The sequence below is a fragment of the Carcharhinus amblyrhynchos genome, unplaced genomic scaffold (assembly GCF_965287045.1).
Source record: "Carcharhinus amblyrhynchos unplaced genomic scaffold, sCarAmb.v2.hapA scaffold_42, whole genome shotgun sequence".
Taxonomy (NCBI): Eukaryota; Metazoa; Chordata; class Chondrichthyes; order Carcharhiniformes; family Carcharhinidae; genus Carcharhinus; species Carcharhinus amblyrhynchos.
In genome coordinates, this window is record NW_027649783.1 from 3840091 (window position 1) to 3980840 (window position 140750).

General features: G+C 45.5%; 7 protein-coding genes, 1 long non-coding RNA gene and 30 other non-coding genes across 38 annotated transcripts; 16 read left to right on the plus strand and 22 right to left on the minus strand.

Annotated features, from left to right (window-relative positions):
• Positions 1-1153: 1153 nt before the first annotated feature.
• trnar-ucg (transfer RNA arginine (anticodon UCG)) lies at positions 1154-1245 on the plus strand. Its single transcript is given in 2 exon segments — positions 1154-1190; positions 1210-1245. It is a non-coding gene; the product is annotated as a tRNA-Arg (tRNA).
• An 11016-nt stretch (positions 1246-12261) lies between these two features.
• trnai-aau (transfer RNA isoleucine (anticodon AAU)) lies at positions 12262-12335 on the plus strand. Its single transcript has one exon. It is a non-coding gene; the product is annotated as a tRNA-Ile (tRNA).
• Positions 12336-14827: 2492 nt separating this feature from the next.
• On the minus strand, positions 14828-14899 carry trnad-guc (transfer RNA aspartic acid (anticodon GUC)). The gene has a single exon. It is a non-coding gene; the product is annotated as a tRNA-Asp (tRNA).
• An 861-nt stretch (positions 14900-15760) lies between these two features.
• Positions 15761-15832, minus strand: trnaw-cca (transfer RNA tryptophan (anticodon CCA)). Its single transcript has one exon. It is a non-coding gene; the product is annotated as a tRNA-Trp (tRNA).
• A 6629-nt stretch (positions 15833-22461) lies between these two features.
• On the minus strand, positions 22462-22533 carry trnat-cgu (transfer RNA threonine (anticodon CGU)). The gene has a single exon. It is a non-coding gene; the product is annotated as a tRNA-Thr (tRNA).
• A 2411-nt stretch (positions 22534-24944) lies between these two features.
• trnat-ggu (transfer RNA threonine (anticodon GGU)) lies at positions 24945-25034 on the plus strand. The gene is given in 2 exon segments: positions 24945-24981; positions 24999-25034. It is a non-coding gene; the product is annotated as a tRNA-Thr (tRNA).
• A 549-nt stretch (positions 25035-25583) lies between these two features.
• trnap-ugg (transfer RNA proline (anticodon UGG)) lies at positions 25584-25668 on the minus strand. Its single transcript is given in 2 exon segments — positions 25584-25619; positions 25633-25668. It is a non-coding gene; the product is annotated as a tRNA-Pro (tRNA).
• A 2721-nt stretch (positions 25669-28389) lies between these two features.
• trnad-guc (transfer RNA aspartic acid (anticodon GUC)) lies at positions 28390-28461 on the minus strand. Its single transcript has one exon. It is a non-coding gene; the product is annotated as a tRNA-Asp (tRNA).
• Positions 28462-34565: 6104 nt separating this feature from the next.
• trnad-guc (transfer RNA aspartic acid (anticodon GUC)) lies at positions 34566-34637 on the plus strand. The gene has a single exon. It is a non-coding gene; the product is annotated as a tRNA-Asp (tRNA).
• Positions 34638-37092: 2455 nt separating this feature from the next.
• trnai-aau (transfer RNA isoleucine (anticodon AAU)) lies at positions 37093-37166 on the minus strand. Its single transcript has one exon. It is a non-coding gene; the product is annotated as a tRNA-Ile (tRNA).
• Positions 37167-42027: 4861 nt separating this feature from the next.
• Positions 42028-42110, plus strand: trnal-uag (transfer RNA leucine (anticodon UAG)). The gene has a single exon. It is a non-coding gene; the product is annotated as a tRNA-Leu (tRNA).
• Positions 42111-44368: 2258 nt separating this feature from the next.
• Positions 44369-44442, plus strand: trnat-agu (transfer RNA threonine (anticodon AGU)). The gene has a single exon. It is a non-coding gene; the product is annotated as a tRNA-Thr (tRNA).
• Positions 44443-47925: 3483 nt separating this feature from the next.
• Positions 47926-48000, minus strand: trnat-agu (transfer RNA threonine (anticodon AGU)). Its single transcript has one exon. It is a non-coding gene; the product is annotated as a tRNA-Thr (tRNA).
• A 1795-nt stretch (positions 48001-49795) lies between these two features.
• Positions 49796-49867, minus strand: trnat-cgu (transfer RNA threonine (anticodon CGU)). The gene has a single exon. It is a non-coding gene; the product is annotated as a tRNA-Thr (tRNA).
• Positions 49868-51948: 2081 nt separating this feature from the next.
• Positions 51949-52030, minus strand: trnas-cga (transfer RNA serine (anticodon CGA)). Its single transcript has one exon. It is a non-coding gene; the product is annotated as a tRNA-Ser (tRNA).
• A 5154-nt stretch (positions 52031-57184) lies between these two features.
• On the minus strand, positions 57185-57266 carry trnas-aga (transfer RNA serine (anticodon AGA)). The gene has a single exon. It is a non-coding gene; the product is annotated as a tRNA-Ser (tRNA).
• A 1683-nt stretch (positions 57267-58949) lies between these two features.
• On the minus strand, positions 58950-59031 carry trnas-gcu (transfer RNA serine (anticodon GCU)). Its single transcript has one exon. It is a non-coding gene; the product is annotated as a tRNA-Ser (tRNA).
• Positions 59032-59770: 739 nt separating this feature from the next.
• On the minus strand, positions 59771-59842 carry trnam-cau (transfer RNA methionine (anticodon CAU)). Its single transcript has one exon. It is a non-coding gene; the product is annotated as a tRNA-Met (tRNA).
• A 3792-nt stretch (positions 59843-63634) lies between these two features.
• On the minus strand, positions 63635-63716 carry trnas-gcu (transfer RNA serine (anticodon GCU)). Its single transcript has one exon. It is a non-coding gene; the product is annotated as a tRNA-Ser (tRNA).
• A 345-nt stretch (positions 63717-64061) lies between these two features.
• Positions 64062-64133, plus strand: trnaw-cca (transfer RNA tryptophan (anticodon CCA)). The gene has a single exon. It is a non-coding gene; the product is annotated as a tRNA-Trp (tRNA).
• A 600-nt stretch (positions 64134-64733) lies between these two features.
• On the plus strand, positions 64734-64815 carry trnas-uga (transfer RNA serine (anticodon UGA)). The gene has a single exon. It is a non-coding gene; the product is annotated as a tRNA-Ser (tRNA).
• A 1184-nt stretch (positions 64816-65999) lies between these two features.
• On the minus strand, positions 66000-66090 carry trnar-ucu (transfer RNA arginine (anticodon UCU)). The gene is given in 2 exon segments: positions 66000-66035; positions 66054-66090. It is a non-coding gene; the product is annotated as a tRNA-Arg (tRNA).
• A 14220-nt stretch (positions 66091-80310) lies between these two features.
• Positions 80311-80392, minus strand: trnas-uga (transfer RNA serine (anticodon UGA)). Its single transcript has one exon. It is a non-coding gene; the product is annotated as a tRNA-Ser (tRNA).
• Positions 80393-80792: 400 nt separating this feature from the next.
• trnas-uga (transfer RNA serine (anticodon UGA)) lies at positions 80793-80875 on the minus strand. Its single transcript has one exon. It is a non-coding gene; the product is annotated as a tRNA-Ser (tRNA).
• Positions 80876-81212: 337 nt separating this feature from the next.
• On the minus strand, positions 81213-81284 carry trnag-ucc (transfer RNA glycine (anticodon UCC)). Its single transcript has one exon. It is a non-coding gene; the product is annotated as a tRNA-Gly (tRNA).
• Positions 81285-82883: 1599 nt separating this feature from the next.
• On the plus strand, positions 82884-83543 carry LOC145335909 (histone H1-like). Its single transcript, XM_080181642.1, has one exon. It carries the CDS (start codon positions 82884-82886, stop codon positions 83541-83543), a length of 660 nt encoding a protein of 219 aa, XP_080037768.1.
• Positions 83544-84120: 577 nt separating this feature from the next.
• trnal-cag (transfer RNA leucine (anticodon CAG)) lies at positions 84121-84203 on the minus strand. Its single transcript has one exon. It is a non-coding gene; the product is annotated as a tRNA-Leu (tRNA).
• Positions 84204-84832: 629 nt separating this feature from the next.
• LOC145335844 (histone H3-like) lies at positions 84833-86891 on the plus strand. Its single transcript, XM_080181570.1, has 2 exons — positions 84833-84961; positions 86478-86891. The coding sequence occupies exons 1-2, from the start codon at positions 84833-84835 to the stop codon at positions 86889-86891; spliced, it is 543 nt and encodes a 180-aa protein (XP_080037696.1).
• An 11694-nt stretch (positions 86892-98585) lies between these two features.
• LOC145335976 (histone H2B-like) lies at positions 98586-99066 on the minus strand. Its single transcript, XM_080181710.1, has one exon. The coding sequence runs from the start codon at positions 99041-99043 to the stop codon at positions 98657-98659; it is 387 nt and encodes a 128-aa protein (XP_080037836.1). The 5' UTR covers positions 99044-99066; the 3' UTR covers positions 98586-98656.
• Positions 99067-109058: 9992 nt separating this feature from the next.
• Positions 109059-109642, plus strand: LOC145335818 (histone H2B type 1-M-like). The gene has a single exon (XM_080181543.1). The coding sequence runs from the start codon at positions 109192-109194 to the stop codon at positions 109567-109569; it is 378 nt and encodes a 125-aa protein (XP_080037669.1). The 5' UTR covers positions 109059-109191; the 3' UTR covers positions 109570-109642.
• Positions 109643-110758: 1116 nt separating this feature from the next.
• LOC145335877 (uncharacterized) lies at positions 110759-129525 on the plus strand. Its single transcript, XM_080181607.1, has 2 exons — positions 110759-111229; positions 129057-129525. Exons 1-2 carry the CDS (start codon positions 110844-110846, stop codon positions 129463-129465), a joined length of 795 nt encoding a protein of 264 aa, XP_080037733.1. The 5' UTR covers positions 110759-110843; the 3' UTR covers positions 129466-129525.
• Positions 112867-112949, plus strand: trnal-uaa (transfer RNA leucine (anticodon UAA)). The gene has a single exon. It is a non-coding gene; the product is annotated as a tRNA-Leu (tRNA).
• On the minus strand, positions 115893-115964 carry trnam-cau (transfer RNA methionine (anticodon CAU)). The gene has a single exon. It is a non-coding gene; the product is annotated as a tRNA-Met (tRNA).
• On the plus strand, positions 117800-125514 carry LOC145335887 (uncharacterized). Its single transcript, XR_013885305.1, has 3 exons — positions 117800-117905; positions 120065-120253; positions 125149-125514. It is a non-coding gene; the product is annotated as an uncharacterized LOC145335887 (long non-coding RNA).
• A 700-nt stretch (positions 129526-130225) lies between the features above and the next one.
• Positions 130226-132287, minus strand: LOC145335845 (histone H3-like). The gene is made up of 2 exons (XM_080181571.1): positions 132159-132287; positions 130226-130639 (listed from the first exon to the last, which is right to left on the minus strand). Exons 1-2 carry the CDS (start codon positions 132285-132287, stop codon positions 130226-130228), a joined length of 543 nt encoding a protein of 180 aa, XP_080037697.1.
• Positions 132288-132916: 629 nt separating this feature from the next.
• On the plus strand, positions 132917-132999 carry trnal-cag (transfer RNA leucine (anticodon CAG)). The gene has a single exon. It is a non-coding gene; the product is annotated as a tRNA-Leu (tRNA).
• A 577-nt stretch (positions 133000-133576) lies between these two features.
• Positions 133577-134266, minus strand: LOC145335846 (histone H1-like). The gene has a single exon (XM_080181572.1). It carries the CDS (start codon positions 134264-134266, stop codon positions 133577-133579), a length of 690 nt encoding a protein of 229 aa, XP_080037698.1.
• Positions 134267-138058: 3792 nt separating this feature from the next.
• trnag-ucc (transfer RNA glycine (anticodon UCC)) lies at positions 138059-138130 on the plus strand. The gene has a single exon. It is a non-coding gene; the product is annotated as a tRNA-Gly (tRNA).
• Positions 138131-140750: the final 2620 nt, after the last annotated feature.

Genomic DNA, 140750 nt, shown 5'->3' on the forward strand with positions numbered 1-140750 from the left:
ACCACTGACTAGGCCAACGTTCATTGCCAATCCCTAACCGGCCTTAAGTAGGTGGTGGTTTGCTGCTTTCTTAAACTGCTGCAGTCCCTGAGGTGAGGGAACAACCACGGTGCTGTCAGCCTAACAGTGGAGAAACAGAAGCTGAAGTCTCAACTCTCACTGATTTTGTAGCAGAGACAAATTAATAATCCCACACTCAGGAACAGTGCTGCATTTTGACAGAAGAGATGGTGAAAGGCAATAGAAACTGAATGGTCCAGTTCTGAGCAGTGTGCAGGCTCAGGGGGACCTGAGGGTCAGAGAGATCTTTGAAGGAGAGAGACGATTTTAAGAGAGTCGTCAGGAAGGCGGATTGGATGTTTGGCTTCATAACTGGAGATACTGAGTATAAAAACTGGGAAGTTCTGTTCAATCTTTATGAAGCCCTGATTAACTGTAGCTGTTTTCGGATTGCCCCCAGACCCGGTAACCAGACTTTACAAAGTGTGTGAGAGTCCTTATGAAGGGGGAAAGCGGATTTACTGTTTTGGATCGAGCAGTGAGGGATTTTAGCTCCAAGGTATGGCTGGATAACTCGGAGTTTCTCTCTTTGCAGCAAAAGGGATTGAGTGGGGCTGGAAGAGAGGTGGAAAAGAGTAGAACATATTGAACTAAGGTTCACAGGGGGAAGTTGCTGTATTAGCTGCTAGCAGAAGGATTCGGGGACAGGCATTGAAGATTGAAGACAGGAAGTGCAAGAGGCAAAGCATCCCGACAGTGCGGAAGGAGGCCATTCGGCCCGGGTATTCTGCACCGACTCTCCGACAGTGAATCCCTCCCTGTCACTCTACGTAATTACTCTGCTAATCGCCCTAACAATAAGGGTCAATTTAGTCTGGCCAATCCACCTAATTTGCACATCGTTGGAGATGGGAGGAAACAGGAGCACCCTGAAGGAAACCCCGAAGGACACGGGGAGAGCGTGCAAGCTCTACACAGACAGGCAGCCATGAATGTTAGAAGTGGATTTCTGGTGTTGACAAACTCTGGGGATTCTACTTCAATTTTTTGGCATCTGGGAATCAGAGAAGTAACTAAAAACAAAACTGAAAATAAATATAATCACGGCAGTAATTCACATGAGGCTAACATTTGGGGCGGCATTGTATCGGTTGACCGCGTGGCCTAATGGATAAGGCGTCCGACTTCGGTAACTGTGGCGGTGATGATATCAGAAGATTGCAGGTTCGAGTCCTGTCGCGGTCGTTTTATGCAGAAATCTGGTAAAACTTCCGGCAAACTGAGATTTCCTTCTTCAGCTGAAAACTCTGTATTTTCTTGCAAACATTGCGGGGCGCTTTCTCAGACTGTATTTCCTTGTTGTTTTGTCCATTACATTTTCTCACCTCATTATTTTAGTCTCCTCCGAGGAAAACTATCTTTTTTGTGTGATCTTAATAAATTATTGATGCCCCCGAATGGAGCAACAGGCTTTGTAGCAAATAGTTTAATAAAATTCTGTGGAGGAAAATCTAATCTCCTCAGGAAGAGGTTTAATAACGAGCTGAGTGAAGTGTTTCTGATTACAGGGATGAAAGGTGATGTCACTGGGCTGGTAATCCAGAGGCCCGCACTAATCTTTGGGGACACGGAGTAAATCCCACCACGACAGCTGATGAAATTTAAATTCATTATTTCATCAATCTGGAATTGAAAGCTCCTTTCAGTAATGGCGGCCTTGAAACTACCGGCGATTGTTGTTCACTATAATCTGGTTCACCGGTGCACTTTAGATAAATAAGCCTGGCCTCCTTAACTGGTCTGGCCTACATGTGACTCCAGACCCAGAGTAAGAGGGTGACTCTTACCTGACATCTGAAATGGTCAAACAAGGCACAATATATGTCGCAAAGTAACTTGTGGAGAGGCCGTAAGGAGCTTGGAGATAGTTAAAGAAAGGTTCTGTGCACGGGTAGAAACCTGGCAACTGGAATATAATGTGAATTTATTCATTTTGGCAGGAAGAGAACAAAACCAGATTATTACTCAATTCTAGAAGGGCTGCAAACTTCCCCAGATGCAAAGGGATCTCGTTGTGTTCGAGTAACAAATATTTAGTATGCAGGTACAACAAGTAATAAAAAAGGTTAATGGAATGTCTGCTTTATTACAGACATTTGACCATTTAAGAATAATGTTATGCTTCAGTTGTTTAGGTCATTAGTGAAGTATCTCGAATATTGTCTGAAGTTTCGGTATCCATATTTAATTAAGGATGTAAATGCGCTGTAATCGGTCCAGAAGAGATTGTCAGTTTGATAACTTGAATAGTTGGACAGTGCAGAGGAGATTTACCAGACTGAGAAGAGGAAAGGTTCCACAGACTGGCTGGGAATCTCTGCACCGGAGATACTCCGAGTGGGAGGTACCTTGTTCAAATCACATCAGATCTTGAATGGTCTTCACAAGTTGCGCGTGGAAATGATGTCTCTTCTTGTGAGTGAATGCAGAACAACGGACACTTAAAAAAAACTGAGCTTCCTCTTTTGGGACGGTGAATTCTGTTCTCTCGGAGCGTTGCGTGACTTTGGAACTCTGCCTCAGAAGGCGGTGGAGGCGGGGATATTGAACACTTTTATTCCGGAGGTGGATAGATTCCTATTTGGCAACAGAATCAAAGGTTATCGGGAACAGATGGAAATGTGGAAATCGAAGCACAAGCAGATCAGCCAATGGCGGGGCAGACTTGTGGGGCCGAATGACCTTCTTCTGCCCTTATTTCCTCTGTTCGTATGTCCTTCTCCTGATTGTGAATTTCCCCTCAACAGGACTGCTGAAACTCATCAATACTCACGGTTCACTCGGAACACCGGAATTAAACTAAAACATGGAAAAATTAAAACCAGACTGGGATTCTCAGTCCTGTCAGACTGTATGGTTGCTTTCCGAGTTCTGTAGAGATATTTTCTCTGCAATGAGTTCTCGGGAGGTAAACACTGCTTCGTCTTTCACTCATTGTCGCCAACTTCATTGCAAAGAATTATCTTTAGCAAAAAATGAGGGGCCCGTCCGGGATTTGAACCCGGGACCTCTCACATACTAATATTGCGCCCAAAGCAAGAATCATACCCCTAAACCAACGAGCCACCCATGGCAAATGGTCCCCTGAACTTTTCAAAGTATCCCAAAGTTAGGCAATTTTTTTTTGACAACTCAGAGATTTATTGAACAATGTTCCATTTCACTGCCTGTTTTGATGAAGTCATGATGTACAGATGCCGGCGTTGGATTGGGGTAAACACAGTAAGAAGTCTCACAACACCAGGTTAAAGTGCAATCAGTTTATTTGATCGTAAACCCAGAAACTTTCGGGGTTTCCCATTCATAAGAACATAAGAACATACGAAATAGGAGCAGGAGTAGGCCACCTAGCCCCTTGAGCCTGCCCCGCCATTCAATAAGATCGTGTCTCAGTTCCACATTCCCGCCCTCTCCACATAACCCTTAATCCCCTTGCCTATCAAAAACCTATCAACCCGCGTCTTAAATATATTTAGCGAGGCAGCCTCCGCCACTTCAACGGGCAGAGAATTCCAGAGATTCACCACCCTTTGAGTGAAGAAGTTCTTCCTCAACTCCGTTCTAAACCGCCCCACTTTATTTTGAGGCTGTGCCCTTTAGTCCTGCTGTCCTTTCTGAGCAGGAAGAGTCTCTCCACCTCTATCCTATCCATCCCATTCGTCATCTTATACGTCTCAATGAGATCTCCCCTCATTCTCCTAAACTCTAAGGAGTACAAGCCTAGTTTATTCAGCCTCTCCTCATAGTTCAACCCCCCTCAACTCCGGTATCAGCCTAGTAAACCTCCTCTGCACTCCCTCCAAGGCCAAAATATCCTTGCGTCATCACCCGACGAAAGGGCAAACCCCGGAAGCATGTGAGTTTACTATCAAATAAATTGATTGGACTCTTACCTGGTGTTGTGAGACTTCTTACCCAGTCAAAGAAGACAGAGGATCACAGTGGAAGGATTTGTTTCTGAATAGAGGGCTGTGACAAGTGGTGTTCCTCAGGGATCAGTGCTGGGACCTTTGCTGTTTGTAATATATAAATTATTTGGCGGAAAATGTAACTGATTTGATTCGTAAGTTTGCAGACAACACAAACGATGGTGGATTTGTGGGTAGTGATGAGGGCCATCAGAGGATACAGCAGAATATAGATCAGTTGGAGACTTGGGCAGAGAGATGGCCGATGGAATTTAATCCGGACAAATGTGGGTTCATTCATTTTGGAAGGTCTAATACAGATTGGAAATATATAGTAAATGACAGAACCCGTAAGAGTATTGATAGCCAAAGGGATCTGAGTGGACAGGTACACAGGTCACTGAAAGTGGCAATGCAGGTGGAGAAGGTAGTCAAGAAGGCACACGGCATTCTTGCCTTCATCGGCTGAGACATTGAGTTTAAAAATCAGCAAGTCATGTTGCTGCTTTATAGAACCTTACTGAGGCTGCACTTGGAATTTAGAGTTCAGTTCCGACCGCCGATCTACCAGAAGAATGTGGAGGCTTTGGAGAGGGTGCAGAAAACATTTACTCGGATGTTGCCTGCTAAGGATGGCATTAGCTATGAGGAGAGGTTCGAGAAACTTCGTTTGTCCTCCCTAGAACGAAGGAGGTTGAGGGGCGACTTGCTAGAAGTCCACAAGATTACGAGAGGCATGGACAGAGTGGATAGTCAGAAGGTTTTTTTTTCCCCCTGGGTGAAAGAATCAGTCTCTCGGAGGCAAAGGTTTAAGGTGTGAGGGACAAGGTTTAAAGGAGATGTATGAGGGAAGGAGTGGTGGGTGCCTGGAACTCTTTGCCACGGATGTAGTGGAAATGGATACGGTAGTGACTTCTTAGAGGTGTATTGACAAATTCATGAATAAGATGGAAATAGAGGGATCTGGTCCCCGGAATGGAAGGAGGGTTTAGATAAGTCGGGTAGCATGATCGATGCAGGCTTGAAGGGCCGAAGGGCCTGTTTCTGTGCTGTAATTTTCTTTGTTCTTTGTTCACCCAGAGAAAATCCACGTAAACATGGGGAAACATGGAGACTCCACACAGACAGTGACCCAAACTGGGAATCAAACCCGGGTCCCTGGTGCTGTGAGGCAGCAGCAGCTTCCTATCCACCCTGTCCATTTCTTATTCACCTCAATCAGGTCTCCTCTCAGCCTTCACTGCTCTAAGTAAAATAATCTGATCCAATCCAATCTCTCTTCATAGCTCAAATTCTCCATCCCAGTCTACGATCTGGTCACTGGTAAATGGACACTGCACCCTCCCCAGTGCAATCAAATCCTTACTGTAGTGATTTGACCGGAACTGCACACTGTCCTCCAGCGGTGGCTTCACCAAAATGTTGTCCAGCTCGAAATGAACCTTCCTGCTCTTACAATCATGCATTAATATTCCATTCCTCACGCTGCATGAGTCTTCACAACTCACAGACTCAAAGGGATTTCCAATATTGGAAGACATTGGAGGTTTCCTTTGTATTTTCAGGGATTTGGAATCAGTGGATCATCCAAAAATATAACTGAAAAATATGCAATTACAGCATTTATTGACATTGTGCTAATATCAGGGTAATATTCAACGTGTTGACTACGTGGCGTCGCCACGTCAAAGGTGAGCCAAAATGCTGTTGAATTGAACGAACTTTGATCTCAGGTCACGAGAAGTTTCCGTACAAATGTGAAGATTTCCATTTTCGAAAGTTTCTATTCTTGACAGCCTTTTATTTTTGCCGTTTTCAAAGTTAAAGAACGGCACAAGTACAATTTTACATAATAAAATTGCGATGAACCCCCCGTCGGGGAACTGAATCGCGGTCTCCCGCGTGACAGGCGGGGATACTAACCACTATACTAACGAGGAACTGCTTCTGCAGCTAACGAAACGCATTGTACACTTGCCACTTACACTTCCGGAGCAACAACTCAGTTCTGACAAGATCAGTTATTTTCCCCAATACGGAGAACCATTTAATGCAGCAAACAGCGGCTTTAACTAACTCATTAAGACTTTTGGGTTAGCAGGAAAGAGAATGAGATGGATGCATGAAGGAAAAACACAAATCAGGTGGAGACAGAAAGGTGCGTTTCCCGTTCATATCAAACCGCATGTTCTTTTTAATTTTGGAGGAAAGACGGGGTGTCTTCAAGTCTGAACATGCTGGACAATCTCAGCTGGTCTCTCTCCACAGTTGATGTCAGACCTGCTGAGTTTTTCCAGCATGTTGATTTGTTGTTTCAGATTCCAGCATCGGCAGTATTTTGCTTTTATCTTGTCTCGAAATGTGTTTTTTTTTCCAAACGGCTGGAAGTTTCAAAGTGCTTTACAGCTGAGATACATTCCTTTCATTATATTGTCTTTTTATTGCCCGAGGTACAGGCGCAAGTTGAGCATATACATAAAGTACTGTATCTCTCATCGTTTTGAAATTCGTCATTTCAGGAACAATAAACTTTACCCAGATCCAAGGACGGATGAATAATTGTTCCTTGAATCTGACGTGATTTGAACACACAACCGTCTAATCTGGAGTCAGACGCGCTACCGTTGCGCCACAAGCTCACAGACCTGACGAGTCTTTTACATCTGTGTTGTGTTTGGTGAATTCAAAAACCAAACAGGGAATTGTCTCCCTCTTTATTTTCTCGGGATTTAAATAGATTCGAAGGGTAACAACGAAGCAAAATTAACGAGAAAGTAGAAACACAACATTATCCTACAGGAGAAATGTGTTCTTTGTTCAAGAGGTGATTAGAAAGGGCATTTTTGTATGACGAGGTGGCCCAGTGGTGAAGGCGATGGATTGCTACTTCATTGCGTTCTACACGTTTGGGTTTGCATCCCATCCTCGTCGGAAATACGTCTTCACTGCCCCTTTATTGGGGGTAAACTCAGTGTGTGGGGATGCGGCCTGGGTCGGATTGCTGTTGGTGTAGTCTCGATGGGCCGAATGCCCTTCTTCTGCACTGTGGGGATTGTTTGATTTTCGGGGCAGCAGTTTCACTTCTCTGAAAGCATTGATCCACCAGTTCCTTATCTAAAAAGCCGACTCCAATGAGTTCCTGACCACAATCTTTGAATATCTCACCAGATAACGATGAAAAGTCCAACATGTCATTCTTTGCGCCGCAGCTGCAGCATTTATTCCCCTTTCCCATAGAACATTACAGCACAGAAACAGGCCTTTTGGCCTTCCCTGGCTGTGCCGAACCATTTTTCTACCTAGTCCCACTTACCTGCACTTGAACCATATCCTTCCGCACCCCTCTCATCCATGTACCTGTCCAAGCTTTTCTTCAATGTTAAAAATGAGCCCGCATTTACCACTTCATCCGGCAGCTCATTCCATACTCCCACCACTCTCTGTGTGAAGAAGCCCTCCCCCCCAATATTCCCTTTAACCTTTCCCCTTCACCCTTAACCCATGTCCTCTACTTTTTTTCCCTCCCCTCGCCTCCGTTGAAAAAGTCTATTTGCATTCACTCTATCTGTACCCATTATAATTTTGTACGCCTCTATCAAATCTCCCCCCATTCTTCTAAGATCCAAGGAATAAAGTCCTAACCTGTTCAACCATTCTCTGTAACTCAGTTTCTCAAATCCCGGCAACATCCTTGTAAACCTTGTCTGCACTCTTTCAACCTTATTAATATCCATCCTGTAATTAGGTGACCAAAACTGCACACGATACTCTAAGTTCGGCCTCAGCGATGCCTTATACAACCTCACCATAACATTCCAACTCTTATACTCAATACTTTGATTTATAAAGGCCAATGTTCAAAAGCACTCTTTACGACCCTATCTACCTGTGACGCCACTTTTAGGGAATTCTGTATCTGTATTCCCAGATCCTTCTGTTCTACTGCACTCTTCAGTGTCCTACCATTAACTTTGTATGTTCTAGCTTGGTTTGTCCTTCCAAAGTGCAACACCTCACACTTGTCTGCATTAAACTCCATCTGCCATTTTTCTGCCCATTTTTCTAGCTGACTCAAATCCCTCTGTAAGCTTTGAAAACCTTCCTCACTGTCCACTACTCCTCCAATCTTCATATCGTCAGCAAATTTACTGAACCAATTTACCACATTATCATCCAGATCATTGATGAGCTTTTGGGGTTTGCCCCTTCGCCACGTGAATGGAGACTTCTGGCCTCAGACAGAGCATATAACAGCATAGACAGTTTACAGATTACTGATTAGAATGCGAATCTTTACACCTAACCTGCAATTCAAGTCTTAAAGATGACGAAAATGTGAGTGGAAAGAGCATTATGCATAGGTTAAAGAGATGTGTATTGTCTCCAGACAGTACAGTAATTGAGGGTTTGCAAACCCAGACAAGTCACGGGGGGTTACAGATAGGGCGACATGAACCCAAGATCCCGGTTGAGACCCTTCCACATGTGTGCGGAACTTGGCTATCAGTTTCTGCTCAGCGACTCTGCGCTGTCGTGTGTCGTGAAGGCCGCCTTGGAGAATGCTTACCCGAAGGTCAGAGGTCGAATGCCCGTGCAATAAGGCAGCAGCAGCTTCCGATCCACCCTGTCCATTCCTTATATACCGCAATCAGGCCTCCTGTCAGCCTTCATTGCTCGAAATAAAACAGTCTGATCCCATCCAGTCTCTCTTCACAGCTCAAATTCTCCATCCCAGAGAACGATCTGGTCACTGGTAAATGGATCATGTTCTGCAGTAATATATTCTCTGCAATGATTTCTCGGGAACTCTAATCTGCTCCTGATTTTAATCATTTTCGGAATCTACTTCGGAAAAAAATAAAAATAATTCCGGGGCTCGTCCGGGATTTGAACCCGGGACCTCTTGCATTTTAATACCGTAACCCTAAGCGAGAATTATACCCCTAGACCAACGAGCCAACCGCCAAAGCCGGTCAAATGGCCATATTTTTTCCATATCTCCCACAGATTATTAACTATTTCTTTCGTAACAACATTGTAAAATCAGGAATGTTCCCGAACAATGTTCCATTTCACTGTCTGTTCTGGTGAAGATCAGAAGCAGTGATATCTGTTTTCACCACTCGCCAAGTCGACCTGTGGTTGTAACTCGCCAGTCGCGTCGGTAATCTCATTCTGACAGCCGGATTTGATTTGATTTGATTTGATTTATTTTTGTCACATGAAATAGTATACAGTGAAAGGTATGGTTTCTTGCAGACAAAGCATACCGCACATAGAGAAGGAAGGGAAAAAGTGCTGGATGTAATGCCACCTCATTTTTCCACAAATAAGACCAAAACTGGACACAATATTCCAGTTGTGACTTCATCAACACAATTGAAACAATATTTCTCTACTTTCTTACTCCAGTTTTTTTGCAATATATGCTTACATTCAAATTCCCTTTTAAATTCTACATTTTACCCGCATACTGACTTTACTGACCGCATACCACTAGACCAACGAGCCTTCGGCGCACTATTTTTTTTCAGCGAATAAACTTCTGTTAACTAGCTATCCTTTCAGGCTGTCATTCGAATGGAACATTGAAGAAAAACACAGCAGATTCAGGGGGAAATGCGATCCTCTTTGTCTTAGACCCTGACTATTCAACAGGATGTTCAGTGTTGGGATTGTAGCTTCTCTCAGCGAAAGAAATTCCCATCACATCAGTTCAAGGATTGTTGTGAAGAATAGATTGAGCAAAGTGTGGAAGATCAATGCGGAAAAGTGTGAGGTGATTCACTTTGGTAAGAGGAACAGGAGTACAGAATATAGGGCTAATGGAAGGACTCTTGGTCGTGTCGACGAGCAGAGAGATCTCGCTGTGCGTGTGCATAGATCCCTGAAAGTTGGCATCCAGGTTGATAAGGTTGTTAAGAAGGCGTACGGTGTGTTCGCTTTTATTGGTAGAGGTATTGAATTTCGGAGCCGTGAGTTCATGTTGCAAGTGTACAACACTGTGGTGCGGCCGCACTTGGAGTATTGCGTACAGCTCTGGTCGCCGCATTATAAGAAAGATGTGGAAGCATTGGAAAGGGTGCAGAGGAGATTTACCAGGATGTTGCCTGGTATGGTGAGAAGGCCTTATGAGGAAAGGCTGTGGGACTTGACGTCGTTTTCGTTGGAGAGAAGAAGGTTAAGAGGTGACCTAATTGAGGCACACAAGATGATCAGAGGATTGCATAGGGTGGACAGTGAGAGCCCTTTTCCCTCGGATGGTGATGGCTAATACGAGGGGACAAGGCTTTAAATTGAGGGGTGAGGATTGTAGGACAGATGTCAGAGGTAGGTTCTTTACTCAGAGGGTAGTAAGGGTGTGGAATGCCCTGCCTGCAGCAGCTGTGGACTCGCCAACTTTAAGGGCGTTCAAATGGTCAGTGGATAGGCATATGGATAATATTGGAAGAGTTTAGGTTAGAGGGTCATTAGATTGGTTCCACCGGTCGGCACACCATCGAGGGCCGAAGGGCCTGTACTGCGCTGTAATGTTCTATACTCTATGGTTTTCCAGCTGGGGAAGACTGCACTGGCCTCGTTCCATTCTTACCTTTCTGGTCAGTGGCACAATATCACCCGCAATGGTCACTCTTCTCCCTCCTGTGTTGTTACCTCCCGAATCTTTGAAGGATTTATCCTTGGCTCCCTCCTATTTCTAGACCTCACCTCTCGGTCTCATAATCTTAAGATCAGTGTTAGTTTTCACACGTAAGCTGATAATACCCAGTTCCAGCTCACCATCAGCTCTCAGAACCAATCCCTCTTATTAAATTATTAGATTGCTTATCCAGCAGCTTGTACTCGATAAGCAGATAATTCCCCATGAAACATCTGGAAGGCCAAAGGTCCCACCAGAAATTCCATTCCCAGTCAATGACTCCATCACTTTCCCTGGTCACTGTCGAGGCCGAAACAAACTCATATAACCTTGGCACATCATTCCACCTGGAAATGAGATTCTGACCACACATTTGTTCCTGCACCAAGGCCACCTGTTTCCAGCTGTGTAACTTCACACATTGTTGATAATACCTGATCTCAACTGTACCTGAAACCCTCATCCATGTTTTTGTTACCTCTGGACTTGTTGATTCAAATACCCTCCTCCTACAGATTTTGTTCCCTGAAGGACATTAGTAAACTGCATGGGGTTTTATAAAAATGGATAATTAATTCCAGGTTTGTCTTGAATTAAAATTTCACCATCTGTCCTTCTGGGATTTAAACCCAGCTTCCCAGAGTATTACCCAGGATCTCTGGATTACTTGTCCACTGCCACTGCCTCCCCCAAACACTGCCAGGAATGGGATTTGAATCCTCGCCTTTTCCATTACCCTCATGAACATCTCGATCAAGTTCATTAACTATGGGATTACTGAGGGGCTTTCCTTAATTATTGTGCATCAGCACAGGTGGGATTTTTTTTTGTCCTCCGGTTATTATTTGGAGAATATTAAACATTGAACAACAAAGAAGAACACAGCAAAGGAAACAGGCCCTTCGGCCTAACAATTAAACCGATATTAAACTGATTGGACTGATTCTTACAGCCATTTCTGAAGAGGTGTCTACCGTTTGCAATTCTCCACTCATTTGGCACCGCCCATATAACGAGCTGGGTTAGAAATTGCCTCCATTGCCTCTGCAATTTCCACCCTTATTTCCCTCAGTATCCATCGTTCCGTCTCTTCCAGTCACTAGAACACAGCAATTAAGAACAGACATTGCACATGGCACGTTGACTCTGTTCTACCATTCAATTCGATCATGAGACATTTATTTATTTGTCTTCATTGCCAGTCAGTGAAAACACAGTCCCAGTATGAAAAAAAACAAGAACAGCAACAACAACATCAGGCAACACACATATAGAAATCACACTATGTTTCTGATAAGTGTTTTTCTTTAACCCTACAGTGCAGAAAGAGGCCCTTCAGCCCATCCAGTCTGCACCGACCACAATCCTACCCAGGTCCTACCCCCATATCCCTACATTTTTTACCCGCTAATTCCTCGAACCTTCGCATCTCAGGACACTGAGGGCAAATTTTAGCACAGCCAATCAACCTAACCCACACGTCTTTGGACTGTTGGAGGAAACCGGAGAATCCGGAGGAAACCCACGCAGACACGTGGAGAATGTGCAAACTCCTCTAATTGAAGCCAGGTCCCTGAAGCTGGGCAGCAGCACTGCTGACCATTATGCTACCGTGCTGCCCCGATAACCATCCGTGGACGGCAGCCTGTCTGTGGCCGGTTAGCTCAGTTCGTTAGAGCGTGGTGCTAATAACACCAAGGTCGCGGGTTCGATCCCCGTGCAGGCCAGTTTATATTTTCCCTCAAAGCGAACGATATTGGGCGGCACGGTCGTCCATGCTGAAATTGTCTCTGAATGTACTGAGATGTCGTGGGATGAGGGGCAAATACGTAGGGATATAGGGGTAGGGCTTGGGTGGAATTGTGGTCAGTGCGGACTCGATGGGCCAAATGGCCTCTTTATGCACTTGTAGGGTTTCTATGATTCGATGAAGTGCTCTAAAAGTCACCACATTTTCAGCATTCACAATAAATTCAGACAAAGTGTTTGAAATATCAACAATTCCATGCGGGGAAAACAAACTGTGAGTTTTAAGACATGAACCAAATTTCTGCAGTTTATACTGACACCCACCCAAAATACATTATCTATGAATACATAATTTTCCAAGCTTGGCTTGTAAGGCCATGTATCAGAGAATAGGATAGTGTGGAAGAGGCCCTTTGGCCCATCGAATCTACAGTGATGCATGAAATGCCCTGGCCTGCCCAACTAATTCCACTTGCCAACACTCGGCCCATTGAGCAGAAAGCAGGCTCAGTGCCACAGACTGAAAGGAGGTTTTAGTTCACATGGGCAGCATGGTCGGCGGAGGCTCAGAGGGCTGAAGGGCTGCTCCTGTGCTGTAATTTTCTCTCTTCTCTGATATTTAAAGAGTACACATTGATTTACACAGCCAGAGACTGACAATTAGAGGATGAATCCCACAGGCAGGTGCAGAGACTGATTGGTAGAAGTAAACCCAGTCCCCTCATATAGTGACCGAGAAGGACAGTTACAACATTAATCCCAAAATGGCAGAGCTTCGCAGGGAGGGAATGAACCCCGCAGTCACTCTCAGCTCCCACTAACTGGCAAATACACATTGAGTCCCCAACAGTACCACGGACAGAGTGACACCATCAGTCACATAGAACACCAGGCAATTACTATTCAATACAATGTGAACAGAAGTGATAGAGAAGGAAAAAGGGAAGTGTGGTGAGGAAGAGATAGAGGAGCAAATCTGTATGCAGATCATGGATAACAGATACAGTATTAATTCCATTCTCTCACAGACAGACGCGGAGTTGCTGACGTTGGACTGGGGGAGGCACATTAAGTAGCAGCAGGACACCAGGTTAAAGTCCAACAGGTTTATTTGGTAAGATGAGCTTTTGGAGCGCCGCTCCTTAACCTGATGAGGAAGATAAAAACTTAATGAAATAATAGACCAAAAATGGCCACAAAAAATACACTGGTCAGCAGGAGTAAGCAAAATCCCAGGGTTGTTTATACATACATAACGAGCAAGAGGGTAGCCAGGGAGAGGGCCGGCCCACTCAAGGGCAAGGGAGAGAGTCTATGCGTGGAGCTAGAGTAAATGGGTGAAGTATTAAATGATTACTTTGCGTCAGTGTTGACCGAAAACGACATGTATGATGGTGAGCCTCGGGAAGGATGTGCAGGTGGTTTGAGTCATGTTGAGATCAAAACAGAGAATGTATTGGTGCCCTTGAGAAATAATGAGGTCGACAAGATAGGTCTGATGGGATATACCCCAAATACTGAGAGAGACAAGGGAGGAAATTGTAGGAGCCTTGAGAGAAATCTTTGTATTCTGACTGGCGACAGAGGAGGTCCCAGATGATTGGACAATCGCCTCTGTTGTTCCTTTGTTGAAGAAGGATAACACCAACAATCCAGGTAATTACAGGCCGGTGAGCCTTACATCAATGGTCGGGAAAATATTGGAGAGGATTCTTCGAGAGAGGATATTTTCCCACTTGGAAATGAGTGGATATATTAGTGAGAAACAATATGGTTTTGTAAAGGGGAGGCCGTGTCTCACGAACATGAAGGAGTGTTTCAAGGAAGTGACGAAGATGGTTGATGAGAATAGGACAGTGGATGTTGTCTACATGGACTCTCTTCATAGCTTATATTCTCCATCCCAGTTTACGATCTGGTCCCTGGGAAATGGACACTGCACCCTCTCCAGTGCAATCAAATCCTTACTGTAGTGATTTGACCGGAACTGCACACTGTCCTCCAGCGGTGGCCTCACCAAAATTTTGTCCAGCTCGAACTGAACCTTCCTGCTCTTACAATCATGCATTAATATTCCATTCCTCACGCTGCATGAATCTTCACAACTCACAGACTCAAAGGGATTTCCAATACTGAAAAACATTGGAGGTTTCCTTTCTATTTTCAGGGATCTGGGAATCAGTGGATCATCCAAAAGTAGAACTGAAAAATATGAAATCACAGCATTTATTGACATTGTGCTAATATCAGGGTAATATTCGACGTGTTGACTCCGTGGCATCGCCAGATCAAAGGTGAGACAAAATGCTGATGAATTGAACGAACGTTGATCTCAGGTCACGAAAACTGTCGGTACAAATGTAAAGATTTGCGCTTTTGAAAGTTTCATTTCTTGACAGTCTTTTTCGTTTCTGTTTTCAAAGTTAGAGAACAACACAAATACAATTTCATGTAATAAAACTGCGATAAACTCCCCGTCGGGGAATTGAACCCCGGTCTCCCGCGTGACAGGCGGGGATACTAACCACTATACTAACGAGGAACTACCGTTTGTAAAGGCCATACGCATTGTACACTGGCCACTTACACTTCCGGAGCGACAACTCAGTTCTGACGGGAGCAGTTATTTTCCCCAACACGGAGAACTATTTAATGCAGCAAACAGCTAATTAAGACTTTTGGATTAGCAGGAAAGAGAATGGGATGGATGCATGAAGAAAAAACACAAATCAGGTGGAGACAGAAGGGTGCGTTTGCCGTTCATATCAAACTGCATGTTCTTTTTAATTTTGGAGGAAAGACGGGGTGTCTTGAAGTCTGAACATTCTGGACAATCTCAGCTGGTCTCTCTCCACAGATGATGTCAGACCTGCTGAGTTTTTCCAGCATTTTCATTTTTTGTTTCAGATTCCAGCATCGGCAGGATTTTGCTTTTATCTTGTCTCGAAATTGTTTTTTTTTCCCAAACGGCTGGAAGTTTCAAGGTGCTTTACAGCTGAGACGCATTTCTTTCATTATATTGTCTTTTCATTGCCGGAGGTACAGGTGCAGATTGAGCAAATACATAAAGTACTGTATCGATCATCGTTTTGAAATTCGTCATTTCGGGAACAACGAACTTTATCCAGATACAAAATCCGAGGACGGGTGAATAGTTGCTATATTAGCCTGACGTGATTGGAACACGCAACTTTCTGGTCTGGAGTCAGACGCGCTACCGTTGCGCCACAAGCTCACAAGTCTTACAGCCCTTTTACATCTGTGTTATGTTATGGCCCGAGGTACAGGTGCAGATTGAGCAAATATAAAGTATGGTATCTATCATCGTTTGAAGATTTGTCATTTCAGGAACAATCAACTTTATCCAGATACAAAATCCGAGGACGGATGAATAATTGTTCTTTGAGCTTGACGTGATTTAAACACGCAACTTTCTGATCTGGAATCAGACGCGCTACCGTTGCGCCACAAGCTCACATCAGTAGCTGCTCTTTTACATCTGTGTTGTGTTCGGTGAATTCAAAACTCAAACAGGGAATTGCCTCCCTCTTCACTTTCTCGGGATTTAAATCGAATGGAAGAATAACAACGCACCAAAATTGACGAGAAAGTAGAAAGACAACATTATCCTACAGGAGAAATGTGTTCTTTGTTCAAGAGGTGATTAGAAAGGCTGTTACTATATGACGAGCTGGCCGAGTGGTGAAGGCGATGGATACAGTGTCGGAGCAAGAGAGGGAACGGGGGAGCGACCCCTCCCCCAGCACATTCTTCAAAAGTAGCGCCTTTTCAACGGGGTGTTCCTCACGAGACCCTCAGGTCTCTTCCCGAGATCTGAAGTCCTCGATCCGTGTACTGCGATCTCGGGATGCGATACAGATGCGGGGACTTCAGGCAGCGAGGAAGGCATGCAATCTCCTGAGAGGGTATGCAATCACCAGGAAATTGCAGAGGCCGCGAAGGACACAAATATGCAGCCACCGCGACGAACGGGCAGTCGATACCAAGCATCCCTCACCGGCGGACATCACCAGCCGAGATTGGGTGAGTAAATAGATTTGGTGATTATTCTAACTTGTCCACGTTCTACCACATTTTGTCTGACCTTCCCAATAACTAGCTCAGTTGTAGAACAGTCCATTAGCCGGCTCAAACACATAAAGTCCGACCTTCGTTCGACAATGGGCGAGGATAGATTGTCTGGGATAGCTTTGGTCTCCATTGAAAGACAGTTGGCTACTGAGGTAGATTATAATAAAGTAATAGACCACTGCTAGAATGAAGCCGACACGAAAGAGGCTCTTGTAGTTACTTCATACCTTTTTCACATTGCTTCGTTTTGTTTTCATTTTTGCTGATGACACAAAGATTGGAGGTGTACTGGACAGTGAGGAAGGTTTTCAAAACTTGCAGAGGGATTTGAGCCAGCTAGAAAAATGGGCTGAAAATGATGAAAATTCCTGGATCGTGTAAATAAATAGTAGAGATATTTGTGGGGAGTCCCGAAATATGTTTAATCTTTATAAATTCTACACTGTAAAGGGAAAGTCAATACATAAGAACATAAGAACATAAGAAATAGGAGCAGGAGTAGGCCAACTAGCCCTTCGAGCCTGCCCCGCCATTCAATAAGATCATGGCTGATCTGTCGTGGCTCAGTTCCACATTCCCGCCCTCTCCCCATAACCCTTAATCCCCTCTCTTATCAAAAACCCATCAACCCGCGTCTTAAAAATATTTAGCGAGGTAGCCTCCACCACTTCAACGGGCAGAGAATTCCAGAGATTCACCACCCTTTGAGTGAAGAAGTTCCTCCTCAACTCTGTTCTAAACCGCACCCCCCTTTATCTTGAGGCTGTGCCCCCTAGTCCTACTATCCTTTCTGAGCGGGAAGAGTCTCTCCACCTCTATCCTATCCATCCCATTCATCATCTCATACGTCTCAATGAGATCTCTCCTCATTCTTCTAAACTCTAACGAGTACAAGCCTAATTTATTCAGCCTCTCCTCATAGCTCAACCCCCTCAACTCCGGCATCAGCCTAGTAAACCTCCTCTGCACTCCCTCCAAGGCCAAAATATCCTTGCGTAAGTACGGCGCCCAAAACTGCACACAGTACTCCAGCTGCGGCCTCACCAATGCCCTATACAGCCGCAGCAAGACTTCCCTACTTTTATATTCAATCCCCCTCGCTATGAAGGCCAGCATCCCATTCGCCTTCCTGACCACCTGCTGCACCTGCAAGCTGGGTTTTTGCGACTCATGCACAAGGACCCCGAGGTCCCTCTGCACGTCGCCTGCTGCAGTTTTTCTCCACCTAAGTAATAATCCTTCCTACCATTATTCCTACCAAAGTGGACCACCTCGCACTTGCCAACATTAAATTCCATTTGCCATTTCCTGGCCCGTTCGCCCAGCCTATCTAGATCCTTTTGTAGACTCTCCACACCCTCCGCACAATTTGCCTTTCCACCAATTTTGGTGTCATCAGCAAATTCCGACACCCTACACTCGGTTCCCTTCTCCAGATCATCTATATAAATGGTAAATAGCTGAGGCCCTAGCACCGACCCCTGGGGCACTCCACTAGTCACCATCCGCCAATCCGAATAGCACCCATTGACCCCAACTCTCTGCCTCCTATTTGACAACCAGTCCTCTATCCACGCTAACACCCTACCCCCAACTCCATGCCCCCTGACCTTCTGCAATAACCTCTTGTGAGGTACCTTGTCAAACGCCTTCTGAAAATCAAGAAAGACCACATCCACCGGCTCTCCTCTATCCACCGCCCAAGACAAATCCTCATAGAACTCCAGTAAATTTGTCAGACACGACTTCCCTTTAACGAAACCGTGCTGCGTCTGCTCTATCAAGCAGTTCCCCTCAAGGTGCCTCGCTATTTCCTCCTTGATGACGGATTCTAACATTTTACCTACCACAGACGTTAAACTAACAGGCCTATAATTCCCCGCCTTTTGCCTGGCACCCTTCTTAAACAACGGTGCAACATTAGCCGTTTCCCAATCTTCCGGCACTTCCCCGGAATCCAGCGACGTCTGGAAAATAACCACCAAGGCATCCACTATCACCTCCGCCATTTCTTTCAGAACCCTCGGATGCATTCCATCCGGTCCTGGGGACTTGTCCACAATCAGCCCCTCCAGTCTGTCTAGCACCGCCTCTCTAGTAACAGTAATGTCATCGAGACCCTCCAGTCCTACCACCTTTCCATCATCGACATGGATACCATCATCACACGTGAGAATACCATCCACCAGGTACATGGTAAATACTCTTGCAACTCGGCCAACATTGTCTACCTGATACGTTGCAAGAAAGGATGTCCCGAAGCATGGTACATTGGGGAGACCATGCAGACGCTACGACAACGGATGAATGAACATCGCTGGACAGTCACCAGGCAAGACTGTTCCCTTCCTGTTGGCGAACACTTCAGTGGTCACGGGCATTCAGCCTCTGAACTTCGGGTAAGCATTCTCCAAGGCGGCCTTCACGACACACGACAGCGCAGAGTCGCTGAACAGAGACTGATAGCCAAGTTCCGCACACATGAGGACGGTCTCAACAGGGATCTTGGGTTCATGTCGCACTATCTGTAACCCCCGTGACTTGCCTGGGTTTGCAAAACCTCACTTACTGTACTGTCTGGAGACAATACACATCTCTTTAAACTGTGATCAGTGCTCCTTCCACTCACATTATCAGCCACTTCAGGTCTTGAACAGCAGGTTAGGTGTAAGGATTCGCATTCTAATCAGTAATCTCTAAACTGTCTGTGCTTTATATGCTCTGTCTGAGGCCAGAACTCTCCATTCACCTGACGAAGGGGCTAACCCCGAAAGCTTGTGAGTATATTATCAAATAAATAGGTTGGACTAAAACATGGTGTTGTCAGACTTTTTACTGAGTTTACGCCAGTCCAACGCCGGCATACCCACTCCATGAGGGAAATCAGAATGTGAGCAGTTTGAAAAAAAAAACAGCATCTCTAGCACAAGACAAAAACAAGGTCTCATTTCAGAAGAAGGTTCTTATGTAATGACACACAGAACATAAGAAATAAATTACATCAGAATACACTGAATGATCATTTCAAAATGCTGCTGGGATGATATGACATCGTGTTCATTCAAACACATTGCTGCAAGCTGGTCATTATTGGGCGTTAGGAACTCCTGGTTATAGCAGATTGGGAATGGAAGGAGCAGCTTCACATCTGCACATTGACAGGTCAAACTGTGTCTCAGATTGACAGCTCCCAGGACAGGTTTTCCTCTCCTCTCGCTCTGTGCTGTGGATTCTCGGGGATTAGTTGGAGTTTCCCAGCTCAGTAAGTGTGAAAGCCTCTGAGGCCGGCGATGCTCACAGTGTCTGTTCCCCAGAATCAGGGGGCTGCAGCCAATCAGAGCTGTGCCTGGGTTAACCCAGAGCTGGTTCAAATGGTGATATTGTTCACAAGCTGAATTCTATTTGATCAGATGTAGATACAGATTGTGTGCACTCAGTCACTAAACAACAAGATCCCGCCTTCATATAGAGGGGATGGAGGGATAGAGTGAGTTGGAGCAGTGAGACACAGACCGCCAGACAATGTCTCAGTGACAGAAATCCTTGTAAATTCCGGCTTTATCCAGAGAGATTCTCTTGGAGAAACAGAAGCTGCAGTCTCAGTGCTCAGAAAAACATCAGGTAAGGCGATAAAGGAGCAGTGCTCCGAAAGCTACTGGTTTTGCTCACAAATATATCTATTGGACTTTAACCTGGTGTTGTGAGACTTCTTATCACGAGGGCAGAATCAGTGGAGTTCAGATATCTCAGAGGATTGTTGGGCTGGAGTTGACGAAAGGCAGGAAGAGCTGAGGACATGGAGGGATTTGGAAGCACGGATAAGAATATTAAAACTGAGACATTGCTGAACCACGAGTCAGTGTTTGTCACTGAGCACAGGGTTGATGCATTCATATATTTGGAGTAAATTCTGATTTAATGATGAGAAATCAATTAGCAGCTTCCTGGACATAGCAGCACAATAAATCGGATCAGAAGTGGATCACATGGTCCCTCAAGCCTGCTGCTCCATTCAATAGGATTATGTTATAGATTCACAAACCACAGAATCTTTACAATGCAGTAACAACCCATTTGGCGTTAATGAAACAACATTCTATCTAATCCCACTCCCGCGCTTCACAGCCCCGAGACCTGACTTTGGTTCTAATCTTTGCTGATTTTGCACATTCTCCCCCGTGAGTTTCCCCTGGGTTCTCTGGTTTGCTCCCTGGTTGAAAGATGTACAGGTGAGGTGGATTGGCCATGTTAAATGTTGCTTTAGTTTCCAAAGATATGTACATTAGACACTGAATCGCTGCAGTTTTGATGCTTATCTTGAATATTTTCCCCTGGTTCTTGATGAACTCTTGACTGGAATATGAAAACCTCTATCATTGAATCCCTACAGTGCAGAATGTGGCCATTCGGCCCATTGCGTGTGCACTGATTCTCTGACCTATCCACTCAACCTCACATATTTACCCTGTTAATCCTCCTAATCTAAACATACTGGGAGACATTCGGGGAAATTTAGCATGGTAAGTCCATTTCCCCTATCAATGGATTGCGGGGGGAACCAGAGCACCCGGAGGAAAGCCAAGTGGGCACAGAGAAAATGTGGAAAATACACACAGTCACTGAAGGCCAGAATTGAACCCGGCCCATTTACTTTTCATTGCCTCTCTATAATCTTCATACCAGAATGAATCACTTCACAATTCTCAGCTTTGAATTTCAGCTGGAACTTGTCCACTTATTCCGTCAACTTGTCTCTGTCCTTTTTGCAGTTTTACACTATCCTCCTCAGAGTTCACAATGCTCCCAACTTTCACATCATCCACAAATTCTGAAATTGTGCCCTGCACACCATGACCTCGGTCACTAATATATCCTGGTGCATGTTCACAGTATCTACAGTTTATGTGCAGATCAATGTGATTTACTGCAGTTTGAGGATGAAAACAGAAAAGCGGAGCCAATGCAAATGTTTGCATATTCCACGGAAATGTTGCCGAATTGTTGTCAAGTAGTTTTGTTATCATCGTTAACAGAAAATAGCAGAGAATGGTTTCGATGCATCAACCTCTGAATGATCAGTCCAGCACACTTCCGTTGCGTCACTTTGCTCTGGTAAATCCAGCTCCCCCTGCTGCCTATCAATGTAGCCATTCAGATATTCACTTCCACATTGTTGTTTAACTCCAGCACGAGTGTGAGGGAGCTTCAGTCTGGCCACACAATTCCACTGCAGAACACCAAGAATGCAATGGACGGAAAAGACACGCACAAAAGCAGCAAAAGAGACTGTTTGTAAATGAGTGACGACAGACAAAGGTTCCGGGAAACCTGCAGGACCCGGAATTGATCACTCACATGTTGAATTAGTTTCCTGTTGCAAATATATTCTTGTAAGCATATTTCCTGCTGTACAGCTTGTCCTGCTTTGAACTATTGCTCAAAGATGTTCACTGTTGTTGTGTAAAGTGTTTCACTGTTTGTAAATATATTTCCTGCTGTGCTCTATGATATAGAGGGTTACAGCATGGAAACAGGCCCTTCGGCCCAAAGTGTTCATGCTGCCCATTGTCTTTTTCCCTCGGAGTAATTCCCAATTATCCGTGTTTTGCCAATATCTCTCCAGACCAATCTTACCCAGGTAACTGTCTCAAATGTTGGTGAGTGTTTTTTTCTTTCTGCTGTTGTGAAATATGCTGCCCTGTTGTTGTGTTTCCGGCTCTGTAAATATTTTTTCTTCTTTTCTGTTCACATATCGCCTTCCCTTGCAAACGTGTTCCCTGTTGTGTAAAAAAGATTCTCCGTGAGGACTTTTTTTGTCTGTAAATTGTTGCATGTTGTGTTAAGATGTTCCCTCTTCTTGTGTAAGGCTCTGGTTGCAGAAAAAGCCATTTACTCCAGGTCGAGGTTTTTCGGGGAAAAGGGAAGCCAAATAACAGTTTGTGTCCTCCAGGTAAAAGGCACAACTGCTTCACAGTTACCGTTAAGTTGTTTCATCATCACTATGAGCAGGAATAGCAGAGGATGGTTTCGATCCATCGCCCTCTGGGTTACGGGCCCAGCACGCTTCCGCTGCGCCACTCTACTACGACAAAAGTCTCACTCTGCTGCCCATCAATGTAGTCAGACAGATGGTCACTCCTCTATCGTTTAACAGGAACACCAGTGTGAGGAGGCATCACTGCATCACACCGAGAATACAATAAACAGAGAAAAACACACAATAGCAGCATGAGAGACTGCTTGGACACATGGAATGACAGACAAAGTGTTGGGAAACAGGCAAGACACGGAATTGGAGAGTCGATCACTATTTGAAAAGGAATTTTCAGTTGCAAATAGGTGTTTATAAATATATTTCCTGCTGTGTAACTGGTCTCTCTGTTGTTGAGAAATGTTTTCTGCTGTTGTCTAAAATGCCTTCCCGGCTGTGTAAATATGATCCATCTTGTGTCAATATTTTTAAAATACTCTGTTAATATATGCCCTGTTCTGTAAACGTGTTCCCTGTTACATTAGAACATAAGAAATAGGAGCAGGAGTAGGCCGTCTCGCCCTTCGAGCCTGCCCCGCCATTCAATAAGATCATGGCTGATCTGAAGTGGATCAGTTCCACTTTCCCGCTTTCTCCCCATAACCCTTAATTCCCTTGTCTATCAAAAACCCATCTACCCGTGACTTAAATATATTTAGCGAGGTAGCCTCCACCACTTCAATGGGCGGTTAATTCCGTAGATTCACCACCCTTTGAGTGACGAAGTTCCTCCTCAAATCTGATCTGAACTGCCCCCCAACCCTTATCTTGAAGCTGTGCCCTCTAGTCTTGCTATCCTTTCTGAGCGGGAAGAATCTCTCTATCGCTATCCTGTCTATCACCTTCATTATCTTATATGTCTCTAAAAGATCCCCCCGTCATCCTTCTAAACGCCAACGAGTACAGACCCAGTCTATCCAGTCTCTCTTCATAGGCTAACCTCCTCATCTCAGATCTCAGCCCAGTGAACCTCCTCTGCACTGCTCTGTTGTGTCAAAATATTCTCCGTGAAGATGTTTTCCGTTTTACTAATGTTAATTATCTGATCTCATGATGTTCCATGTTGGGTTAAAATGTTGTATGTTGTGTTAAGATCTTCTCTGTTCTTGTATAAAACTCTGGTTAAACTGGAAGTGGATCACGATCGCCCAATTTCGACTGCCTTTTACCCTCTGTTCAGGAATGTGATTGGGTGATTCATATTGTATCCAACACATGCATGTGAGTGAGATTTGTTCTGTGTCTCTCCGTCTCCGGTTGGAGTTGCGAGTTTTTATTTGTTTTATTCATTTCGAGAGGTGGGTACCACTGACTAGGCCAACGTTCATTGCCAATCCCTAACCGGCCTTAAGTATGTGGTGGTTTGCTGCTTTCTTAAACTGCTGCTGTCCCTGAGGTGAGGGAACAACCACGGTGCTGTCAGCCTAACAGTGGAGAAACAGAAGCTGCAGTCTCAACTCTCACTGATTTTGTAGCAGAGACAAATTAATAATCCCACACTCAGGAACAGTGCTGCATTTTGACAGAAGAGATGGGGAAAGGCAATAGAAACTGACTGGTCCAGTTCTGAGCAGTGTGCAGGCTCAGGGGGACCTGAGGGTCAGAGAGATCTTTGAAGGAGAGAGACGATTTTAAGAGAGTGATCAGGAAGGCGGATTGGATGTTTGGCTTCATAACTGGAGATACTGAGTATAAAAACTGGGAAGTTCTGCTCAATCTTTATGAAGCCCTGATTAACTGTAGCTGTTTTAGGATTGCCCCCAGACCCGGTAACCAGACTTTACAAAGTGTGTGAGAGTCCTTATGAAGGGGGAAAGGAGATTTACTGTTTTGGATCCAGCAGTGAGGGATTTTAGCTCCAAGGTATGGCTGGATAACTCGGAGTTTCTCTCTTTGCAGCAAAAGGGATTGAGTGGCGCTGGAAGAGAGGTGTAAAAGAGTAGAACATATTGAACTAAGGTTCACAGGGGGAAGTTCCTGCATTAGCTGCTAGCAGAAGGATTCGGGGACAGGCATTGAAGATTGAAGACAGGAAGTGCAAGAGGCTTAGCATCCCGACAGTGCGGAAGGAGGCCATTCGGCCCAGATATTCTGCACCGACTGTCCGACAGTGAATCCCTCCCTGTCACTCTACGTAATTACTCTGCTAATCCGCCTAACAGTAAGGGTCAATTTAACCTGACCAATCCACCAAATTTGCTCGTCGTTGGAGATGGGAGGAAACCGGAGCATCCGAAGGAAACCCACGCAGACACGGGGAGAGCGTGCAATCTCCACACAGACAGGCACCAAAAGAATGTTAGAATTGGACGTTAGATTTCTGCTGTTGACAAACTCTGGGGATTCCACTTAATTTTTTTGGCATCTGGGAATCAGAGAAGTAACTAAAAACAAAACTGAAAATAAATATGATCACGGCAGTTATTCACATGGCGCTAACATTTGGGGATGACTTGCATTTGTTGACCGCGTGGCCTAATGGGTAAGGCGTCTGACCGGTAATCCTGGTGATGATGGTATCAGAAGATTACAGGTTCGAGTCCTGTCGCGGTCGTTTTATGCAGAAATCTTCCGGCAAACTGAGATTTCCTTCTTCAGCTGAAAGCTCTGCATTTTCTTGCAAACATTGCGGGGCGCTTTCTCAGAATGTATTTCCTTGTTGTTTTGTCCATTACATTTTCTCACCTCATTATTTTAGCCTCCTCCGAAGAAATCTATCTTTTTTGCGTGATCTTAATAAATTATTGATGCCCCCGAATGGAGCAACAGGCTTTGTAGCAAATAGTTTAATAAAATTCTGTGGAGGAAGAGGTTTAATAACGAGCTGAGTGAAGTGTTTCTGATTACAGGGATGAAAGGTGATGTCACTGGGCTGGTGATCCAGAGGCCCGCGCTAATCTTTGGGGACACCGGAATTAAAGGAAAACATGGAAAAATTAAAATCTGACTGGGATTCCCAGTCCTGTCAGACTGTATGGTTGCTTTCCGAGTTCTCAGAGATATTTTCTCTGCAATGAGTTCGCGGGAGGTAAACATTGCTTCGTCTTTCACTCGTTGTCGCCACCTTCATTGCAAAGAATTATCTTTAGGAAAAAAAAATGCAGGGCTCGTCCGGGATTTGAACCCGGGACCTCTCGCATTCTAATACAGCGCCCAAAGCGAAAATCATACCCCTAGACCAACGAGCCACCCACGGCAATATCTCCCCTGAACTTTTCAAAGTGTCCCAAAGTTAGGCAATATTTTTGACCACTGAGAGATTTATTGAACAATGTTCCATTTCACTGTCTGTTTTGATGAAGTCATGATGTAGAGATGCCGGCGTTGGTTTGGGGTAAACACAGTAAGAAGTCTCACAACACCAGGTTAATGTCCAATCGGTTTATTTGATCGTAAACCCACAAGCTTTCGGGGTTTGCCCATTCATAAGAACATAAGAACATACGAAATCGGAGCAGGAGTAGGCCACCTAGCCCCTTGAGCCTGCCCCGCCATTCAACAAGATCATGGCTGACCTGTCGTGTCTCAGTTCCACATTCCCGCCCTCTCCACATAACCCTTAATCCCCTTGCCTATCAAAAACCTATCCACCCGCGTCTTAAATATATCTAGCGAGGCAGCCTCCACCACTTCAACGGGCAGAGAATTCCAGAGATTCACCACCCTTTGAGTGAAGAAGTTCCTCTTCAACTCCGTTCTAAACCGCCCCACTTTATCTTGAGGCTGTGGCCTTGAGTCTTACTGTCCTTTCTGAGCGGGAAGAGCCTCTCCACCTCTATCCAATCCATCCCATTCATCATCTTATACGTCTCAATGAGATGTCCCCTCATTCTTCGAAACAATAACGGGTACAAGCCTAGTTTATTCAGCCTCTCCTCATAGTTCAACCCCCTCAACTGCGGCATCAGCCAACTAAACCTCCTCTGCACTCCCTCCAAGGCTAAAATATCCTTGCGTCATCACCCGACAAAGGGGCAAACCCCGGAAGCATGTGAGTTTACGATCAAATAAATTGATTGGACTCTTACCTGGTGTTGTGAGACTTCTTACCGAGTCAAAGAAGGCAGAGGATCACAATGGAAGGATTTGTTTCTGAATAGAGGGCTGTGCCAAGTGGTGTTCCTCAGGGTTCAGTGCTGGGACCTTTGCTGTTTGTAATATATAAATTATTTGGCGGAAAATGTAACTGATTTGATTAGTAAGTTTGCAGACAACACAAACGATGGTGGATTTGTGGGTAGTGATGAGGGCCATCAGAGGATACAGCAGAATATAGATCAGTTGGAGACTTGGGCAGAGAGATGGCCGATGGAATTTAATCCGGACAATGTGGGTTAATTCATTTTGGAAGGTCTAATACAGATAGGAAATATATAGTAAATGGCAGAACCCATAAGAGTATTGATAGCCAAAGGGATCTGAGTGGACAGGTCCACAGGTCTTTGAAATTGGCAATGCTGGTGGAGAAGGTAGTCAAGGAGGCATATAGCATTCTTGCATTCGTCGGCTGAGACATTGAGTTTAAAAATTGGCAAGTCATGTTGCTGCTTTATAGAGCCTTACTGAGGCTGCACTTGGAATTTAGTGTTCAGTTCCGTCCGCCAAACTACCAGAAGAACGTGGAGGCTTTGGAGAGGGTGCAGAAAAGATTTACTAGGATGTTGCCTGCTAAGGATGGCATTAGCTATGAGGAGGGGTTCGAGAAACTTGTTTTGTCCTCACTGGAACGAAGGAGGTTGAGGGGCGACTTGCGAGAAGTCCACAAGATTACGAGAGGCATGGACAGAGTGGATAGTCAGAAGCTTTTTATTCCCCCTGGGTGAAAGAATCAGTCTCTAGGAGGCAAAGGTTTAAGGTGTGAGGGACAAGGTTTAAAGGAGATGTATGAGGGAAGGAGTGGTGGGTGCCTGGAACTCTTTGCCACGGATGTAGTGGAAATGGATACGGTAGTGACTTCTTAGCGGTGTATTGACAAATTCATGAATAAGATGGAAATAGAGGGATCTGGTCGCGGAATGGAAGGAGGGTTTTCATAAGTCGGGTAGCATGATCGATGCAGGCTTGGAAGGCCGAAGGGCCTGTTTCTGTGCTGTAATTTTCTTTGATCTTTGCTCACCCAGAGAAAATCTACGCAAACACGGGGAAACATGGAGACTCCACACAGACACTGAGTCAAACCGGGAATCAAACCCGGGTCCCTGGTGCTGTGAGGCAGCAGCAGCTTCCTATCCACCCTGTCCGTTTCTTATACACCTGAATCAGGTTTCCTCCCAGCCTTCACTGCTCTAAATAAAATAATCTGATCCAATCCAATCTCTCTTCATAGCTCAAATTCTCCAATCCAGTCTACGATCTGGTCCCTGGTAAATGGACACTGCACCCTCCCCAGTGCAATCAAATCCTTACTGTAGTGATTTGACCAGAACTGCACACTGTCCTCCAGCGGTGGCCTCACCAAAATGTTGTCCAGCTCGAACTGAACCTTCCTGCTCTTACAATCATGCATTAATATTCCATTCCTCACGCTGCATGAATCTTCACAACTCACAAACTCAAAGGGATTTCCAATATTGGAAAACATTGGAGGTTTCCTTTGGATTTTCAGGGATTTGGGAATCAGTGGATCATCCAAAAATAGAACTGAAAAATATGAAATCACAGCATTTATTGACATTGTGCTAATGTCAGGGTAATATTCGACGTGTTGACTACGTGGCGTCGCCGCGTCAAAGGTGAGCCAAAATGCTGATGAATTGAACGAACGTTGATCTCGGGTCACGAAAAGTTTCCGTACAAATGTAAAGATTTCCATTTTCGAAAGTTTCAATTCTTGACAGTCTTTTATTTTTGCCGTTTTCAAAATTAGAGAACAACACACGTACAATTTTACATAATAAAATTGCGATGAACTCCCCGTCGGGGAATTGAACCCCGGTCTCCCGCGTGACAGGCGGGGATACTAACCACTATACTAACGAGGAACTGACCCAGTAATTGACGAAACGCATTGTACACTTGCCATTTACACTTCCGGAACGACAACTCACTTCTGACGAGATCAGTTCTTTTCCCCAATACGGAGAACCATTTAATGCAGCAAACAGCGGCTTCAACGCATTAATTAAGACTTTTGGATTAGCAGGAAAGAGAATGAGATGGGTGCATGAAGAAAAAACACAGATCAGGTGGAGACAGAAAGGTGCGTTTGCCGTTCATATCAAACCGCATGTTCTTTTTAATTTTGGAGGAAAGACGGGGTGTCTTCAAGTCTGAACATGCTGGACAATCTCAGCTGGTCTCTCGCCACAGATGATGTCAGACCTGCTGAGTTTTTCCAGCATTTTCATTTGTTGTTTCAGATTCCAGCATTGGCAGTATTTTGCTTTTATCTTGTCTCGAAATGTGTTTTTTTTTTCCCAAACGGCTGGAAGTTTCAAAGTGCTTTACAGCTGAGATACATTTCTTTCATTATATTGTCTTTTTATTGCCCGAGGTACAGGCGCAGATTGAGCAAATACATAAAGTACTGGATCTCTCATCGTTTTGAAATTCGTCATTTCAGGAACAATAAACTTTATCCAGATCCAAAATCCGAGGACGGATGAATAATCGTTCCTTGAATCTGACGCGATTTGAACACACAACCTTCTGATCTAGAATCAGACGCGCTACCGTTGCGCCACAAGGTCACAGACCAGTGCGCCTTTTTACATCTGTCTTGTGTTTGGTGAATTCAAAAACCAAACAGGGAATTGTCTCCCTCTTTATTTTCTCGGGATTTAAATAGATTGGAAGGGTAACAACGAAGCAAAATTAACGAGAAAGTAGAAACACAACATTATCCTACAGGAGAAATGTGTTCTTTGTTCAAGAGATGATTAGAAAGGGCATTTTTGTATGACGAGGTGGCCCAGTGGTGAAGGCGATGGATTGCTACTTCATTGCGTTCTACACATTTGGGTTTGCATCCCATCCTCGTCGGAAATACGTCTTCACTGCCCCTTTATTGGGGGTAAACTCAGTATGTGGGGATGCGGCCTGGGTCGGATTGTTGTTGGTGTGGACTCGATGGGCCGAATGCCCTTCTTCTGCACTGTGGGGATTGTTTGACTTTCGGGGCGGCAGTTTCACTTCTCTGAAAGCATTGATCCACCAGTTCCTTATCTAAAAAGCCGACTCAAATGAGTTCCTGACCACAATCTTTGAATATCTCACCAGATAACGATGAAAAGTCCAACATGTCATTCTTTGCGCCGCAGCTGCAGCATTTATTCCCCATTCCCATAGAACATTACAGCACAGAAACAGGCCTTTTGGCCTTCCCTGGCTGTGCCGAACCATTTGTCTACCTAGTCCCACTTACCTGCACTTGAACCATATCCTTCCGCACCCCTCTCATCCATGTACCTGTCCAAGCTTTTCTTCAATGTTAAAAATGAGCCCGCATTTACCACTTCATCCGGCAGCTCATTCCACACTCCCACCACTCTCTGTGTGAAGAAGCCCTCCCCACCCCCCAATATTCCCTTTAACCTTTCCCCTTCACCCTTAACCCATGTCCTCTACTTTTTTTTCCTCCCCTCGCCTCCGTTGAAAAAGTCTATTTGCATTCACTCTATCTATACCCATTATAATTTTGTACGCCTCTATCAAATCTCCCCCCATTCTTCTAAGATCCAGGGAATAAAGTCCTAACCTATTCAACCTTTCTCTGTAACTCAGTTTCTCAAATCCCGGCAACATCCTTGTAAACCTTCTCTGCACTCTTTCAACCTTATTAATATCCTTCTTGTAATTAGGTGACCAAAACTGCATGCAGTACTCTAAATTCGGCCTCACCAATGTCTTATACAGCCTCACCATAACATTCCAACTCTTATACTCAATACTTTGATTTATAAAGGCCAATTTTCAAAAGCACTCTTTACGACCCTATCTACCTGTGACGCCACTTTTAGGGAATTCTGTATCTGTATTCCCAGATCCTTCTGTTCTACTGCACTCTTCAGTGTCCTACCGTTAACTTTGTATGTTCTAGCTTGGTTTGTCCTTCCAAAGTGCAACACCTCACGCTTGCCTGCATTAAACTCCATCTGCCATTTATCTGCCCATTTTTCTAGCTGACTCAAATCCCTCTGTAAGCTTTGAAAACCTTCCTCACTGTCCACTACTCCTCCCATCTTTATATCGTCAGCAAATTTACTGAACCAATTTACCACATTATCATCCAGATCATTGATGAGCTTTTGGGGTTTGCCCCTTCGCCAGGTGAATGGAGACTTCTGGCCTCAGACAGAGCATATAACAGCATAGACAGTTTACAGATTACTGATTAGAATGCGAATCTTTACACCTAACCTGCAATTCAAGTCTTAAAGATGACAAAAATGTGAGTGGAAAGAGCATTATGCATAGGTTAAAGAGATGTGTATTGTCTCCAGACAGTACAGTAATTGAGGGTTTGCAAACCCAGACAAGTCACGGGGGGTTACAGATAGGGCGACATGAACCCAAGATCCCGATTGAGACCCTTCCACATGTGTGCGGAACTTGGCTATCAGTCTCTGCTCAGCGACTCTGCGCTGTCGTGTGTCGTGAAGGCCGCCTTGGAGAACGCTTCCCCGAAGGTCAGAGGTCGAATGCCCGTGCTATAAGGCAGCAGCAGCTTCCGATCCACCCTGTCCATTCCTTATATGCCTCAATCAGGTCTCCTCTCAGCCTTCACTGCTCTAAATAGAACAGTCTGATCCAATCCAGTCTCTCTTCACAGCTCAAATTCTCCATCCCAGACAACGATCTGGTCACTGGTAAATGGATCATGTTCTGCAGTATTATATTCTCTGCAATGATTTCTCGGGAACTTGAATCTGCTCCTGATTTTAATCATTTTCGGAATCTACTTTGGAAAAAAAAATAAAAATAATTCCGGGGTTCGTCCGGGATTTGAACCCGGGACCTCTCGCATTTTAATACCGTAACCCTAAGCGAGAATCGTACCCCTAAACCAACGAGCCAACCGCCAAAGCCTGGCAAATGGACATATTTTTTCAATATCTCCCACAGATTATTAACCATTTCTTTCGTAACAACATTGTAAAATCAGGAATGTTCCCGAACAATGTTCCATTTCACTGTCTGTTCTGGTGAAGATCAGAAGCAGTGATATCAGTTTTCACCACTCGCCAAGTCGACCTGTGGTTGTAACTCGCCAGTCGCGTCGGTAATCTCATTCTGACAGACGGATTTGATTGGATTTGATTTGATTTATTTTTGTCACATGAAATAGTATACAGTGAAAGGTATGGTTTCTTGCAGACAAAGCATACCGCACATAGAGAAGGAAGGGAAAAAGTGCTGGATGTAATACCACCTCATCTTTCCACAAAGAAGACCAAAACTGGACACAATATTCCAGTTGTGACTTCATCCACACAATTGAAACAATATTTCTCTACTTTCTTACTCCAGTTCTTTTGCAATATATGCTTACGTTCAAATTGCCTTTTAAATTATACATTTTACCCGCATACTGACTTTCTGTGATTCTAGACAGAGACAGCCAGATCCCTCTGTCCACACAGATTTTGAAACTGCTTTCCAGAAGGATAATAATTTGCCTTTCGCATTTATCCACATTGAACTCCATCTGCCAAAAGCTATCCAATTGTCCGAGTATATCTAGATCCATCTGGAATATTTTTACATCCTCTTCACCGCCTGCTTTCCCACAAATTGTGTATTATTCACAAATGTTGTCGTGTTCCACTCTGTCCCTGCTTGCAGATCATTGATATAGATTGGAAAGAGTTGAGATCCGAGGCCTGGCCCCTGTGGCACCCCGCCTGTTACAGTTCGCCAGCCTAAGAAGGATCATTTTCCCCCATTTATCCCGACCCTCTGCTCCCTGTCAGTCAGCCAATCCTCAATCCAATCCAGTTCTCTCCGCTGACTCCCAGACACCAGAACATTTCATGGGAAAACTCTAACTGCTGTTACCTACAAATAAAAACTACGGTCCAGTTCCTACATTCCTGACTCAGTAACACCTCCAGAAACAGCCCCAAAAAGAATGAACTGAAATGATTCAGTTTAATGGGGAAAATCAGGTCTGTATAGCAGTGACACGGCATGTGCTTGTGGGGTAACGATAGCGGGACTGACTCCCATATTATGAAAGTTTCGTGTTCAAATTACATCAAGCTTCTGGAGCCTTTGTGCAGTTGGTTCCTGGATTTTATTTCTGGATAATGTTCCCGAAATGATCAATGTCAAAACTAAGATTTAAATGGTATTTTAGGAAAACTCCCGGTTTACAGGCTCAGTTTATATTTCTTTACACAGTTTTATATCGGAGCGATGTTTCAGGGATGGGATGTGTCCATTGCTTATAAAATCAAAGCAAACTCCACAGTCCCAGATAAATCTCGGTGTCATCAAAGAGGAGAACTGACTGGCGGTGATTTAACCGAGGATTCACACCTCAGGCCAGGAGCAAGGCTGAGAACGCGGCCTTCATAAATAACCTCGATATTACATAGAAACATAGAAGACAGGAGCGGGAGGAGGCCATTTGGCCCTTCGATCTTTCTCTGCTATCCATCACGATCATGGCTGATCGTCCAATCAGCAGACTAATCCTGCTTTCTCCCCATATCCTTTGACCCCATTCGTCCCAAGTGCTAAATCTAGTCACGTCATGAATACATTCAATGATTTGGCATCAACTACTTCCTGTGCTAATGAACTCCTCAGGCTCTTTGGGTGAAGAAATGTCTCCTCATCTCCGTCCAAAGACGGGAATGAAACCCGTGCTGAATAAGATGCCCGACCAACTGAGAGAAACCTGCCGCCCAAGGTGACACAAATCAACAAGAGGGTACAAATTTACTGCCAACGAAACCAGGATAACCCCTGGGGCAGCAGCCAAGTGCCCCACTTGGATGTGAATGCGAATATCATAGCAAAGGGTGGCTTTAATCCATTATCTTCGGGGTTATGGGCCCAGCTCGCTTCTGCTGCGCCACTCTGCTCTGCACACACTTGCTTTCTGCCTTTTATCAAGAACACAAGGATAGGGAAACTTGGCCGTTGTCAGAACTGTCTCTGAGTTTGGAATTCTGTCTGTATTTGTCCAGCTCTGGGATTGTAGGATGGGACTCAGGTTCAGGACTCTGGCTGCGGTTGAAAAATTCATAGAGACACGTTTTAAATATAATGAGGATGGAGATGGAATTCAAATCGATTTCCGCAGGGCGGGTATTCGTTGAGTGAGTGGATCAGAATGGCCGGAAAGTTTAAGACGCTGTTTTCAGGCATCACATTTCTCTGAAATCCCAATCCTGACGGTGATTTTTCCGTATCGAGGCACCATCCAAACCCGCGAAATCTTTCAGCTGGAAGCACAAGGGCAGCAGATGCAGAGAAACAAGGTCCACCTGCAAGTTCCACTCCGAGAGACACACACCATCCTGACTTGGAAATATATCGCCGTTTCTGTGGCTGTCTCACAATCCTGGAACACCCTCCCTAACAGCACAGTGTGTGTACATACACCATATGGAATGCAGTGGCTCAAGAAAGAACTTACCACCAAATTAATACTAGATAAGGAATGCTGGCCCAGTCCGCGACAGCAACATCCCGTGAAAATAACATTTTGAAAAATCATCTGTGTCGGAGTCGGGGAACATCTCACTTCAGATTAGAAAACTATGTATGTCAATTAAATCCTGAAGGCGGATACTTTATACCAGATGTGTGTCTGACATCATCTGTGGAGAGAGACCAGCTGAGATTGTCCAGAATGTTCAGACTTCAAGACCCCGCCTTTCCTCCAAAATTAAAAAAGAACATGCGGTTTGATATGAACGGCAAACGCACCTTTCTGTCTCCACCTGATTTGTGTGTTTTCTTCATGCATCCATCTCATTCTCTTTGCTGCTAATCCAAAAGTCTTAATTAGCTGTTTGCTGCATGAAGTGGTTCTCCGTATTGGGGAAAATAACTGATCTCGTCAGAACTGAGTTATCCCTCTGGAAGTGTAAGTGGCAAGTGTAGAATGCGTTTCGTCGTTTGGTGGAGCAGCTCCTCGTTAGTATAGTGGTTAGTATCCCCGCCTGTCACGCGGGAGACCGGGGTTCAATTCCCCGACGGGGAGTTTATTATAATTTTATTATGTCAAATTGTACGGCAAAAATAAAAGACTGTGAAGAATTGAAACTTTCGAAAATGGAAATCTTTACATTTGTACGGAAACTTTTGGTAACCTGAGATCAACGTTCGTTCAATTCATCAGCATTTTCGCTCACCTTTGATGTGGCCATGCCACGGAGCCAACACGTCGAATATTACCCTGATATTAGCACAATGCCAATAAATGCTGTGATTTCATATTTTTCAGTTCTATTTTTGGAAGATCCACTGATTCCCAGATCCCGGAAAATACAAAGGAAACCTCCAATGTTTTCCAATATTGGAAATTCCTTTGAGTCTGTGAGTTGTGAAGATTCATGCAGCGTGAGGAATGGAATATTAATGCACGATTGTAAGAGCAGGAAGGTTCAGTTCGAGCTGGAAAAAATGTTAGTGAGGCCACCGCTGGAGGACAGTGTGCAGTTCCGGTCAAATCACTACGGTAAGGATATGATTGCACTGGAGAGGGTGCAGTGTCCATTTACCAGGGACCAGATCGTTGCCTGGGATAGAGAATTTGAGCTATGAAGAGAGTCCATGAAGACACCATTCACTGTCCTATTCTCATCAACCATCTTCGTCACTTCCTTGAAACACTCGATCATGTTCGTGAGACAAGAGCTCCCCTTTACAAAACCATGTTGTTTCTCACTAATATGTCCACTCATTTCCAAGTGGGAAAATATCCTGTCTCGACGAATTCTCTCCAGTAATTCCCCGACCATTGATGTAAGGCTCACCGGCCTGTAATTACCTGGATTGTTGGTGTTATCCTTTTTCAACAAAGGAATAACACAGGCGATTCTCCAATCATCTGGGACCTCCTCTGTACACAGTCAGAATGCAATGATTTCTGTCAGGCTCCAACAATTTCCTCCCTTGTGTCTCTCAGTATTTGGGGTATATCCCATCAGACCTATCTTGTCGACCTTAATATTTCTCAAGGGCACCGATACCTTCTCCGTTTTGGTCTCAACATGACTCAAACCACCTGCACATCCTTCCCCAGACTCATCATCATACACGTCGTTTCCGGTCAACACTGACGCAGAGTAATCATTTAATACTTCACCCATTTACTCTAGCTCCACGCATAGATTCTCTCCCTTGCCCTTGAGTGGGCCAACCCTCTCCCTGGCTACTCTCTTGCTCGTTATGTATGTATAAACAGCCTTGGGATTTACCTTAATCCTGCTGGCCAGTGTATTTTTCGTGGCCACTTTTAGTCAATTGTTTCATTATATTTTTCATCTTCCTCATCAGGTGAAGGAGCGGCGCTCCAAAAGCTCGTGTTACCAAATAAATCTGTTGGACTTTTACTTGGCGTCGTGATGCTACTTAATGTGCCTACCCCAGTCCAACATCAGCAACTCCACATCTGTCTGTGAGAGAATGGAATTAATACTGTATCTGTCATCCATGATCTGCATACAGATTTGCTCCTCTATCTCTTTCTCACCACACTTCCCTTTTTCCTTCTCTATCACTTCTGTTCACGTTGTATTGAATAGTAATTGCCTGGTGTTCTATGTGACTGATGGAGTCACTCTGTCCGTGGTACTGTTGGGGACTCAATGTGTATTTGCCAGTTAGTGGGAGCTGAGAGTGACTGCGGGGTTCATTCCCTCCCTGCGATGCTCTGCCATTTTGGGATTAATGTTGTAACTGTCCTTCTCGGTCACTATATGAGGGGACTGGGTTTACTTTTACCTATCAGTCTCTGCACCTGCCTGTGGGATTCATCCTCTAATTGTCAGTCTCTGGCTGCGTAAATCAATGTGTACTCTTTAAATATCAGAGAAGAGAGAAAATTACAGCACAGGAGCAGCCCTTCAGCCCTCTGAGCCTCCGCCGACCATGCTGCCCATGTGAACTAAAACCTCCTTTCAGTCTGTGGCACTGAGCCTGCTTTCTGCTCAATGGGCCGAGTGTTGGCAAGTGGAATTAGTTGGGCAGGCCAGGGCATTTCATGCATCACTGTAGATTCGATGGGCCAAAGGGCCTCTTCTACACTATCCTATTCTCTGATACATGGCCTTACAACCCAAGCTTGGAAAATGATGTATTCGTAGATAATGTATTTTGGGTGGATGTCAGTATAAACTGCAGAAATTTGGGTCATGTCTTAAAACTCACAGTTTGTTTACCCGCATAGAATTGTTGATATTTCAAACGCTTTGTCTGAATTTGTTCTGAATGCTGAAAATGTAGTGACTTTTGGAACACTTCATAGAATCAGAGAAACCCGGCAGTGAATAAAGAGGCCATTTGGCCCATCGAGTCCGCAGTGACCACAATTCCACCCAAGCCCTACCCCAACATCCCTACGTATTTACCCCTCATCCCACGACATTCAGAGACAATTTCAGCATGGACTCGCGTGCCGCCCAATACCGTTCAGTTTGAGGGAAAAGAAAAACTGACCCGCACGGGGATCGAACCCGCGACCTTGGCGTTATTAGCACCACGCACTAACCAACTGAGCTAGCCGGCCACGTGCAAGTAGGCGGCCACGGACGTTTATCAGGGCAGCACGGTAGCATAATGGTCAGCACTGCTGCTGCACAGCTTCAGGGACCTGGGTTCCATTAGAGGAGTTTGCACATTCTCCACGTGTCTGCGTGGGTTTCCTCCGGATTCGTCGGTTTCCTCCAACAGTCCAAAGATGTGTGGGTTAGGTTGATTGGCTGTGCTAAAATTTCCCCATAGTGTCCTGAGATGCGAAGGTTCGATGGATTAGCGGGTAAAAAAATGTAGGGATATGGGGTAGGACCTGGGTAGGATTGTGGTCGGTGCAGACTGGATGAGCTGAAGGGCCTCTTTCTGCACTGTAGGGTTAAAGAAAAACACTTATCAGAAGCATAGTGTGATTTCTATATGTGTGTTGCCTGATGTTGTTGTTGCTGTTCTTGTTTTTTTTTCATATTGTGACTGTGTTTTCACTGACTGGCAATGAAGACAAATAAATAAATGTCTCATGATCGAATTGAACGGTAGAACAGAGTCAACGTGCCATGTGCAATGTCTGTTCTTAATTGCTGCGTTCTGGTGACTGGAAGAGACGGATCGATGGATACTGAGGGAAATAAGGGTGGAAATTGCAGTGGCAATGGAGGCAATTTCTAACCCAGCTCGTTATATGGGTGGTGCCCAATGAGTGGAGAATTGCAAACGGTAAAGACACCTCTTCAGAAACGGCTGTAAGAATGAGTCCAATCAGTTTAATATCAGTTTAATTGTTGGGCCGACGGGTCTGTTTCCTGTGCTGTGTTGTTCTTTGTTGTTCAATGTGTAATATTCTCCAAATAATTACCCGAGGGGAAAAAAATAACACCCACCTGTGCTAATGCACAATAATTAAGGAAAGCCCCTCAGTAATCCCATAGTTAATGAACTTGATCGAGATCTTCATGACGGTAATGGAAAAGGCAAGTATTCAAATCTCAGTTCTGAAAGTGTTTGGGGGAGGGAGTGGCAATGGACAAGTAATCCAGAGATCCTGGGTAATACTCTGGTGAAGCTGGGTTTAAAACCCAAAAGGGCAAATGGTGAAATTTTAATTCAAGACAAACCCTGAATTAATTGTCCATTTTTATAAAACCTCATGCAGTTTACTAATGTCCTTCAGGGAACAAAATCTGCAGGAGGAGGGTATTTGAATCAGCAAGTCGAGAGGTAACAAAAACATGGATGAGGGTTTCAGGTACAGTTGAGATCAGGTATTATCAACAATGTGTGAAGTCACACAGCTGGAAACAGGTGGCCTTGGTGCAGGAACAGATGTGTGGTCAGAATCTCATTTCCAGGTGCAATGATGTGCCAAGGTTATATGAGTTTGTTTCGGCCTCGACAGTGACCAGGGAGAGTGATGGAGTCATTGACTGGGAATGGAATTTGTGGTGGGACCTTTGGCCTTCCAGATGTTTAATGGGGAATTATCTGCTTATCGAGTACAAGCTGCTGGATAAGCAATCTAATAATTTAATAAGAGGGATTTGTTCTGAGAGCTGATGGTGAGCTGGAACTGGGTATTATCAGCTTACGTGTGAAAACTAATACTGATCTTCAGATTATGACACCGAGAGGTGAGGTCTAGAGATAGAAGGGAGCCAAGGTTAGATCCTTCAAAGATTCGGGAGGTAACAACACAGGAGGGAGAAGAGTGACCATTGCGGGTGATATTGTGCCACTGACCAGAAGGGTAAGAATGGAACGAGGCGAGTGCAGTCTTCCCCAGCTGGACAACCATAAAGTATAGAACATTACAGCGCAGTACAGGCCCTTCGGCCCTCGATGTTGTGCCGACCGGTGGAACGAATCTAATGACCCTCCAACCTAAACTATTCCAATATTATCCATATGCCTATCCAACTGACCATTTGAACGCCCTTAAAGTTGGCGAGTCCACAACTGCTGCAGGCAGGGCATTCCACGCCCTTACTACCCTCTGAGCAAAGAACCTACCTCTGACATCTGTCCTATAATTATCACCCCTTAATTTAAAGCTATGTCCCCTTGTGTTAGCCATCACCATCCGAGGAAAAAGGCTCTCACTGTTCACCCTATCCAATCCTCTGATCATCTTGTATGCCTCAATCAGGTCACCTCTTAACCTTCTTCTCTCTAACGAAAACAACCTCAAGTCCCTCAGCCTTTCCGCATAAGACCTTCCCACCATACCAGGCAACATCCTGGTAAACTTCCTCTGCACCTTTTCCAATGCTTCCACATCTTTCTTATAATGCGGCGACCAGAACTGTACGCAATACTCCTCGTGCGGCCGCGCCAGAGTTTTCTACAGTTGCAACATGACCTCACGGCTCCGAAATTCAATCCCTCTACCAATAAAAGCTAACACACCGTACGCCTTCTTAACAACCTTATCAACCTGGGTGCCAACTTTCAGGGATCTATGCACATGTACACCGAGATCTCTCTACTTGTCGACACTTCCATTAGCCCTATATTCTGTACTCCTGTTACTCTTACCAACGTGAATCACCTCACACTTTTCCGCATTGGTCTTCTACACTTTGCTCAATCTGTTCTTCACAACAATCCTTGAACTGATGTGATGGGAATTTCTTTCGCTGAGAGAAGCTACAATCCCAACATTGAACATCCTGTTGTATATTCAGGGTCTAAGACAACGAGGATCGCATTTCCCCCTGAATCTGCTGTGTTTTCCTTCAATGTTCCTTTCAAATGACAGTCTGAAAGGATAGCTAGTTAATAGAAGTTTATTCGCTGACAAATTAGCGCACCGACGACTCGTTGGTCTAGTGGTATGATTCTCGTTTCGGGGGTTGCACTGTATGGAGTTGTGAGAGGTCCCGGGTTCAAATCCCGGACGAACCCTCACTTGTCGCCAGTTTTGGTTCCAAATGTTGGTTGTTTATTTGGAAAAAAAACCACGTTGCGTTTTAGATGGCGGGATTTACATGTCTGCAGGTCAGGTTTGAAATCCAGCAACACATCCCGACAATTTTCTCAATGCTGCAAATCAAAAGTTTTCAAGAATGTTCACCCACGGAACCAGACTGTAAACTTATCCCAATGAATCAGTCAGGGCTGTCCATTGATTGTCGCGTCAGGGATTCTTGCATCGTGTGTTCAGTTGTATTTTGGTCAGAAAGAAATTGAGGTCTGACAATGCTGTGGGGGGGCGGGGGGCGGGGGGGGGGGGGTGGTGGTGGTGGAGGAGGTGCGGGGGCGGTGGGGGAGGTGGGCGGGAGGGGGAGGAGGGGTTACAGTTTGGTTTTGAATTGATTATATTTTCACTATGTCTCGGGCGTTCCACTGAGCAGGAAGTGAATCTTTGTGAAACTGTTCGGTATTCCACTCCAGAGGTAATTAACTCAATGAAGAGGAGGTATGGAGAGGCTACCCGTGTTTGATTCCACGCTAGGACTGGGTGCCATGCATCTAAGGATACTGAAAGACATGATCAGTGTAATTGCGAAAAGACTGGAAATAACTTTCCAACTTCCGATTTATTAAGGTAACAATGTTTTTTGAACTGTCTTGGGTATTTTGAAATTGTAACCGAGAGTGTTGATAAAGATAATACTGTTCATGCGGTTTACATAAACTTCCAAAAGCACGGAAATTTTTAATCAGGCAGATTAAAGTAAATGCATCAAAATGTGAATTGATTCGTTTTGAAGGAAGAACCCAGGTTCAAAACATAAACTACATGGTACAGTTCTAAAGAGGCAAATATGTACATATATCTTCCAAGTTGACAGGGATGATCATAGAGGTTTACAGCAAGAAAAAAGGCCCTTCAGCCCAACTTGTCTTTTTTTACCCACTAAGCTAGTCCCAATTTCCCGCGTTTGGCCCATATCCCTCGATAGTCATCTTACACATGTAACTGTCCAAACGCTTTTAAAAAGTAAAGTTATGCTCACTTTTACAACTACCTCTGGCAGCTTGTTCGAGACAATCACCATCCGTAAAAAATAAAAATTCCCCTCTGCACCCTTTTGTACCTCTCCCCTCTCAGCTTAAACGTATGCCCGCCAGTTTCAGACTCCCCTACAATTTCGAGAAGATATGGACTATCTCGCTGATCAATGACCCTTATTATTTTGTAGACCTCAAGAAGATCACCCCTAACTCCAGAGAAAAAAGTCCTTGCCTATCCTGTCTCTTCTTGTAACTCAAACCATCAAGTCTTGGTAACATTCTAGTCAATCTTTTCTGAGCCGTTTGTAGTTTAATAATATCCTTCCTATAATAGGGTGACCAGAACGGTGAGGGGAGTGATCATAATAAATCAGACAGTGCCCTGCTTTTTCTTTATCAATTGGGTACTGAGTACAAAAGAACAGAGGATATGTTAAACCTGCTCTCCCTTCCCGACTCGCCCCTCGCCTGACTTCCGCTACGAAAATAAAACGTACTCACAAAAATCCCGCGAACCGGAAATGCAGTCAAAAGCTTTCAAAGTAAAATCAAACACTCACCACAGCCAGCAGGTACACTGCTCCGGAGAACAAGAAATGCTGGAAATATTCAGCAGCTCCGAAAGCAGCTGTGGAGAGATATTCCTGTGGCCGGGATGTAACTCTCCAATTGGATACTTCACATTGCTCAGATCTGACACTCTCAACACCTCCCTGTAAGGAACAGGTAGGGCGGGAATTGAGTCTTTGTTGATTTGAGCAAACAGAGCAATGCAGCAATGAGAAGCTCCTCACCCCCCGGCGGCTTGGGGAAGGATGGGACTCAGATACAGGACTCCAGGTTGGGTTCAAAAATGGGGGAAAGAACACATCGAGTTTTTATTGTCATGACAATGAAGACGGAATTCAAATCGACTTGTGGGGATTCGGGTGCTTATTCCGGTAGTCAGGGTGGCCGAGCGGTCTAAGGCGCTGCGTTTAGTTCGCAGTCTCCTCTGGAGGCGTGGGTTCAAATCCCACTCCTGACATTGCATTTTTTCCCTCCCTGTTCCAGACACCATCCACACCCGCGAAATATCTCCCCCGGAATTACAATGGTTGCAGGGGCTCAGGAAAAGCGACCTCCGGCAAGTTCCATTCCGAGACACATCCCATCCTGTCTCTGAAATATATCACCGTTTCTGCGGCTGGCTGACAATCCTGGAACTCCTTCCCGAAAAGCAATGTATCAGTACAGACACCACATGGACCGCAGTGGCTCAAGAATGAATTCCCTGAAAAAAATTCTCGAAAAATAATTAATTTTGGGCAACAAATGCTTTCCGGGCCAGCGACACACAGGAATTCTTTCTCGGGTGCATCTGTTTGTATTCAGACTGTGTTTTGCATTATCTGCCTTTCAATAAGAATTGGGATCTTTCTGATTCTATCAGTTAAACTGTGCCTGTACAAGGCAACTTCCGGAACTAAAACATAGTTTCAAAATTCATTCTGTATCTGACAATCTTTGGAAATGCAACTGACTTTCTATATCCCCTCATTTGAAATCTCCGATTAATTTCTTCATTCATTCCTGGGATGTGGGTGTCGCTGGCTGGGCCCGCAATTATTGTCCATCCTAAATTGTCCTTGAACTGAGCGGATGACAGGTCACCTCAGAGGGCAGCTTAGAGTCACCAAAGTTGCTGTGTGTCGGGGGTCACATTTAGATCCAGACCAGGGAAAAAAAATCATTCCTTAAAGGACATTAGTGAACCAGCTGTGTTATTTTAAGACACTCGATTCATGGTCATTAGACTTTCAATTCCAGATATCTTTTTTTATTGATGAGACGTTTCACCATTTACCATGGTGGTGGTGGTGGTGCTGTGTGTGTGTGTGTGTGTGCGAGAGAGAGAGAGAGAGAGACAGAGAGAAAGAGAGAGATAGAGGGAGAGAGAGATCCTCACAGTCTCTTTGTGAGTGTGGATTAACCTTTTATATGCCGTCACAAACACAGTAATCCCCTTGCCTTTGTCAATTCATAAGAAGTACTTGTACCTCTGAGGCCCTGGTGGGCGGTGGAAGGGTGGGGTGAGGTTTGAAGGCGATGCCGCAGGGTGCTGAGTGTGAGACCAGCCGATTTTAAAGCATGTGTGTAGGAAAGTGAAGAGTGAACTTGTCCGTTTGAAGATCACAGAAAAGCTGTGTCTGGAGCTGGGCCCGAGAGACAAGTTTTGGGTTGTCAGTAAATGGACTCCTGTAATGAAGACACAAAATCAGAAAGAGGAAATGCTGGAAATATTCAGCAGCTCCGAAAGCAGCTGTGGAGAGATATTCCTGTCGCCAGGATGTAACTCTCCTATTGGATACTTCACGTTGCTCAGATCTGACACTCTCAACACCTTCCCGTAAGGAACAGGAAGGGCGGGAATTGGGTCTTTGTTGATTTGAGCAAACAGAGCAATGCAGCAATGAGAAGCTCCTCACCCCCCGGCGGCTTGGGGAAGGATGGGACTCAGATACAGGCCTCTGGCTGGGGTTCAAAAATGGGGGAAAAAACGCATCGAGTTTGAAATGTAAATGCTACCAAGATGGAATTCAATTCGATTTCTGCACAGATTTTGCACTTGGGGTCAAGTGGTCAGGATTACTGATCTGTCTAGTTGCTCTGTTTCGGTTACAGTCTTCTCTCAAGCCCTCGGTTCAAATCCCAATTCTGATGCTTTTTTTTTCTCCTTCGCGAGGAACCATCCAAACCCAAGAAATCTCTCGGCACAAGGGCACCACATGCAGAGGAACAATGACCACCTGTAAGTTCCACTCCGAGACACACATCATCCGGACTTGGAAACATATCACCGTTCCCATGGCTGGCTCACAATCCCGGAACTCCCTCCCTAACAGCAGTCTATGTGTACATACATCACATGGACTGCAGTGTCTCCAGAATGAATTCATCGCCAATTACCCAAAGACAATTAATTTGGACAATAAATGCTTCCCGGGCCAGTGACACACATATCCCGTATGAATAAAGTATTTTCTTTTTTAAATCACTTCGTGCGACAGAAGGAGCACAGCTGCCTTCAGAGCAGAAAACTGTGTGTGTGAATCACATCTCTATTTTTACACCAAATGTGTGTCTGAAAACAGTAAGTGGACCCAGCTCACGTTAAACCGTTCAATATTTAGTCGGATAGTTCACAGGTACGTTCCAATTCTGGCAGTTTCTCCTTTTTCACAAATGCCACCAGATCTGGAACATATTTCCAGCATTCCGCTGAGGCCACTTACAGCAGTGACAGGCTCTGTGGCTTAGTTGGTTAAAGCGCCTGCCTAGTAAGTAGGGGATTCTGGGTTCAAATCCCAGCAGAGCCTTGGTTCTTTTCCAATGATGTCTGCGATTGTGCCAGTCACCTAATCTATTTTTGCCTTTCCCTTCACAGTGGATAATCTCCAAAGATGGAAACATTTCGAGACTCCCCACAAATATCTCGACTATTTGTTGAGAAAACCCAGGTATTTTCATCATCTTGCAGTTAAAAAAAAATCATCTGTAATAAACCCAATGCTGTAAGTTCATCAAACACAGATTTCCATTATTTTCTCAGGGAATTCCGAACACAGTCAAATGGCTTAAATCGTTCCATGTGTCCAAGCAGTCTCTCAAAAAAAAACAAAACAAAGAACAAAATCAGCCCGGGAAACAGGCCTTTCGGCCCAACGAGCCCGCGCCGCCATCTCAACACCACCAGTCCACCTCTCTACCCATGACCCCTATCTAATGATTTATGGCCATCCAGATATCCAGATCCCACTGCCATCTGTGCGAAAAACCGCCCTCTAATATCTGTGTTGTACCGCTCCCCCCTCACCTTAAGTCCATGGCCCCTGGTCCTACGTGTCTCTATTATAGGAAATAGCTTACCTCTGTTTACTCTATCTATACCCTTCATAATCTTATATACCACTATTAGATCCCCCCTCAGTCGGCGTCTTTCAAGGGAAAAGAGCCCCAATTTCTTCAATCTTTCCTCATACCCCAGTCCTTCCATACCAGGCAACATCCTGGTAAACCTCCTCTGCACTCGCTCCAGAGTCTCCACGTCCTTCCGGTAGTAAGGCGACCGGAACTGTACGCAATACTCCAAATGCGGCCGAACCAACTCTCGTGCTGCTATTGTGTGTTTTTCTCTGTCTATTGTAATCTCGGTGTGATGCAGTGATACCTTCTCACACTGATGTTCCGATTAATCGATACAGGAGTGAAAATCTGCCTGACTACATTCATTGGGAGCAGGCAGGTCCTTTGCCATAGCAGACTGGTGCAGCAGAAGCGTGCTGGGCCCATAATCCAGGAATCGATGGATCGAAAGCGTTCTCTGCTACTCCTGTTCACAGTGATGATGAAACAACTAAACGGTAACTGTGAAGCAGTTGTGACTTTTACCTGGACTACACAGACTGTTATTTGGCTTCCCTTTTCCCCCAAAAACTGTTCTCGGACCCTTGCTGTTTGTCATTTTCATAAATGACCTGGATGAAGAAGTGGAGGGATGGGTTAGTAAGTTCGCCGACGATACGAAGGTTGGTGGTGTTGTGGATAGTCTGGAGGGATGTCAGAAGTTGCAGCGGGACATAGATAGGATGCAAGACTGGGCGGAGAAGTGGCAGATGGACTTCAACGCGGATAAATGTGTAGTGGTCCATTTTGGCAGGACCAATGGGATGAAGGAATACAATATCAAGGGTAGGAGTCTTAGCTGTGTTGAAGAGCAGAAGGACCTTGGGGTCCGGGTCCATAGGACCCTTAAATCGGCCTGGCAGGTGGAGGATGCGGTCAAGAAGGCGTATGGTGCACTGGCCTTCACTAATCGAGGGATTGAGTTTAGGAGTCGGGAGGTAATGCTGTAACTTTATAAGACCCTGGTCAGAACCCACTTGGAGCACTGTGCGCAGTTGTGGTCGCCTCACTATAGGGAGGATGTGGAAGCTATTGAGAAGGTGCAGAGATGTCCCTCACCATGGCACTGAGCAGGCAACATACTGTGTGGGACTCTCGATACAAAGGATGTTATCAATCCCCTAATTATAGAATCTCCAAGAACGGCCACTCGACTAGAAATGTGTTCATTGGAGTTTAGAAGAGTGGGAGGGGCTCCCATGGAAACTGATAAAATTCTGACAGAATTAGACCAGGTAGATTCAGAAAGAATGTTCCCGATGATGGGAGAGTCCAGAACTAAACAACGAACAAAGAACAAAAGAACAAAAACAGCCCGGGAAACAGGCCCTTCGGCCCAACGAGCCCGCGCCGCCATCTCAACGCCACCAGTCCCCCTCTCCACCCACGACCCTTGTCTAATGATTTACGGCCATCCAGATTGAGGGAATCTGATTTAGGGACAATTTATTACTGCCTATCAGCCTAACAGCACATCTTTGGGGTGTGGGAGGAAACCGGAGCACCCGGAGAAAACCCACGCAAGCACGGAAAGAATGCGCAAACGCCCACAGACACCGGCCCAAATCCATGTGTCTGCACAGCAATCAGTGATAGTCACTGAGCTGTCATGTTGCCCAGCATCTGGTCCGGTTTAGGCACACAGTAACGACATGAAGCACTAGGCCAATCTCGAACAACCAAGAGCAGCCCAAGTACGACCCATCGCGTGTATGCCCCTCGTTGGACACAAGGCGGACCGACTTAAAACCTGTCAATGAAAAGGGAAAAAAAAAATTGTACCATATCCATTTACCTTAGCAGGGACGCCCCAATGCTAATGGCCCTTCTTTAAAACAACCTCCTGTATCCAACCATCTCCAACCCACTCATGTGCCTGTCTAAGCTACTCTTAAATGACTCTGGCGTGCTTGCCTCCACCACTTTACTTGGCAGAGTATTCCATACCCCCACTACCCTCTGTGTGAAAAACCTCCCTCTATTATCTGTGTTGTACTTCTCCCCCCTCACCTTAAGCCCATGGCCCCTTGTCCTATGTGTCTCTAACATAGGAAATAGCTTACCTCTGTTTACTCTATCTATACCCTTCATAATCTTATCTACGTCCTCCAGAGAATGGTGAATGTGTGGAACTCACTGCCACAGGAAGTAGTTAAGGCCAAAAATTGTGTGAGATTTCAGGAAGAAATTAAATAAAGCAACAAAAATGTTAACGCGGTTCTAAACTGGAATTTTTACTACTTCCTTATGATTACATATAAACCTCGTTTCCTCGTTTTCCAAAACGATTATCCCTCCCTATTATCCACCTCAAATCTCCTTTCTCAAGCTGTTATAACCAGGAATGTCTTACGCCCAGTAATGAGCAGCTTTTGCAATGTGTTTGAATGAACACAATTTCATACCATCTAAGAAGCATTTTGAAGTTCTCATTCATTCACTGTATTCTGGTGAAATATGATCTTTATCTTCTGTGAGTAATTACATAAGAATCTTCCTATGATATGAGACCTCGTTTTGTCCTTGTTGCCCTGATGCTGCTTTATTTCTCTTTCTTCTCTCGTCATGATCTCTCTCATGGAAGTTCCAGCACACTCGGCCCAGTTCGCCAGCTGAGTACATCCCGGCCCACAGCACAAATCCACTTCTTGAAAAGAAGAACACCGGAAGTTACATTTTTTTTTAGCGGTTGCCCTTCGAAACAAATAGTGACTTTTAAACATTTTATATCAGATTCGCTGCGAGCAGGGTTCAAACCGGCGCGGAGAAACCCCATTGGATTTCGAGTCCAACGCCTTAACCACTGCTCCTTTGCCAGCACCTTCCAAACCCACGCCCATTGGGACCCAGAAGAACAAGCGCAGCAGAAAGATCAGAATAACATTGAAAAAGAGTCAAGGCTCCGCTGGGATTCTGAACCCAGGATCTCCTACTTACTAGGCAGGCGCTTTAACCAACTAAGCCACAGAGCCAGTCTCTGTTGTGGGTGGGTTCAGCGGAATGCTGGAAATACGTTCCAGATCTGGTGGTATTTGTGAAAAAGGAGACACTGCCAGGTTGTAGGACACTGGTATTTATTCATTGATTGTAGTTATTTATAAGTTGTTGTTGCGTGTCTGCGTTCCTTAATCTTATTTATCTTCCAAAAGAAATGAAATATCTAATTGAAAAAGATGTTACAATTTCTCACCCAACCAGCGAACGTTGTGTCAAACTTTAAGAAAGGTTTGTGATTTATTCTCGAGTCAGTGGTTTCCCTGGGAGCCGGGTTAACAGAAACAGCATGGAGAGATGGCAGAGCAGGAAATGTCGGTGCCGAAGGTGAATCACATCAATGAAGCAGCAACTGGGTTGTTACTAACCTGATCCATAATCCGATTGTGGTGGGACTCAAACTCATAACCTTTAAGTGACTGAATTACCATCATTTGGAAGACCAACGCGACACAGAGACACAGGCTGAAACTTTACTTTACTTGTCCTTAGATGGATTTTTGACAATGTGGAAACTATTGATAAATTCAATAATCTCAGAGTTAAAAGGTTAAGAAGGACATCATTGATCGCAAGTCATGTTGGGACATCTGATGTCTGTTAAAACAGTTGTGGAAATACAGACCTGTTCCTGCTCTATACAGGAAATCTGTCCCTCACAGAATGATGCTCCCTCTCTCTCTTCCTCACTCCCCTGTACAGCTTGAAGTCTCATCTCGCAGGCCTGATAGTTGAGAGATACATTCTACTCTATCTGTCACGGGACTGATCAGAACCTGTTCCCTGTTCCAGTTAAACACCTGCACAGAACACAATGCAAAGCTGGAAGCTGGAAATCTGACAAAAAAAAAACAAAAAATGCTGGAAATGCTCAGCAGGTGAGGCAACATCTCATTAACGGAGATTTGTGTAAAACCAGCTCCTGAAGCACAGCACAGCTGCACAGTTTAAAGTTTCCTTTCATCCACAATGGATGCTCCATTCTATGATTTTGAACAATTCAAATTGAGAATGTGCATTGTTATTCTAGTCGCCACAGCCTGGAAACCACTTCAGGCATTGATGTCACCCTTGGATTTTAAATTTGTAAATTCATTCTCTATCTTTTTTAAAGCTACTGTTGAAACTGTATCCAACACATGCCCAGTTCTTTGTGAAAGACAAGGAGAATTGAAGATATATTTGGATAATTTTCCTTTGACTAAATTTATACAGAAGCAGAAAGGCGGGAATCACACTCAGCTCTTCATGAAACTCACCCGCTAAACATTGAAAGGTGGCAGTGTTTATTCAAGGGATGATTCTTGAACATAGAACATAGAACAGTACAGGCCCTTCGGCCCTCAATGTTGTGCCGAGTTATGTTCAAACCCAAGATCAAGCTACCCCACTCCCTATCATTCTGGAGTGCTCCATGTGCCTATCCAATAACCGCTTGAAAGTTCCTAAAATGTCCGACTCCACTATCACGGCAGCAGTGTATTTCACACCCCAACCACTCTCTGAGTGAAGAATCTACCTCGGACAACCGTCCTATATCTCCCACCATGAACCTTATAGTTGTGCTCCAAGCCAAAACGTAGACTTGTGTATCTTTGCAACATTTACAGCTTGTGTCTGTCTGTGAGTAAATGACATTTCAGCGATCTGTTACTCATTCAAATGTTAACTAGTAACGAGAAGAGGAAGAAAGTTACTGCACCCTGGACGGAAATGTCAAATCATCTTGAAGGAGCCGTCGTGGAATTCTTTTTGCAGTTGCTAAAAGCGAAATAGCAGAGAATGGTTTCGATCCATCGACCTCTGGGTTACGGGCCCAGCACGCTTCCGCTGCGCCACTCTGCTACGGAAAGTCGGGTTATGCATTTATTATTAATGGAGAATCGAAAATTTGGAACAGTATGCAATCTGGGCAATACAACTGAGCAAGTTGTATGGGAAACACTATGGGGACTGCACAGGATAATCCTACCGTGGGCAGGGCACTAAGTGAAGATGCGACATTGACTGAGTTGTCAGACGGAGCAGGGAATCGTTTCAGAAGATGCCAAGGAAAGTTGGAGTGCCAAATGTTTTATGATCACTGTACAAGTAGACGGTGAAATGCAGGCTTCAGGTTGGATATTCATGAGTTCTGAGATCGGTGAAGAGACTGTGGCATCTCAGCGTAGTAAAGGTGCAATGGGGATTAGGAAGGGTAAAGGTGTACGCTTTATTTTATATCGTCTTCCTTGATCTTCGGACCAAAATGTCTCACTTCACACTTCCTTACGTTAATTAAGTTGTATCTGTCACGTGCCTGTCCATTCCACCAGCCTGTCTACATCTTCTTGAAGATTATCAATATCCTTCTTATTAAAGTTCAGAATATTTTCAAGTTTTGCACCTTTGGCAAATTTTGAGATTGAAACCTGTCCACCCAGATATAGGTCAGTAGCCTCCTCCAGCATCTACGGACCTCCCTATCTCTGTAAAGCCTTCCACTCACTGCAACCCTACTTATCTCTATAATTATCTCCAGCTCCTACACCCCTCCCTCTCCCTGTAACCTCCTCCAGCAATTACCACTATTTTTCCCTCTCCTGCCCCCACCAGCCACTACAACCCTCCCTATCTCTGTAACCTTCTGCACTCACTAAAATGCTCTGAGATATCTGCTCACAGGGCGTGGGAGTAGGACGAGTCCATTCAGTCCCTCGAGCCTGCTCTGTTATTCGGGAAGGTGAAGGCGGCTTTGTTTCCAATCTCCACCTTCACCCCTTTACCCCGTCACCCTTAATAACCACTGTTAACAAGAAGATATCGATCCCGGGTTAACAATTCACTGATTCCCTTTTGGGTGAGGGCAAGATTCCAAAACTTGGAGTGGCCTCAAGTGTTACTCAGCTTCATTCCTGGGAGTTAAACTCTGTCCCTCTTTCTCTCTACCCATCCTCCCCCCGAAACCAGGTCTCAGGGTTCCCCCAGCCTCCGCCAGCACAAATGATTCGGCTCTCTTTACCCCCACCATCACATCCTGAAAAATGTAATTAAACCCCAGAGAAAAAGGCCCTCATTTTTCTCATCACTCCTCGTAACTTCACTCCCAGCTCCAGACTTCAGTCTAGTGAACTTTACATTATGTCAATCACCCCCAATGCCAATTTGTATGTGGCTCGGGTAATAATCCAGAGATTGTAACCCCTGAGGACCTGTTCTTTAATGTATTTCCTCGTTGCTGATGAACCCCAAACAGGTCCTTTTACCCGGTCTTCCACCGTTACTCAAAAAGGACTCTAAATAATCATGAGAAATCAGTGAACATTTCATGTTTAGAATCGATTTCACAGAGATAAGGTTGTTTATCACAATATGGATCACAACAACTGGATCCCGTCCCCACTCCTACTTCAAAGCAACAAGAATGTTAACGCGGTTCTAAACAGGAATTTTTCCTGCTTCCTTATGATTACAAATAAATCTCGTTTCCCAAAACGATTATCCCTCCCTATTTTCCCACCTGAAATCTCCTTTCTCAAGCTGTTATAACCAGGAATGTCTTACGCCCAGTAATGAGCAGCTTTTGCAATGTGTTTGAATGAACACCATTTCATATCATCTAAACAGCATTTTGAAGTTCTCATTCATTCACTGTATTCTGGTGAAATATGATCATTATGTTCTGTGAGTAATTACATAAGAATCTTCCTCTGATATGAGACCTCGTTTTGCCCTTGTTCCCCTGATGCTGCTTTATTTCTCTTTCTTCTCTCGTCATGATCTCTCTCATGGAATTTCCAGCACACTCGGCCCAGTTCGCCAGCTGAGTGCATCCCGGCCCACAGCACAAATCCACTGCTTGAAAAGAGAAACACCGAAAGTTACATTTTATTTTAGCGGCTGCCCCTCTAGACAAATTGTAACTTTTAAATATTTTATACCAGATTCGCTGTGAGCAGGATTCGAACCTGCGCGGGAAAACCCCATTGGATTTCGAGTCCAACGCCTTAACCACTCGGCCATCGCAGCTACTTATTTACCCCAGCTCGGTAACATTTCTACTAACTTTATCAGACATAACAATGATGCAGAGAGCAGTGTGTGAGCTGAATTTGTTCATCTTTTATTTTGTATGTTTCTCTCTGAATGAGAACTCATTAGTTCAGAGGCTTGTTTCTATGTTTCGAAAAAATGTTCATTAAAAGCAAATAGATTCCGAAATTTAGAGAAAAAAATAAAAGATTTATTTTTATTTCATTCCCATCAAATGTTGCGTTTGAAATTTATGTCCATTTGTTTGGAGACACAAGAGGACAAGTTTCTAAATAAATTCCCATTGCGACGCCGGGAATTGAACCCGAGCCAGCTGCTTGAAAGGCAGTTCTGCCCACCGCGATATCACCAACACTCGCTTGGTTGAAAGAGTCGTTATTTTCATTCGTTATAATTACGGAACTAACTGAGTTGCTGATTTCATCAGACACGAGATGTGTCCATAACGCAGTTTGTAAACTGAACTTGGCTTGTCTGGACAGGTTCAGCTTCCTCTTTACCACTGTTTCTGACTGAGAATTCATTGATTAGTTTCCAGGGCTTTAAAAAAATCTCAACAACGTTTCCACTTTAAACTAGATTTTCCGTCAGACACACATGGATGATGAGAATATTGATGTGAATTTTATTTGAGCAGACCCCCTCCCCTCCCCTCCAGTTCTCAGACAGACACTGACTGGTTCGAAGTTTGTTTTACTTTTTATGGAAAATAAATCCCTGTCTCACGACCTGCTTTTCTCCTGTTCTCAGACACATTCACTTTCTACAAGGGGGCACTAACTGGTTTGAAGAATCAGAGTCAGACTGCAGTCACCGCATTCTCTCTCCATCCCGTTCTCTCAGTGCCACCTTACACCATATCCGACAGAGTGATTTGGAAAAGTTGAGTGAATCACCATAAGACCATAAGACGCAGGATCAGAATTATCCCACTCGGTCCATTGAGACTGCTCCGCCATTCAATCATGCTGATAGTTTTCTCATCCCCATTCTCCTTTTCTCATTAACCCTGATCTCTTTATTAATCAAAAACTGATCTGTCTCTGTCTTAATGACACTCAGTGACCTGGCCTCCACAGCCTTCAGTGGCAAACAGTTCCACAGTTGAACAACTCTCTGGCTGAAAAAATTCCTCCTCATCCCTGTTTGAAAGTATCGTCCCTTTAGCCTGAGGTTGTGCCGTCTCTAATTCTGATATCTCCTACTAGTGGAAACATCCTCTCCGTGTCTACTCTATCCAGGCCTCGCAGTGTCCTGTACGTTTCAATAAGATCCCCCACTCCAACCCACCCCCCTCCCCATGCTTCTAAACTCCAACTAGTGCAGACACAGAGTCCTCAACCGTTCCTCATACGACAGTTTCTTTATTCCAGGGGTCATTCTCGTGAACCTCCTCTGCATCCTTTTCAATGCCAGCAGATCCTTCCTTAGATATGTGGCCAAAAACTTCAAACAAACTACAGGTGGGGTCTGACCAGACCCTTATCCAGCCTCAGAAGTATATCCCCGCTCTTGTATTCGAGCCCTCTCGACATGAATGCTAACATTGCATTTGCCTTCCTAACTGCCGACTGAATCTGCTCGTTAACCTTAAGAGAATCTTGAACAAGGACTCCCAAGTTCCTTTATGTTTTTGATTTGCTAAGCATGTTGGTTTTGGAGAATTTAGAGATTCTGAGAACAAATAATTTGTATATTGACCCTAAAGAAACACAATGATATTTGCAATCACTATAATAATTGGAGGGCGGTTGGGGGGAAGCGAGGGGGGGGGGATGCGGTGGTGGACAGACATGATTGGGTCTTGCCACGGAATCTGACCAACAGCACCTGGATGCTGCATCTGTGGCTCACTGTCCAATTGCCACAGAATCTGGTTAACAGGTGTGATCCTACATCACATATACTTCAGCAGTTCAAAAAGGCAGCTCACCACAACCTTCCCAAGGGTAATTAGGGATGGGTAATAAATGCTGACCCAGACAGAGACACCCACATTCCATGAATGAATTGAAAGACAATCTGCGGGGAGCGGCCCTCAGAGTGTTTAACAGTTACTGAGGTGAAAAACTCTAACTAACCCCCTGGAATCCGGAGCAAAGGCCGGGAGAAGGACAATTTCCGTCCTCGGACCTTCCATTTGGTGAAAGTTTTGTCCTGTGAATGTGTAGATGTGAATATTGTAGAAGAGAGAGTGTATGAAAGGAGCGGGCGGGTCAGACTAATCCAACTGTGTTTGTGTGTCTGTTCTGACCATGAGATCTCCGAGTCTCTCTTGTATAAAATGAAACGATTTTTCAATCAAAGAACACACCCAATTCCCCTGCTGAGTCCCAAAGTTAGATTTCAAGATAACGGTTTCTTTAAATACAAGATTTCAGTCGGAAAGTCTGTCAGCGATCGCGTGCCTCAACATCTTACCTCAAATCCTCAATATCTGTCTCTGAATCCAGCCACGAGCAATTAAGGCAAAACAAAATATAAAACAATGAAGCATATTTTTATCAAATAGGGCGGCAAAGCGGCACAGTGGTTAGCACTGGTGCCCGTGTTTGATTCGGGCCTTGGGTGTGTGGAGTTTGCCCGTTCTCCTTGTGCCTACATGTGTTTCCTCTGGGTGCTCCAGTTTCCTCCCACATTCCAATAGCATGCTGGTTAGGTCCATTGGCCATGTTAAATTGTCCCTCAGTGTCCCAGGATGTATAGGTTCTGGGGATTAGCCAGGTAAAATTGTACCAAAGATGTTCTTTCAGAAAGTTATTGCAGACTCGATGGGCCAAATGGCTTCCTTTTCCAATGCAGAGATTCTATGCAGAAACATCGCCTCCACTTATGAAGCCAAGGTTCCAATCCGCTTTCCGAACGACATGTTCAAAATGTCATCTCACTGTCAAAGATCTCTCTGACCCTCAGGCCCCTCTGAGCTTACACACTGCTTAGAACTGGACCATTTTTTTCTTGCCTCTCCCCATCTCTTCTGTCAAAATGCAGCATTGTTTCTGAGTGTGGGATTAATAATGTGTCTCTGCTACAATATGAGTCGGAGTACTGTGAATATGTCAAAATTCACAGATGACACTAAGATGGATGGAAGAGCGAAATGTGCAGAGGATGCTGAAAGTCTGCAAAGAGATACAGATAATCTAAGTGAGTGGGCGAGGGTCTGGCAGATTGAGTACGATGTTGGTAAATCTGATATCATCCATTTTGGTAGGAATAACAGCAAAATGGACTATTATTTAAATAGGAAAACATTGCAGCATGCTGCTCTGCAAATGGACCTGGGTGTCCTTGTGCAGGAATCTCAAGGAGTTTGTTTGCAGGTGCTGTGGGGTAACGTGTACTTGAGAAAGGATATACTTGCACTGGAGGGAGTGCAGAGGAGACTCACTAGGTTGATTCCATAGATGAGAGTGTTGGCATATGAGGAGAAACTGAATAGACTGGAGGTATACTCATTGGAGTTCAGAAGAATGAGGGGAAATCTTATCGAACCATATAAAATTATGAAGGGAATAGATAAGATAGAAGCAGGGAAGTTGTTTCCATTAGAACATAGAACATAGAACATTACAGCGCGGAACAGGCCCTTCGGCCCACAATGTTGCGCCGACCAGTCTTATTTTTAAAAAAACATTGACCCACTAATCTAAACCAATCCCTTTTCGTCCATAAACCTATCCACCAATCTCTTAAACGCCCCCAAACTAGGCGCATTTACAACTGCAGCAGGCAGGGCATTCCAGTCCCTCACCACCCTCTGGGTAAAGAACCTACCCCTGACATCCGTCCTATAACTACCCCCCCCTTAATTTAAAGCCATGCCCCCTCGTGCTAGCTTTTTTGGCGGGTGAAACTAGAACTGGGCGGGTGGGGGCGGTGGAGGAGGGGGGAGTTGGTGCAGGGTAGCCTCAAAATAAGGGGAAGCGGATTTAGGACTGAGCTGAGGAGGAACTTCTTTACACAAAGGGTTGTGAATCTGAGGAATTCTGTATCCAGTGAAGCAGTTGAGGCTACCTCACTAAATGTTTTTAAGGCAAGAATAGATACGTTTTTGAACAAAAACGGAATTAAGGGTGAGCGGGTGGGTAAATGGAACTGAGACCACAAAAAGATCAGCCATGATGGTTTTGAAGGGGGACCCTATTCCTGCTCCTAGTTCTTATGTTCTCATGAGAGCTGAGACTGCAGCTTCTGTTTCTCCAAGAGAATCTCTCTGGATAAAGCCGGAATTTACAAGGATTTCTGTCACTGAGGCATTGTCTGGCGGTCTGTGTCTCACTGCTCCAACTCACTCTATCCCTCCATCCCCTCTCATCAACTCTATATGAAGGTGGGATCTTGTTGTTTAGTGACTGAGTGCGCACAATCTGTATCTACATCTGATCAAATAGAATTCAGCTTGTGAACAATATCATCATTTGAACCAGCCCTGGATTAACCCAGGCACAGCTCTGATTGGCTGCAGCCCCCTGAATCTGGGGAACAGACACTGTGAGCATCGCCGGCCTCAGAGGCTTTCACAGTTACTGAGCTGGGAAACTCCAACTAATCCCCGAGAATCCACAGCACAGAGCGAGAGGAGAGGAAAACCTGTCCTGGGAGCTGTCAATCTGAGACACAGTTTGACCTGTCAATGTGCAGATGTGAAGCTGCTCCTTCCATTCCCAATCTGCTATAACCAGGAGTTCCTAACGCCCAATAATGACCAGCTTGCAGCAATGTGTTTGAATGAACACGATGTCATATCATCCCAGCAGCATTTTGAAATGATCATTCAGTGTATTCTGATGAAATGTATTTCTTATGTTCTGTGTGTCGTTCCATAAGAATCTTCCTCTGAAATGAGACCTTGTTTTGTCCTTGCGCACCTGATGCTGTTGTTTTTCAATCTGCTCACATTCTGATTTCCCTCATGGAACCAGAGAAAGGGAACAGCACTGAATCATTCGGCTTATCTTGCCCATGCCAGCCCGAGAGCACCCAGGTGTCCTCTTCAAGCTCACCTTCCTGCACTCGGCCCGGAGCCATGGAGCTGAAAGCATGATGGTGATCCACATACTTGGCACCAAAATACCAGAAGGAATTCCGGCTCTGGGGCTGCCGGAAGCAAACACTTTCACTGATAATCGCTGCGAGCAGGACTCGAACCTGCGCGGGGAAACCCCATTGGATTTCTAATCCAACGCCTTAACCACTCGGCCATCGCAGCTCCACGGGTTGTTTAGCTAATATAATCACCTCAGTAGCGTTCATACTAACTTCATCAGGCACCGTTATTGTACAGAGCTCAGTGTGTGAGCTGAAATTTGTTCCTTTACTTTTGTATCTTTGTCTCTGACGGAGAACTCACTTACTGGGTCAGAGACTTGTTTCTGTATCTCAGTAATTTTTCATTACAAACAAATTAGTTCCGAATAAAAAGAAAAAGACAAATCTCTATTGTATTTCATTATCGTAAAATGTTGCGCTCGCCCTGGTTTTGTCCACTCGGTTGAAAACACAGGAGGAAGTGGATAAAGTTGTAAATAAATTATCAATGCGATGGCTGGGAATATGAACCTGGGTCAACTGCTTGGAAGGCAGCTATACTCACCACTATACCACCATCGCTCACAACGCTTAAGCAGCCCTCATTTTAAGAACAAAGAACAAAAACAGCCCCGGAAACAGGCCCTTCGGCCCAACGAGCCGGGCCGCCATTTTAATACTACCAGTTCCCCCCTCCACCCATGACCCCTATCTATTGTTTTTATGGCCATCCACATTGAGGGAAACTAACTTAGGGAGAATTTATTACCTCCAATCAGCCTAACAGCAAATCTTTGGGGTGTGGGAGGAAACCGGAGCACCCGGAGAAAACCCACTCAAGGACGGGGAGAATGTGCAAACTCCCACAGACACCGGCCCAAATCCATGTGTCTGCACAGCAATCAGTGATAGTCACTCAGCTGTCGTCTTGCCCTGTATCTGGTCCAGTTTAGGCACACACTAACAACATGAAGCACTAGGCCAATCTCGAACAACCAAGAGCAGCCCCAGTACGACCCATCGCGTGTATGCCCCTCGTTGGACACAAGGCGGACCGACTTAAACCTGTGAATGAAAAGAGAAATAACATTATTCTCATCCCATATCCTTTTCCATTACCAGGGTCGTCCCAATGCTAATGAACCTTATTTAAAACAATTTCCTATATCCTCTCATCTCCAACCCACTCATGTGCCTGTCTCAGTTACTCTGAAACAACTCCAGCGCTCCTGCCTCTGTTTTTTGTTCACTCCGTTTAAAGTCCAAGAGGCCGCGATCAGGTTCTAAATAAATTATCAATGCAATAGCCGGGAATCGAACCCGAGTCAACGGTTTTGAAGGCAGGTACACTCACCACAATACCACCATCGCCCGCTCTGAGTAAGTAATCGTTATTTGCATTGGTTTTAATTACGGAACTTCCGTCGGTCCTGCACCGACAACAATCCCACCCAGCCTGTATCCTCATAACCCCACATATTTACCGTGCTAATCCCCCTGACACTGAGGGACTATTTAGCATGACCAATCCCGCTAATACGGCGCAAATTTTCATGGCTGAGCTGCCGATTCTGGAAAGACAAAATCTGCCATTCGGGCCGCAAATGAAGCTGGAGTCTGCTTTGGATCTTCTGAAACCACATGTTTACCTGGTGGCAAACTCCTGTCCAAAACTGGGGTCCTGACTTGAATCGATCGTCAGCTCCAGTTTCTCATGGGATGAGAAATATGGGAATGTGGAATTGTTCTGGAACATTCACCCCTCAAGCCTGTGTGTCCAAACTTCATCTTGGTTCCGTGAAACTCAAAACACTGAGTGAATCATCAGCTCGCCGGCAATAAGGAGACAGAACAAACACACCACCGACGAGGATGGGATTCGAACCCACGCGTGCAGAGCACAATGGATTAGCAGTCCATCGCCTTAACCACTCGGCCACCTCGTCATGCAGCAGCTGCTCCCCAAACCACCTCTTGTGTTTTAACATCCGTAACAAAGAACACATTTCTCTCGCAGGATAACGCTGCCTTTCTGCTTTCTCTTGATTCGTTGTTACTTTTCCATTTGATGTAAATCCAGAGAAAGTAAAGAGAGAGACAGTTCACCTCTCTGCTCCCGGTTTGGTTTTGAATTCTCCGAACATGACCCTGATGTAAAACAGAGCAAGTGCTGTGAGTTTGTGGAGCAACAGGAGAGAGTCTGACCTCCCAGTAGAGGGCTGTGTGTCCGAATCACGGAGTTTTTCTGTGTCGCTCTTTGGATTTTGGTTGCTTGCGATTGTTCCTGAAATGACAAATTCCAAATCTGGGATAGAAATGAAATTTTAGGGATGATCCGATTCGCATGCTTAGTTATTTTTAATAAACTTCTCTATTTGAACAATGTGTGAGGGATATGATTTGTCCAGTGTCGGAAAAATTCGAGCAAGGTTCACAGTCCCAGTTGTTTCTGGGAGCCATCAATGGGGAGAGCTGACTGGCTGTGATTTAACCAGAGGATTCACACCTCAGGAGAGGAGCAAGACTGAGAATGCGGAGCCTTCATGGTCAATCTCAACTGAACCGGGAATTGATCCCGCGCTGTTGGCTGAATAAACTGTCCAGTCAATGGAGACAAATGCTCTGGGTACTCATTAATGAAAACTAAGACCATCACTGTTTCTATTTGATGGAGTGAGTAGGTGATAGCAGAGGATGGTTTCGATCCATCGACCTCTGGGTTATGGGCCCAGCACGCTTCCGCTGCGCCACTCTGCTCCCAAAGTCAGCCCCTCCCTGCTTATTACTGCTGCCCGCGAGCCAGGAATCTATTCACTTTTTGTTACAAACAAAACCCTGGGAAGCTCACCCTGGCTGGATAATAACACGTAACATCACCCCGAATGTAACAGACATTGAACAAACACACAGAAAAGCAGTAAAAAACTATTAGGAGACTCACAATGACAGACAGAAAATATTCGAGCAAACAGGCAAGACACTGAGATGGAGAAACTGATTAAGTATGAAAAGGGATTTTCTGTTCCACAAAGATAGGCCCTGTTTTGAAATGTATGTTGTGTTGTGTAACTGTGCTCTCTGCTGTGTAACTGTTCTCTCTGTTTGGAACTGTGACTCTCCCGTTGACAGATCTTCACTGTGGTTCTGACAAATTCTTCCCTGTTGTGTAAATGTGTTCCCGGTTTGTAAATATCATCCGTCTCGAGCAGAAGTTTTTTCTTCTTTTGTGTGAAATGTTCTCTGTTGTTCTGTGAAGGTGTTTTCTGTGGGAAAAAATCGACGGAAATTTCAAGGCCGCCATTTCTGAGGCTTGCTTTCAATTCCAGCATTGTTTGGGCCGAACGGCCTCCTCCTGTTTCTGTTTTCTATCCATGTGCCTATGTGTTAAATCAGTGAATTTGAATTTCACCAGCTGCCGTGGTGGGATTTACTCCGTGTCCCCAAAGATTAGCGCGGGCCTCTGGATTACCAGCCCAGTGACATCACCTTTCATCCCTGTAAACAAAAACAGTTCATTCAGCTCAGCATTAACCCTCTTCCTGAGGAGATTAGAATTCCTGCCACAGAATTTCAATTAGCCGATTGATGCAAAGCATTTTGTCCTCGTTTGGAACATTAACAATTTATCCAGATCAAACATACATTGTGGAACAGTTCTGACCGAAAAAAAATGAGATAAGTGAGAATTAAATGAACAAAGTTACAAGGAAAGTAATTCTGAGAAAGCTGTTTGGAAAAAATAGTGGATTTCAGTTAACGGGCGAGGGAATTGGACTTTTAATTCCAAATGTCTTCATTGATGTCAAATTTCGCCATCTGCCTTGGTGGTGGTGGTGGTCGTGGTGGTGTGTGTGTGTGTGTGTGAGAGAGAGAGAGAGACTCTCACATGATCAATCTGTTTGACTGATCATGAATTAGTCCTTCATGTTCCCTCATAAACACTGTGATCCCTTGACTTTGTGAATTCCTCAGATACACTTGTACCACTGAGACTCTGGTGTGCGGGTGGAGGGTGGGGTGAGGTTTGAAGGCGATGCCGCAGGGTGCTCAGTGTGAAAACAGACGGTTTTAAAGCCGGGAACTGAAAAGTGAACTTGTCTGTGTGAAGATCACAGAAAAGCTCTGTCTGGTGCTGCGTCCGAGAGACAAGATTTGGGTTGTCAGTAAATGAACTCCTGCAATGAAAGCACAAAATCAGAAAGAGGAAATGCTGGAAATATTCAGCAGCTCCGAAAGCAGCTGTGGAGAAATATCCCTGTCGCCAGGGTGTAACCCTTCAATTGCAGAGTTCACATTGCTCAGATCTCTCAATCTTAGCACCGTCGGGTAAGGAACAGGTAGAGCGGGTCTGTGTTGACTTGAGCAAACAGAGCAATGCACAACCCCAATAAACAGGAGACCCCGGTTTCAAATCCCAGCGAGAACTTTGAGGCCTTTCAAGTGATTAGTACAATTGTACAAGTCACAATATCCCATCCTTGCTAATCAGTATTGGCTTTCCCTTTACAGTGGATGATCTACAGAGATAAAATATATTTCGAGACTCCCCACAAATATCTCTACTATTTACACGATCCGGGTATTTTCACCATTTGCAGAGAAAAAAATCTGCAATAAATCTAATGCTGTAAATTCATAAATACAGCTTTCCATTTTTTTTCCTCAAGGAATTTCTAACGCAGTCGAACGGCCTTAGAGTTACACAATCCCAACAGTGCTGAAGGAAACCATTCTGCCCATCGAGTTTGTACCGACTCTCCAACAGAGAATCGTACACTGGACCTATCCCCGCGGCGCCACACATCCACCGCCGTAATGTCCCTATACAAACACCTTGGGGAACCAAGGGGCAATCCAGCATGGCCAATCCACCCAACTTGCTCATCTTTGGACTGTGGGAGTAAACCAGATCACTTGGTTTCCTGAGTTAATTTGCCTGGATCAATATAGATTCAACAGAACTACAGAAGGTTAGCACCATCCAGGACAAAGCATCCCACTTCATTCGCTTCCCACACATAAAAAATCACTCCCTCCACTCCCGGCACACAATGACAGCAGTGTGCACCATCTACACGATGCAGCAACTCAGCAAGGCTCCTTTTCCAGCACCTTCCAAACCCATGACTACGACAGCCTGGAAGGACAAGCGCAGCAGACACATCAGAATAACACCCCTACATTGCAGGGCACTGATATTTATTTATTGATTTATAAATTGCTGTTGTTGTGTGTGTGTTCTTTAACCTTTTTTTATCTTCCAAAAGGAGTGAAATCTCGAATTGAAAATGATGTTACTATTTCTAACCCAAACAGTCAATGTTGTATTAAACCGGGGTTTGTGATTTATTCTCGAGTCAGTGGTTTCCCTGGGAGCCGGGTTAACAGAAACAGCATGGAGAGATGGCAGAGCAGGAAATGTCGGTGCCGAAGCTAAATCACATCAATGAGGCAGCAAACTGTTTACTACGAATCTGATCCAAAATCCGACTCTGGTGGGACTCGAGCCCACAACCTTTGAACGGCTAATTTAATTATTTAGCCGTCCAACGCGCTTTCCGTTGCGCCACAGAGCCACGAGTTTACTTTCCCTGTCCATCTATGGATTTTTGACAATGTAGAAACTATTCGTAAGTTGAACAATCTCATAGTTTAAACATCAAGAACTGTTAAGAATGTGGTGTAACAGACATAACTAGGGCGTAGAGAAAGATCAACTTAGTGCGAGATAATCCATTCAAGGTAAGTCTGTGAATTCAGATGTTCAGGATCCAGCCACAGAGGGAGGTGCCGATGCCTAGGCCACAGAGTTTGGAGAGGAGTTTTGTGGGAATAGTAGTGTTGAAGGCTGAGCTGTAGTCAATAAATAGGAGTCTGACTTAGGTGTCCTTGTTATCTAGGTGTTCCAGGATTCAAGGGCCAGGGAAATGGTGTCTGCTGTGGACCTTTTGTGGCAGTTGGTACTGGCATGTTAGACAGCAAGTCATTGTCTTGTGAGATGGTCAAAGGTTGTGGGTCCGAATCTCATCTGAGTCCGCTTTTGGGATAAAATGTGAAGAAATTAGGAACTGGTGTGTCAATCTTCTCAGAGAAATAAAACTGCCGCCTGGAACTTCAGAGAGGGCCCTCAGTGTAAAAGGACGGCATTCGGCCCATCAAGCCTGCACCGACAACAATCCCATCCAGGCTGTATCCCCGTGGCCCCACATGTTTACCATGCTAATCCCCCTGACACTAAGGGGCTATTTAGCATGGCCAATCCCGCTAATAATTTTCATGGCTGACCTGCCGATTCTAGAAAGATAAAATCTTGCCACTGGCGTCTGCTTTGGAGATTCCGACACCACATTTTTGCAGGGTGGTGAACTCCTGTCCAAAGCTGGGAACCTGACTTTATTCAAGTTTCTCCGAGGATGAGAATTCTGGGAATGTGGAATTGTTCTGGAACATTCACCCCTCAAGCCTGTGTGTCCAAACTTCATCTCGGTTCTGCGAACCTTAAAACACTTAAACAAGCCATCAGTTTAAGGCTCAGAGTAAATACATCACCGACGAGGATGGGATTCGAACCCACGCGTGGAGAGCACAATGGATTAGCAGTCCATCGCCTTAACCACTCGGCCACCTCGTCATGGAATAATTTGGCACCAAACTTTGACAAAGGGTCATCTGGACTCGAAATGTTAGCTCTTTTCTCTCCTTGCGGATGCTGCCAGACACGCTGAGATTTTCCAGCGTTTTCTCTGTTGACTTCTCACCAAACCAGCTCTTGTGTTTTAACACCCGTAACAAACAACATGTTTCTCCCGCAGGATAATGTTGTGTTGCTGTTTACTCCTTAATCTCGGTTCGCTGTTACTCTTCCATTCCATGTCTAACCACAGAAAGTAAAGAGGGAGACAGTTCCATTCCCTGGGCCCTGTCTGGTTTTGAATTGGCCGAACGTAACCCGGATGCAAAAAGCCGGAAGCAGTGTGAGCTTGTGGCGCAACGGTAGCGCGTCTGACTCCAGATCAGAAGGTTGCGTGTTCAAATCACGTCAGGCTCATGAAACTTTTCTGGGTCGGATTTTGTATCTGGGTAAAGTTAATTGTCCCCGAAATGACACATTTCAAAACGATGGTAGAAATGATATTTTAGGGATGCTTCCGGTTCGCATGCTCAGATTATTTTTGCACAGTTTTATATCTGAAACAATGTGTCAGAATTGTGAGGTGTTCATTTCTTGCAAAGTTAAAGCAAGGCCCACACTCTCAGATGTTTCTGTGGGTCATCAAAGGAGAGAGAGCTGACTGGTGGTGATTTAACAGGATAATTCATACCTCAGGAGAGGAGCAAGGCTAAAAACAATCTCAGACGATACAGGAATTAATCCCGAGCTTTTGGCTGAATGAACTGCCCAGCCAACTGAGCTGAACACTTATTTGATAAAAGGGGAACTCTCCGAAAGTTCATGCTGCCAAATAAACCTGCTGGGCTTTAACCTGTTTTAGTGAGATTACTTACTGTGAACCTGGGATAAATGTGCTGTGTTCCCCGTTAATGAAAATCAAGATGATGAAGCAAATTTACTGTCGAGAAAACTCAGACTTGCCTTTGGGCAGCAGCCGAATGTTACTATTTGATGTTACTAAGACCGCCCCAAGCAGCTGCGATGGCCGAGTGGTTAAGGTGTTGGACTTGAAATCCAATGGGGTTTCCCCACGCAGGTTCGAGCCCTGCTCGCAGCGAGTCTGATGTGCAGTGTTTAGAAGTTGCAATTTGTTTCGTCGGGGAACCGCTAAACAAAAATTGTAACTGTTAATTTTCGGGTAGCGCAGTGGTTATTACTGCTGCTTCACAGCTCCAGCGACCTGGGCTCGATTCCCGGCTTGGGTCACTGTCTGTGTGGAGTATGCACATTCTCCTCGTGTCTGCGTGGGTTTCCTCCCACAGTCCAAAGATGCGCGGGTTCGGTTGATTGGCCTTGCTAAAAATTGTCCTGAGATGAGTAGGTTAGGGGGATTAGTGGGTAAAATATGGAGGGATATGGGGGTAGGGCCTGGGTGGGATTGTGGTCGGTGCAGACTCGATGGACCGAATGGCCTCTTTCTGTACTATAGGATTTCTATGAGAACATGGTAACCGATGATGGTTTTGACCCATCGACCTCTGGGTTATGGGTCCAGCTTCTGCTGCGCCACTCTGCCCCGAATGTTACCACTTCCTGCCTATCCCTGTTGCGCGGGAGAGAAGAAACTATTCATTGCATTTTTATTTCAAACCAAACCCACGAGTTGGGAAGCGCACCCTGGCTGGACAGTAACACTTAACATCAGCTCGAATGTAACAGGCAGAGAAAAACACACAGAAAGGTAGTAAGAGATGATCAGGACACACACAGAGCGATAGGAGGTTAGCATCATCCAGGACAAAGCATCCCACTTCATTCGCGTCCCACGCATAAAAATTCACTCCCTCCACTCCCGACACACAATGACAGCAGTGTGCACCATCTACACGATGCAGCAACTCAGCAAGGCTCCTTTTCCAGCAGCTTCCAAACCCATGACTACGACAGCCTGGAAGGACAAGCGCAGCAGACACATCAGAATAACACCCCTACATTGCAGGGCACTGATATTTATTTATTGATTTATAAATTGCTGTTGCATGTTCTTTAACCTTTTTTTATCTTCCAAAAGAAGTGAAACATCGAATTGAGAAAGATGTTACTGTTTCTCACCCAAACAGTGAGTGTTGTATCAAACTTTAAGAAAGCCCCCGGGGTTGGCCATTTATTCTCGAGTCAGTGGTTTCCCTGGGAGCCGGGTTAACAGAAACAGCATGGAGAGATGGCAGAGCAGGAAATGTCGGTGCCGAAGCTGAATCACATCAATGAAGCAGCAAACTGCTTCGAATCTGATCAAAAATCCGACTCTGGTGGGACTCGAACCCACAACCTTTGGATAGTTAATTTGTTATTATTTAGAAGTCCAACGCGCTTTCCATTGCGCTACAGAGCCACGCACCGGAAGTTAACTTCACTTGTCCATATATGGATTTTTGACAATGCAGAAACTATTGGTAAGTTCAACAATCTCATCGTTTAAACGTCAAGAACTGTTAAGAAGAACTTCACTGATTGCAACTCGTGTTGGAACATCTTATTTCTGTTGAGTGAGCTGTGGAAATACACACCTTTATCCAGGAAATGTGTCCATCACAGACTGATCCTCCCTCTCTCTCTTCCTCATTCTCCTGTATCGCTTGGAGTCAAACCTCAAAGGCTTGATAAGCCGGGAGACACATTCTACTCCATCTGTCACAGGGCTGATCAGAACCTGTTCCCTGTAAAACATTTGCACAGAACACAACACAAAGCTGGAAGCTGCAAACCTGAAACACAAACAGAAAATGCTGGAAATGCTCAGCAGGTGAGGCAACATTTTTGAATAATGGAGATTTGTGTAAAACCAGCTCCTGAAGCACAGCACAGCTGCACAGTTTAAAGTTTCCTTTCATTCACAATGGATGCTCCATTCTATGATTTTGAATAATTCAAATTGATAATCTGCATTGTTATTCTAGTCGCCAACGATTCAGTGAATTGAATCGATATTGAACCGATTCAGTGCCTATTGTACACATCTTTGAAACTGAAGGAACATTTAACAAGGCCAATCCATCTAACCTTCACATCTTTGAACCATGGAAACAAACCAGAGCAACTAGAGGAACCTCTGCGAGAGAATGTGCAAAATCTGCACAGTCAGCAAAGGCCAGGACCAAACCCGGGTCTCTGGGGTGATGAGGCGGGAGATTGGGATTAGATAGCGTGCAGCTTCAATAATGCAGTGCAACCCTGATGGGCCGAATGGACTGTTACTGCATTGTAACGATTCTGTGGTTTGGGAATCGAAAGCATGATCCCATTGAATGGAGCAGCAGGCTTGAGGGGCCATGGAGTTCACTTCTGATCCGATTTATTGTGCTGCTGTGTCCAGGAAGCTGCTAATTGATTTCTCGTCATTAAATCAGAATTCACTCCAAATACACTTAATGCATCAACCCTGTGCTCAGTGACAAATACTGACACGTGGTTAAGCAATTTCTCAATTTTAATATTCTTATCCGTGTTTCCAAATCCTTCCATGTCCTCAGCTCATCCTGCCTTTCGTCATCTCCAGCCTTACAATTCTCTGAGATATCTGAGCTCCTCTGATTCTGCCTTCGTGAGCATCTCTGATTTGGTTCACTCCAGCAGTGATTATAGTTCTTTCAGCTCTCTGGGTCTCAGCTCTGGAATTCCCTCTCTAAACTCCCCTGATTCCAGCTTACTTTCCTCTCGTTCATTTTTGTTGCCTGTCCGCTAAAATTAATTCCTAATTCCTATCCCGCGGGTTTCACATTTTGCATTCTGTGACTTTCATAAGAACAGAAGAAATAGGAGCAGGAGTAGGCCAACTAGCCCTTCGAGCCTGCCCCGCCATTCATTAAGATCATGGCTGATCTGTCTTGGCTCAGTTCCACATTCCCGCCCTCTCCCCATAACCCTTCATCCCCTCGCTTATCAAAAACCCATCAACCCGCGTCTTAAATATATTTAGCGAGGCAGGATCCACCACCTCAACGGGCAGAGAATTCCAGAGATTCACCACCCTTTGAGTGAAGAAGTTCCTCCTCAACTCCGTTCTAAACCGGCCCCCGCCCTTTATCTTGAGGCTATGCCCCCTAGTCCTACTATCCTTTCTGAGCGGGAAGAGTCTCTCCACCTCTATCCTATCCATCCCATTCATCATCTTATACGTCTCAATGAGATCTCCCCTCATTCTTCTAAACTCGAACGAGTACAAGCCTAATCTATTCAGCCTCTCCTCATAGCTCAACCCCCTCAACTCTGGCATCAGCCTAGTAAACCTCCTCTGCACTCCCCCCAAGGCCAAAATATCCTTTCGGCAGTCCTTTGTCCGCTTTAACTGCCATCAAGGAATTATAATTGTGCAATTATAATTATCGGTGCGGTTCCACTTTAAGGATTCTTTCCGTCCCCAGTGGTTTGATTTCTCATTGGTTTCAGCTCCGGATCGAATTGAATGACGCAATGACGCTGGGCTGGGAGAGACGCTGCGCGAGTCGCGCAGTCGCGGCGCATTCCGAATGGGCAGTGCGTTTCGAATGGCTAAAGAAGATGCCAATCACTTAGAGGGCGTGTGTAGCAACGCGGTCTGCGATTGGTTACGATGGGCAGCATCATTTTCAATGGTCTCGCCCTTCAGACTATGGAGCTCTCGGATTGGATCAAGTAGTTGTCACTCAACCTGAGCAGAGCGGCCATTGGATAACGGTGATGCGGCGATTCCCGATTGGTTTCCCAGCTGCCGGTCACAGGCCGTGGGCGGGGATTTCCCCTGGGCCAATCAGACAGCGCGCGGAGCGGCAGCGAATGTCCCGCCAGTGGCTTCAGTCCCCGGGCCCGGATCCTGAGCCCGCGGCGGGGCTCCGGATGGGGGAAGGGTTTTGGGAGCGGGAATCCCGTCCCGCCCGGCTGGAAATGGGGCGGCCCGGTGGCACAGTGGTTCTCACCGCTGCCTCACAGCGCCAGGGAGCCGGGTTCGATTCCCGGTTTGGGTCACTGACTGTGGGGAGTTTGCACGGTCTCCCCGTGGGTTTCCTCCGGGATCCTCCCACAGCCCAAAGATGTGCGGGTTGGGTGGATTGGCCGGGCTAAATTGCCCCTTGTCGTTTCCAGGGGCACCAGCCAGGGTAAATGCATGGGATTATGGAGATAGGACTTGGGTGGGATTGTGGTTGGTGCAGACTCGATGGGCCGAATGATCGCCTTCTGCCCTGTGGATTCTATAAATCCGCAGCTTAGTCTTTCCAATGGCAGCTTCCTGTGTAAACATGTATTGCTGCAGTTCCCCAGTCTTCGTGCTGCAAACCTGGTGGAATCAGCACAGAAACTGGGATCTTCCTGTGCTTTGGGTGGGGCTCAGTGTCACACAGGGTTTTACAGCACCTCACTTTGCAGAGGCTGTGGTTAGATGCTGTGATCTTCCTGTCTTTTGGGGGTGGGCCTTGGTTACTCTAAGTGGATCTCTCTTATTGTTTGGTTCTAATTACAGCCTCTCTCTCTCTCTTACAGTCAGTCTGGGTGTTCCTGACTGAGCAGAATGGCCTGATCTCACCACACACATTGAGATGGAGGAGCTGCTGCTCCAGATGATGATTGAGAATTCCAGCCTTCTCTACACTCATTTACTGAGGCCCAGCCCTTTATTCATCATCAGTTCTCCCCAGATGTCAGGTACATTAACATCTTCATCTGCTGTGCACACTGACCTGACAGTGGGAAGGTATTGGAGCAGGATGATGCAGTCAACCATGTCAAAGGCATGGACATTCAGCTGGGTAAGACTGCACTCACCTGGTTCCATTCTTATCTTTCTGATCATATACAGAATATCACCTGCAATGGTTTCTCTTCCCACTCCTGATCTGTTCCCACCCAAATCGCCCTGGGATCTATCTTTGGCTCCCTGCTATTTTTCATCTACACCTTACCCCACAGTGACATTATCTGAAAGCACAGTGTTAGTTTTCACATGTATGCTGATAACACCCAGCTCAACCCCACCTCTCATAACCAATCCCCTGTTATTAAATTATTAGACTCCTTCTCCAACTTCTAACACAGGTTCAGCAGAGAATTCCCCCAATTAAATATTTAGAAGACCAATGTTCCCACCACAAATTCTGTCCCCAGTCACTGACTCCATCTCTCCCATTGGTTACTGTCCAAGGTTGAAACAAACCCTCATTCTTGGCACCTCATCAGACTCGGAAATGAGTTTCTGACCACATATCTGTTCCTTCACCAAGATCACCGATTTCCAGCTGTGTAACATCACACATTGTTTGTAATACCTCAACTCACCCGTACCTGAAACCCTCACCCACGCTTTTGTTATCTCTAGACTTGACAATTCAAACACACTCCTGCCCAGCAGATTTCCTTCCCTAAAGGGCATTAGTAAACCAGATAGGGTTTTATCACAAGCAACAAATAGATTTTTCATTGCAGATTCATATTGAATTCACATTTCATCATCTGCCCTGTTGGGTTTTGAACCCAGGTTCCTAGAGCATTTCCAGAGTCTCTGGGTTACGAGCCCATGACACCACTGCCTCCCCTAATCAATGACATCACACATTTTGGCCTCAACTTCTTCCTGCATTCACGATTTCCACAGATTCACCACTCTCTGGTGAAGAAATTTCTCCTCACCTCAGTCCTAAACATTCATCCCTTATCCTTACACAAAGGATATCAGTAACATTCTTCCTGAATCTCCCCTTTCCAGTCCTGTTGGAATTTTATAACTTCCTATGAGCCCCCTCTCAATCTTCTAAACTCCAGTGAACATAATCCTAACTGACTTCATCTATCCTCATACGACACACTGGCCATCCCAGGAATTAACCTGGTGAACCTTACATAAGAACATAAGAAATAGGAGCAGGAGTAGGCCATCTAGCCCTTCGAGCCTGCCCTGCCATTCAATAAGATCATGGCTGATCTGTCGTGGCTCAGTTCCACTTTCCCGCCCTCTCCCCATAACCCTTAATCCCCTCGCTTATCAAAAACCCATCAACCCGCGTCTTAAAAATATTTAGCGAGGCAGCCTCCACCACTTCAACGGGCAGAGAATTCCAGAGATTCACCACCCTTTGAGTGAAGAAGTTCTTCCTCAACTCCGTTCTAAACCGTGCCCCCCCCCCCCCCCCCCCTTTATCTTGAGGCTGTGCCCCCTAGTCCTACTGTCCTTTCTGAGCAGGAAGAGTCTCTCCACCTCTATCCTATTCATCCCATTCATCATCTTATATGTCTCAATGAGATCTCCCCTCATTCTTCTAAACTCTAATGAGTACAAGCCTAGTTTATTCAGCCTCTCCTCATAGCTCAACCCCCTCAACTCCGGTATCAGCCTAGTAAACCTCCTCTGCACTCCCTCCAAGGCCAAAATATCCTTGCCTAAGTACGGCGACCAAAACTGCACACAGTACTCCAGCTGCGGCCTCACCAATGCCCTATACAGCCGCAGCAAGACCTCCCTACTTTTATATTCAATCCCCCTCGCGATGAAGGCCAGCATCCCATTCGCCTTCCTGACCACCTGCTGCACCTGCAAGCTGGGTTTTTGCGACTCATGCACAAGGACCCCGAGGTCCCTCTGCACCATCGCCTGCTGCAGTTTTTCACCACGTAAGTAATAGTCCTTCCTACCATTATTCCTACCAAAGTGGACCACCTCGCACTTGCCAACATTAAATTCCATTTGCCATTTCCTGGCCCATTCGCCCAGCCTATCTAGATCCTTCTGCAGACTCTCCACACCCTCCGCACAATTTGCCATTCCACCAATCTTGGCGTCATCAGCAAATTTCGACACCATACACTCGGTTCCCTCCTCCAGATCATCTATATAAATGGTAAATAGCTGAGGCCCCAGCACCAACCCCTGGGGTACTCCACTAGTCACCAACCGCCAATCCGAATGGCTCCCATTAACCCCCACTCTCTGCCTCCTATTTGACAATCAATCGTCTATCCACACTAACACCCTACCCCCAACTCCATGCCCCCTTACCTTCTGCAATAACCTCTTGTGAGGTACCTTGTCAAATGCCTTCTGAAAATCAAGAAAGACCACATCCACCAGCTCTCCTCTCTCCACCGCCCTAGACACATCCTCATAGAACTCCAATAAATTTGTCAGACACGACTTCCCCTTAACGAAACCGTGCTGCGTCTGCTCTATCAAGCAATTCCCCTCAAGATGCCTCGCTATTTCCTCCTTGATGACGGATTCTCACATTTTACCTACAACAGACGTTAAACTAACCGGCCTATAAGTCCCTGCCTTTTGCCTGGCACCCTTCTTAAACGGCGTAACATTAGCCGTTTTCCAATCTTCCAGCACTTCCCCGGAATCCAGCGACGTTTGGAAAATAACGACCAAGGCATCCACTATCACCTCTGCCATTTCTTTCAGAACCCTCGGATGCATTCCATCTGGTCCTGGGGACTTGTCCACAATCAGTCCCTTCAGTCTGTCGAGCACTGCCTCTCTAGTAACAATGGTGTCAATGAGACTCTCCAGTCCTACCACCTTTCCATCGCTAACACCCGGCAAATTATTCACGTCTTCCTCCGTGAAGACCGAAACAAAAAAGTTATTCAAGACCTCAGCCATTTCCCGATCCCCTACCACTAAGTCCCCCCTCTCATCCTCTAAGGGTCCAACGTTCACCCTAGCCGGCCTCTTCCTTTTTATATATTTATAAAAACTCTTGCTATCCTTTTTTATATTAAGCGCTAGCCCAGCTTCATAGTTTCTCCTACCCTTCTTTATCAACTTCTTTGTCAATCTTTGTTGACATTTAAACCTCTCCCAATCTTCTTCTCGCCCACTACTCTTAGCTACTCTAAATTCCTCCGCTTTTAATTTAACACTTTCCTTCTCCTCCTTCGTTATCCACGGCTTATTACCTCTCCTCCAACGGTCCTTTTTGACCATCGGAATAAATTTCTGCTGAGCACCAAGAAAGATCTCCTTAAAGATCCTCCACTGCTCCTCAGCAGACCTACCTTCCAACGCGCTCCCCCAGTCCACATTCGCCAATTCTTCTCTCATCCTACCGTACTCCCCTCTATTCAAACAAAGGACGCGTGTCCGGGAACCCACTTTCTCCTCCTCCATCTGCACCAGAAACTCCACCATACAATGATCACTCTCTCCAAGAGGATCCTTCACCGCAAGGTCCCTAATTCTACCCGGCTCATTACATAGCACCAGATCCAAGATAGCTCGCTCCCTCGTCGGCTCCAACACACACTGTTCAAGGAAACTATCCCGGCAGCATTCCAAGAACTCCTCCTCGAACCCACCGCGTCCAACATGGGTCGACCAATCAATATGTAGATTGAAATCTCCCATAAACCTTCACTGCCCTCCCCCTGCAGCAAGGACATCCTTCCTCAGATAAGGACACCAATACTACACACAATACTCCAGGTATGGCCTCATCATTGCCCTATACAACAGCAGTAAAACATCCCTATTGCTAGACAGAAATCCTCTCACTCCCAAGGCCAACATACCATTTCCCATCTTTTTGTCTGCTGTATCTCCGCACTTAATTTCAGGGACTGAACAAAGAACAGTACAGCCCAGGAACAGACCCTCTTCCCACCCAGTCTGTGCCGACGCAGATGCCTCTTGTAATGACTTCAATCAGGCCATTGAGGTTGGCCTATTGGAGCAGGAACTCCCTGATTAAGGATCCAATTGATGGGACAATCAGGGAGTCTTTGCCTTGTACTTAATCAGGAGTGCCCGTTCCTCTGACACCCCCGGAGATAAACTGTTAGCACTCTGTGTACTGCTGTTAGAGGTGTAAATAAAGGGGATTTGGTGAAGGAACTTCTCCCTCTGCAGACTTATTACACCTCTCTAATCTAATATTTTCTTGCCTCGATGTGGTCCATATCCCTGGGTTCCTGCTGATTCATGGATCTATCCAGATGCCTCTTGAACGTTGTTACAGAATCTGCTTCCACTATTTCCTCCGGCAGTACGTTCCAGGCATTCCCCACTCTCTGTCTGAAAAACTTACCCCTTACATCTCTTTTAAACTTTCCCTCTCTCACTCTCACCTTTGTCCTGAGTGTTTGATCCTTTGACCCTCGGGAAAAGACTCGGACAATCCACTCTATCCAAGCCTGTCATAATCTTGTAAACCTCTCTCAGGTCCCCCCTGCTCCTCCGATGCTCCAAAGAAAACAATCTAAGTTTGTTCAATCTTTCTTTCTAGTCCATATCCTCCAAACCAGGCAACATCCTGGAAAATCTCTTCTGCACCCTTTCCAATGCATCAACACCCTTCTGGAAGTGTTGCACCCAGAATTATACACAACACTCCAAATGCAGCCTAACCAAAGTCTTATACAGCTTCAACATGATTTTACTGACTGATGCACAAGAACACCTAGATCTTGCTGAGTACCCAGCTCTCTTAATTTACACCCATTCAAATAATAATCTGCCTTCCTATTTTTGCTACTGAAGTGGATAATGAAGTGATCACTGCATATTTATCCACATTATACTGCATCTGCCATGCAGATCCCACACACTCAGCCTGTCCAAAACAGACTGAAGGATCTCCGCATCCCCCTCACAGCTCACCCTCCCACCCAATATTGTATCATCTACGTATTTGGAGATTGAACATTTAGTTCCTGTGTCCAAACCATTAATATATAATAGGAACAGTTGGGGTCCTAGCACAGATCCCTGTGGTACCCCACTAATCACTGCCTTCCAATTGGAAAAAGACCCATTTATGTCATCTCTTTCTTTTCTGTCTGCTAACCAGCTTTCTATCCATCTCAAGATGCTACACACAATCCCATGTACTTTAACTTTACACAGTAGAAGGGCAGCACACTGGTTATCACTGCTGTGTCACAGCACCAGGGACCTGGGTTCGATTCCCGGCTTGGGTCACTGTCTGTGTGGAGTCTGCACATTTCCCCTGTGTCTGTGTGGGTTTTCTCTCCGATTTCCTCCCACAATCTGAAAAGATGTGCTGCTTCGGTGCACTGGCCGTACTAAATTCTCCCTCTGTCTACCCGGACACGCGGCAGAGTGTGGCAACTGGGGGATTTTCACAATAACTTCATTGCAGTGTTAATGTAAACCTACTTGTGACACTAATAATCAAACTTTAACCTTTAAAACATTATGTGAGATCTTGTCGAAAGCCTTCTCAAAGTCTAAAAAAAACTACATCCACAGGTTCCCCCGGTCAACTCTAGTAGTTATATCCTCAAAGAATTCCAGTAGTTTTCTCAAGCATGATTTCCCTTCTGTAAATTCATGCTGACTTTATCTGATTATAACACTGCTTTCCAAATACTTGATAATGGACTCCAGCAACTGCCCTACGACTGACATTCGGCTCGCTGCTCATTGGTTCCCTCTTTCCTCTCTACTTCTGTTTTTAGACACAGGGTTTAGATTAGTTACCTCTCTCCCCTGAAGGTGCTGACTCTGGCTGGGTTCAGTTCCACACTCACTGGTTCCTCTCTCTCTCTCCTGAAGGTGCTGACTCTGGCTGGGTTCAGTTCCACACTCACTGGTTCCTCTCTCTCTCTCCTGAAGGTGCTGACTCTGGCTGGGTTCAGTTCAGACACTGGAAATCAGAAATGAAACAGAGAAGAAAGCTCAGCAGATTGTTTCTTTCTGCAAACAGATGCTGCACAGAGTTAGTGTTTCAGGTCTGTGACCTTTCATCAGAACCTGAAAACATAGAAACTCGGAAGAGGAAGAGGCCACTCAGCCCATCGTGCTTGTTCCATCATTCAGTGTGATCATGGCTGATCCTCTATCTCAATTCCATATTCTCAGTTTTTCCCAATACCCCTTATACCAATCTTACCCAATGTAACTATCTAAATGCTTTTGAAAAGACAATATTGTAACCGCCTCTACTGCTACCTCAGACAGCTCGTTCCAAACACTCACCTCCTCTGGACCCTTTTGTGTTTCTCTCCTCTCACCTTAAACCTACACCCTCCACTTTAAGACTCCCTGAAATTGGGAAAAGATATTGACTATCTATCTCATCTATGGCCCTCATTCTTTTATAGACCTCTATAAGATTACCCCTAAGCCTCCTACACTCCAGGGAAAAAATCCCAGTCTATTCAGTTTCTCCTTATAACTTAAACCATCAAATCCCAGTAGTATCCTAGTAAATCTTTTCTGAACTCTTTCTATTTTAATAATATTCTGTCTATAATAGGGTGACCAGAACTGCACACAGTATTCCTAGTGGGGCCTTAACATGACTTCAACATGATGTCCCAACTCCGATGTGAGGATAAATGGGCCAATACATTCCATTGCTATTCCTCCAGTTGTTAATGAAGTGAAAAAGTTGGTGTTTAATGAAATCTGCTGGAATGTAACAACACTGCAAAATCCTCAATCCTTGTTGTTTCAGCTCAACCAGCCCCTAGAAGCTTGGAAGATGGAAGTTCCTGATTGGTCTGAGGTTGGAGATGAAGAGGAGCCAGTTCCCAACAACTTGCTGACAGACATCAACAGTCATCAGCTTTAGAGCGAGGAAATCCTCGAACAGTGCATTCCGAGTAACCAAGACCCTGGAACATCCCCGCTGCTGGAGAACAGAGAAGGTGTGAGGCAAGGCAGGATGTTCAAATGGTGGAAGATGGGACTGAATCATTGGTGGAGTCTCCTACTCTGGTTCTGACTCCTTCTGACATTGATGGACGGTTTGAAGTGGAGGAAATTAGTCAGGATGGAAGTGGTGACGAGATTCACAGTCACTCCCTCAGCTTAGAGACCATTTTTAAGGCGATCTGTGCAGCGACTCCACTCTGGGGTGGATGTCAGATCAGCTCACCAGACAGCAGGAGGATTAAAGCACAGATGAGGCCATTCAGCCCCAACACTTCCTTAAACGCTCCGCTGTGCAGTTCAAAAACTGAAGGCTGGGATTCGAGCCACGTTACACAGGCGACTGGGAAAAGCACCATCGGATTAATCAGACCACTGGCCCACACTGGAAAGATTAAAAGCCCCGCAGAGGGACATCAACATGAATTTTCACTTTTAATGTTTCTTCTTTACTCTAAACAATATATTGTGTTTGTATAATTATCTTAAATGTTTCACATTAAAACAAATACTGGGAATATTTAGCATTGCTGGAGAAGTGTAACCGGGAACGATGCCCTGTTCATTCAGTTTGGGGAACACTTCCTGACAGAGGAAGATTGGGACATGACAGCTTCTCCCTATCAGCTCCTTCCAATTCCCTCCACAATCCTGAACACCTCGATCAAATCTACTCTCAACCTTCTCTTCACCAAAGACCCAAATTCTCCAATCTACCGATTAAACTGAACTTCCCCATCCCTGGACCCGTGCCCAGAGATTTATTGCACCCTCTCTAATGCCTTCACACCCTTTCTAAACACTGCTGTCCAGATCAGAGTGCAACACTCCAACTGAGGCCAAACCAGGGTTTTATACAGGTTTCCCATAACTTGTTTGCTCTTGTAAGCTCTGTCCCTACGTATAAAGCTCACAATCCCAAATACCTTAGTAACCACACTCTCAACCTGCCACCTAAACAGCAATTATTAGTGTCACATTTAACCACAGGTCCCTTGTTCCCGCATGCCTTTACAATTGTATCATTTCTTTCATATTGTCTCTCCCTTTTCTTCCCACTGAAATAAATCATTTCACACTTCTCTACTTTAAATTGGTCTTGTTTGACCAATCCACAAGCTGTCTCAGAAACTGTGAGTTTCAGCACTCCCCCCTCACAGTTCACAATGCTGCCATGTATTGTGTAATTCCCACAGTTTGAGTGTGTGCTCTGTACAGCATTGCCGATGTCTCTAATATGGATCAGGAAGAGCAGGATTCCGAACACCAACCCTCCTGGAATCCCACTTTAACCGAGCTCCACTCCAAATAAAAACATTTCCCACTGCTGTGTTTCCTGTCACTCAGTCAGCTTCCTATCCATGTTCTGCTGTCCCTTTTATTCTCTCAGCTCCAAATGTTCCCACAAGTTTGCTGTGTGGCCCTTTATTTATAAAATGCTTTTTGACAGTTCATGTTCACATTAACCACATTACCCTCATCAACCTTTTCTGTTACCCTCACTAAAATCATAAGCAAGTTAAATTTGATTCCCCTTTAATGATTACCTCTGTGTTTTCCTTAATTAATGCACATTAGCTGCAGTGAGTGTTCATTTTATCTGCAGTTATTTTTTGGAGAATATTCCACATTGCTGAGGTTAAATTTATTGGACTTTAATTGGCTTCTCCTCACATCCTTTTCTGAAGAAGACTGTTTACCATTTGCAATTCTCCAGTCCTCTGGCATCATGAGCTCGGATAGGGAAGTTTTGGCCAACACCGCTGCAATTTCCACCCATATTTCCCTCAGTATCCATGGATCCAAATGACCTCTTTCTGCACTGTAGGGATTGTTGATTAATACAATTATGATTTATGTATCTTTATACAGTGCAAAGCACAGAGGCACAGCATTAAAACAACAGAACAAGAAAACACAGAACAGCAACAGCATCAGACAATGCAAAGATAGGAAACACACTATATTTCTGACAAGTTTTCTAAAGGTCACTACATTTTCAGCATCAAAATCAGGTAAAACATTTGAAATATCAACAATTCTATGTAGGGAGAACAAATTGTGAATATCATCACATGAACCAGATTTCTGTACTTTGTACTGACACCCACCCATAATACAATCGCTGTGAATAAAGCTTTTGAAGCTTAGGCAATAAGGCCATGTATCAATTTGATAATATTGAACTAAACCATAAATAATCAGCCTTCTCTACAGATTGCAATTCAAGAATCCTTAATCCCTCATAAGCTATTCCCCTCATGCCTTTCATTTTCCAGGTTTCATGTCTTTGCACTCTCTCTATGAGCTGAATATCTCTTTGAACGTATGGGTTCCAAAGTATGGGTGCAGTATTGAGATGTGGGCATACTTGCTTCTTACAGAGTTTTAGATCTTGGGTTGAACTCCAGTTTACTCCCCACTCCCTCGATTCCCTAAGAATCCAAAATTTGTCTTTTTCAGCCTTAACTGCAATAGAATCCCTCCAGTGCAGCTGGAGGCCATTTGGCTCATTGAGTCTGAACCAACTCTCTGAGATACCATCCCACCCAGAACCTGTCTCAGTAACCCCACATATTTATCCTGCTAATCCCCTTAACTGATACATTTTGGAAACAAAAGGCACCATGCAATACTCTGACAAGATACCACAAGGTAGGTTGTTGCATAAAGATTAAATCTCATGGGATCCAGGGTGAGGCATCTTAATGGATGCACAATTGGCTTCTTGACAGAAGCCAGGGGATGGGTGTAGAGGATTGTTTTTCAAACTGGAATCCTGTTACCAGCCTCAGGGATCAGTGCTGGTCCGCTGTTATTTGTCATTTGTATTAATGATTTGGATGAGAATATAGGAGTCATGGTTAGTGAGTTTGCAGATGACACCAAGATTCGTGGCATAGTGGACAGTGAAGAAAGTTATCGCCAATTGCAATGGGATCTTGATCAATTGGGCCAGTGGTCTGATGAATGACAAATGGACTTTTATTTCGATAAATGTGAGGTGATGCATTTTGGTAGATTGAACCAGGGCAGGACTTACTCAGTTAATGGTAGGGCGTTGGGGAGAGTTACAGAACAAAGAGATCTGGGGGTACAGGTTCATAGCTCCTTGAAAGTGGAGTCACAGGTGGACAGAGTGGTGAAGAAGGCATTCGGCATGCTTGGTTTCATCGGTCAGAACATTGAATACAGGAGTTGGGATGTCTTGTTGAAGTCATGAAAAACATTGGTAAGGCCTCACTTGGAATACTGTGTACAGTTCTGTTCCCTGTATTACAGAAAGGCTATTATTAAACTAGAAAGTGATAGAAAAGATTTACCAGGATGCCAGCAGGACTTGATGGTTTGAATTATAGGGAGAGGCTGGATAGACTTTTTTTTCTCTGTAGGTAGGAGGCTGAGAGTTGGTCTTATTGAGATCTATAATATAATGAGGGGCGCAGATCAGCTAGATAGACAATATATTTTCCCAAAGGTAGGGGAGTCTAAAGGTAGAGGGCACAGATTTAAGGTGAGAGGGGAGAGATAGAAAAGTGTCCAGAAGGGCATTTTTTTTCACAGAGTGGTGAGTGTCTGGAACAAGCTGCCAGATGTGGTAGTAGAGGCGGGTACAATTTTGTCTTTTAAAATGCATTTCGACAGTTACATGGGTAAGATGGGTTTAGAGGGATATGGGCCAAATGTGGGCAATTGGGATTAGCTTAGTGGTTTAAAAAAACAGGGCGGCATGGGCAAGTTGGGCTGAAGGGCCTGTTTCCATGTTGTAAACCTTTACTGCCTCAGAGCCCATTCGGCCTAACTTGTCCATACTAGCCCACGGACACACATGTGTTTCCAAGCTCACCTTCCTGCACCCGGCCTGGAGTCATGCAGCTGAAAGATTGATCGTGATCGAAATACTTCATACCGAAAGATAAGCTTTTTTTTGGATGCCTGAAATATCGGAAGTAAACACTTCCTAATCATAACCGCTGCGAGCAGGGCTCGAACCTGCGTGGGGAAACCCCATTGGATTTCAAGTCCAACGCCTTAACCACTCGGCCATCACAGCTGCACATTTATAATCTGAGTAATGTTGATATTAACTTCATCAGGCACCGGGATTGTGCACAGCACAGTGTGTGATCTGAAATTTGTTCCTCTACGTTTATTTCGTACCTTTATCTCTGATTGTTTTCCTATTTCAATAGTTTTTCATTAGAAACGAATTACGTCCGAATAAAAAAAAGAATTTACTATTGGCAAATCCGCCCTGTTTTATGAACTTGATTGAAAAGTGGATATATTTCTCAATACGCTGGCTAGGAATCGAACCTGGATCAACTGCTTGGAAGGCAGCAACAAGATCTGCTCACTACTATCGCTCAAACAGCCATTACAATTAGGTATAATGATAGAATTATCTCCGTTGCTGCTTTCAGCAGCGGAAGTAAACACTTCGCGATCACAACCGCTCCGAGCGGAGCTCGAACCTGCGTGGGGAAACCCCCATTGGATTTCAAGCCCAACGCCTTAACCACTCCGCCACCGCAGCTACATACTTAACACTGTAATGTAGCCACCTTAGGATGTTCATATTAACTTCATCGGGCACCGGGATTGTGCAGAGCACAGTGTGTGAGCTGAAATGTGTTCCTCTACTTTTACTTTGTACCTTTGTGTCTGGCGGAGAACTCATTTATCAGGTCAGAGACGTGTTCTCCTGTTTCAATATTTTTTTCATTAGAAACGAATTATGTCCGAACAAAAAAAATGAAAAAATAGAAACCTTTATTTTATTTCATTCCTGTCGAATATTGCGTTCGCCCTGTTTTTGTCCTCTTGGTTTAAAACACAAGATGCCGCGGAAAAGAATCTAAATAAATTATCAATGCGATGGCCGGGAATCGAACCCGGGTCAACTGCTTGGAAGGCAGCTATGCTCACCACTATACCACCATCGCTGACGCTGGTTAAATAGCAGTTATTTAAATCAGTTGTAATTATGGAAACAAATTAGTTGCTGATTTCATCACACACCAGATACATCCACAGCACAGTTTGGAAACTGAACCTGTCTTATCTCGTTTTTCTGGACAGTTTAAACCACCTGTTTTACTATTGTTTCTGACTGGGAAATCATTGTTTAGTTTTGGGGCCTGTTCTTTCATTTAAACAACTGAAAGCAAATTGAAGCTGGATTTTCCATTAGAAACACACTGTTGATGAGAATCTTTAGTGAATTTTATTTCAGGAATGTCCACCTACTGTTGGGACCTGCGATAACTAATTAAATAAATCACCACTCTGATGGTCAGGAACTGATCCTTGGTCAAATGCTCTCACAGTCACCACTCCATCACCATCGCTCACCTGGCTCTGTCACCCACTCTGTAAGAAAGTCCAGCTCTGACAGTGAATCTGGTTCCCTCCAGGTCCAATCGGAGGATGGTCAGAAACTGTCACTGTCAGAAACTCCATTATCAGCGAGTGTGGGATGGTTATTTAACTGGCTGTCACTGGTTGGTGAGGTTGTGATTTACTGTTACCTGTCAGTGCCGGAGAAACAAATAAAACAGGAAATCTAGAGACTCCCAGAGCAGATAATTTGTATTTTCACCCTAAACAAACACAGTGATGTCTGTAATCACTATAATAACTGAAAATAAAAATAGAATTGGTTCTTGCCGCGGAATCTGGTTAACAGATGTGGTTCTTCACCACATGGACTGCAGCGGTTCCAGAAGGCAGCTCACCCCCACCTTCCCAAGGGTAATTAGGGATGGGTAATAAATGCTGACCCAGACAGAGACACCCACATTCCATGAATGAATTGAAAGACAATCTGCGGGGAGCGGCCCTCAGAGTGTTTAACAGTTACTGAGGTGAAAAACTCTAACTAACCCCCTGGAATCCGGAGCAAAGGCCGGAAGGAGGAGAAATTCCGTCCTGGGACCGTCCATTGGGTGAAAGTTTTGTCCTGTGAATGTGTCGGTGTGAATATTGTGGAAGAGAGAGTGTATGAAAGGAGCGGGCGGGTCAGACTAATCCAACTGTGTTTGTGTGTCTGTTCTGACCATGAGATCTCCGAGTCTCTCTTGTGGAAAATAAAACCGTTTTTCAATCAAAGATTCCCCCTAATCCCCCTGCTGAGCCCCAGAGTGAGATTTCAAGGCAATTGTTTCGCTAAATGGAAGATTTGAGTGGAAAAGTAGAGAACATGTCAGCTATCGCGTGTGAGAGCGGGATCAGTGCAGCAGGAAAACGGGTTTCAGTGGAAAACGGAGTCCTCAGATCGAGTTAAACCTTTTCAACAGCAAACATTGGAGTGTCAGAGACATGAAGGGTGTGAGCTGGATGTGTGGAGAGGCGGAATTTGATTGGAATGGGAGAGTTTGTGAGGAGAGAGAAACACAGAGAGGCTGGAGGAGCCGGGAGCTGACAGCAGCTTGTCTCTGCTCCGTCCGCTCTCTGCCTTTAAGTTGCTCTGTGCCGCCACCACTGGTTTCATTCCGGATCCAGTTCTGACTCTCCTGGCCCAGATTTTCCAGCCACTCTCGGATATGACTGAAACTACAGCCGCCCAAACGGCTCCTCCAGCCGCTCCCGCTCAGGTGAAGTCTCCCAGGAAGAAGAAGGCGGCTCCCCGATCTGCCGCTCCCAAGTTAGGCGAGCAGATCCTCAAGGTGGTGGCGGCTTGCAGCGATCGCAAGGGGATGTCCCTGGCCGCCATCAAGAAAGCTTTGGCCGGCAGCGGAGTGGATGTGGGGAAGCGCGGCTCCCAGATCAGGTTAACTATCAAGAGGAAGGTGGAGAAAGGCTCTCTGGTGCAGACAAAGGGACAGGGCGCCTCCGGCTCCTTCAAACTGGCTAAGAGGGAAAGGCCGGGCAAAATGGGAAAGAAGGTGAAGAAAGCCACAGGCAAGAAATCTTTCGTGAAGAAAACAGCGGCCAAGAAGGTGACAAGAAAGAAAGCCGCCGCCAAGAAACCCGCAGCCAAGAAAACTCCAGTGAAGAAAACTCCAGTGAAGAAAACTCCAGTGAAGAAAACAAGCAGCAAGAAGGCGGCAACTCCAAAAAAGGCGCTGAAGAAAGCAGCCCTGAAGAAAAAATCTCCTGTGAAGAAGGTCACGGGCGGAAAGTCGGCCAAAAAAGTGACTAAAGCGAAGGCCAATCCCAAAGGGAAAGCAGCAAAAACGAAGAAAGCCTCAGGAAAGAAGTGAAACAACCCGAGAGCAAATTGGAAACCTCTGAAACCCCCCAAAGGCTCTTCTCAGAGCCACCCACATCTCTCAGGAAAGAGCTGATCCCGCAAGAAAATGATTCCTGTCCCGCGGGGCCCGGCTCATTCTCAATAGAGATCATTTCAAATTCAGACTAAAGCAAAACAACTGCAGGTGCTGAATTTCATTGAGAATTTCACATTTGTTCAATCGCCACTTTCTCTCAGAATAAAGCTGTCTGGTAGATTCAGTGTGAGACAGGAACACTGGCGGCGAAACACCGCATTCCCCACTCATTTTTAATCCAATCCCTGCAGGGAGGCCAATCGGCCCATCGAGTCTGCACTGACGCACAATCCGGATCCCCCATTCCCCTATTTATTGACCCTACTTCCCCCCTGACACTCCGGGACAATTTAGCATGGGCCAATCAACCTCACACACACCGGGGGGAAACCGGAGCACCCGGAGGGAGCCCAGGGAGAATGTGGAAACTCCACACAGACAGTGACCTCAGCCGGGAATCGAACGCAGGTTCCTGGCGCTGGGAGACGGCAGTTCTCAGCCCAAAAGTCAGTGTCAGGAGTGGGATTCGAACCCACGCCTCCAGAGGAGACTGCGACCTGAACGCAGCGCCTTAGACCGCTCGGCCATCCTGACTCCCTTCACTTTAACACAGGGAGATTTCCCCCAAACACCTTCAATAAAGTGTTTGGAAACAGCTGGAAGCGGATGTGGGTGAGGATGTTACTGAGGGAGATTCTTGCTATAGAATAGACTGTGTTTCGGTGGGAATATTACTGACTGGCAATTATAACAGGAGCAGGTTTAAAAACACAAAAGGACAAAGTCACCACCCGAAACCTTAACTCTGTCTCTCTCTCTCTTCACAAAAGCTGCCGGATTATTTGCAGCATTTTCTGTTTCGATTCCAGATTTCAAAGCTCCGGGTTTGTGGAAACTCTTGAGTGTGAAGGGCGGCTCTGGAAGGGTTTGTGTGGGGAGCTGGCTTTCGTTTCCATTCTTAATAAACGGGTTGAAATTGGCGGTTGCAGAAACTGGAGGTGGAGCTGAAAGATCAGGGGCCGTTCTGTGTGTGTGTGTGTGTGTGTGTGTGTCAGGCCGGCTCTCTCCTCCCTCCCGCTCTGGGTTGAATCTTCACTCTGTCTCCTCCCCCCTCTCTGCTCTCACTCCGCCTTTCTCAGTCAGGTCGGGGCGGCCTGTATAAAAGGAGCCTGAAAGAGTTCCTCTCTCTCAGATTGGGCAGCGATCGGAGTGAAGAATCCATCATGTCTGGCAGAGGGAAAGGAGGCAAAGGACTGGGGAAAGGCGGAGCCAAGCGGCACCGCAAAGTGCTCCGTGATAATATCCAGGGCATCACCAAACCAGCAATCCGCCGCCTGGCTCGCCGTGGCGGGGTCAAGCGGATCTCGGGCTTGATCTATGAGGAGACTCGCGGGGTGCTGAAGGTTTTCCTGGAGAATGTGATCAGGGATGCGGTCACCTACACTGAACACGCCAAGCGCAAGACGGTCACTGCCATGGATGTGGTGTACGCTCTGAAACGCCAGGGCCGCACTCTCTATGGATTCGGCGGCTGAACAACTCGACCCTTTTCCAGCCAACACACAACAAAGGCTCTTTTCAGAGCCACTCACCGCCTCACAGAGAGAGCAGTGACCTGGGGACGGGGGGGAGCTGGGACAGGCTGCTCAGGGTTTGAGATGCAGCTTTGCTTTGTTTCGGTTCCGGTGCCGGGAAATCACCCAATTGAACATTTCATTTGGAGCAGGATTGTTGTTGAAATGTTTCAGTGGATTGTCTCAGCAGCCCCCAGTTGACATGTGCCCTGAGTGAAAGGCCACCTCACTCCCTGTCTAATCACTCAGTGTTTGGATAGAGTTTCTAAAAGCTTTCTCTGGAATAGCGGGAGTTTAGGAGCAGCAGCCGGTGAATCGTTCACTGGAACCAGTGCCAGTTGTGATGCTATTTGCCCCCCAGACGGTTGTTTCCTGCACTGAAGCTGACAGGCTTTGGGAAACTGCTGAGTTTCCGCTCAGTCATTCACAAAACCCGCAATTCCCGCAGTTTGAGCCGCTCCAACCCCCAGCCTGCTTCTGATTGGCCATCCTCTCCGCATCGGAACCAATCGCACAGCATCGAATGTGAACATTGAGCCAATCATTGGCTTCGACTGTCAACCGGCAGGAATTTTGAATGGGGGGAAATGGCGCCAATTTCAGCGCGGGAAAGGGAATGGAGACAAATTCTTAACTTCTCAACAAGAATAACATCTCTATTAATATTCTGCTGTAAGATTATTTTACAAAGAGCTTTCATTTGTGAATATTTGTCCGCGGCAAACGGCTCCATTCAGGAATGTCAAACGGGACAAATATGAATTCACTCTCTGTAACAAACAACAGACTCAATCCCTTTCACACCGGCTTCAGGGGGACACAGAGAAGACACAGATTTCTCATCCTTTCCCCTGAAAGCGGCACAAGCCACAGGCGGAGGGGAAATCTGAATGGGCTGGAGAGGAAAGGGACAGGGATCGAGTGGAACAGCGGGAGATTCTGGGAATGAACAGCCCAGAGAGCGGGGAAAGGGTCTCAAACACCAAGTGGAGGGAGATGGATTTCAAATCTTCAATGTTTCTGGTAATTATGGACGGAATGAAGTCTTAGTTTATACAAACGGTTATTTCCTGCACAGAAAATGGAGTAATTTCTGGAAGGGGCGGTGAAGTAAACAAGTGAGGCGATCAGAACCTGAGTTCCAGACATTCATTCCCTGCTCAGAGTTTGATTGAAACTTCCTGGGCCAATTCCCGCTGGGGGGGGCGGTTCCTCACAGAGTTTAAAAAGGCGGCTGCAGCGCAGACTCTGGATTAACAGTCTGTGTGTCTCAGATTGTGCTGAATCCGCTCAGAAAATGGCCAGGACCAAGCAGACAGCGCGCAAATCGACCGGAGGGAAAGCTCCTCGCAAACAGCTGGCTACCAAAGCGGCCCGGAAGAGCGCTCCAGCCACGGGCGGAGTGAAGAAGCCTCATCGCTACAGACCCGGCACTGTGGCTCTGAGGGAGATCCGCCGCTATCAGAAATCCACCGAGCTGCTGATCCGCAAACTGCCCTTCCAGCGCCTGGTGCGAGAGATCGCTCAGGACTTCAAGACAGACCTGCGCTTCCAGAGCTCGGCCGTCATGGCCCTGCAGGAGGCCAGCGAGGCTTACCTGGTGGGGCTCTTTGAGGACACCAACCTGTGCGCCATCCACGCCAAGCGAGTCACCATCATGCCCAAAGACATCCAGCTGGCCCGCCGCATCCGCGGGGAACGCGCCTAAAACCCCGGCTTCAGCACCAAGAACAACAACGGCTCTTTTCAGAGCCACCAACTCGACACATGAAAGAGCTGCCATCTCCTGTTAACCAATCTAGTCTTTCAATCCCCGGCACAGAATCTTCCCAGGACTCTGAAACCTCTCCATCTTACAATTAACTCTCCGTTAAACGAGGTTTACTAGGATGTTGCCTGGTATGGAGGGGAGATCCTATGAGGAGAGACTGAGGGATTTGGGGTTGTTTTCGTTGGAAAGAAGGCGGCTAAGAGGGGATCTTATTGAAACATATAAGATGATTAGAGGTTTAGATAGGGTGGATAGTGATAGCCTTTTTCCTCGGATGGAGAAAGCTAGCACGAGGGGGCATGGCTTTAAATTAAGGGGGAGGGGGAGGGGGAGGGGGGGAGGTAGCTACAGGACGGATGTCAGGGGTAGGTTCTTTACCCAGAGGGTGGTGAGGGATTGGAATGCCCTGCCTGCTGCAGTTGTAAATGCGCCTAGTTTGGGGGCGTTTAAGAGATCTGTGGATAGGTTTATGGACGAAAAGGGATTGGTATAGGCTAGTGGGTCATTGTTTTTGTAACTGGTCGGCGCAACTTCGTGGGCCGAAGGGCCTGTTCAGCGCTGTAATGTTCTATGTTCTATGTTACATTGAGCTCTTTCCAATCCTTTGATGGTTACAGTCAAAACCATCCCGTTAACAATTCTACCGCAATTTAATTTTAAAGTGGTTTTATTAAACCTGCCATCATTTCAGTTTCCGAGGAATAATTCCGCAAATCCACTTTCTCCGCACATGTTTGGAGTCAGGATTGAGAATTGTGTCAGTCAGGGTCAGAATATGAACCATGTCTCAAACAGTAACCCCCTCACACCGATATCACCATTACAGAAACACTTGTACATTCGGACAGACAATAATTAACACTTTTCCAGATACAATGACTGGCTTTGAAAACTGATGGGCTGCAGATGACTGTCCTCACAGACTGTCACACTTTCAACAATTATATTGGAAATCAGATCATTTCAGTTCACTGGGACGGTTCCCCCAATAAACAGCAGAAACATACTAAAGTCTTTTGTCCACAGAGGGGAAAAGAGTTCCACAGCAGAGATCACAGTTCCACAGCAGAGAGCACAGTTCCACAGCAGAGAGCTCAGTTCCACAGCAAGGAGCACAGTTCCACAGCAGAGAGCACAGTTCCACAGCAGAGAGCACAGTTCCACAGCAGAGAGCACAGTTCCACAGCAGAGAGCACAGTTCCACAGCAGGGAGCACAGTTCCACAGCAGGGAGCACAGTTCCACAGCAGAGAGCACAGTTCCACAGCAGAGAGCACAGTTCCACAGCAGAGATCACAGTTCCACAGCAGAGAGCACAGTTCCACAGCAGAGAGCACAGTTCCACAGCAGAGAGCACAGTTCCACAGCAGGGAGCACAGTTCCACAGCAGAGATCACAGTTCCACAGCAGGGATCACAGTTCCACAGCAGAGAGCACAGTTCCACAGCAGAGATCACAGTTCCACAGCAGAGAGCACAGTTCCACAGCAGGGAGCACAGTTTCACAGCAGAGATCACAGTTCCACAGCAGAGATCACAGTTCCACAGCAGAGAGCACAGTTCCACAGCAGAGATCACAGTTCCACAGCAGAGAGCACAGTTCCACAGCAGGGAGCACAGTTCCACAGCAGGGAGCACAGTTCCACAGCAGGGAGCACAGTTCCACAGCAGGGAGCACAGTTCCACAGCAGGGAGCACAGTTCCACAGCAGGGATCACAGTTCCACAGCAGGGATCACAGTTCCACAGCAGGGATCACAGTTCCACAGCAGGGATCACAGTTCCACAGCAGAGAGCACAGTTCCACAGCAGAGAGCACAGTTCCACAGCAGAGAGCACAGTTCCACAGCAGGGAGCACAGTTCCACAGCAGAGAGCACAGTTCCACAGCAGGGAGCACAGTTCCACAGCAGAGAGCACAGTTCCACAGCAGAGAGCACAGTTCCATAGCAGAGAGCACAGTTCCACAGCAGAGAGCACAGTTCCACAGCAGGGAGCACAGTTCCACAGCAGAGATCACAGTTCCACAGCAGAGAGCACAGTTCCACAGCAGAGATCACAGTTCCACAGCAGAGATCACAGTTCCACAGCAGATAGCACAGTTCCACAGCAGAGAGAACATTTGCACAGCAAAGATCACAGTTCCACAGCAGAGAGCACAGTTCCACAGCAGGGAGCACAGTTCCACAGCAGAGAGAACATTTGCACAGCAAAGATCACATTTGCACAGCAAAGATCACAGTTCCACAGCAGAGAGCACAGTTCCACAGCAGAGAGCACAGTTCCACAGCAGGGAGCACAGTTCCACAGCAGGGAGCTCAGTTCCACAGCAGGGAGCTCAGTTCCACAGCAGGGAGCTCAGTTCCACAGCAGGGAGCTCAGTTCCACAGCAGGGAGCTCAGTTCCACAGCAGGGAGCTCAGTTCCACAGCAGGGAGCTCAGTTCCACAGCAGGGAGCTCAGTTCCACAGCAGGGAGCTCAGTTCCACAGCAGGGAGCTCAGTTCCACAGCAGGGAGCTCAGTTCCACAGCAGGGAGCTCAGTTCCACAGCAGGGAGCTCAGTTCCACAGCAGAGAGCACAGTTCCACAGCAGAGAGCACAGTTCCACAGCAGAGAATTTATTTAGAAACAAGGAAGGAAAATTAAACAGGAAGAAGTAGTTTAGAAACAGGAGATATCCTGGGATTGACATGAATGATCAGCCAGTCCATTCTCCTTTGCCTGTGTGTGATCTTGTGTATCCTGACTGTCTCTCGCTTCATCTCTCTGTCTTTCTTGTGTTTCCTATTCTTGGTGACAGTGGAATTGCGGCGCCGGGGGAGCAGCCGAGCGCATGCGCTCCAATGATGAATGCGGAAGTGAATCTCTGTGACGCATTAATACCAGCTGGCAGGTGATTGGGATTGTGGAGCAGAGTGGCGCAGCGGAAGCTTGCTGGGCCCATAACCCAGAGGTCGATGGATCGAAACCATTCTCTGCTAGTAGCTTTTTAGCAACAGCAAAAATTATTCCTTAGCGGATCCTTCAAAATGATTTGACATTCCCGTCCAGGGTGCAGTAATTTTCTTCCGCTTCTCGTTACTAGTTAACATTTGAATGAGTAACAGATCGCTGAAATGCCATTTACTCACAAACAGACACAAGCTGTAAATGTTGCAAAGATACACAAGCCGAGGGCTTTCCCTTTCAGCCCGTTTCTCCCAAACAGCTGACACAGGCGTGATGATCCGAATGATCTTGAATTATTCACTATCACTCTCTGATTGTCCGAATCGAAAAATAGCTACTTTTTTAAAAACGAAAACAATCTAGTGAAGTTTAGACATATTAGCTGCACTGTTTCTGATCATGATGTGGGTATGCCGGCGTTGGACTGGCGTAAACACAGTAAAAAGTCTGACAACACCAGGACTAAAACCTGGTGTTGTCAGACTTTTTACTCTATTTCTGATCTACAGGGCACCCTGCAGTCAGTCACCATGCTGAGATGGACAGCAGCGTCCTTTCTGTGACATGTACTATCGAGAAGGACCAGAATATCAGCACAGCGGAAACAGCATCAGGTTAAAGACATAATTAATCATTATTTAGACAGAAATCACTATTTTTTCTTAATTACTGATTTAAAACATGAAATTCAGCTCCCACAATCACCATAAGCTGAGGAAGTGAAGTTTCAGGCTCGCATTAGACACACATTGTATGAAATACTTTTTTCAGTCTCTGATTGTTTCCTTGATTCGCCTGTTCATAGCTGGATGGATTTTAACGTGTTCAGTTTAGAACACATTTCACCCTTCTCGGCCTTACTTAAGGTTAAAACTGTAACCTGTGTGTGTCCTTTCTCCTCACACTGAGTGCCTGCCTCTAACATATTGTGGTCACTCAGTACTTGATGTTCATTTACTGTGGGATTATTAATTAATCCTGCTCTCTCCTCATTACTGAAATTAGTGGAACCTTTTGTCTTGTGCTTTCCAAAGCAGGGTGGAGGGCAGGAGCGATTCAGTAATAAAAGAATTTTTGCTGCAAGGCTAAAGTGAGTGGGAAAGGATTAAGTAACAACACACAGAGATGTGTCTGAAGGAGGTGTGAATGGAAGAATGATGAAGAGCTGCCAGCTGAAAGCAAAATCAAGAGAAAATATAGATTAAAACCAAAAATCAAAATAAAATGGAATCAATTATGACAGTTACTATCATATTTGAAATACGGAGAGGAGTCAGGCCATTCAGCCCCTCAGTCCTACACCATCGTTCAAGAAGGGCAGGCGATGGTCTAGTGGTATTATAGCTAGACTATCAATCTGGAAACTCAGCGAATGTTTTGGGAGCCCAGGTTTGAAACTCTCCACAGCAGGTGGTGGAATTTGATTTCAATAAAAAGTAATTTGAAAATAAGAATCCAGTTTTGATGATGGAACCATTGTTGGAAAACCCCATCTCATTCAAGGATGTGCTTTAGGGAAGGAAATCTGTTGAACTTACCGTGTGTGGCCTTCATGTGGCTCCAAAGCGACAACAATGTGTTGACTCGATATGTGGATGGGCAATAAGTGCAGGCCAGTGATACCCATGTCCAACAAATGGGTTAAAAAGATCATAACTAAGGTAATTGTGGCTGCAATCCTACTTTTCAAACTTTTGCAGCAACCCTTGACTCCCTTGTATAATCTGTCTAATTCAGCCTAGAACATATTCAATGATCCAGCCTCAACTGTTGTCTGGGAAAGGGATTCCACTGACTAACCATCCTCTGAGGTGAGATGAGAGTGACTACCCTTGACATCAAAACAGGATTTGACTGAGTTAAACATCAAAGATCCTCAGCAAAAGGAAAGTCGATGGGAACCATGGAAACCTCTCCACTGGTTGGAACTTTATCCAGCATAAAGCAAGATGGTTGTGGTGGTCAGTCATTTCATCCTCAAGAGATCATTTCCCCAGTTTGTCAAGTTACTGTCCCAGACCCTTCCACCAGAAGGTCAGAACTGGAGATGCTGACTGATGACTGTGGAATGTTCAGCACCATTCAGGACTCTTCAGTTACTGAAGTCGTCCATTCCCAAATGCAGCAGTAACTGGAGAGTATCCAGGCTTGGGCACGGAATGGCAAATAACAATCACACCACACATGTCCCACACAAAGACCAAGAGAGAACCTAACCATTGTCCCTTGACATTAATTGAAAATATATCGTTGAATCATCAACTATCAATATCTTAGTGATTACCTTTAACCAGTAACTGAACTGGGCTAGCAATGTAATACAATGGCTACAAGGCAGCTCAGAGACACATGATCCCATAGTGAGTAACAAAGATCCTGACTGCCAAACATGTTCACCATCTACCAGGCACAAATCAGGAGTGTGATGGATCAATCTCCACTTGCCAAGTGGTTTGACACCATCCCAGACAAAGCATCCCTCATGATTGACACCCCATCTGCAAACACACATGCCCTCGACCACTGACACACAGTGGTAGCAGTACTTACAACCTCCAAGATGAGCTACTGGAACTCACAAAGGTTCCTTCAGTAGCACATTCCAAACAAACGAACACTACTGTCTAGAGAAAGACAAGAGCCATTGACTCAGAGGAACACCATTAAATGGACCTTCCCTTCCAAGACACTCACCATCCTCACTTGGAAATATATTGCTCTTCCTTCACTGTGACTGGATTCAATCTGTATCTGTCATTCTCTGGTGCAATATATCTGTATCATATGCCATATGTATCTTACATTTTCTGCTGCAGGGTGTATGTTGTGTCTTTGTTTGAGCCTGTGTTTGGACAGGAGTTGAGGAAGGGATTTTGTCTGTCAGTTACTTTCTGATATTGCAAGTGAATTTGGGACTCATTCAGAATCTCTTAAGAATAGTGTGTGTGAACATTCAAATTCTGAGCAGGAATAGACCACTCAAGTCTGCTCTGCGATTCTATAACATCATGGCTGATCTGATTTGAACATCAACTCCACACTCCTGTCTAACCTTAATACATTTTACCTCTTTGATTATCAACAATCTATCTCCAACAAATGGGTCCATTAAAGAGTCCATTTCAGTTACTGTGTGTGTGACTATCAGTCAGTGCTGTTGGATATGAATTTAAACACAATTCTGAAGAGGAATATTTCTGGAATCACATGGGAGTGCAGTTCTCAGTATTCTCTGAAATGAGTTTGGCAGATATTCTGATCTGTCACAAAGATAGAATATTAGGGTAGGATTCATGTTTCTGTCTCTGGTACCATACACAATTTGGGGCTCATTCAGCACCTGATTATTTCTGCTGTTGTTTCTAAGGGTGCAAATGATGTGTATTGGTCAGACTGTCATAATGTGTGTGAGTATGGGATCATTCTGAATCTGTTACTGGTACTCAAACTCTGGGATCCTGCTATGTAAGTGTGGTAATCAGATGTAACTTTCAGTGGCTGGTGCTGTATGTGCAGCATGACATTCATTCATCTAACACTGAGCATGTGTTTGAGAATTATCGTGTATCTGTCAGACTCTATGACACAGTGTGAGTATAGGATTCATCATATGATCTTCATTTTATTTATAAGTTTGGATTCATTCCATATACATTTCCAGCAAAGCAACAGCCCACTGATGTGTAGGTTTGAAGCAAACAATGTGAGTGAGCTTCTACCCAGCATTAAATCTGTCAGTGTGAACACAATTGTGAAAGATAATGTAGAAGAAATTAGATTCATATAAGCAATTAGGTTGCATAATACACACAGCAAACTAAGAAAGTCACAATCATCCACATGTAAAAGACCCAGTTTGGCATGCAAATCCAGTGATCATACATTTGTCCAGTTTTACAGGTACAGCATTTCTTACTGTACGGCAATAGTTCAATTAGCCTCTGTGTCTTTTGGAGGTTTCTACACACTTTACGGGAAAAATAGTAAAAGCTCTAGCCGAAACTTTGGGATTCCAATGGAAGTTGCATATACCATACCAGCCCCAGTCAGCGGGAATCGTAGAGAGAGTGAATGGGGAAATAAAAGCAGCATTAAATAAGACCTGTCAGGAAACCGGATTGAAATGGCCTGAGGCACTTCCCATAGTGATGTACATGCTCAGAAATCAGAAAAACCGAAACACCGGTCTAACACCCCATGAGGCTTTAATGGGTAGGCCAATGCCCACAGGGGTAAAACCCCCTTTAACACCTGAAAAGGTGGCCCTGGTTTGGACGGATGAGACCACCTTAAGGTTTGCTCAGGCCATGTGTGAAACAGCAGCCCGGCTACATACCAAAGTCAGAAAAGCACAGGCACCCCTGACAGAGGGAAATATGCATCCTTTCAAACCAGGAGATCAGGTCCTCGTAAAAACGCTAATGAAGGATTCTTTCTCCCCTAGGTGGAAAGGACCATACCAAGTGCTGCTAACTGCCAGAACTGCGTTGAAGCTGGAGAAGCATCCTGATTGGGTGCACGCCACTCGCTGCAGACCATACCACCCAGACACCCGAGCCGGAGAAGAAGGAAGCAGGACAGAGTGTGTAGAAACCTCCAAAAGACACAGAGACTAATTGAACTATTGCCGTACAGTAAGAAATGCTGTACCTGTAAAACTGGACAAATGTATGATCACTGGATTTGCATGCCAAACTGGGTCTTTTACATGTGGATGATTGTGACTTTCTTAGTTTGCTGTGTGTATTACTCGCTGATAGCAGTAGAAGCTTTTAAGCAAAGGAAAAGGGGGCTGGAACACATTCACTTGATAAAAAAAGAGACATTTGTCTAAAAAAAAACACCCCAGGTAAACAAGACATGATCGGGACAATTTGGCTATTTTTGGGCTGCCTGCTAGGGGTAGGGGATAGCAGTAACCGCACGACTCTGGAAAACCTACCCATAGCCAGGACTAGTTTTGAAGGCAAACTACCTTGCTCGGCCGGTAGATGGATTACTAACTGTTCAGGGGGATGTGAGATGATAAAAGTGGGTGGAGGCAGAATTAAGTTTGTAATCCAGCGGAATGGTAGTATGACATTGCGGGTTACTACTACTGGAGGGAATATGAGCTGTCAAGTGGAAACAAATGTAAGCAGAACAGAAGATATTGGGTGGTTAAGAGAAAATTGGGTCCACAATTACACAAGAAATAATGAGACCAAGGAATTCCTGGAGGCGGAATTAGATCGCACACACTGGTACGGGTGTCAGAACAGCACCCCGAACAAGGAAAGGGATAGTGATAGCTTATGTCTAAAAGGCAACCAATATGGTAGCTTATGGTGGCTGGAGGAAACAATACAAGAAGAGACCAATACGGGACATATAAGAAGGATGTTTACTACTTGCACTCCAGTAGTGAGATCCCCCAATGTGCTAAACCTGACAGTAGTGATCAGATATGAGAAGCCGAGACCTGATAACTGTAATGTGACCCGGTTGGACATGGTTTTGAGAAAGGAGGGGAAACGGAAAAGGAGAGACCTTGTAGGGACTGTGCTAGGAGGTATAGGGACAGGGATGGGGGCCCTAAACTCCATAGACATAGAAACCCTTCAAAACAAAATACAGGCAGTGGGGGGTTTGATAGGAGAAGGAATGAAGATAAGAAATGCATGGACTAAAGGCTTGCAAAAGGCACAACTATCCGGGTTCTTAACTAACAAAATGACTTGGAAACACAACGAAGCGGTAGAAAATGAAATAGACAAGCTATTGATGAGCCAGACAGCCTTAAACTCCCGGTATACTTACTGTATGATGAAGGAAATAGTACGCCAGCTACTGCGGGCAGAATTAGAAAGAAAAGTCCTATCTTTCCATGCCGAAACATGGGAAGGAATGTTGGGGTTCAGACAGAGTAGTGCTTGCAATATAACTGTCAGGCCTCGCCCAAAGTACACTAGGTGTGACCTGGAGGGATGCAATGTAACAATGGAAGTAGTGAACAGTACTAGGAAGGAGGTCTGGTGCCAGTTCCAAGTACTACCCCATTTATTTGGTGCCAATTTTTGGTACCCTATATTTAAAGGGAGCTGGTTGGACGAAAAGAACCTGACCCATTCCTCGACAGGTTGCATTAGCTGGCCTTTTGGGATGGTATGTCCGTACCAGACCGCTGTTTACGAACCCTGTTCTATGCAACACTCTACCGGGGTATGCCAGTGGGAACTGAGGCCCTCTAATGACACGGTAATATCAGAAATCGGGGAAAATGAAGTCTGTGTTTCTGGGATCTGGCCTATATATTTAGACGGACTCCTGTACAAGCCACCTATTAACAAATGTGTAAAGGGAGTATTTACCCTGTACGAACCTCAGAGCCAGAGAACCTATCAATTCGGGCAATGGGAGCAAATGCAGCAACACCTAATGATTCATAACATAGACCCTTTGCCTCCGGTAGTAAATTTGACAAAACTACATGCATTAATCAGAGAAAGTCGAAAAGTAACAGAGGCCTTTGCTAAGGAGGGGCGAGCCCTTCACCAACTAGTGGTTGAAATGAGTTATTCTGAGCTAGGAATTTCCTCGACAGATAATGTAGTCTTCAATCTGATACTGGATTGCTTTGCAAGTTGCACTCAGGTTATTCACATTGATTTTGTCTGTGACACTCAGTCTGATTCTGAGTAAGAATTTTGACATGAATGTAGAATGGAACTCGGTCTGAAATTCATATACTATCTTCCATCTAGCTCTGCATGAATGGGGAGTTCAGATTAGTTAATAACCTAAAGTTCAACTCATAGTTATCAAATTGATATTGTAACTTTTAATTTCATAATCTGGGTGAACTTTCAACTGGAATCTGAATTTGTATCTCAGGTTATACTCGCTCTCATAATATCTCAATCTGAGAATGTATTTGAGATTAGGCTTTGTATCTAATGTATTTGAGAGTTCACAAACTGGGGCTTAATACAGCCACTGTAAACCTCTGATGTGGATGGTATTTAACTCGAATCTCAGTACAATATTAAGGTGCATTGTGTAACTTTACCAAAAACCATTTGAGAGTTTTATCAGATATTTAATTTGGAGCAACAGCTGCCCTATTGTTGGACTGACACAGGGATGATCCAATAGAAGGTGAGAATTTGGACTGGGATTTTTGGATCCCATATTAATGGTACTGAGTTTGATTTGATCTGTTGGGATACAGTGAAAGGTATTGCTTCTTGCGTTGTAAAGATAAAGCATACCGTTCATAGAGTACATAAGGGAGCAGGAAAGGAGAGGGTACAGACTGTAGCGTTAAAAACCAATTCAGCAGCAGTGGGGTTTGAACTCGACTATCCGGGGTATTGATTCTTCTGTCCATTGGATCTGGAGTCCAATATCTTAACCACTCGGCCATCCTGGTACGAAAACTGGTCATGGTTTCGGCACAACATCTGTCTGTCCTGCTGTCTGGGTGTGTGGAACTGATGAGCTGTCTGTGTCTCTGAGCTGTCAGTGACAATGTCCGGACTGTGTGTGAGAAGGAGTTGGCGACACTCTCCCCTGGAACTTGTGTGGAGGAAACATCTGATTTCTTCAAATATTTCTCTGTGAAAACAAAGTCCATTGAATAACTCCAATCCAGATTGGGTCAGTTTCATCTCTATTAATAATCATTGGGAGCGGTTTGTGAGGCTGCAGCCAGACTCCAGCTCTGATTGGTTAAGAATTGGATAGAAACAAGAGTGACCAATCACAAAGCGAGGTAGTAGAAATGGGAGGTTTTGATTGGTTTACATTTTCAAATGGGAAAAACCCGCCAATTTCAGTGCAGGAAAAATACAAAATAACCGAACGCCTTAATGTTCAGGAAACTATTTCAATCTCACACTTTCTCATCTGTTTATTGTATTTTCCCCTCACTGAATCCTGCCGCTATTTTAGGAACAGTTTGAATGTCTCAATCTCTTATCTGGAACCGGCGGGAATCAGACCCCGCTCAGCAATTTAAAACCGAGCAAATCTCAGCTCAGTGGAAAAGCAGAAACAGAGAGATTCCCAACCAACCCCCTTCACACAGGCTTCACAGGGACAGAGAGAAACGGCTGATTTCTGATCCTCTCCCCTGAAAGCGGCCGGGAATGTTCCAATGGGAAGTGTGGAGAGAATCCCCGGCCCGATCCCGCCGGTGGGACAGGCAGCTTTGTGTCCGGAGAATAGGGAGGGCCCGGGGGGGAAGCGGATCTTAAAGCGCTGCAATGGACTCAGGTCCTGTGTGTGTACAAATCTCACTGATTCCGTCCTCTGGGAAAACTGTGGAATAAACAGATCAGCCCGAGAATAACCTCTTCATTCCCGCCTTTACTCTGTTCCCGGAGCGGCTCCCAGATCACCCGAAATAACGAACAAATAATTTTACAATGAATTTAATTCCGCTGCTGCCAAACTGTGAATATAGTTATCACTGAATCTAAAGAATTACCTTCCGATGTGGTGTTTCTCCTCATTGTCCGTGACAAATCCCAGACTGGGGTTTATAATCCGCTCTCAGTTCAGTTTGATTGTCCCTTCAATGTGAAAGTGTGTGTAAGGGGTGGGTATGAAGTCCCATTCACAGCATTCTGTAACGGGACAAATCTCTATCCTCCAGAAAGAGATTTCTCATTAACTCAATAAGGGAAAAGATGGTGCAGCTTTTTCACAGAGATTGTGGGTGGCTCTGAAAAGAGCCGTTGTGTTTTGGGGGGTTTCTCAGTCCATTGGGGAGTTTTACTTGGAGCTGGTGTACTTGGTCACCGCCTTTGTCCCTTCCGACACGGCGTGCTTGGCCAGTTCCCCGGGCAGCAGCAGGCGCACGGCGGTCTGGATCTCCCGGGAGCTGATGGTGCTGCGCTTGTTGTAATGGGCCAGGCGGGAAGCCTCACCCGCGATGCGCTCGAAAATATCGTTGACGAACGAGTTCATGATGCTCATGGCCTTGGAGGAGATGCCGGTGTCGGGGTGAACCTGCTTCATCACTTTGTAGATGTAGATGGAGTAACTCTCCTTCCGAGATCTTTTTCTCTTCTTGCCGCCCTTTGTTACCGGTTTCTTCATCACTTTCTTCGCTCCCTTCTTGGGAGCTGGTTTCGAGGTTGCTTTCTTCTCATCAGCCATCTTCAGTTTCACACAGAAATAAAGCAAACCCCTTCCGAGCGCTGATTAAATAGACAGTCCCACAGATCTATGTTAATGAGGAATTGGGAAAGCAATGATTGTGATTGGACATTTTAAAAGTTATTCCACTCACTTCTCAGGGGTTCATTTGAGTGGATACGGAAACAGACCAATCAGATTGAGGGGTTTCCGCCAATCACAAACCTCCTTACTACAATCAGGAAGTACATTTTCCAAAGAATCTCCAGGCCCAGTTTCTCAGTGTGGAAAGATCCACCGGGAAATGTCCCCTGGCTGTCGGTGTGAGGGACCCTTCTCCACAGAGGGACTGTGCGGGAGTGTGGGATTCCTTCAGGAACTGTGAATCTCTGGTAATGTGTGCGAGTGTGGGATTGACTCACTCTCTGATACAGTGTGTGAGTGTGGGATTTACTCACTCTCTGATACAGTGTGTGAGTGTGGGATTTACTCACTCTCTGATACAGTGTGTGAGTGTGGGATTTACTCACTCTCTGATACAGTGTGTGAGTGTGGGATTGACTCACTCTCTGATACAGTGTGTGAGTGTGGGATTGACTCACTCTCTGATACAGTGTGTGAGTGTGGGATTGACTCACTCTCTGATACAGTGTGTGAGTGTGGGATTGACTCACTCTCTGATACAGTGTGTGAGTGTGGGATTGACTCACTCTCTGATACAGTGTGTGAGTGTGGGATTGACTCACTCTCTGATACAGTGTGTGAGTGTGGGATTGACTCACTCTCTGATACAGTGTGTGAGTGTGGGATTGACTCACTCTCTGATACAGTGTGTGAGTGTGGGATGGACTCACTCTCTGATACAGTGTGTGAGTGTGGGATTGACTCACTCTCTGATACAGTGTGTGAGTGTGGGATTGACTCACTCTCTGATACAGTGTGTGAGTGTGGGATTGACTCACTCTCTGATACAGTGTGTGAGTGTGGGATTGACTCACTCTCTGATACAGTGTGTGAGTGTGGGATTTACTCACTCTCTGATACAGTGTGTGAGTGTGGGATTGACTCACTCTCTGATACAGTGTGTGAGTGTGGGATTGACTCACTCTCTGATACAGTGTGTGAGTGTGGGATTGACTCACTCTCTGATACAGTGTGTGAGTGTGGGATTTACTCACTCTCTGATACAGTGTGTGAGTGTGGGATTGACTCACTCTCTGATACAGTGTGTGAGTGTGGGATTTACTCACTCTCTGAGTGCGGGATTTACTCACTCTCTGATACAGTGTGTGAGTGTGCGATTTACTCACTCTCTGATACAGTGTGTGAGTGTGGGATTTACTCACTCTCTGATACAGTGTGTGAGTGTGGGATTTACTCACTCTCTGATACAGTGTGTGAGTGTGGGATTTACTCACTCTCTGATACAGTGTGTGAGTGTGGGATTTACTCACTCTCTGATACAGTGTGTGAGTGTGGGATTTACTCACTCTCTGATACAGTGTGTGAGTCTGGGATTTACTCACTCTCTGATACAGTGTGTGAGTGTGGGATTGACTCACTCTCTGATACAGTGTGTGAGTGTGGGATTTACTCACTCTCTGATACAGTGTGTGAGTGTGGGATTTACTCATTCTCTGAGTGCGGGATTTACTCACTCTCTGATACAGCGTGTGAGTGTGGGATTTACTCACTCTCTGATACAGTGTGTGAGTGTGCGATTTACTCACTCTCTGACACAGGGTGTGAGTGCGGGATTTACTCATCATTTGTAAGGATGGACTACATTATGTGAGTTTGGAAATCATGCATCTGATTTGATGCGATCATATCTGAGTGTTGGATTCATTCTATATTTGAGTGTTGGACTCACTGTTTATCTGTTGGATAGTGAGGTATGTGAGTGACTGTATTGATTCTCTCTCTGGGAATATAAGGCAGTGCTGATTTAACTGTGCATGTGTCACATACACCGTGCTGGATTTATTCTGTACTTGTCACTTTCTGAAACTGGATGTAAAAGAGATTCATCCTGTCACTGTCATTCTCTAAGACTGTACATCAGTGTGAAATTGATTGTGTGGTTTCTTTCAGTCTGGGCTTCTTTGTCTGAGTGTGAACTTTTCATTCATTGTCAGTGCCTGGTACTGTGTGGGACTGTGAGTTTAACTCTGTACCTGTTAACATCTGCTGCTGTAAGGGTACACGGATCTCAATCTGTATCTGTCAGTCTCTGGTGCTGAATGGGTGTGTGGAATTCATTCTGTATCTGTCAGTCTCTGGTAACCAAAAGAAAATATGTGGAAAATCTCAGCAGGTCTGGCAGCATCTGGAAAGAGAGAAAAGAGCTGATGTTTTGAGACCAGGTGACCCTTTGTCAAAGCTTTGACCTGGAGAGAAGGCCGGGGGGGGGGGCGGGGGGGCGGGCGTGGTGGAGGGGGGGTGGAATGTGGAGAGAAGTGGGGGAGGCGGACAGAAAGGAGAGGCAATATCAAAACCAGGTTCGTAACGGGGGAGGCAATTCATAGACAGATTGTGAACACGGCCAGGGGGACACAATGGCAAGAACTCATTATTCAACATCATTGCTGTTTTCACTCCCAAACCGCCGGGAAGGGGCCTCATTTCGTTCCTATCTCCCAGTGTTTGTTATTATTATTATAGAATGAACAGCAGAAATGTAACTGCACAATAACCATGAGAGCAGCTGTACAAACAAGATCTACTGCAGGCAGCAGGTGGGGAGTGGGATGGAGAGGCTTTAAACAGTGGCTGCTTGTTGATTTTTCGATATTTGGTTAAAGTGGGAGCTGGAAATTGATAACTGACCCGTGCAAAAGTTACTGCTGCTTCACACAGCTCAACTCAATCAGCAGTGCACGGATTGGGCTGTTTCTGAATGTCACAAAATTGTTTTAAACTCGCCCCAAACTCCCAGTGAGTAAAAGCAGTTTGGTATATTACTGAAATGATCTCAAATATTGTCTGTGCTGAAGGTTTATCCTTTTACCCTGGTTCCTAATAATTGTTATTTGTGAAGTTATATCAACAACTTTTGTATCTTTTATTTCATCTGTTCCTCAGTTTAGTTAGTTATTTTTCTTGTTGCAGGCAGATATTTGAAGGATTCTGATGATTCCTCAGAACAAGCACAATTTCATCAAGCCAGTTCCAACACAAAGCAGTTCCAGGATCATTCACAGAGCACAGAGATACTGCCAACTCATTGGGTTCACTGTCACAAAGAGAAGGATTCAGCCCCACACTGTTTGCAAGGTAAGAGACAACTTTTCAATCCAAGAGTTGAATAGGAAAAGAGGATTTATTTTTAATTTCCTTCCCTGCCAATGTGGGACATAGGATCAGGAGTGGGCCATTCAGCCCATTGAGCCTGTACTACCATTCAATCTGATTATGGCTGACCATCTCCTTCCATGCCCTTTCCCCACTCTATCCCCAATTTCCCTTTATGACAGTGAGATTTAGAAATCTGTCAATGTCTATATTAATGTTCACCCTGTGTGTGAACTTCTGTAGCCCTCTGAGCTACAGAATTCCAAAGGGTCACAAAGTTGAGTTAAAAAAGTGCAGATCTCAGTCCAAAGAGGATTTGCCCTTATTTTAAAATTGTATCTAGGCTCCCAACCAGGGGAAACATCTCACCTACATCTACCATGTTTACCCTTTTAAGTACTTTGTTGTTTTCAGTGAAATACAGGCCCTGTTTCCCCAGGTTTTCTTCATAAGACAGTCCTGCCATTCCTGGAACAAATCTGCTGAATGGTCACTACACTCCCTCTGAGGCAATAATAACCCAAACTGCACACAGTATTCCAGATACAATCTAATAACACTGCTGTCCAGTCAACCCAAGGCTTCACTACTCCTGTACTCAGAACCTCCTACAATAAAGACCAACGTACCATGAACCTTCCAAATTACCAGCTTCATTTCCTTGTTCGCCTCCAGTGACTTATGAATGAGAATAGTCATGTCCCCTAGTACATCAACACTTTCTAATCTCTTAGCATTGAATTAAACTCTGAATATCTGTTCCTTCTACGGAAATGGAAAATCTCACACTTTCTACATGATGTCCCATTCGCAATGTTCTGAGAAGTAATGAGAGGTTCAGAACATTGCAGCTGGAATATCATCCACCTGAAGCTGCTTTGTATCTTTCTCCCAACACACATTTACACTGAGCTTTGTGTCAAGTGCAAACTTCTCAATATTACATTTGACTGACAGGTAGATACATTAATCATAGAATTTTAACAAAACACACCCACTCACAGATATAAAACATGTTGGTCACAAATTGAATAAGAATTCATAACCAGAATAGACAAAAAATGTTGTTGTGAATCTAAAAAATTGCAATTAATTACCTCAGAATATAGCCATTGATACATTTTGTAAATCAATCCAAAAATCTCAGTGAGTCAAACTGAAAGATGTAATGACAATTCTGTTACTACAAACTGCAGTAATTAATTCATAGGCTGTGTATCCAAATGTTACCATTCACAGAGCTCAAAATTGAATACCATTGCACAACTTACAAACAGCTACTGAATATAAACCATGACTGGGAAATGTACCCTAATCCATATGATAAATTAAATCAAATGGCAAACAAATATCAATGCATTATAATTTAAATAAATGGTTTCTAATACAGTGCCTGAAATGCATGTAAATTTAATGCGGAGAAGTGTGAGGTAATTCACTTTGGTAGGAAAAACAGATGTGTCGAGTATAGGGTTAACGGGAGGACTTTGAATAGTGTGGATGAGCAGAGGGATCTAAGTGTATGTGTACATAGATCCCTGAAAGTTGGGAATCAAGTAGATAAGGTTGTTAAGAAGGCATACGGTGTCTTGGCATTTATTGGTAGGGGGATTGAATTTAGGAGTCGCAGCGTTATGTTGCAACTGTACACAACTCTGGTGCGGCCGCACTTGGAGTACTGTGTGCAGTTCTGGTCCCCACATTACAGGAAGGATGTAGAGGCTTTGGAGAGGGTGCAGAGGAGGTTTACCAGGATGTTGCCTGGTATGGAGGGGAGGTCCTATGAGGAGAGGCTGAGGGATTTGGGGTTGTTTTCACTGGAAAGAAGGAGGCTAAGAGGGGATCTTATTGAAACATATAAGATGATTAGAGGTTTAGATAGGGTGGATAGTGATTGCCTTTTTCCTCTGATGGAGAAATCTAGCACGAGGGGGCATGGCTTTAAATTGAGGGGGGGTAGTTATAGGACGGATGTCAGTGGTAGGTTCTTTACCCAGAGGGTGGTGAGGGATTGGAATGCCCTGCCTGCTGCAGTTGTAAATGCGCCTAGTTTGGGGGCGTTTAAGAGATCCGTGGATAGGTTTATGGATGAAAAGGGATTGGTTTAGGTTAGTGGGTCATTGTTTTGTAACTGGTCGGTGCAACATCGTGGGCCGAAGGGCCTGTTCTGCGCTGTAATGTTCTATGTTCTATTTAAAGTGCAAAAGTATCCCACATTTCAATACGTCACAATGAACAACTGTATGAGGATTGATTCTTACACTCGCATAGATAACAAGAGAATCACAGATGTAAAATTAATCTGACATTCACAAACTCCCAAGAGACAGATGGGAAGAACAAGGAATTCCATAACATACTTGGGAATGACAACTACAGAATGATTCTTACACCCAAACATTCATCAGAGGAAAAGTGAAACAAATTGAACTCCACACTCACACAGTATCAGCAAGTAACATTTACAGAATGAGTCCTGTTGTCATACACAGCACCACAAGGACAGAGATACAGAAGGAAAATAACTCTGAGCTGCTGTACCCAGGATGGATACAAACAGTATAAATCACACACTCATGTAGTTACTCAAATCTGAAGACTGCAAAACTGAAATCAAACTCATGTTGACTTCATGGCAAACTCAGGAACAGATTTCACCCCATATAAACATACAACAGTGGAGACTGACATCGTGCCTGAGTCACAAATTCATGTTCAGCTAATCTCACACATGCAGACTGACAACAGACAGACAAATACATGATAAAAATGTCTTTTGTATACAGTGTCCAATACTTGCACAAAATTAATCTCCTTCTCTACAAGAGATGGAGTGATGAGATTGAGTCCCACACTCAGCCTCACTGAGTAGTTGCAGTGTATCTCACAGATGGTACACATTGTGCTCCAGTGGCTGAGGGAGTAAATGCTGAAGCTGGTGTGCAAGTGAAACCCAAAATATTATTTTGTATTTGAGATTCTTTTATGTTATTGGAGATGCATTTTCCCAGTGAGTGGAGAGTACTGTATCTCTGACCTGACATGTGGTTTTTCAATTGTGGAAAGTCTTTGGGGAAATAAGGGGTCAGTCACTGGCTGTGAACCTGCTCTGCTCTATTTTTAAAGCTCAGTAAGAAGTCTGACAACATCAGGTTAAAGTTCAACAGGTTTATTTGGTGGCAAACACCGCTAGCTAGTGGCTCTGTTACCAAATAAACCTGTTGGACTTTTACCTGGTGTTGTCAGACTTCTTACTGTGTTTACCCCAGTCCAACGCTGGCATCTCCACATCATGACTATTTTTAAAGCCACAGTCACATTGTGACAGGATACAGGAAGAACCTTGTGCTCATTTCTCATTAATTACAGTCACAAAATGATGACCATCCTGAAACATAATGAAAGATGTGAATTATGAGCAAGAGTCGGCCGTTCAGCTCTTTGAGCCCATATCGTCACACAATGAGGTCATGGCTGATTTTCCATTTCAACACCATTTCCCTGCTCTATCCCCATATCCATTAATGTTACTAATATGTAGAAACTGATCCATCTCACTCATGAACTTAATCAACAAGTAAGACTCCACAGCCCATTGGACTGATCATTCCAAAGAATCACCCACTCAGTGAAATAATTCCTCCCCATCTCAGTCCTAATGAGCTGCCCCTTATTCTGAGTCTGTGTCCTTTGGTTCCAAACACACCAGCCAGGGAAAACATACTTCCTGCTTCTACCCTATCGAGCCGTGTAAGATTGTTGTATGTTTGAATGTCAGCACCTCTCATTCTTTTAAATGCCAGGAAATAAACGCCTGGTGTTTCTTGTTTTTACTCAGACAATAATCCCTCCACCCAAGGAATTCATTTAGTGAACCTTTATTCCACTTCCTCTATGGCAATCATGTTTTTCTTTAGGTCAGGAGAACAATACTGCACACAATAGTCCAGGTGCTGACTCAGCAAGACTCGATATAATTACAGTAAAATATCTTTACCCCTGTATTCAAACATCTTGTATTAAAGACAAACATTCCATTCTCCTTCTTAATTGCTTGCTCGAGCTGCAGATTAGTTTTCTGTAACTCATGAACAGGAACAGTCAAGTGCTTTTGAATTTCGACACTTTCAAGCCTCTCATCATTTAAGGAATATTCTGCACATTACATTCCATCTGTGAAATTGTTGCCCACTCTCTGAGCCACTTCAAATCCCCTTGAGGAGGTTTTGCCTCCTCCTCACAACTCACACTTCCACCTTATTTTGTGCATTCTCCAAAGTTGCAACTGTTGTCTTTAATCACTGCATCCCAATGATTGATATAGGTTGTGAATGTTGGGGTCCAAGCACTGATCCTTGTTGTACCCCACTTGTCATTGTCTGCTAACTTGATATGATCTATTTATTCCTATTCTCTGTTTCCTTTCCTGTAACCAGTTCTCAATCCAGGCCAGTATTCCCCATGTGCTCTGATTATATTTATTGACCTCTTGTGTGGAAACTAATTTCTGAAAATGTAAATATACCACATCAGCTGGTTACTCTTGATCTCGTTGCTGAAAATGCTAGTTGCATCTTCAGATCTCCAACAGGTTTGCTAATCCTGATTTCACCTTCATAAGACCACCACGAATTGTTATAGTAGAATCATAGAAGATACAAGCAGCAGTAGATCATTTGGCCCTTGGAGCTGCTCCAGCATTCGTTTTGATTGTGGCTGATCATCAGAATCAAGATTCTGATCCCTCCTTCCCCCAATATCCCTTATCCCTGGAGCCCAAAGAGCTAGATTGAATTTATTCTTGAACTCGCCTGAACTACTTTCTCTGGTAGTGAATTCCACAGATTGACCAAGCTCTCAGTGAAGAAGTTTCTCCTCGCGTTTTGCCTCAACTCAGGTTATGTTTCCTGGATTTGTTGACACCTAATATAGAAACAAAGAACCAAGAAGTAGGAAACAGAATACTGTATTTGCAATCTGCAGATTGACAAGAACAGCATAAAACATTGCTACTCATAAAATACAACAGCTATAGAGTACAATCCACATCTTCCTCACACTGACAGCAAAAAATAATACTCACATTGCAACAATTACCAGATTCTGCAATAAAGACACACAGACCTACCACACACACTGACAGCAGGAAAATGAAATCCTTCCATGCCAGAAACAGAGAGGGACAGAATAAAACCCTTTGTCATAAAGCAGAAAATGACTGACATAGACTGAAATCCAGATTTATGTTTCAGGAACTTATAAACAATCCACACATCACTAGCAGTGTGTGCGAGATATTGAATAACGAACATGCCCAAGTTAATAGTCATGATAGGTAGGCTGGTGTCTCATCTCTATTTAGTGTTTGAGTGACTAAGTGACGTTTCATAGAATCCCTACAGTTCAGAAGGAGGCCATTCAGCCCATCGAGTCTGCATTGACCACAGTCCAAACCAGGCTCTTTCCCTGTAACCCTTCTAATCCCCTGACGCTCAGGGGCAAGTGTTGATTCGTTGGTTAGAGTCGAATTTAATTTGTTACAGTCCAAGTTGTGAACCTTTGTCATGTGAGCCTTTAAGATGGTCACTGGGAAATATCAACCTCAATGGGAACTGTAATATCGCAAATAACTGAGACCTTGAGAATTAGTGGGAAAGACACACTCCAAATAATAGAACAGCATGATGGGAAAATACCAACACCCTTATACCAAAGACTGATATACACAGATTAAAAACCTACCCACGTGTCAGAAATAAAAGTGTGCAGTGAAATCACACACACAAATCCCAAAACTGAAGCGCAGCTAGAAAAAAAATCACAAGATTTTCCATTTCAGAAACCACCAGGTGCCAAATGAAATACAGAATAACATCCCAGGACCAACATACTGAAAAGCCCACACTCTCTAAAATACTGAATGTTAGAGAGAAAATAAAATAGATGGGCATATATCAGAGATTGCAATTTCTGGATGAAATCTTAATATCACTGACCACAGACTGACAGAGATAGAAACAACATTGAAATATCAGATACTAATTGACACAGCATGAATCCCACTCACACAGGGCTGACAGAGAAGCATTTGGAAATAGAATGTGTGTATCCTGTTGTGGAATCGCTCTCGCATTGTTCATTAACTGGCACCGATCCCTCAATGCCACCCCACCCCCACCCCCACCCACACCCCACCCCGCTCCGCTCCGGTCCCAAGAACTCGAATTGTGTTGAACAGTAAATCACCCTCCGGGATTGTTTCTCTAATCCTCTCTGAACACCTTGTAGTCAGTAATGTCCAATTCTCATTCCACTCCTTCTCTCAGTCAGTTTTCTGTTTTAGCCACACTGTTAGTGTCACATGTGGGACTTGTGGCTGCTGCTCATCAAACTTATTCCCCTTTAACCCGCCCAGTAACTCTCGCAATAACCCCTGTCTGAGCCCAGATACTCTGTCCTGCCAGCTCCCGGTGATGGGCGGGGAAGTAAAGCGGAGCAGTTGGTGCTGGTGAGGAAGGGGAAATGTATGAAGAGTATCAGCAGTCTGATAGAGTGATGTGGGATTAGCAGCAGAGAGAATGTGCTGGTGTGGCAGAGGGAGTGAGAGAGTCAGGGGGGTTTGGGTGGATGGGGCCGGACAAGGGGAAAGGACGGATTGAAAACTGAGAGAGTTTGTGGGTTTGAGCAGCAACCAATGTGATTGGGTATCTACACTAACCAATCAGAGACAGGATGACGAATTGCCATCAGTGTGAATGAACCAATGGGAACAGGGCTTCCAGCCATCCTTCATTAGCATAGGCCTGTGCTTTGGTCTATAAAAGAGGAGTTCCGGGCCCCATTCAGTGATTGTGTGTCTGAAATTCAGTGGGAGGATGGTGGATGAGAAGAAAGCGCCGGTTTCCAAGAAGGGAGCCAAGAAAGCGCAGAAAAAGCTGCCGGCAAAGGGCGGCAAGAAGAGGAAAAGATCCCGGAAGGAGAGTTACTCCATCTACATCTACAAAGTGATGAAGCAGGTTCACCCCGACACCGGCATCTCCTCCAAGGCCATGAGCATCATGAACTCGTTCGTCAACGATATTTTCGAGCGCATCGCGGGTGAGGCTTCCCGCCTGGCCCATTACAACAAGCGCAGCACCATCAGCTCCCGGGAGATCCAGACCGCCGTGCGCCTGCTGCTGCCCGGGGAACTGGCCAAGCACGCCGTGTCGGAAGGGACAAAGGCGGTGACCAAGTACACCAGCTCCAAGTAAAACTCCCCAATGGACTGAGAAACCCCCCAAAACACAACGGCTCTTTTCAGAGCCACCCACAATCTCTGTGAAAAAGCTGTATCATTAATTTAACTTCAATGATTACAACGCAGCGTCTTGCACAATAATAATTCTTATATTTCCCGATTATTAATGATAGACACGGAGTAATGTAAATCAAACGTCCGGTGGATCATTGGGTCTGAGTAATAATGTTTAAAATTAATGAACTGCTACCTGCCCTTCTCTGGGTTTAGATCTCAGACGCGTTGATATTCGGTCCCTTTCTCCGGCTTTAGAGAGAGAGTTAATGGAACAAATGTGTCAGAATCATCGAAACCCTACAATGCAGAGGCCATTCGGCCTATCGAGTTTGTACCGACATCAATCCCTCACCCATCCTCATAACCCTACATATTTCCCCTGTTCATCCCTGTGATACTGGGAGCAAATCCAATCGACTCAAACCCGCATGTCTTGGGGCTGTGGGAAGAAAGCGGAGCGCCCGCAGGAAAACCCAGGCAGACACGGGGAGAATGTGCAGACTCCACTCAGTTTCCAGTTCTGTTTCAGTTTGGTCTCAATAATCGATCAGTTTATTCCCTATAAACCCCAGTTGTGCAGGAATCCTCAGTCTGGAGGAATATGGAGAACAGTCCGTCCGTTTGCAGAACGATGAAACTTCCTGGCGGCTGGTTGGAGAGTTTTAAAAAGGGCCGAGATGAACCCCGAATGGATCCCGGATTCTAAAAGCAACTCGGGATAAAATGGTGCAAACAGACTGATGTTTCAAAAAGGTTTGTTTTTAGTTAATTATTGATGGGATTTTGTATTTCTTGATTGAGAAATATATTTGCGAACTTTCCAAAAATAAATTTATTTTCGGCTTGTTTTCAGATAAACCCAGAGTGAAAATGAGAAAGTGCCGGATCCAGGTTAACTCTAGACTGGGGAAGGAGAGAAAGGGAGATTCTCCATTCCCGATCAGAATAATTTCCCAAAGGGATTTGTTCTTTTCCCCTTTGGGGACTTTTCCAATTTGAAATGAAATCGGTGGGAAGCTGAGAATTTGGGCTTTTCCGCCCTCACTACGTGGAGGCTCCGGATTGGTCAGTTCAGCAGATTTCTGATTGGTCATATGGACAAGATGCTGAGAGGTGGCAACAAAGTGACCAATCAGCAATGTGGGCCCTCCATTCCTCCCGGAGCTAGAAGAGAAGCGAAAGGGAGTGGATTTCAGCATTCTTTGTGAAAGGCTTTGGGAGATTGGGGAAATGTCTGGAAGAGGAAAGAGCAGCGGGAAAGTTCGGGCCAAGGCCAAGTCTCGCTCCTCCCGGGCTGGACTGCAGTTCCCGGTGGGCCGTGTTCACAGGCTCCTGAGAAAGGGCAACTATGCTGAGCGTGTGGGTGCCGGAGCCCCGGTTTATCTGGCTGCTGTGCTCGAGTATCTGACCGCTGAAATCCTGGAGCTGGCCGGGAACGCGGCCCGGGACAACAAGAAGACCCGCATCATCCCCAGACACCTGCAGCTGGCCGTCCGCAACGACGAGGAGCTCAACAAGCTGCTGGGAGGGGTGACCATCGCTCAGGGCGGGGTGCTGCCTAATATCCAGGCCGTGCTGCTGCCCAAGAAAACCTCCGCCGTCTCCAGCAAGAGCAAGTGAAGCGGCCATTCTTTCATCTGATAACCCAAAGGCTCTTTTCAGAGCCACTCACTTTATCTGGAAAAGGGCGGCTTGGTGTCTATCGGTCAGATTCTGCACTGCTATTCACAGTCCAGCTGTTTCCCGCTTTGTTTTATCAATCCCTGTACCCATTATTGATACAGGTGTTTTAATACATGTAAATTTATGCTATTTATTGGAGAAACTTTTACACGTTAGAAACATCATTTCCAGCACCATGTCTGAGGTAATTATTTAAATACAAGTACACAATTACCCCAGCGTGAGAAACAGCATCAAAGATTGTCTGAAAAATACCCCAAACACAACGGCTCTTTTAAGAGCCACTCACAATCTCTGTGAAAAAGCTGCGCCGTCTTTTCCCTTATTGAGTTAATGAGAAATCTCTTTCTGGAGGATAGAGATTTGTCCCGTTACAGAATGCTGTGAATGGGACTTCATACCCGCCCCTTACACACACTTTCACACTGAAGGGACAATCAAACTGAACTGAGAGCGGATTATAAACCCCAGTCTGGGATTTGTCACGGACAATGAGGCGCAGAACAATATCAGGATGTAATTACTTACATTTAACGATAACTATATTCAGTTTCAGAATAAGGTTCTTTTTTCACTCTCTAGTTACCTAGGCACCGCTCCGGGAACAGAGTAAAGGCGGGAATGAAGAGGTTATTCTCGGGCTGATCTGTTTATTCCACAGTTTTCCCAGAGGACGGAATCAGTGAGATTTGTACACACACAGGACCTGAGTCCATTGCAGCGCTTTAAGATCCGCTTCCCCCCCCCGGGCCCTCCCTATTCTCCGGACACAAAGCTGCCTGTCCCACCGGCGGGATAGGGCCGGGGATTCTCTCCACACTTCCCATTGGAACATTCCCGGCCGCTTTCAGGGGAGAGGATCAGAAATCAGCCGTTTCTCTCTGTCCCTGTGAAGCCTGTGTGAAGGGGGTTGGTTGGGAATCTCTCTGTTTCTGCTTTTCCACTGAGCTGAGATTTGCTCGGTTTTAAATTGCTGAGCGGGGTCTGATTCCCGCCGGTTCCAGATAAGAGATTGAGACATTCAAACTGTTCCTAAAATAGCGGCAGGATTCAGTGAGGGGAAAATACAATAAACAGATGAGAAAGTGTGAGATTGAAATAGTTTCCTGAACATTAAGGCGTTCGGTTATTTTGTATTTTTCCTGCACTGAAATTGGCGGGTTTTTCCCATTTGAAAATGTAAACCAATCAAAACCTCCCATTTCTACTCCCTCGCTTTGTGATTGGTTAAGAATTGGATAGAAACAAGAGCGACCAATCAGAGCTGGAGTCTGGCTGCAGCCTCACAAACCGCTCCCAATGATTATTAATAGAGATTAAACTGCCCCAATCTGGATTGGAGTTATTCAATGGACTTTGTTTCCATAGATAAATATTTGAAGAAATCAGATATTTCCTCCACACAAGTTCCAGGGGAGTGTCGCCAGCTCCTTCTCACACACAGTCCGAGCTCAGAGACACAGACAGCTCATCAGTTCCACAGTCTCCGAGAACACTAATCATTTCAGAGGCACATTTTCAATCCAACAGGAATGACAGCCGCTGTGTCCCGATCATGTCCAGTTCTCGTACCAGGGTGGCCGAGTGGTTAAGGCGTTGGACTTAAGATCCAATGGACATATGTCCGCGTGGGTTCAAACCCCACTCCTGGTAGAAGGATTTTTAATACTGCATTCTGCACCCTCTTCTCCCCTATATATTGTGTGAATGGTATGCTTGATCTGTATAGCACGCAGGAAACCAGAGTTTTCACAGCTTAATACTGCATGTCCCAATAAGAAATCAAATCAAAATCAGTACCGCTGATCGGGGGATCCATCAATCCCAGTCCAAACTATTATCAGATCATCACTGTATCAATCCCACAATAGAGCAGTTTTAACTCCAAATTAAATATCTGATGAAACGGTATTTCGGTTAAATGTCACACAATTAACCTTCATAAGGTGCTTTGAGATTCGAGTTAAATCCCAGTCATATCACCCACATCAGGGGTTTGGAAGTGGCTGTACTAATCCCCATAGTGTATTCTCACAAATACATTAGATACAAATGTGAAATTCAATCTCAGATTGAGATATTCTGACAGTGAGTATAACCTGAGATACAAACTCAGATTCCAGTTGAAAACTCACTCTGGTTATGAAACTAAAAGTTACAATTTCAATTTGATGACTATGAAATGACCCATAAATTATAAACTAATCCTAACCCCTCACTCACACTGAGCCTGATGGAAGACACTGTACCAATTCCAGACTGAGTTCCATTTTACATTCATGTCAAAATTCTTACTCAGAATCAGACTGAGTGTCACAGACCAAATCAATGTGAATAACCTGAGTGAAACTTGTATAACAATCCAGTATCAGATTGAAGGATACATTATCTTGCACAATTGTGTTCAGATTTAATGCTGGGCTGAAACTCACTCACATTGTTTGCTGAAAACATACTGCATCAGTGGCTGTTTCTGTGTTGGAAAATGATTTGGAATTAATCCAAATTGATAACTTGTCCCAGAGATTGAAGGTTATTTAATTAATCCCATACTCACACTAAATCCCAAAGACAGATAAATAAGAGAATAGTTCTGAATCACATATTCAGCATCAACAGCTGAAAAATCCAGGTTGTTTCCTGCTCTCACTCACAGGAGCTGAGTCTGAGTGATATGAAATAAATCACACACACCAAATGTATCACTGAGAGATTTGGAAACAACCAAAGGCTCACACAGACTAATGGATACAAATGGAAGATTTTATAGAGAGAGACGTGGACGAAAAATCCCAAATGAAACTCGCAGTTTTAGCAGCATCATAGACTTATACACAGAGTTAATTCCACTGATAGCTACAGCATGAAGCTGATGTTCTACAAACAGGGAAATTAAAGCACATGTTCCACAAACAGCCCCAGGGGATTTAATGTTACGGATGGTTCCCACAGTTACATAAAATGCTCACAGACAAAGAAGCCGTTGGCAGATCTAGACTCATCCAACCCACACACTTTATAAGAGTCTGACAGATCCATATAACTGACCCCCTCAGAAACAACACCAGACAAATTCAAATACAGAATGGAACCAGATACTTAAACATGTGAATTGATTGCAAAACCAATTGTGTGTCTTGGACAGCCCAAAGCTACGGGGATGTGGTGAAACATGAGGACAAATCCTATCATATCCACCACCAGGCAGGTCGCAACTGCACAAATAATAGCAAATTACTGCAGATGCTGGAATCTGAAACTAAAAGAGAAAATGCTGGAAAATCTCAGCAGGTGTGGCAGCATCTGTAAGATGTCAAAGGACTTTGACAAAGGGTCATCTGGACTCGAAATGTCAGCTCTTTTCTCTCCTTATAGATGCTGCCAAACCTACAGAGATTTTCTCATTTTGTCGTTACTGCACAATGTGATTCTGCAATGGGGCAACACTTACTAAATAATCCTGATTGTGCTCAGAATTACACTGACAATATGATCAGAAGAGCAGAGGTTTTTTTAAAAGCGACCTCCTCTTTAAGACAGAGGTGAGGAGGAACCTTTTTGATCAGTTGATTTTTTTTTACTTTCTGCATTCATGGGATTAGGGCATCACAGGCTCGGCCGGGATTTATTGCCCGTCCATAATTGCCCTGGGATAGGCAGCGCTGAACTGCAATCTTCAACTGCTGTCACCAATGTCATATAGGTACACACACAGTGCGGTTTGGAGGTGGTTGGGGGAGAGGAGGGGGGTGGTGGGTGGCTGTTGGGGAGTGAGAAGACCTACTGGCACTGAAGGAATGGCAATATATTTCCAAGTCCTGATGGTGAGTGGTTTCGAGGGAGATTTCTAATTGGTGTTGTTCTGATGTGTCTGCTGCCCTTTTCCTCGAGGCCACAGTCATGGTGGGTTTGGAAGATGTTGTCAAATGAGCCTTTGTGAATTCAGGCAATGCATTTTGTGGAAGGTACACACTGCTGCCCCTGTCTGTCAGTGGTAATATAAGCAGACTTGTGACTAATAAATATTCTTTAATTTTAACTTTTGGTGGAGGCAGCGACTCTTTGTGGATGGGAAGCGAATGAAATCAGATACTTTGTACTGGATGGTGTCAAACTTCTAGTGTTGTTGGAGCTGCATTCACCCAGGCAAGTTACATCTGGAAAACAGGTACTCCGGGTTCCTTCCACAGTCCAAAGACGTGCAGGCCGGGCGGATTGGCCATGCTAGATTACCCTTTGTGTGGTTAAAAAAAAGTGAAGGTTAGGTAGATTAGCGGGGTGGGTGTGTGGGACTCTGACTATAGGGCATGGATGGGATGCTCTGTCGGAGATTCGGTGCAATTTAAATGGGCCGAATGGCCTCCTTCAGAATTGTAGGGGTTATGTGATTTTGGTCTTTTGACTGTGTCAGAACTGCCCTGATAATAAAAGGGGGAAAGACGTGTTTGTAGCCTTTACATCAGTGAGCTTTTGGCAGATTAGATTGTGTATTGTCAGCGAGAGTTGATGAAGATAACTGTGTCCTGGAAAAAAATAGCAGAGTTACTTTTGGGGAACAGAGAAATGATCTTTTTAAACTGATCCTGAAAATGTAAATAGCAGAGAATGGTTTCGATCCATCGACCTCTGGGTTATGGGCCCAGCACGCTTCCGCTGCGCCACTCTGCTACAAGCTAATAAGTTCCTCGTTATTATTGTTGCGCAGTATCAGGACAAAAATCTCACTGTCGTATTGCAGTTTAATGACGGCAAATATGCTCCGCCTGGCGGCACAATTCCACTGTCTAACACACAAAGAATGGAACACACACAAAAGCAGCGCCAGATTGTCAGGAGACAGAAGATCTTTCACAGGCAAAGCAGAATGGACCGATTGCTCATTTGTGTAAACTGTTCATGAAAAGTTCAGGCATGATTTTATTGAATGGAGGAACAGGCTCGAGAGGACAAATGGCCGACTCCTGCTCCAAGCTTTTATGTTCTTAGATTCTTCTCTGGATCCAATACTATTTAATTTATTTTGTTACCCATGATTGGGCCACTTTTCCAGTTATGTTTACGTGCCAGAAAGGAATGTATAACTCTTTAATTGCAGACACCTCTGCCTTAAATATTAGTCATTTCTTATCCACCGTCATGCCATTGAATGGATCTATTAATCCATAATCTATTTTAGCAAACACACCTCTCATACCTTCCTAGTTTACTTTATTAAGATTTAGGATGTTATTTCAGGATTGGACTTGTGTCACGTTTATGGACTGATGGTAGCTGTTCCACAAAGCAGTCAGTTAATCCGTCACATTGTTAGTAGTGAAATTTTGCAAAAAATATAATGTTGAAAAAGCTATTTCTGCTGCTTGTAGACACTGAACTGTAAGGAGAGATAATGCAATATTCCATTCAAAAACTTATGATATTTCTTCCCTTTCCTCAGCCAATCCTCTCACTGTTCTGTGGCCAGCAGGACTCTCAAGTGTGTCGCTCCCCTGTCCCACACTTGGAACATTTTCAATCACTCCACAAGGATGAGTAATTTCTGATAAGAGTTTCTAGTCAGCTGCCATTTTCATTCTGCACCTTACTTTCACACGGATCATTCTGTCCTCGGTCTTTCCTGGTATTCAGAGCTCCTCTCCTCCATTCAGGTTTTTCTACCTTTATACATCTGGTAATTGTCCCTTTCAATTGTGTGACTAAATCTTATTATTTAATGCATGTGTGGTCCAATTGGTCACAGACATTCTATTTCCTTTGTTTTTTTTCACATGAGTCCCTCTCCTCTCCATTTGCCTATAATGCATTACATTTATAACTTCCACCATTCTGATGAAAAGATGTTGATCTGAAATCTTTGCCATTAACTTTGTTCGTCTCAGCAGCAGCTCACTTGTTACATAATTGCACAACTTTGAAATTAAATTCATACTTCCTGCATTCATACTGTCTGAACTCGGGAATCAGGTTGAGAGGAGTTTGGAGAGAATGGATTAAAATCATGATTGGTTTCAATAGAGTAAATGTAAATAAAATGTTTCTGTGAAACAACGGCACAAGTTTGTTGTGAATGGTATAAAATAATTAATAAGAACATCAGGGAACACATTTGTCGTTGGGCAGCAAAGTTGCTGTGATCCTGAACATGATGCCTGTAATCGAAGCCAATTGGGACAAAAAGTAAAAGTTAAAATACCATTGGACAAATAAGGATAGAAATACATTTCGAGGCTGTAATTTAGATAAGAGGAAGTATTGCAGTGAACGGAGGGGAAATCTCGTTCAGAGTTTAAATATATTTTATGTTCTGTTTTATTCAATGTAATGGAGGCCTGGAGAACCCAGGATTCAGCGCGCGAGTGAATACGGTCTATCTCATTCAGATGGTCCGCACCGCGCAGGCGCCATTAGGCCGCGTCCCCGGGTCCCGTCTGTCAGCGCGGAGCATGCGCGGTGCGGCTCCCGAAAGCTGAACGGGGCCGCGCGCAGCCGCAGTAACACCGAGTCAGAGGCGCCCGGGGCCCGGCGGAGGTGCGGGGAGGGAGCCGGGGGAGCGGCACCATGAAGCGGATGGTGCAGCGAGGCCATCCTCACCGCCCCATATGGAACAGTGTGAGTGAGAGGAAACAGAGAGGAGTGGGTAATGGGTGTGTTTCAGACTGGAGGAAGGTTTCCAGTGGAGTTCCCCAGGGCTCGGTGTTAGGAGCCCTGCTCTTCCTGATATATATTAATGACACACACCTTGGTGTACAGGACACAAGCTCAACATTTCCACACGCCCCCAAACCTGGAGGCATTGGCAACTGTGAGGAGGAAAGTGGGAAACTCCCAAAGGACACAGGCAGCTTGGTGGAATGGGAGACAAGTGGCAGTGGGGAAAGTTCCAGCACCGATTGCCCTGCGGCTGCCCCTGGGGATCATGCCCACTCTCAGTGCCCGGGCAAGGCAGTGTGTTGGATAGAGCACTTTCTGGGGCGCGGAGAATTGTTTTCATTCATGTGATATGTGTGTCACTGGCTTGGCCAACATTTATTGCACTAATTACCCTTGAACTGAGTGGCTTGTTAGGCCGTTTCAGAGGGGATTTAAGAGTCAAAAACATACTGTGGGTCTCGAGTCACAGGTAACGACAGTTAATGTGGGTGTATTTCCTTCCCTAAAGGGGTATCAGTAAACCAAATGGGTTTTTTTACAACATTGCCATCATTAGATCTTTAATTCGAAAGTGCTTGATAGAGCAGACACAGCACGGTTTTGTTAAAGGGAAGTCGTGTCTGACAAATTTACTGGAGTTCTATGAGGATGTGTCTAGGGCGGTGGATAGAGGAGAACCGGTGAATGTGGTCTTTCTTGATTTTCAGAAGGCGTTTGACAAGGTACCTCACAAGAAGTTATTACAGAAGGTCAGGGGACATGGAGTTGGGGGTAGGGTGTTAGCGTGGATAGAGGATTGGTTGTCAAATAGGAGGCAGAGAGTGGGGGTCAATAGGTGCTATTCGGATTGGCGGATGGTTACTAGTGGAGTGCCCCAGGGGTCGGTGCTGGGGCCTCAGCTATTTACCATTTATATAGATGATCTGGAGAAGGGAACCGAGTGTAGGGTGTCGAAATTTGCTGATGACACCAAGATTGGTGGAATGGCAAATTGTGCAGAGGGTGTGGAGAGTCTGCAGAAGGATCTAGATAGGCTGGGCGAAGGGGCCAGGAAATGGCAAATGGAATTTAATGTTGGCAAGTGCGAGGTGGTCCACTTTGGTAGGAATAATGGTAGGAAGGGTTATTACTTAAGTGGCGAAAAACTGCAGCAGGCGACAGTGCAGAGGGACCTCGGGGTCCTTGTGCATGAGTCGCAAAAACCCAGCTTGCAGGTGCAGCAGGTGGTCAGGAAGGCGAATGAGATGCTGGCCTTCATAGCAAGGGGGATTGAATATAAAAGTAGGGAGGTCTTGCTGCGGCTGTATAGGGCATTGGTGAGGCCGCAGCTGGAGTACTGTGTGCAGTTTTGGGCGCCGTACTTACGCAAGGATATTTTGGCCTTGGAGGGAGTGCAGAGGAGGTTTACTAGGCTGATGCTGGAGTTGAGGGGGTTGAGCTATGAGGAGAGGCTGAATAAATTAGGCTTGTACTCATTAGAGTTTAGAAGAATGAGGGGAGATCTTATTGAGACGTATAAGATGATGAATGGGATGGATAGGATAGAGGTGGAGAGACTCTTCCCGCTCAGAAAGGATAATAGGACTAGGGGGCACAGCCTCAAGATAGAGGGGGGGCGATTTAGAACGGAGTTGAGGAGGAACTTCTTCACTGAAAGGGTGGTGAATCTCTGGAATTCTCTGCCCCTTGAAGTGGTGGAGGCTGCCTCGCTAAATATTTTTAAGACGCGGGTTGATGGGTTTTTGATAAGCGAGGGGATTAAGGGTTATGGGGAGAGGGCGGGAATGTGGAACTGAGACACGACAGATCAGCCATGATCTTATTGAATGGCGGGGCAGGCTCGAAGGGCTAGATGGCCTACTCCTGCTCCTATTTCTTATTTCTTATGTTCTTATTCCAGATTTTAATTGAGCTCAAATTACACTATCTGCTGTGGTGATATTCAGGTCCCATTGAATTTCCCCTGGATCTCTAGGTCATTAGACCAGTGACAATATCACTAGGACATTACCTCCTCACATGGGAACTGCAGCCGCCATTGACAGATATCAGCAAGTAGTTTATTGTGGGTTGATTGTCAGTGAGCTAAAACATGAACTCTGTTTCTCTCTCCACAGATGCTGCCTGACCTGTTGTATATTCCAGAATGTTCTCCTTGTTTCAGATGTCCAGTGTCCATCTGATTTCACCTGTGAATTATTGCAGCTGTTGCTCAGAAAACTGAGGCCTGATATAGACAAATTAAGAGCCATTTTGAATCAGGCTGGATGTTGGTTTTGGAATTCAGTCCCTCAGTTTCTGTGAAGGTAAGTTTTTTGTTTGGGTGACTTTGGTTTGTAGAAGCAGGAGAAATGGATGGCTTTAATTCTGGGTACATTTGAGAGCATCAGGTCCAAACACTTCTGATCAAAGATTATTAACTGTGATCATTCTGTACAATTACAGAAACATTGCAAACTTGCACACAATAAGTGCTGGACAGAGAATCAATTCCACATTCATATCCAGTATCAGACTGAATTAATTCCACACTGAAAAACTGTAACATAGACTGACAGAAAAAGGGTTAGTTCCACACACACAATACCAGAATATAAGGAGAAGGAGCAGAAGGCCATTCAGCCCATCAGGCCTGTTCTGCCATTCAGTAAGATCATGGCTGATCTGATTGTGGCCTCAACTCCACTTCAGTGCCTGTCCCCAAAACCCTTGATTCTCTTGTGTCTCAAAAATCTATCGAACTCAAGACTGAATCTATTGAATGACAACAATTAAGGGTCCCTTAAAAGTAGTAATTCCTCCTAATCGCCATCTTAAATTGGAGATGCTTTATCTTTAACCTGTGCCTCCAGTTCTAGTTTCCCCCTATAAATGGCAACATCCCCCTCAGCATCTACACTGTCAAGCCCCTGAGAATCTTATATGTTTTAGTACAATCCTCTCTCATTCTTCTCCACTGAAAATTGGCCAGACTTGTTTAATTTTTCCTCATAAAATAACTCCTTCATCTCAGGAATCAGGCTCCACTCACTACTGTTTGCTAAGCTGATCGTGACCCACTTCCATACACTAACAGACCCTGACACAGTCATTATTCTCGGATGATTGAGTCAATTCCACACCTACATACGGTAACAGAGATTGACAGAGTTAATGTCACACTGCAGTAAAGGATAGAGAACACTTAATTTCAGTGTCACATACAAATCAGAGATGAACAGAGAGTTAATGCCCCATTCACACACAGTAATAGAGAATTACAGATACAGAAGTAAGTCTGTATGCACACATACTAACAGAGATGGACAGAAAGGTAAAGGCTAAATTCAGCCCAGTCCCAGATGGCCATAGGCTGTTCTCCCCTTTCATGAATAACCCCAGCTGGTACAGGAATTGAACCCACGCTGTTTGAGTTACTCTGCATCACAGCCCCACTGTACAGCCAACTGAGCCAATCAACCCCCAGAATAGGACAGAGAGGTAATTGCACATTGAAACACAGGAACAGAGACTGGCTAATCAAGTTAACTCCACACTCACTTGCACTAATAGAGGCTGAGACATCAGAGAATTAATTCCATCCTCAAATAAACTGACAGGAAGAAATTTACTGTAATTCCAATGAAACACAGTAACAGAGGCTGACAGAGAGTGAATGGTGCTCTCGTACAGATTGACAGCAGGAATGAGTTAACTCCACATACAGTAACAGAGATGGACAGATACAGAGTTAATTTCACACACTCACACTATAACTCACACACTCACTTGAAGAATTCTTCTGACCTGAATCATACGGCCTCTTCATTGTTTCATTATATTTTCTATCATCCTCATCATCCAAGGAGCCCGGGCTTTGGTTCCCCTCCCTTTCACCCTGATCAGAATGTACTGAATCTATACCTGAAATATCTCCTGAAAGATCACCCATCACTGTTATAGTTTTTCCTGTCAAATTTTGGCTCCATTTGACTCTGACTCAATCCCAGCTCCTCCCATTGAAGTTAGGCCTCTTCCAATTCAAAAGTGTTACTTTAGATTGTTCCTTGCTAATATCAAGCTTGTGTTACAATGATCACTGTTACTCAAGTGACCACCCACTAATACGTGGATCATGTGGCAACATTCCTGTCAGTCTGTGTGAAAATGCAGTTAATTCTATATCTGCAATGCATGATCTGCCTGCAGATTTGCTGCTCTATTTCTTTCTCACCACACCTCCCTTTTTCCTATGTGGCTATTTGTGCTTCTAACTCATCAACCCTATTCACCACACTGTCCCATGTGCCACCAAGGTTGCTGGCATAGTGGACAGTAAAGAAGGTTACCTAGGATTGCAACGGGGCTGATGAATGACAGATAGAGTTTAATTTAGATAAATGCGAGGCGATGCATTTTGGTAGATCAAACCAAGGCAGGACTTGGTCAGTTAATGGTAGGTACTGGGGAGAGTTATAGAACAGAGATTAAAGGGTACAGGTTCATAGTTCCTTGAAAGTGGAGTCCCAGGTGGACTGAATGATGAAGAAGGCATTCAGCATTCCTGGTTTCATTGGTCAGAACATTGAATACAGGATTTGGGACGTCTTGTTGAAGTTGTTACAAAACGTTGATCAGGCCACACTTGGAATACTGTGTACAGTTCTGGTCACCCAATTATAGAAAGGGTATTATTAAACAAGACAGAGTCCAGAAAAGATTTACTGGGATGCTACTGGGACTTGATGGTTTGAGTTATAAGGAGAGATACGGGGATATTTTTCTCTGGAAGGCTTAGGGGTGATGTTATAGAGGTCGATAAAATAATGAGGGGCATAGAGCAGCTGGATGGTCAACATATTTTCCCAAAGGTCGGGGAGTCTAAAACGAGAGAGCATAGGTTTAGGATGAGAGGGGAGAGATCCAAAAGGGTCTGGAGGAGCAATTTTTAATACAGTGTGGTGAGTGTCTGGAACAAGCTGCCAGAGGTAGTAGCAGAGGAGGTTGCCCATCCAGGCAAGTCGCTCTCCTTGGGTTGGCCTTTGAGAACGCTGCTCTGACATCGGCAATGGTGACCTTAGATACAAGTTCATCCGAGGCTTCCAGAGCGGAGGGCGTACTCTCACTGAGCTCTTTCTCAAAACGGGCACAGAATGCATTCAACTCAATTGCAATGCATTGAGCATTGAGCCGGTGATTTTATTTCCTTCTCTAGATATTCCCATACGAACATAAGAAATAGGAGCAGGAGTAGGCCATCTAGCCCCTCGAGCCTGCCCCGCCATTCAATAAGATCATGGCTGATCTGTTGTGGCTCAGTTCCACTTTCCCGCCCTCTCCCCATAACCCTTAATCCCCTCTCTTATCAAAAACCCATCAACCCGCGTCTTAAATATATTTAGCGAGGCAGCCTCCACCACTTCAACGGGCAGAGAATTCCAGAGATTCACCACCCTTTGAGTGAAGAAGTTCCTCCTCAACTCCGATCTAAACCCTTTATCTTGAGGCTGTGCCCCCTCGTCCGACTGTCCTTTCTGAGTGGGAAGAGTCTCTCCACCTCTATCCTATCCATCCCATTCATCATCTTATCCATCTCAATGAGATCTCCCCTCATTCTTCTAAACTCGAACGAGTACAAGCCTAGTTTATTCAGCCTCTCGTAGTTCAACCCCCTCAACTCCGGCATCAGCCTAGTAAACCTCCTCTGCACTCCCTCCAAGGCCAAAATATCCTTGCATAAGTGCGGTGCCCAAAACTGCACACAGTACTCCAGCTGCGGCCTCACCAGTGCCCTGTACAGCTGCAGCAAGACCTCCCTACTTTTATATTCAACCCCCCTCGCTATGAAGGCCAGCATCCCATTCGCCTTCCTGACCACCTGCTGCACCTGCAGGCTGGGTTTTTGCGACTCATGCACAAGGACCCCGAGGTCCCTCTGCACCGTCGCATGCTGCAGTTTTTCGCCACGTAAGTAATAGTCCTTCCTACCATTCTTCCTACCAAAGTGGACAACTTCACATTTGCCAACATTAAATTCCATTTGCCAGTTCCTGGCCCATTTGCCCAGCCTATCTAGATCCTTCTGCAGACTCTCCACACCCTCCCCTTTTCTACTTCTATATAGTGGTGCCCATCCCCCTGCCAGGTTAGTGCAGACCCTCCCCATCCACACGAGTGACCCTCCCCATGAGGACACAGGGGCATTGAGAACAGAATCATACAAGTTACACTGAGCCTTTAGAAAGCTCTGATTGGATCACAGCTGGAGTATTGAGTCCAGTTCTGCTCAGCACACTTGAGGAAACGTGTGAGGATCATTCAGTGGGTGCAGAGGAGATTGACCAGAATGGTTTCAGCAATGAGGGGGTTTTAGCCACAAAGTTGTGTTGGAGAAGCTGGGGTTGATCTTTTTGGAGCAAAGCAGATTGAGGGGGAGATCTGATAGAGGTGGACAGGATTATGGCAGGTGTGGATCCGGTAGACAAAGAAAACTGATCCCATTCACTGATAGTACACGGACTAGGGGACACAGGGTGAAGGTTTTGGGAAGAGACAGAGAGAGGATGTGTGGGAGAACTTTTCATGCAGCGAATAACAACCTGGAAGTTGCTGCCTCTGAGGGTGGAAGCAGAGACAATGAATCATTTCAAAGAGGAATTTGGATGGACATTTGAGGGAAATAAACTTGTCGGGCTATGGGGATAGAGCAGGGGAATGGGACTGACTGCATTGTTGTATGGAGAAGCCAGCATGGACTGGATGTGGTGAACTGTCTCCTTGTGCACTGTAATGATTCTAGTTCCAGTCTCCCCTGGTTTGTTGTAATTGGACAGTGAAGATTGGAAACAGAGGCAGACAGTCAGGATGTGGGGAGTTAGACAAAGAGCAGCTCTCGCAGGGACCGGGTGAGAACGAGGATGGACACGTTTTAAACAGAGACTGTTTGGTTTTGATTACTATCTGGTTAATCACACTGGAGCAATGAATGGAAATTCGAACGTTAACCCATTCATGAAGCAGTGCAGGGTTTCAGTTCTATCTGAATGTCATTGAATTGTCATAGCGCCTACCACCACTGATCATACTTCTCGTACAGACACTGAGGACTGCAGTCACACATTGGCAATGTTTGTATCACTGGGTTTCCTTTGTGACTGTTCATTATGATTATGTACTGAGATTTATAAATTACTGAAACTGCTCTTTTAAATTTATTTGCGAGATTAGAGATCCTCTGACCTCGGAAGGAAGACCCTGACCTGCAGTGACCCGGAGAACCCGAACACGTGGACCCAGCCGTGACCCCAGAGACCCCGTCCGCCAACCGGCCTTCAACCTGTCCACACCGGAGTGTGGTGTGAACACCCTCCGAACTGGAACCGCAGCCCGACAGTGACCCGGAACTCCCCCCCACTCAGACCCGACTGCCGAGGCAGGACCCGTGACCATGGCAACAAATCCTCCACCCACACACCAACCAAAGCGCAAACAGGACCCAGCTACACCCTCGATACCACAGACTAAACACCGTCTGGCAGGCAGGACAGGGAGCAGCCACCCCAGGAAGCGGGGGAAACGCGCAGGCCTGCAGGTGACACTCAAACAATGTGGTTCCAAGACCCCCCTCCCCAGCTCACTCCTGGCAAATGTTCAATCTCTGCAAAACAATCTCGATGAACTGAAAACCAGACTCACTTTTCAAAGGGAACTGAGAGACTGCTGTGTGCTGTGTTTCACAGAGACACAGATCACACCTGCTTCACCGGGCAGTGTCGTACAACCACAGGGCTTCTCCGTCCACCGAATGGACCTTACAGCAGCCTCAGATCAGGCTCGCGCAGGTAGCGTCTGCCTTCTAATCAACACCTCTTGGTGCTCCGATGTCACAACACTGGCGAGTTTCTGCTCCCCGGACCTAGAATATCTGACGCTGAAATGCTGCCCCGATAACCTTCCACAGGAGTTCACCTCTGTTATCCTGACAGCAGTTTACATTCCACCCCAGGCAGACGTGAAGGTCGCGCTGGATGAAATATCTACCGCCACGAACGGCCTTGAGACAAAATATCCCGAGGCCTTGTTCATCCAGGCCGGGGACTTCAACCAGACCAATCCCAAGAGTGTCCTACCAAAGTACTACCAACATGTCACCTGTCCCACCAGAGGCACAAACATCCTCGAGCACTGCTACACAAAAATCAAACATGCCGACCGTTCTATCGCCCGCCCAAACTTTGGCAAATCAGATCACAAGGCCGTGCTCCTGCTCCCAGCTTCCAGGCAAAAAAACTGAAGCAGGAGAATCCGATTAAAGAAAGTCCGGCATTGTTGGTCTGCGGAATGGGATGATCTCCTACATGACTGCTTCGAGTCAATGGCTGGTCAATATTTAAAAACTCAGCAAGCACCCTGAATGTTTACTTCACCACAATAACTGACTTCATTAGTATTGCATAGAAGACTGAGCCAAAGGAGCAAATCCATGTGTTTCCCGACCGGAAAGTGTGGATTAACAGGGATATTCACTGCTTCCTGAAGTCCAGCTCCAAAGCATTTCCAGTCAGGGGACCCTGAACTGGAACAAATCCAGATGTGATCTACAGAGAACCATCACAGCTGCCAAGTGCCAGTACCGGACCAAGCTCGAGTCCCAGGCTCGCCACATGGACTCCCACCGTTTGTGGGAAGGTCTGAAAGACACAACAGGTTACCAGATGAAGGCGTGTAGAATTGCCAGTGACGATGCCCCCCTCCCTGATGAGCTCAATGCATTCTATGCCTGTTTTGAGGATGCCCTCCACTCTGAAAGCCTTGGCTGAACCTGTATCCGAGGTCACCATCACAGACTTCAGATCAGCCGCATTGAAAGTCATCCTGCGGAAAGCGACTGGCCCGGATGGGGTACAGGGACAGGCACACAGATCCTGCGTGGAGCAGCTGGCGGGGGTATTCACAGACATCTTTAACCTCTCCTCACACCAATCTGATGTCCCTACAGGCTTCAAGAAGATGGCCATCATCCCTGTAGCAAAGATAAGCCAGGCAGCGAGCCTCCATGACTATTGCCTGGTAGCTCTGACATCCATCATTATGAGGTGCTTCGAAAGGTTAGTCATGGCACGGATCAACTCCAGCCTCCCAGATTGCCTGGATCCACTACAGTTCACCTACTGCCGCAACAGATCCACAGTAGATGCCATCTCCCTGACCGTATACTCAACCCTGGAACACCTGGATAACAAAGACACATGTCAGATTTCCATTTATTGATTCCAGCTCAGCCTTCAACACAATTATTCCGACAAAACCCATCTTCAAACTCCATGGCCGAGGGCTTGGCTCCTCCCTCTGTGACGGCGTCCTAGATTTCCTAACCCACAGACCACAATGAGTAAAGATTGGCAACGACACCGCCTCCACGATTATCCTCAACACCAGTGCCTCACAAGGCTGTGTCCTCAACCCCTTACGATGCTCCTTATACACTTCTGACTGTGTGGCCAAATTCTGCTTCAACTCTATTTTCAAGTTTGCTGATGATACCACCATCGTGGATTGGATCTCAAAAAATGATGAGACGGACTACAGGAATGAGATAGAGAATCTGGTAAATTAGTGTGACGACAATAATCTCTCCCTCAATGTCACCCAAACAAAGGGGATTGTCATTAACTTCAGGAAGTACAGTAGAGGACATGCGCCTGTCTACATCAATGGGGATGAAATGGAAATTGTTGAGAGCTTCAGGTTTCTATGTGTCGAGATCATCAATGACTTATCCTGGTCCTTCCACGCTGACTCTATAGTTAAGTAAGACCGCTAAGTTCACAGGAGGCTAAGGAAATTCAGCATTTCTGCTATGACTCTCACCAAGTTTTACAGATGCACTGTAGATAATACCCTTTCCAGATATATCACAGCTCGGTCTGGCTCCTGCTCTTAACAAGACCACCTTAAACTACAAACAGTTCTTATAGTAGCCCAGTCCATCACAGAAAGCAGCCTCCCCTCCATTGCCTCCATCTGCACTTCCCATCACATCAGAAAAGCAGCAGCATAATCAAAGCCCCCACACACCCCGGACATTCTCTCTTCCACCTTCTTCCAACAGGAATAAGATACAAAAGTCTGAGATCATGTACCAACCAACTCAATCTTCTCTGCTGCCATCAGACTTTTGAATGGACCTACTTTATATTGATCTTTCACTACAGACGAGTTATGAATGTAACACTACATTCTGCACTCTGTCATTCCTCTCTCCCCATGTACTCTCTGAATGGTATGCTTTGCTTGTATAAGGCACAAGAAACAATACTTTTCACTGTATACCAATACATGTGACAACAGTAAATCAAATTGAAACAGGGCCTGTGTATTATTCCCTCACCTGTAATTGGGTTACAATGAGTCAATTATTCCTGACAGGCAAATCATTGAATCAATCCAGGTTAGTTTGAAGTTTCCTCCCCTGAGTTACAATGAACAGTGAGCTCCTCACACACAGTATGTATGTTCTCTATCAGAGTGCATCAGTTTCACAGTCTCAGGCAGCAGAACTGGTGCAGAAACATTTTCAATCCCACAATCAGAGCAGAACAGACAGACTTTGTTTCCGTGTCACCCCCAACTCAGTCCCACTGACAGGAAGATGCATAAATCCCAGTCCAATTTCCCAGCCCCTATCTGGGACACACACTGATTATTATAAGGATCTGTAGAAATTGGTACAAACTGAGTCTGAGGGACTGGATCGGGCTCCCTGTTTCCAGTGAAGGACACTGGGTTCTGATTGAAGACTAAACGGGAGTGTTTTCCTTCTGGGAATGCTGTGAACAGGGATGGATTCCCGCCCGGGACAGTTAGAAAGCGCTAGGAGGATTTGTTCTTTTCCCCTTTGGGGACTTTTCCAATTTGAAATGAAATCGGTGGGAAGCTGAGAATTTGGGCTTTTCCGCCCTCACTCCGTGGAGGCTCCGGATTGGTCAGTTCAGCAGATTTCTGATTGGTCATATGGACAAGATGCTGAGAGGTAGCAACAAAGTGACCAATCAGCAATGTGGGCCCTCCATTCCTCCCGGAGCTAGAAGAGAAGCGAAAGGGAGTGGATTTCAGCATTCTTTGTGAAAGGCTTTGGGAGATTGGGGAAATGTCTGGAAGAGGAAAGAGCAGCGGGAAAGTTCGGGCCAAGGCCAAGTCTCGCTCCTCCCGGGCTGGACTGCAGTTCCCGGTGGGCCGTGTTCACAGGCTCCTGAGAAAGGGCAACTATGCTGAGCGTGTGGGTGCCGGAGCCCCGGTCTATCTGGCTGCTGTGCTCGAGTATCTGACCGCTGAAATCCTGGAGCTGGCCGGGAACGCGGCCCGGGACAACAAGAAGACCCGCATCATCCCCAGACACCTGCAGCTGGCCGTCCGCAACGACGAGGAGCTCAACAAGCTGCTGGGAGGGGTGACCATCGCTCAGGGCGGGGTGCTGCCTAATATCCAGGCCGTGCTGCTGCCCAAGAAAACCTCCGCCGTCTCCAGCAAGAGCAAGTGAAGCGGCCATTCTTTCATCTGATAACCCAAAGGCTCTTTTCAGAGCCACTCACTTTATCTGGAAAAGGGTGGCCTGGTGTCTATCGGTCAGATTCTGCACTGCTATTCACAGTCCAGCTGTTTCCCGCTTTGTTCTATCAATCCCTACTATTGACACATAGAATATTTTAATACAAGTTTCTGCTGTTTATTGGGGGAACCGTCCCAGTGAACTGAAATGATCCGATTTCCAATATAATTGTTGGAAGTGTGACAGTCTGTGAGGACAGTCATCTGCAGCCCATCAGTTTTCAAAGCCAGTCACTGTATCTGGAAAAGTGTTAATTATTGTCTGTCCGAATGTAGAAGTGTTTCTGTAATGGTGATATCGGTGTGAGGGGGTTACTGTTTGAGACATGGTTCATATTCAGACCCTGACTGACACAATTCTCAATCCTCACTCCAAACATGTGCGGAGAAAGTGGATTTGCGGAATTATTCCTCGGAAACGGAAATGATGGCAGGTTTAATAAGACCACTTTAAAATTAAATTGCGGTAGAATTGTTAACGGGATGGTTTTGACTGTAACCATCAAAGGATTGGAGAGAGCTCAATGTAACGGAGAGTTAATTGTAAGATGGAGAGGTTTCAGAGTCCTGGGAAGATTCTGTGCCGGGAATTGAAAGACTAGATTGGTTAACAGGAGATGGCAGCTCTTTCATGTGTCGAGTTGGTGGCTCTGAAAAGAGCCGTTGTTGTTCTTGGTGCTGAAGCCGGGGTTTTAGGCGCGTTCCCCGCGGATGCGGCGGGCCAGCTGGATGTCTTTGGGCATGATGGTGACTCGCTTGGCGTGGATGGCGCACAGGTTGGTGTCCTCAAAGAGCCCCACCAGGTAAGCCTCGCTGGCCTCCTGCAGGGCCATGACGGCCGAGCTCTGGAAGCGCAGGTCTGTCTTGAAGTCCTGAGCGATCTCTCGCACCAGGCGCTGGAAGGGCAGTTTGCGGATCAGCAGCTCGGTGGATTTCTGGTAGCGGCGGATCTCCCTCAGAGCCACAGTGCCGGGTCTGTAGCGATGAGGCTTCTTCACTCCGCCCGTGGCTGGAGCGCTCTTCCGGGCCGCTTTGGTAGCCAGCTGTTTGCGAGGAGCTTTCCCTCCGGTCGATTTGCGCGCTGTCTGCTTGGTCCTGGCCATTTTCTGAACGGATTCAGCACAATCTGAGACACACAGACTGTTAATCCAGAGTCTGCGCTGCAGCCGCCTTTTTAAACTCTGTGAGGAACCGCCCCCCCCCCCAGCGGGAATTGGCCCAGGAAGTTTCAATCAAACTCTGAGCAGGGAATGAATGTCTGGAACTCAGGTTCTGATCGCCTCACTTGTTTTCTTCACCGCCCCTTCCAGAAATTACTCCATTTTCTGTGCAGGAAATAACCGTTTGTATAAAATAAGACTTCATTCCGTCCTTAATTACCAGAAACATTGAAGATTTGAAATCCATCTCCCTCCACATGGTGTTTTAGACCCTTTCCCCGCTCTCTGGGCTGTTCATTCCCAGAATCTCCCGCTGTTCCACTCGATCCCTGTCCCTTCCCTCTCCAGCCCATTCAGATTTCCCCTCCGCCTGTGGCTTGTGCCGCTTTCAGGGGAAAGGATGAGAAATCTGTGTCTTCTCTGTGTCCCCCTGAAGCCGGTGTGAAAGGGATTGAGTCTGTTGTTTGTTACAGAGAGTGAATTCATATTTGTCCCGTTTGACATTCCTGAATAGAGCCGTTTGCCGCGGACAAATGTTCACAAATGAATGCTCTTTGTAAAATAATCTTACAGCAGAATATTAATAGAGATGTTATTCTTGTTGAGAAGTTAAGAATTTGTCTCCATTCCCTTTCCCGCGCTGAAATTGGCGCCATTTCCCCCCATTCAAAATTCCTGCCGGTTGACAGTCGAAGCCAATGATTGGCTCAATGTTCACATTCGATGCTGTGCGATTGGTTCCGATGCGGAGAGGATGGCCAATCAGAAGCAGGCTGGGGGTTGGAGCGGCTCAAACTGCGGGAATTGCGGGTTTTGTGAATGACTGAGCGGAAACTCAGCAGTTTCCCAAAGCCTGTCAGCTTCAGTGCAGGAAACAACCGTCTGGGGGGCAAATAGCATCACAACTGGCACTGGTTCCAGTGAACGATTCACCGGCTGCTGCTCCGAAACTGCCGCTATTCCAGAGAAAGCTTTTAGAAACTCTATCCAAACACTGAGTGATTAGACAGGGAGTGAGGTGGCCTTTCACTCAGGGCACATGTCAACTGGGGGCTGCTGAGACAATCCACTGAAACATTTCAACAACAATCCTGCTCCAAATGAAATGTTCAATTGGGTGATTTCCCGGCACCGGAACCCAAACAAAGCAAAGCTGCATCTCAAACCCTGAGCAGCCTGTCCCAGCTCCCCCCCGTCCCCAGGTCACTGCTCTCTCTGTGAGGCGGTGAGTGGCTCTGAAAAGAGCCTTTGTTGTGTGTTGGCTGGAAAAGGGTCGAGTTGTTCAGCCGCCGAATCCATAGAGAGTGCGGCCCTGGCGTTTCAGAGCGTACACCACATCCATGGCAGTGACCGTCTTGCGCTTGGCGTGTTCAGTGTAGGTGACCGCATCCCTGATCACATTCTCCAGGAAAACCTTCAGCACCCCGCGAGTCTCCTCATAGATCAAGCCCGAGATCCGCTTGACCCCGCCACGGCGAGCCAGGCGGCGGATTGCTGGTTTGGTGATGCCCTGGATATTATCACGGAGCACTTTGCGGTGCCGCTTGGCTCCGCCTTTCCCCAGTCCTTTGCCTCCTTTCCCTCTGCCAGACATGATGGATTCTTCACTCCGATCACTGCCCAATCTGAGAGAGAGGAACTCTTTCAGGCTCCTTTTATACAGGCCGCCCCGACCTGACTGAGAAAGGCGGAGTGAGAGCAGAGAGGGGGGAGGAGACAGAGTGAAGATTCAACCCAGAGCGGGAGGGAGGAGAGAGCCGGCCTGACACACACACACACACACACACACACAGAACGGCCCCTGATCTTTCAGCTCCACCTCCAGTTTCTGCAACCGCCAATTTCAACCCGTTTATTAAGAATGGAAACGAAAGCCAGCTCCCCACACGAACCCTTCCAGAGCCGCCCTTCACACTCAAGAGTTTCCACAAACCCGGAGCTTTGAAATCTGGAATCGAAACAGAAAATGCTGCAAATAATCCGGCAGCTTTTGTGAAGAGAGAGAGAGACAGAGTTAAGGTTTCGGGTGGTGACTTTGTCCTTTTGAGTTTTTAAACCTGCTCCTGTTATAATTCCCAGTCAGTAATATTCCCACCTAAACACAGTCTATTCTATAGCAAGAATCTCCCTCAGTAACATCCTCCCCCATATCCGCTTCCAGCTGTTTCCAAACACTTTATTGAAGGTGTTTGGGGGAAATCTCCCTGTATTAAAGTGAAGGGAATCAGGATGGCCGAGCGGTCTAAGGCGCTGCGTTCAGGTCGCAGTCTCCTCTGGAGGCGTGGGTTCGAATCCCACTCCTGACACTGACTTTTGGGCTGAGAACTGCCGTCTCCCAGCGCCAGGAACCTGGGTTCGATTCCCGGCTGAGGTCACTGTCTGTGTGGAGTTTCCACATTCTCCCTGGGCTCCCTCCGGGTGCTCCGGTTTCCCCCCGGTGTGTGTGAGGTTGATTGGCCCATGCTAAATTGTCCCGGAGTGTCAGCGGGGAAGTAGGGTCAATAAATAGGGGAATGGGGGATCCGGATTGTGGGTCGGTGCAGACTCGATGGGCCGATTGGCCTCCCTGCAGGGATTGGATTAAAAATGAGTGGGGAATGCGGTGTTTCGCCGCCAGTGTTCCTGTCTCACACTGAATCTACCAGACAGCTTTATTCTGAGAGAAAGTGGCGATTGAACAAATGTGAAATTCTCAATGAAATTCAGCATCTGCAGTTGTTTTGCTTTAGTCTGAATTTGAAATGATCTCTATTGAGAATGAGCCGGGCCCCGCGGGACAGGAATCATTTTCTTGCGGGATCAGCTCTTTCCTGAGAGATGTGGGTGGCTCTGAGAAGAGCCTTTGGGGGGTTTCAGAGGTTTCCAATTTGCTCTCGGGTTGTTTCACTTCTTTCCTGAGGCTTTCTTCGCTTTTGCTGCTTTCCCTTTGGGATTGGCCTTCGCTTTAGTCACTTTTTTGGCCGACTTTCCGCCCGTGACCTTCTTCACAGGAGACTTTTTCTTCAGGGCTGCTTTCTTCAGCGCCTTTTTTGGAGTTGCCGCCTTCTTGCTGCTTGTTTTCTTCACTGGAGTTTTCTTCACTGGAGTTTTCTTCACTGGAGTTTTCTTCACTGGAGTTTTCTTCACTGGAGTTTTCTTGGCTGCGGGTTTCTTGCCGGCGGCTTTCTTTCTTGTCACCTTCTTGGCCGCTGTTTTCTTCACGAAAGATTTCTTGCCTGTGGCTTTCTTCACCTTCTTTCCCATTTTGCCCGGCCTTTCCCTCTTAGCCAGTTTGAAGGAGCCGGAGGCGCCCTGTCCCTTTGTCTGCACCAGAGAGCCTTTCTCCACCTTCCTCTTGATAGTTAACCTGATCTGGGAGCCGCGCTTCCCCACATCCACTCCGCTGCCGGCCAAAGCTTTCTTGATGGCGGCCAGGGACATCCCCTTGCGATCGCTGCAAGCCGCCACCACCTTGAGGATCTGCTCGCCTAACTTGGGAGCGGCAGATCGGGGAGCCGCCTTCTTCTTCCTGGGAGACTTCACCTGAGCGGGAGCGGCTGGAGGAGCCGTTTGGGCGGCTGCAGTTTCAGTCATATCCCAGAGTGGCTGGAAAATCTGGGCCAGGAGAGTCAGAACTGGATCCGGAATGAAACCAGTGGTGGCGGCACAGAGCAACTTAAAGGCAGAGAGCGGACGGAGCAGAGACAAGCTGCTGTCAGCTCCCGGCTCCTCCAGACTCTCTGTGTTTCTCTCTCCTCACAAACTCTCCCATTCCAAGCAAATTCCGCCTCTCCACACATCCAGCTCACACCCTTCATGCCTCTGACACTCCAATGTTTGCTGTTGAAAAGGTTTCACTCGAACTGAGGACTCCGTTTTCCACTGAAACCCGTTTTCCTGCTGCACTGATCCCGCTCTCACACGCGATAGCTGACATGTTCTCTACTTTTCCACTCAAATCTTCCATTTAGCGAAACAATTGCCTTGAAATCTCACTCTGGGGCTCAGCAGGGGGATTAGGGGGAATCTTTGATTGAAAAATGGTTTTATTTTCCACAAGAGAGACTCGGAGATCTCATGATCAGAACAGACACACAAACACAGTTGGATTAGTCTGACCCGCCCGCTCCTTTCATACACTCTCTCTTCCACAATATTCACATCGACACATTCACAGGACAAAACTTTCACCCAATGGAAGGTCCCAGGACGGAATTTCTCCTCCTTCCGGCCACTGAAATTGCTGGGCCTCTGACGCAAATCTTTATCTCTTCTTTGGACACAGGTGAGTTCATAATGTAGAGATGCCGGCGTTGGACTGGGGTAAACACAGTAAAAACACTCACTAGCTAGTGAGTGTACTATCAAATAAATCGGTTGGTCTTAAACCTGGTGTTGTCAGACTTTTTACACAGGTGGGATCCCAGAGGACTGGAGGATAGCGAACGTGGTACCGTTGTTTAAACAGGGTAGCAGGGATAACCCTGGCAACTATAGGCCGGTGAGTTTGACGTCAGTGGTAGGTAAGTTGATGGAGAGGATTCTTAGGGATAGGATGTATGAGCACTTAGAGCGTTGTGATCTGATTAGGGATACACAGCTGGCTTTGTAAAGGGGAAGTCTTGCCCTATGAAACTGGTAGAATTTTTTGAGGAGGTGACAAAGACGGTCGACGAAGGACGAGCCGTTGATATCATCTATATGGATTTCAGTAAGGCGTTTGGCAAAGTCCCTCATGGTAGGTTGGTTGAAAAGGTTAAGGTTCATGGGGTACAAGGCCAGGTATCTAGATGGGTTGAGAACTGGCTTGGTAAGAGGAGACAGAGAGTAGTAGTGGAGGGGTCCTTTTCTAGCTGGAGGTCTGTCACTAGTGGTGTGCCGCAGGGCTCAGTACTGGGACCTCTTCTTTTTGTAGTATATATAAATGATTTGGAAGAGGGAGTAAGTGGTATGATCAGCAAATTTGCAGATGACACTGAGATTGCTGGATTGGCAGGCAGTGAGGAGCAGTGTCTGTCAATACAACGGGATATAGATAGGCTGGTATATTGGGCAGATACATGACAAATGGAGTTTAATCCTGATAAACGTGAGGTGATGCATTTTAGCCGGAAGAATGTAGGGGGGAGTTATATGATAAAGGGTAGCCCTATAAGGAGTATAGAAATGCAGTGGGACCTGGGGGTGCAAGTGCACAAGTCTTTGAAGGTGGCAGTACAAGTGGAGAATGTTGTGAAGAAAGCTTATGGTATGTTAGCCTTTATAGGAAGGGGTATAAAGTATAAGAGCTGGAGTCTAATGTTGCAGTTGGATAGAATGTTGGTTAGGCCGCATTTGGAGTACTGCATCCAGTTCTGGTCGCCTTATTACCGGGAGGATGTGGAGACCCTGGGGAGAGTGCAGAGGAGATTTACCAGGATGTTGCCTGGTATGGAAGGACTGGGGTATGAGGAAAGATTGAGCAATTGGGGCCGTTTTCCCTTGAAAGACGGCGACTGAGGGGAGATCAAATAGAGGTATATAAGATTATGAAGGGTAAACAGTGGTAAGCTATTTCCTAAGTTAGAAACGTGAAGTACGAGGGGCCATGGGCTAAGGGTGAGGGGGGAGAGGTATAACACGGATATTAGAGGGATGTTTTTCACACAGAGGGTAGTGGGGGTATGGAATGCTCTGCCAAGCAAGGTGGTGGAGGCAGGCATGCTGGAGTTGTTTAAGAGTTACTTCGACAGGCACATGAGTGGGTTGGAGATGGAAGGATATAGGAGATTGTTTTAAATAAGGTTCATTAGCATTGGGACGCCTCTGGTAATGTATAAGGATGCGGAGTGATACTAATGTTTTTCTCTTTTAATTCACAGGTTTTAAGTTGGTCTGCCTTGTTGTCCAACTAGGGGCATACACGCGATGGGTCGTACAAGGGCTGCTCTTGGATGTTTGAGAATAGCCTAGTACTTCATGTCATTAGTGTACGCTTAAACTGGACCAGATACTGGGCAACACGACACTCAGTGACTATCGCTGTTTGCTGTGCAGACACATGGATTTGGGCCGGTGTCTGTGGGAGTTTGCACATTCTCCCCGTGCTTGCGTGGGTTTTCTCCGGGTGCTCCGGTTTCCTCCCACTCCCCAAAGATGTGCTGTTAGGCTGATTGGAGGTAATAAATTGTCCCTAAATTAATTTTCCCTCAATGTGGAATGACATAAGCATAGATAAGGGTCATGGGTGGAGGGGGGGACTGGTAATGTTAAAATGGCGACACGGGCTCGTTGGGCCGAAGGGCCTGTTTCCCGGGCTGTTTTTGTTCTGTGTTCTTTGTTCTTTAATCCAAATTCCAGGGGTTTAGTTAGAGTTTTTCACCTCAGTAACTGTTAAACACTCTGAGGGCCGCTCCCCGCAGATTGTCTTTCAATTCATTCATGGAATGTGGGTGTCTCTGTCTGGGTCAGCATTTATTACCCATCCCTAATTACCCCTGGGAAGGTGGGGGTGAGCTGCCTTCTGGAACCGCTGCAGTCCATGTGGTGAAGAACCACATCTGTTAACCAGATTCCGCGGCATGAACCAATTCTATTTTTATTTTCAGTTATTATAGTGATTACAGACATCACTGTGATGATGGGAGGGGAGGGAGGGGGGGGGGGAGGGGAGGGGAGGGGGGGAGGGGAGGGGAGGGGGGGTTTAGAACAGAGTTGAGGAGGAACTTCTTCACTCAAAGGGTGGTGAATCTCTGGAATTCTCTGCCCGTTGAAGTGGTGGAGGCTGCCTCGCTAAATATTTTTAAGACGCGGGTTGATGGGTTTTTGATAAGAGAGGGGATTAAGGGTTATGGGGAGAGGGCGGGAATGTGGAACTGAGCCACGACAGATCAGCCATGATCTTATTGAATGGTGGGGCAGGCTCGAAGGGCCGAATGGCCTACTCCTGCTCCTATTTCTTATGTTCTTACGTTCTTACAGAGTGGGTGACAGAGCCAGGTGAGCGATGGTGATGGAGTGGTGACTGTGAGAGCATTTGACCAAGGGTCAGTTCCTGACCAACAGAGTGGTGATTTATTTAATTAGTTATCGCAGGTCCCAACAGTAGGTGGGCATTCCTGAAATAAAATTCACTAAAGATTCTCATCATCAGTGTGTTTCTAATGGAAAATCCAGCTTCAATTTGCTTTCAGTTGTTTAAATGAAAGAACAGGCCTCAAAACTAAACAATGATTTCCCAGTCAGAAAGAATAGTAAAACAGGTGTTTAAACTGTCCAGAAAAACGAGATAAGACAGGTTCAGTTTACAAACTGTGCTGTGGACACACCTCGGGCCTGATGAAATCAACAGATAAGGTAATTCCGTAATTATAATTGATAAAAATAAGGTCTGTTTGAGCAGCCTGAGTGATGGTGGTATAGTGGTGAGCATAGCTGCCTTCCAAGCAGTTGACCTGCGTTCGATTCCCAGCCATCGCATTAATAATTTATTTAGAACCTGATCCGCAGCCTCTTGAGTGTTAAACCAAGTGATAAAAACAGGGCGAACGCAACATCTGACTGGAATGAAATAAAATAGAGATTTCTCTTTTTCATTTTTTTGTTCAGATGTAATGAGAAAATATTGAAATAGGAAAACAAGTCTCTGACCTGATAAATTAGATAATGATACAAAGTGACAATCTGACGGGCAACTTGACAGCTCAGTGACTATCACTGTTTGCTGTGCAGATACATGGATTTGGGCCAGTGTCTGTGGGAGTTTGCACATTAGAACACAGAACGTAGAACACTACAGCACAAACAGGCCCTTTGGCCCACAAGTTGCGCCGATCACATCCATACCTACCAGGCCACAGAACTATCTGTAACTCCCAATCCCATTAAATCCCATATACTCATCTAGAAGTCTCTTAAAAGACCCCGATGAGTTTGCCTCTACCACCACTGACGGCAGCCGATTCCACTCACTCACCACTCTCTGAGTGAAAAACTTACCCCTAACATCTCCTGTACCTGCTCCCCAGCACCTTAAACCTGTGTCCTTTCGTAGCGACCATTTCAGCCCTGGGAAATAGCCTCCAAGAATCCACCCTATCTATCCCTCTCAACATTTTATAAACCTCTATCAGGTCACCTCTCAACCTTCGTCTCTCCAGGGAGAAGAGATCTAGCTCCCTCAACCTATCTTCATCAGGCATGCCTCCCAATCCAGGCAACATTCTTGTAAATCTCCTCTGCACCCTCTCAATAGCTTCCACATCCTTCCTGTAGTGAGGTGACCAGAACTGCACACAGTACTCCAAATGGGGTCTGACAAGGGTCTTATAAAGTTGCAGCATTACCTCCCGACTCCTAAACTCAATCCCTCAATTAATGAAGGCCAGTACACCATACGCCTTCTTGACCACATCCTCCACCTGTGAGGCCGATTTGAGCATCCTATGGACCTGGACCCCAAGATCCTTCTGCTCCTCAACACTGCTAAGACTCCTACCCAGACTATCCACAACACCACCAACCTTCATATCATCGGCAAACTTACTAACCCATCCCTCCACTTCCTCATCCAGGTCATTTATGAAAATTACAAACAGCAAGGGTCCTAGAACAGATCCCTGGGGCACTCCACTGGTGACCGACCTCCATGCAGAAAAAGACCCATCCACAACCACTCTTTGCCTTCTGCAGGCAAGCCAGTTCTGGATCCACAAGGCCAAAGCCCCTTGGATCCCATGCCCTCTCACTTTCTCAAGAAGTCTTGCATGGGGGACCTTATCAAACACTTTGCCGAAGTCCATGTAAACCACGTCCACCGCTCTTCCTTTGTCAATGTGTTCACTCACATTTTCAAAGAACTCAACCAGGCTCGTAAGGCACGATCTTCCCTTAACAAAGCCATGCTGACAGTTTCTGATCATACTAAACTTCTCTAAATGCTCATAAATCTTGCCCCTCAGAATCCTTTCCATCAACTTACCAACCACTGAGGTCAGACTCACCTTTCGGTAATTTCCTGGGCTATCCCTGTTCCCTTTCTTGAAAATAGGATCCACATCCGCAATCCTCCAATCCTCCGGAACCTCTTGCGTCTCCATTGATGATGCAAAGATCATCGCCAGGGGCTCTGCAATCACTTCCCTCACCTCCCACAGCAACCTGGAGTACATCCCATCCAGTCCCGGCGACTTATCTATCATGATAGAATTTAAAAGTTCCAACATATCCTCTTTCTTAACATCCACATACTCCATCTTTTCAGACTGCCGCAAACCTGTAGTACAACCTCCCAGATCACTTTCCACCGTGAATACCGAGGCAAAGTACTCATTAAGCACCTCAGTCGTTTCTTCCGGTTCCACACAGATTTTTCCCCCTTCACCTTTTATAGGTCCTATCCCTTCTCATCCTTTTATTCTTCACATATTTGTAGAAGGCCTTGGGATTCTCCTTAATCTTACCTGCCAAGGCCTTCTCATGACCCCTTCTGGCTCTCCTAATTTCCTTTTTAAGCTCCTTTCTACAAGCCTTATACTCCTCTAGATCCTTGACATCTCTTAGCTCTTTGAACCTTTTGTACACCTTTCTTTTCTTCCTGATCAGGTTCATCACAACCTTTGTGCACCATGGCTCCTGTGACCTACCAAAACCTCCTTGTCTCATCGGAACTTTGTCGTGCAGAGCTCCAGTCAAACATTCCTTGAAAATCTGCCGCCTTCCTTCAGTGCTTTTCCCCAAGAACACCTCCTTCCAGTTTACTCGTCCAATTATCTGCCTGATGTCTTCATATTTCCCCTGTGCTTGAGTGGGTTTTCTCCGGGTGCTCCAGTTTCCTCCCACATCCTAAAAACGTGCTCTTAGGCTGATTGGTGTAACAAATTGTCCCTAAATTCGCCTTCCCTCAATCTTCCCCAAAAGGTGTAGACAAAGGTCATGGGTAGAGGAGGCCACTCATAATGTTAAAATGGTGGCGTGGGCTCGTTGGGCCGAAGGGCCTGTTTCCCATGCTGTGTTGTTCTTTGTTCTTTGCAAAGTAAAAGTAGAAGAACACATTTCAGCTCACATATTGTGCTCTGCACAATCCCAGTACCAGACAAAG

Excerpts from the sequence above, each read along its gene's own strand:
- LOC145335877 (XM_080181607.1), top strand. The coding sequence starts at position 110,844 with ATGTCTGGAAGAGGAAAGAGCAGCGGGAAAGTTCGGGCCAAGGCCAAG. Across the intron at positions 111,230-129,056 it reads GCCGTCTCCAGCAAGAGCAA|GCTTTGGGAGATTGGGGAAA; the intron begins GTGAAGCGGCCA and ends TCTTTGTGAAAG.
- LOC145335909 (XM_080181642.1), top strand. The coding sequence starts at position 82,884 with ATGACTGAAACTACAGCCGCCCAAACGGCTCCTCCAGCCGCTCCCGCT.
- LOC145335818 (XM_080181543.1), top strand. The coding sequence starts at position 109,192 with ATGGTGGATGAGAAGAAAGCGCCGGTTTCCAAGAAGGGAGCCAAGAAA.
- LOC145335846 (XM_080181572.1), bottom strand. The coding sequence starts at position 134,266 with ATGACTGAAACTGCAGCCGCCCAAACGGCTCCTCCAGCCGCTCCCGCT.
- LOC145335845 (XM_080181571.1), bottom strand. The coding sequence starts at position 132,287 with ATGTCTGGCAGAGGGAAAGGAGGCAAAGGACTGGGGAAAGGCGGAGCC. Across the intron at positions 130,640-132,158 it reads GCCTGGCTCGCCGTGGCGGG|AAAATGGCCAGGACCAAGCA; the intron begins GTCAAGCGGATC and ends GAATCCGTTCAG.
- LOC145335844 (XM_080181570.1), top strand. The coding sequence starts at position 84,833 with ATGTCTGGCAGAGGGAAAGGAGGCAAAGGACTGGGGAAAGGCGGAGCC. Across the intron at positions 84,962-86,477 it reads GCCTGGCTCGCCGTGGCGGG|AAAATGGCCAGGACCAAGCA; the intron begins GTCAAGCGGATC and ends GAATCCGCTCAG.
- LOC145335976 (XM_080181710.1), bottom strand. The coding sequence starts at position 99,043 with ATGGCTGATGAGAAGAAAGCAACCTCGAAACCAGCTCCCAAGAAGGGA.